The sequence below is a fragment of the Muntiacus reevesi genome, chromosome 14 (genome assembly GCF_963930625.1).
Source record: "Muntiacus reevesi chromosome 14, mMunRee1.1, whole genome shotgun sequence".
NCBI classification, from domain to species: Eukaryota; Metazoa; Chordata; class Mammalia; order Artiodactyla; family Cervidae; genus Muntiacus; species Muntiacus reevesi.
Genome location: NC_089262.1, coordinates 67,141,723 through 67,266,965, shown reverse-complemented (window position 1 = coordinate 67,266,965; position 125,243 = coordinate 67,141,723). Strand labels below are relative to the sequence as shown.

The 125,243-nt window shown below is 40.4% G+C and overlaps 1 protein-coding gene and 1 non-coding gene across 2 annotated transcripts; both read right to left on the bottom strand.

Annotated features, from left to right (window-relative positions):
* Nucleotides 1-9,297: 9,297 nt before the first annotated feature.
* LOC136146598 (exocyst complex component 1-like) lies at nt 9,298-118,608 on the bottom strand. Its single transcript, XM_065905552.1, is given in 19 exon segments — nt 9,298-11,027; nt 31,188-31,382; nt 33,793-33,876; nt 33,878-33,993; nt 36,197-36,380; nt 39,917-40,145; nt 40,663-40,739; nt 42,793-42,900; nt 43,469-43,632; nt 49,730-49,835; nt 56,330-56,479; nt 60,355-60,408; nt 61,197-61,327; nt 61,910-62,042; nt 62,256-62,483; nt 64,541-64,578; nt 67,735-69,466; nt 113,209-113,310; nt 118,527-118,608. Coding segments are annotated over 15 exon segments (1,977 nt in total). The 5' UTR covers nt 62,466-62,483; nt 64,541-64,578; nt 67,735-69,466; nt 113,209-113,310; nt 118,527-118,608; the 3' UTR covers nt 9,298-10,991.
* Nucleotides 35,938-36,010, bottom strand: TRNAG-CCC (transfer RNA glycine (anticodon CCC)). Its single transcript has one exon. It is a non-coding gene; the product is annotated as a tRNA-Gly (tRNA).
* Nucleotides 118,609-125,243: the final 6,635 nt, after the last annotated feature.

The following is a 125,243-nucleotide window of genomic DNA, read 5'->3' as shown; positions in this document are numbered from 1 at the left end:
GAGCTACCAGGGAAGCCCCAGAGAAAAAGAACCTTTCACTGAAAATGAGCTTGCAAACCAAAAACAATCAAGAAATCTGATGCTAACAAAGCCAACACAATAAAACATCAGAACATGAATTCTTGGGTTTCCCTGGTAGCTCAGTGGTGAAGAATCTGCCTGCCAGGGCAGGAGACGTGGTTCAGTCCCCGATCCAGGGAGATTCCACACACCCCAGAGCAGCTAAGCCCACGCGCAACAACCGCTGAGCCTGTGCTCGGGAGCCTGGGAGATGCAACCGCTGAGCCCGTGTGCCTGGCTGTTGAAGCCTGCGTGTCCTGGAGCCCGTGCTCCCCAGCAGGAGAAGCCACCTGAGCGAGAAGCGCAAACAGCAGCTAGAGAGCAGCCCTCACTCGCCGCAACTAGAGAAAAGTCTGCGCGGCAGCAAAGACCCAGCATAGCCAACAATAAACAAATAAAAATTCAAAAACCCATGAGTTCTCTCTAGACGGAAGAGGCTGATGAAGCTTTAAAAATGCATATGTGTAAGGTGATCTGGATCAAAGTTTTGCAACGTTGGCCTTTTGGATGTTTAGGGCTGAAAAATTCTTTGTTTCAGAGGGCCTGTCCTAGGTGCTGTAGAAATGTCGAGTAGCATTCCTGGCTTCCGTCCACGAGATGCCAGTACCACCCACCAAGTTGTGACAATCAAAGATCTCTCCAAATACTGCCGACTGTCCCCTGGTAGGCAAAACCACTCCCGGTTGAGAGCCACTGGTCTAGATAGACGGAAGAAGTAACTTCCATTAGAAAGAACAAGAATTGTTAAATGAAACAAGAACAGATGCATATGAGAGGGAACCAGTCTGGATTTGGATTTAATTAGTTTTAATCTGGAAATTAAAATTATAGTCATCAAAAACTTTACATTATTAAGTGGAATGAAATGTAGATTATAGTTAAAAGAATCAGAGAATTTACCTAGAACCCATTTCTTTGCAGACAAGTACATTTAGAACACAATTAAGAAATACAAATAGTAGCTTGAGAGACTCTAAAGAGGCACAGAAGGGAATAGCAGCTATGGCAGGCAGACCTCTCCTCCAAAGATGTCCACACCCAAATTTCTGGTACCAATGAATATGTTATATTACTTGGCAGGGGGGAATTTACAGATGTAATTAAGGTCGTTAAAAGCCTAAGAATAGGCAGATTGTCCTGAATTTTTCAGGTGGGCCGAATGTATTTGCACAAACCCTTAAAAGCAAACAGATGTGAACAGAGCTTGACAGCTGCTGGGGGTCTGAGGCTGGTGGGTGCATGCGATGAGTGCGGGGGTCCCAGGAGAGCTGAAGGAGGCTAACAGCCCGCAGGGACCCGTGAGCCTCAGCCCCAGGAACGGGGAGCTGAGTGCCTGCCGACAACTGGGATGGACGAGGAAGCAGATCTCTTCCTCTGTTTTCTTCCCTCCAGGTAAAAACTCAGACTGCTGACACCTTGCTTTTGACAGCAGAGCCCGCTTGGACTTCCGACCTACAGAACTATGAGATAATAAATTTGCATTGTCTTAAGCTGCTATGTTTATGTGACTTATTACTGTAGGAAGAGAAAAAACAACTCAGCAGAGAAGCAAGATTTGAAGAGATAATAGCTAAGAATCTTCCAGAACTGAATCAAGGTACACATCTTCAGATGAAAAATTTGCATCATTCTAGTTAAAGATGGAAGATTAAACGTATACATTAACTTTAACCTCTCTCCCTTCCTCCCTCCCTCATTGCTTCCTTCTCTCTATCCCTCCCTCCTTCATCCTTCTAGAATGATGATAAAGGAATTTTAGAGATACTTTTTTAAAAGGCTTTAGAACAAACAGAACAGCAGTAGAGACGAGATCAATAAAGTTTCAGGGCTGGCAAGCAGATGGGCAGCAGGAAACTGACTTCTCAGCCTTGAAAATCTTGAATCCCAACCAGCAGTGGGGAAAGTGAAGAAGCCACCTAACTATTCTGCAGAAACCTCAAAGGCCCAGGGCCTGGTGGCACCGGGTACCCTGCTGGAGCTAACAGCAGCACAGCTGTTTTTGGTAGAATGCTTCCAGCTGTCTTGCTCCCTAGACCGTCCGGAGCTGCTTTTGTGTGGTTTCACCTCCTCCTGGAGCAGACGCTTTGCGTCCTGACCTTTCTTACTTCATTACCGTTCTGCCAGCAGGACGGATCAATTGCAGGCTAAGCAAACTCTGTGTGTAAAACAAACAGGCGTTATTCATACTGGACATCAGCAAGTTATTTACTGACTGTGAGCCTCTCCAAGTAGTAAGGAGAAAGATGGCTGAGAAAACTTCTAGACACGGGATGCACACGCTTGGTGTGTATGGCTCTTGCTGGCTTGGTGTGTGGGGTGTGGAAGATAGGGATTTCCTAGACTCTGGGCTTTGACACTGATTCTATTAAGTCCATTTTGTCCCTTCCATACTTTTACTCCCTGTATTAGCTTCCTCAGCTGCCGTTATGTGCATGCGAGCGTGCTAAGTCACTTCAGTCGTGTCTGACTTTTTGCAACTCTATGGATTGTAGCTCACCGGGCTCCTCTGCCCGTGAGATTCTCCAGACAAGAATACTGGATGAGTTGCCACGCTCTCCTCCAGGGGATCTTCCCTACCCAGGGATCGAACCCACGTCTCCTGTGTCTCCTGCATCGGCAGGCGGTTTCTTTACCATCAGCACCACCTGGGAAGCCCATGGCTGCCCTCATACACGATCACAAACTAGCTGACTTACCACAACAGAAATGCAGCCTCTCAGGGGTCTGGAGAGCAGATGTCTGAAATCAGCATGTTGTCAGGGCTGTGTGTGCTCCCTCTAGAGGTTCTGGAGGGGAGTCCTTCCCTCCCTCGTCCAGTTCATGGTGGCTGTTGGCATTCTCTGGCTTCCTTGGTTTGTGACAACCTCACTCGCATTTCTGCCTCCACCTTTTCTTCTCTGTATCTTCCAATCTCCCGCGTGTCTTTTTTTTTTTTAAGAAGATTAAAAAAATTTTTTTGATGTGGACAATTTTTAAAGTCTTTATCGAATTTGTTACAATATTGTTTCTGTTTTCTGTTTTGGTTTTTTGGCCCTGAGGCATGTGGGATCTTAGTTCCCCAGCCAGGGCTCGAACCTGCACTCCTTGCATCGGAAGGCTCAGTTTTAACCACTGGACCATCAGGGAAATCCTCTGTTAGTTTTGTCGCTCAGTCGTGTCTGACTCTTTGCCACCCCATGGACTGCAGCTTGCCAGGCTTCCCTGTCCATCACCAACTCCCATGAGATTGCTCAAACTCATGTCCATCAAGTTGGTGATGCCATCCAACCATCTCATCCTCTGCCATCCCCTTCTCTTCATACCTTCAGTCTTTCCCAGCATCAGGGTCTTTTCCAATGAGTCAGTTCTTCACATCAGGTGACTGAAGTTTCAGCTTTGGAGTTTCAGCTTCATCATCAGTCCTTCCAATGAATATTCAGGACTGATTTCCTTTAGGATGGACTGGTTGAAACTCCTTGCAGTCCAAGGGACTCTCAAGAGTCTTCTCCAACGCCACAATTCAAAAGCATCAGTTCTTCAGCATCAATTCTTTATGGTCCAACTCTCACATCCATACATGACTACTGGAAAAACCATAGCTTTGACTAGATAGAACTTCATCGGCAAAGTAATGTCTGTCCTTTTCAATATGCTGTCTAGGTTGGTCATAGCTTTTCTTCCAAGGAGAAAGCATCTTTTAATTTCATGGCTGTAGTCACCATGGGCAGTGATTTTGGAGCCCAGAAAAATAAAGTCTATCACTGTTTCCGTTGTTTCCCCATGTATTTGTCATGAAGTTGATGGGACCGGATGCCATGATCTTAGTTTTCTGAATGTTGAGTTTTAAACCAGTTTTTTCACCTTTCGCTTTCATCAAGAGGCTCTTTAGTTCTTCTTTGCTTTCTGCCATAATGGTGGTATTTATAAAGACACTTATCACTGGATTTAGGACCCACCCAGATAATCCAGGTACTCTCTTCACCTCAAGGTCTTTAATTTAATTACATCTACTAAGATCCTTTTTCCAAATAAGGTAACATTTACTTGTTCTGGGGATTAGGATGTGGACCTATCTCTTGGCAGGGGTGGGGGGGTGGGGGGGGGCGACCATTCACCCCACCACATTCCCCTAGTTTTTGACATTTTTATTTAGTCTGGGTAAGCAGGAAGACAAAAGACTGTGTCATATAGCCTATAGAGCCTTACACTTGCATTAAGGTTTTTCATTTTTTGTATCCTTTTTTTCCATCTTCACTCCCTCTTTGTCTCACTGAAAAGCTGAGAGCTTTCCACCTTTGCTTGTTTGTTTAGTTATGGCTGCAGTGAGAGAGGGATGGAGGGGGCAGTCTAGGTAAAAGTGAAAGAATCCAATGAAGTTTAAAAGCATTTTCCTACCATCCCTGTAGAGCAAACTAGAGCAGCCCAGCAAAATACGAAATAGCCTCTCATCCAAAGTGAAATAATAAAGCCAGCCTCTAGGAAAAATATCACATATTATCAAATACATATTTTTAAACACTAGATCATATTCTGAGTGACTTCATGCTGAGTTCCCAAGAGGTTAAAGGAAATTGCATCTGACTGACTGAACAGCAGAATCTCATCTTCCATCTCAGTCTCCCCTGAGTAGCATAATGTATTGTAAAATAGTGGGCAAAACCGCCCAGATTATTCAAATTGTGTTTTTCCTTTCTTCTTATTTTTATAGTTCTTTGCTGAGAGCATTTCAATGAATTTAAATGAGTGCTTTATGATAGAACTCTATGTAGTGTTATGGGTTGAATTAGGTCCTCCCCGAAATTCATCTGTTGAAGTCCAAGCCCCTCAGAGTGTGATCTTATTTGGAAATAGAGTCATTGCAGGTGTCACTGATTAAGATGAAGCCACCTTGGTATAGGATGGACCCCTAATTCAGTATGCCTGGTGTACTGATGAAAAAAAAATACACTATGTGAAGAGAAACAGACACATGCAGAGAAAAGACAATATGAAGGCACAAGAAGCAGGCTTTCCTGGTGGTTCAGGGGTGGAGAATCCACCTGCCAGTGCAGGAAACACTGGAGGCGTGGGCTTGATCCCTGTGTCAGGGAGATCCCCGGGAGAAGAGCACGGCCAACCGCTCCAGTATGCTTGCCTGGGAAGCCCCATGGACAGAGGAGCCTGGTGGGCTGCAGTCCATGGGCTTACACAGGGTGGGACACAATGAGTGACCGAGCACCACCACACCTGAAGCACTAACGCCGATTTAACTGGGGTCAGGATTGTCATGCAGAGGGAGAAAATGCGAATTAGCTATTAGGTTACTGGGCTGAAGAAGAGTTCACAGTTCAGAATCAGGTAAAATAGATGAGAGTATCTGGAATTCAGATCCCCACCAGAATCAATGCTGGGTACGTCGTCCCTCCAGCCACACTAGCTTAAACAATCTTGAGCCGGTGCTCCCATCTGAGAAACCACTTCTCAAAAAAGTAGGGAACATCTGGGAATTAGAAATGACTGTGCTTGATTGCTTCTTTAAATCCAGTATGCAGGTTAACGCTGTGGGTCCTCCTTGCCTTGGACTTCCTGGGGAAAATATGTTCTTCATTCTCAAGAGAAACTTAGATGAGGCCTGTCGTTTCAACACATTCTTAGTGTATGTCTCCTGTATTTCTGGCTCCCATGACCAACCAAGTTTTTAGAGACTTCAGACATCCTAAAGATGGACACTTCTGTTTGGATTGACGCTCTGCTTCTTCTACCATAGTAGCCTTATCTATAGCCTTGCTTGCTTTAGAAAATACTTGAATAAGAAACACTGCTTGGAGAAGGAAATGGCAACCCACTCCAGTACTCTTGCCTGGAAAATCCCGTGGACGGAGGAGCCAATCCATGGGGTCACAAAGAGTCGGACATGACTGAGCTACTAAAAAAAAGAAAGAAAGAAACACTGCTGCTGAAGCAGCTTATTAAAATAAGAAAAAAAGAAAGAAAAGTAACTTCCACAAGTCAGGAATTCATCTTTAAAGCACTTTCAAATGAATAGATAGTCTTTCTATTTTTGCTGTTTGGGTTACCAGCTTTTGGGGACTCTCAGAATTTACTGTCCCAGTTCAAACATTTCCATTAGAAAGCAGGCTGCTAGCTCTGGCGGCTTCCCCCCAAAGTCCAAAGTTTATCTAGTGCAGAATGAATGTCTGCTTTGAATCAAAGCAGCTGGTGTCAGGGGCTCATTGTGTTGGCAGCAAATCCCAGAAAGAAAATCTTTTTCCATTCTCCCCATCTCTGATGCTTCATGGGGTATCAAGAGTCTTGGCTGTTTGCATTCCCTTTTAGAGAAAAGGTCCACTGCCTTTCTCTATCTGGTTTGGAACTTCCCCTTCCTGGTGCATTTCTGGACTGCATGCATATGCATAGCTACTTATTAATCTGTGAAACCTAATCACTTACCCACTGTGACATCTGGGAGAGGCTAGCGTTTGTTTTAAAGAAGCATTGTTTTGAAGTAAGTCAGAAAGAGAAAGACAAATACCCTAGGATGTCACATACATGAGAACTCTAAACTATGATCCAAATGAATCTGTCTGTGAAAGAGAAGTAGAGTCAAGAACATAGAGAATAGACTGGTGGTTTCCAAGGAGGAAGTGGGTGAGAGAGGGGAGAAGTAGGAGTTTGGGATTAGAAGATGAGGACTGGTAAACATAGAATGAATGGACAATACAGTCCTACTGTATAGCACAGGGAACTGTATTCAATATCCTGTGATAAACCATAATGGAAAAGAATATGAGAAAGAATATGTGTGTGTGACTGAGTTACTTTTCTGTACAACAGTAATTAATACATTGTGGTTCAACGATACTTTGATAATAAATGAAGTATAAAAAAGAAGCATTGAGTGCTTAAGACTCTGTCCTTCCAACGCAGAGGGTAAGGGTTGGATTCCTGGTCAGGGAACTAAAGATCCCATATGCTGCACAGTGAGGCCAAAAAATTGAAAAACACAAAATTTAAGGGACTTCCCTGGTGGTCCATTGGCTAAGACTTTGCACTCCCAATACAGGGGCCCAGGGTTCGATTCCTGGTCAGAGAACGAGATTCCACATGTGGCTTCATGCTGAAACTAAGGGTTCACATGCCACATGCTGCAATGAAGACCTGGCACGGCCAAATAAAGAAATTTTTTTTTTTTTTTTAAGAAGCATTGTTTCTTTAAGAGGGTAATTTCTATCTGGATTTTGAAGAGAGTGTGATTATACGCCCCCATCCCTTGCCTTTCACTTTTTATTTATTTATTTATTTTTCCTCTCACTTTTTAATAAAAGACAAAATCAGATCTTGAAGCTGTTGGGTCATGGTTCTTCAGAAAGCTTCTACCCTGGGGGCATTTCTGGTTCTAGTTCCGGCTTCTCCATCTAGTATTGGAGTTGCTTGAAGCAGTCCCTCTCACAGACGCTTCTTACTGAAGATTCTGAGGATGACTGACACATTCTTGGTTTTTCAAGTAATCATTCATGTCACTTCCCCAAACTCTGGAGTTTAAATTCCTCCCTCTCGGCTGGTTCTGGAGATGGATCTCTTCTGACACAGATTGGATTTAGGAGTCTTTTGAGGCTCGATTCAGACAGTCTGGGGTGCGGCCCTGACAAATTATTCCATATGAATGCCCCCCCGTGGAAAGTGTTACTAAGCGGAAACACATTTCCTGGGGGTATTTAAACTCTCATCCTGACTCAGCCATGAAAAAGAATGCAATCATTCCATTTTCAGCAACATGGATGGACCTAGAGATGATCATACTAAGTGAAGTAAGTCAGAGACAAACACTCCCTAATATCACTTACATGCAGGATCTAAACAATAGTAAAAAATGAATTTATTTACATAGCAGAAACAGACTCACAGACATAGAAAGGAAACTTCCGGTTACCAAAGAGGAAAGGTGGGGGGGGGGGATAAATTGGGAGCATGGGATTGGTAGATGCTAACTACCATATATAAAATAAACAGCAGGGTTTATTGTGTAACACAGGGAACTATATTCAATATCTTGTAACAAACTATAGTGCAAAAGAATTAGGGAAATGTGGATTCATATATATATAAAAACAGATAACTTTGGTGTATACCTGAAGCTAACAAAATATTGTAAATCAACTATATTTTCATTAAAACAAAACAAAGCCAAAGCTCTCACCCTGTCACCTTTCTGAGTGGGAGACTGGCAGAGAGGTGCTGTAATGCTGGATAGTCATTTGGCCAGAATGAAAATTCCAAAGAGAGTGCTTGCCAGTGCTTAAAACCAAAATCCCTGGACACTGCAAAATTAGAGAATCCGGTGAATTTAGCACAGAATATCCATTCTTGCTCCAGTGTACCCCCAAATACTCTCTATCTTAATGTTAAAAAAAAAAAAAACAAAGCAAAGCAAAAATCTGAAGCCCAGACCAAAGGTGATTTTCATGTGGGACCAGGAGAGTGGTGGGATGCTGTAGAGAATAAGGGGCGAGCTGTGCGGTGAGCCGCCTGTGACCAGGTCACTCAGGATTGGGGCTCAGGGCCCTTTACCTGAAGGTGGAGCCCATCTCTTCCCATCTGGGTGAGGCCGTCCTCTGCTCCACTTGGGATCAACCATGAGGATGTCCTACAGAGCCTAGAGGACATACATGTTCAGGTGTCCATTATAAGCATCTTTTCACTATTACACATATTTTAAACACCCTTCCTGTCTTAGTGCCACGAGTGGCCCAGCTCCATCCATTCTGAATGGAAAAGCAGAGACTGCCAGTACTTTCCTTAGGCTTCCCTTCCTCTCCATCCATATGGAATTCCTCCTACCTTTCCTGTCCATTTCACTGTTGTGGATGGATTTCAGAGCTTGAATTTTATCCAGAATACAGTGGAGAATTATATAACATGTTTTAAACTGAAAATTGCAAGATGAAATTAGTCTGGGGAAAGTGAATCTGAGTAGTAGAAAAATTGAAGGGTGAATGGTGCAGAGAACAATATTATCGAGGACAAGAGGTTATTTTATTTATTTATTTATTTATTTTTATTATTATTATTTTTTATTATTTTTTTTCAGTGGGTTTTGTCATACATTGATATGAATCAGCCATAGAGTTACACGTATTCCCCATCCCGATCCCCCCTCCCACCTCCCTCTCCACCCGATTCCTCTGGGTCTTCCCAGCCCACCAGGCCCGAGCACTTGACTCATGCATCCCACCTGGGCTGGTGATCTGTTTCACTATAGATAATATACATGCTGTTCTTTCGAAACATCCCACCCTCACCTTCTCCCACAGAGTTCAAAAGTCTGTTCTGTACTTCTGTGTCTCTTTTTCTTTTTTGCATATAGGGTTATCGTTACCATCTTTCTAAATTCCATATATATGTGTTAGTATGCTGTAATGTTCTTTATCTTTCAGGCTTACTTCACTCTGTATAATGGGCTCCAGTTTCATCCATCTCATTAGAACTGATTCAAATGAATTCTTTTTAACGGCTGAGTAATATTCCATGGTGTATATGTACCACAGCTTCCTTATCCCTTCATCTGCTGATGGGCATCTAGGTTGCTTCCATGTCCTGGCTATTATAAACCGTGCTGCGATGAATATTGGGGTGCACGTGTGTCTTTCAGATCTGGATTCCTCAGTGTGTATGCCCAGAACTGGTATTGCTGGGTCATATGGCTGTTCTATTTCCAGCTTTTAAAGAAATCTCCACACTGTTTTCCATAGTGGCTGTACTAGTTTGCATTCCCACCAACAGTGTAAGAGGGTTCCCTTTTCTCCACACCCTCTCCAGCATTTATTGCTTGTAGACTTTTGGATAGCAGCCATCCTGACTGGTGTGTAATGGTACCTCATTGTGGTTTTGATTTGCATTTCTCTGATAATGAGTGATGCTGAGCATCTTTTCATGTGTTTGTTAGCCATCTGTATGTCTTCTTTGGAGAAATGTCTGTTTAGTTCTTTGGCCCATTTTTTGATTGGGTCGTTTATTTTTCTGGAATTGAGCTTCAGGAGTTGCTTGTATATTTTTGAGATTAATCCTTTATCTGTTTCTTCATTTGCTATTATTTTCTCCCAATCTGAGGGCTGTCTTTTCACCTTACTTATAGTTTCCTTTGTTGTGCAAAAGCTTTTAATTTTCATTAGGTCCCATTTGTTTATTTTTGCTTTTATTTCCAATATGACAAGAGGTTATTTTAATGATGAGATTAAGGCCTGAGGGAAAAGTGAGAAATACTACAAAGAAAGAGCGTTCAGGGCACAGTGAGGGGTCAGCGTCTCGAAGAGAAGTAGTGGAAAGAATCCAGGCAAATGTTAAGGTTTTGAGTTTCAGAGCCTGAAGAATGTGCTGTTGTGCAGCCCCCTGGGTGCAGAGTCAGGAGGCCACCTTGAAATGTGATGGGGGGCTTCCTTGGTGGTTTAGTGGTTAAGAATCTGCCTTGCAACGCAAGGCACACAGTTTAGATTCCCTGGTCTGGGAAGATCCCAAATGTTGTGGGGCAACAAACAAGGCCGGTGCGCCACAACCTCTGAGCCCGTGAGCTGCAACAGCAGAAGCCACTGCAATGAGGAGTAGCCTTGACTCGCCTCATCTAGAGAAAGTCCTCATGCAGCAAGGACATACCACAGCCAAGAAAAATAAATAAAATAAAATCAATAAATCTTTTAGAAAAAGAAAAAGAAATGTGTTGGGGCAGGAAAGAGGTAAGAGGTGGATAGTAAGTGTGGTCTGGGATGTAAGAGGCTCAATGTATTGCAAAAAATGTCCTGGCATGGCACAATAAGGAAGATGCTTGGTCTTTGTCCTCAGTCCTGGAACAGGACATCTAAAATTCTTAGAACTTCTTGAGTGACAGGGTAACAGGAGCAACTTTGTTTGAATGAGATGACTCCAGCAGGACCCTCCATAGCTGCAGGATGGGGCTGACCACCAGAACGGCCAAGACTTGATTAGACGCTTGGAATTTTCAGCACCACCCCTAGTCTCTAAAAGTGAGAGAGGGGCTGGAGAGTGACTTAACCACCAAGAGCCAGCGATTTAAGCAATCATGCCTGTCTGCTGGAAATCTGTAGCAACCCAACACTTCGGGAATCAGAAGGCCTCTAGGTTGGTGAACACACCAGGAACAGGAAGGGTGGAGCTGGAGAGGCCTTGGGCTCTCCCTGCCCCTTCCCTCCTTCCTTGCCATCTTTCCCATTTTGGCTGTTCCTGAAGTGTATCCTTGCTAATGAACTGGTATAGTAAGGAATGTGTCTTCCTGAGTTCTGTTCTAATAAATTGTCTAACCTGAGGGGGTTATGGGAACCCCCAATTTATAGCTAGTCAGTAAGAGGTATGTGGGCCCCAAAACTTGTGACAGGCATCTGAAGTAGGACTGTCATGTAGGACTGAGCCCTTAACCTGTGGAGTCTGTACTAACTCCAAGTAGTTAATGTCAAAATTGACATTGAATTTTGGACCAGTTGGTGTCCAGAGAGTTGGAGATGTGGTTTTGGAAAAGATACCATGTATTTGGATGTTAGGAGGAGAAAAAAAACCCAAAAAACAAAGTTGCATTTGGTGTTTAAAATGTTGTGAGTAAAGATAACTCACCAGGAAAGAGTTGGCTGTATGCAGGTAACATTAAGGAGAAATCTAGAAGTAAACTGAGGCTTCTCTTTCAGGTTTCTGCTCTATATGTTCGAAACATGTTCTATATATCTGGATGTTGCTGACTCTAATGTTGTCACGGATTATTCTGTTTCCCCTTTTAGACTGTGGGCTCCTGACAGTATACAGAAGACTAACGGGTTCTTCTTTGCGTCCGTAACTCAGGCAGAGTGTCTGGCACCTAATGAGAGATCAGGAATTATGAATTGAATTGAACAGAACTGAATGGAACTGGGTGAACCTGGCCTCGATACAAGTCCAGCATTTAGCATGGCTGCCTCCTTTCAGGGACTGGCCTGAAGATGGGGCTAAAAATATCAGCATTGCTGCCAACTAATTCAGGTCCTTTTGTTTAAACAGCAGGGACTTAATTTTCCTGTTGCCACAAGTGTAGGTTTGGCTGGCAATCTGATCATTTCCTGGCAGTTAAGGATAATGGTATTTAACAAGAAATGTCAATAACCTCAGATATGCACACGATACCACCCTTATGGCAAAAAGCAAAGAGGAACTAAAGAGCCTCTTGATGAAGGTGAAAGAGGAGAGTGAAAAAGCTGGCTTAAAACTCAGCATTCAAAAAATGAAGATTATGGCATCCAGTCCCATCACTTCATGGCACATAGATGGAAGAACAATGGAAACAGTGAGAGACTTTAATTTTCTGGTCTGCAAAATCACTGCACATGGTGACTGCAGCCATAAAATTAAAAGACGCTTGCTCCTTGGAAGAAAAATTATGACCAACCTAGACAGCATATTAAAAAGCAGAGATATTACTTTGTTGACAAAGGTCCATATAGTCAAAGCTATGGTTTTTCCAGTAGACATGTATGAATGTGAATGTTGGACCACAAAGAAAGCTGAGTGCCAAAGAATTGATGCTTTTGAACTGTGGTGTTGGAGAAGACTCTTGAGAGTTCCTTGGACTGCAAGGAGATTAAACCAGTCAATCCTAAAGGAAATCAGTCCTGAATATTCATTGGAAGAACTGATGCTGAAACTCCAATACTTTGGCCACCTGATGCAAAGAATGGACTCATTAGAAAAGACCCTGATGCTGGGAAAGACTGAAGCGAGGAGGAGAAGTGGGCAACAGAGGGTGAGATGGTTGGATGGCATCACTGACTCAATGCATATGAGTTTGAGTAAACTCCAGGAGTTGGTAATGGACAGGGAGGCCTTGGGTTCTGCAGTCCATGGGATCACAAAGAGTTCGACACGACTGAGCAACTGATCTGAACTGAAGGATAATGGTTACGATAGTTCCAGTCTGTCTGGAGACTTGCAGTGAGCCTCTGTAGTGACTTAGCTACAGAATGTTAAGAAAAGCTATTCTTTAGCAGCAGAGACACTGGGAAAATTACTGTCAAGAAGTGTGAGTCCCTTTTAAAAGCATGATGCCGAAGCATCTTGATGATGGAATACTTTATTTTATGTATCTACAAAGACATCAGAATGCTCATTTCATAATGTTAATGCAAGGAGCTACTTCTTTTAATCCCCTTTTGTAGATATGCATCAAGCAACAAAGGTTTATTGTATAGCATAGGGAACTATAGTCAATATCTTGTAATAACCTATGATGGAAAATAATTTAAAAAATAGTAAATGTGTATTTGTATAACTGAATCACCTTGCTGTGAACCTGAAGCATTGTAAGTCAACTACAATATAAAATATATATATATACTTAAAAATTCTCTTTTGGAGTAAGAGTAAAGATAAAAGTGGGGGCTCTGCATGAACAAAAAGATTGATAAACATTATATATTTTGAAAATATTCTACATGCTCTAACTTTCAAAAGAATCTTCAATAGTTCTATGGCCAAAAGACAAAGGATAAGCTGGGGGAAATGTTACAACTATTTCCATAGATCTAATATATAAAAAACTCCTATAAATTGATAGTAAAATGACTAACATGATAGACTTATCAGCAAAACAATTTTTAAATGGGAAAGGTATGAAAATTCAATTGCTCAAGTGGTTCTTTAATCATGTGACAAGAGAGACTCACTGAAAGTAAGAGATATAAATTAAACCAATAGACATGTGAAGGATGAGTAGGTAGCTAAATGAAAGATGGAGTAAGACAAGTGAAGAGGCTAATAAACTAGTAACCATTGGGTATTGAGTGCTTGCTAGGTTCTGTTCCAAGTGCTATGCATGCTTTACAGGCATTGTTTAATTTAATCACCATAATGACCCAATAAAATAGGAGGTATTGATATCCACCTTTTACAGACAAGATTAAATAATTTACTAGAAATCACAATGTAAGTGATAAAGTCTTGACTTCAACTCCAGAAGTTAAAACAACTCTGAATTTGGCAGACTATCAAGGAAGAGAACTCTACAGGATAATGGCTAGAAAAAGAATATTCAGATGATGATCAGTTAAACTTGGTGGATATATAAAATTGTCAGGGTCCTAAAATCTCAAACAGACCAGCTTTCTAAATCAAATGCAAATTTCTTCTGCAAATCCTTCAACAGATGGCCATCGCAGCTGCCACCTGACTATTTCCAATGACAAGAGGACTCACGACTTTTCAAAGCAGCTCATTGTGTTGCTGAAATCTCTGTTAGAAAAAGTCTTCTTTATATGATGCTAAAATATGCCTCTTCTTGTATGTGAGCAGTCAAAAGGAAGTGAATCTCCGGTTATCTGTGGGATGACCTACCAGCGTACTCAGATTCTTCCACCTTTGCTCACATGATATGTTTTCCAAGTCCATCACTTCTCCAGCTATCTCCTTGAGATTAGAAATACTCTAATTTCTCAGTTTTCTTATTGAAATGTACCCAGAAATGATTGAATCAGATTAGGACTGAGGCCAGGGATATATCTGTCTCCTTTGCTATATCTGCACAGTACTTTCAACCTATTACAATGTGTCCTAGTATCACTGAGTCACAGTCTCCAGTGAAGAACCATGCATGAGCCTCTTTCTACAGCTGGTTGGTTTTTAATATCTATATTTATTTATATTATCCTGAATGCAAATATGGGGTTTCTGGAGCGGAGATCAGTTTTTATTACATCAGTTGCTCTCTTTGCCCAGGGTAAGCTGAATGGAATCAGATGCTCCCCTGTATGTTCCCGACTCTGTACTGCAGGAGAGTACAGAGTCTCTATCCCAATAAGCACCTCAGAATTTATACATGAGAGGAAGAGCTCCCTTCTTCATCTCACGAGAAAGGGAGGGAAAGCTCTTCTGCCTAATTAACACTAATTTTCTTGGGAAGATAAGGGAAAGGTCCGGTGCTCTTACCTTCTGGAATATAAATAGATGTCTCTGGGGGAAGGAAGACAAGTGAAGCCTCTCTGGTCTACAGGTCCTGACTCCAGATTTTTCCCCCATTTGAAATGTAAACACTTATCTCCAGGGAGGTAAATCTTTCTAGAGTCGTCTCACTAACTATTCTGTCATAGTCATAACTTAACTTCCAATGCTTGTTAAGCCCAGGTTCTGGTAAAACTTGCTTGGAAAGTCCTGACTGTGCAGAAACGTGAAATACTCACTTGCTGACTTGGACTCCAAATCTGTCTCTCTTTCTCTCTGTCTCTTTGTCACTCTGTCACCTCTCATCGCTTCCAGGGATTCAGCCTGAGTACCAATCAATAGGGGCTTCCCTGGAGGCTCAGAAAGTAAAGAATCTGCCTTCAGTCCAGGGGACCAGGGTTTGGCCCCTGGGTTAGGAAGATCTCCTGGAGAATGGAACGGCAACCCACTCTAGGATTCTTGCCTGGGAAATTCCATGGACAGGGGAGACTGGTGGGCTATTAGTTTGTGGGGTCACAAAGAGTCAAACATGACTGAGTGACTAACACTTTCACTTTTCACCAGTCAACATGCATTTGACTAAGGGTCAGAATGCCTGACTAAGAAGTGGTTAGGTAATAAAAGCATTTCGTGGTCTTGCTTGACAAAATGAAGTGAAGTGAAGTGAAGTCGCTCAGTCGTGTCTGACTCTTTGCTACATGGACTGTAGCCTACAAGGCTCCTCTGTCCATGGAATTCTCCAGGCAAGAATACTGGAGTGGGTTGCCATTTCCTTCTCCAGGGGATCTTCCAGACCTAGGGATTGAGCCCAGGTCTCCCACGTTGCAGACAGACGCTTTACCGTCTGAGACACCAGGGAAGCCCACTTAAAAAAACACCTACAGCATTTTGTACAGTAGCGAGGATAGTTTAACAGAGCAGCCAGTCCTGGTGTGGTTTGCAGTTCCATGGAGCCATCCAGGACCCGACGGCTGTCATGCTCCCATTCTTGCTTCCCCGGAGGTGACTTTCATCCTGGGACCTTTTGCCCCCTGGTCACAAGATGGCTGCCGCAAGTCTAAGAAACGGGTCTGCATGTATCAGCGCCCAAAACCAGAAGTGAGGGCTGGCAACAGGGATTTCATGACAAGGTTTTTTCCTCACAGGCCTCTTTCTCATCAAAGAGAAATGTCTCCCAGCAGCGACTGGTGGGGTTTCCTTTATGGCCCAGAACCGGGCTCCAGGCCCAACCTAGAGCAGTCTCTGGCAAAGAAGCGTGAGTCGGTTGTGACGTGGTCTCACACCAAGCTAGGGTTCTATGAACAGGTGTTAGAAGTGATCCATGAATTTTTGGAGAACTCTCTCCATCTCAAATCAAGAGAGCAAAGACATAAATTTGTGTCCTCTGAACAAAGGAGAGAACCCTCAGTTAAGGGTTCCCTCTCAGACATTGTGGAAACTTTTCCACACAGGGCTTCCCTGGTGGCTCAGACCAGTGAGATGCATTGACTCCTGGCAGGCGAGCTGCAGGTGACAGGCACTCAGGGAAGGGAGGAGTGTCTCCAACAAAGAGTCAGGTCTAAATACCTGAGAGCAGATGCTGGCGCCCAGAAAGGCTGATCAGATAAGAATGTCCCAGCCTCTTCCCTCCTCTCCCTCCTTGGCAGTTTGGGAAGAGGAGGAGTTGAAGTGGGCCTGGAAAAAGAGAAAGCAAGGGTCACTTCTCCTTCTTTCTCTGCCCACATTGAGCCCACGCTGGAAAGAGTGAGAACACTGACTTCTGAGCCATGTTCCGGGCTCTGCTTATGACAGGGAACGGCCAGAGGCATTTCAGTGGCTGCCCAAGGACTTATTCCACTTCACAGACAGCAAAAAAGCCATGGGTTCTGCCTCAGTTATTATCCAGGGGCAAGAAGAAGAACTGGATGTGAGGAAATAACACATATTTTGACCCCTTGGAGCAAACTATATACTTCTTATCTAAACCTCTGATATAAATAAGCATGGCGACTTCTTTTGGCTTTTTTCCCCTCAAAGCCAGGAAAAATCATGTGAAGAGGAAGTTTCTCATTCACAGAGAACCTGCCTTACCTCACTCTTCCTAACTCACCAAAATTGGGTGATAGTGAACAGAACTTTCAGGAATATCCTCTACAGAGATTTAGGGCCTCAAAGAAGCGTTACTGTTGTTGTTCAGTTGCTAAGTCCTGTCCAACTCTTCACGGCCCCATGGACTGCAGCATGCCAGGCTTTCCTGTCCTTCACTGTCTCTTGGAGTTTACTCAAACTCATGGCTTCCCTGGTAGCTCAGATGATAAAGAATCCACTTGCAATGCAGGAGACTGCAGTTCAATTCTTGGGTGGGGAAGATCCTCTGGAGAGGGATAAGGTACCCACTCCAGTATTCCTGGGCTTCCCTGGTGGCTCAGATGGAAAAGAATCCACCTGCAATGCTGGAGATCTGGGTTTGATCCCTGGGTTGGGAAAATCCCCAGGAGAGGGGAATGGCTACCCACTCCAGTATTCTGACCTGGAGAACCCCATGGGGTTCTCTATATATAGTCCATGGGGTTGCAAAGAGTCAAACACCACTGAGCAACTTTCACGTTTACGTCCATTGAGTTAATGATGCCATCCAACCATCTCACCCTCTTCGCCCCCTTCTCCTCTGTCCCCTTCTCCTTTTCCTCCTATCCTCATTCTTTCCAGTATCAAAGTCTTTTCCAATGAGTTGGTTCTTCGCATTAAGTGGCCAAAGTATTGGAGTTTCAGCTTCAGCATCAGTCTTTCCAATGAACATTCAGGGTTGATTTCCTTTAGGATTGACTGACTGAATCTCTTTGCTGTCCAAGGGACTCGCAAGAGTCTTCTTTAGCACCACAGATTGAAAGCATCAATTCTTCAGTGCTCAGATTTCTTTTGATGTATAAAAATGGTCAAGGGAAAAACTGCTCAAGGAGAGTCTTATAAATCAATGGAAGCCAAACCAGTGATATTTTAAGGAATACCCTTAAGTCTCCAGTTGATGAAATGCCCAGTCAAAATCAACCATGCTCTCTCTCTCAGCCCCTCAGCACACATGCGTTGATTTCACTGGGAGGACCAAGTCCTGGGGGGCTACTCTGTGGGTCTGATCTGATACATTAATTTTTTCTGTGCACAGAGCTCCCATAGGGAGCTGAATTATAATTGATTTTTAGACTTACTTAGCAGGACTGCGAGTTTAACTCACATCATACCTCAGAAGTTTGGAGCAAGTGTGGTCCACTGTTAACTAGTCCAGCCTTCTTCCCCCATCCCTACCTGCTGGTAAGAAGTAAAAACAAATAACTAAATCTAACCGAGTGGTTGAAATACATTTCATGAGGGATGTTAGAATGTCTCGGAAGATAAGAGCACAGTCTGTCAGACTTCTCACCCGGGGCTCTGCGATGGGAACAGGATGTGTGCATGTGGGGGTGGAAGGCCGCCTGGCCTCGTAGCTGAGGGAAGACTGCGCTCCACAGGAGCCTCTTCTAGGCCTGCCTGGCTGTTCCTGGTGTCTCTGGCACTGCAGCTGACGCCTGGGTCTGGTGTGATGTCTGGGTCTCTTTCTGTTCCTAGTTGGCCCTCTCTGACTCTCTCTGCCTCCTCAGGGCTTCTCCCAAAACAACCTGTTCCTCTGACTTCTGGCTGTGACTCCCACCTCATCCCAGCCCTTCCTACAGGCCCTCACCCACCTCACTGGCACAGGGGATCCCCACCAGATTCTCAGAGTCTCGGTCACTGGACCCAGTGAAGAGAGTATAGGCGATTCTAAAGTTAAACCTTATGACCTCCCTCTCTCTGGTCATGCTGGACCCTCTAGGGTTGATATGAAGCAGCCTAGAATGAGGCCTCTTCTCAGAGTCTCAAATGGGGAGTGGAGATAAGAACTTCCTTCCACCTTAGATGTCTTCCCCAATTTCATATCACGTGCCCAGGCTGTGTCTGGCAGCTCTGTTCCTCTGTTGCTCTTTCCATCCCACAGTCCTGGGGCTGAAGATTAATGGCTTTCCTCTCTGTTCTTCTGTAACACACCTCACTTCCACTCCAGGAGAGAAATGACTGAGCCATGTCATCTAGGCTTAGTATCGAATGAATGGAGGATGAAAGCAGATAAAATAATTTAGAAAATCCCCTCCCAATATAATAGCCTGGCTTTTAAACTATTATTTAGCTGCACAATCTTATTTTGAAGGTTGTGCACGCACGCTAAGTCGCTTCAGTTGTGTCTGACTCTTTGCGACCCTGTGCTCTTCCGTCCGTGGGATTCTCCAGGCAAGAATATTGGAGTGGGTTGCCATTTCCTTCTTCAGGGGATCTTCCCGATGCAGGGATCGAACAGGCGTCTCTTACGTCTCCTGCACTGGCTGGTGGGTTCTTCATCACCAGTGCCACCTGGGACTCCCCTTAAGGTCAGAAACTGAGTGTTAATTATGTCTTTCTCTTTGCATTCCATGTAAATTGCCTAGAGCAGTGCCTGGTGCCCGGTAAGCAATCAATATTCTCATTCTGTAATAGATCTTTTATTATCCTGAGACTGGTTGATGTCTTTGGCCAACACATAGAAGAATATGTGCTAGGAAAAGCAAAAGAGAAAAATTATGCTGATAATGTCTAAGATATTAACCTTATTAACATTTCATTTTACCATTTTTCAAAGTTATCAACTAGTATTTGCTTGTAGAGGAATTCAAAATGTATAGGAGATTACAAATAGAAAAGTCCCAATAAAAATTTTAAAATTTCATTTCTTCTGTTCTGCTATTTTACACTTTTCTCTAAAAACAATGACTGTAAGCGTTTTGGCTGGATATTTTTACTTGCCCATCTCTACCATTACACAATAAGTTTTTGATCTTGTCTTTGTAGCCCCACAGGTGATTAGCATTTGATGAATGAAGAAATGAATGAATAATGAATTACCAAATGATGTAAGTAAATGAAATATCTTTAAAATATATTGTTATGTAAACTTGTTAAGAGGCTACCTTAGTTACATTTCGGACTTTCTTCATAGGATTACATGTGATTCAAATATAATAGTGATTTAATTATGATGCTTTGTCTACAGTTTTCTTTCAAATGCTTCCCATGATGCTTCAGGAACCTTCTACTGAGTAACAGAATGAGAAGTTTGGATGATGACAAGGCAATTCATCAAGGCTTTTGTGTTTTTACATGACTATCTGATCTCGTAGCAGTAATGCCGAGAATTTTCATGGCTTACTTTACTTTCGATATGTTATAAAGCATAGTCAATACATACTCTGCTATCTAATGTGCTCAAGTGAAATGAACTGCGCTGATTGATCATTTGGATTTGTCAATGTTTTAAAAATTAGTAACATAATTCTAAATTAAAAAAGACATAACGTTGGCAGTCTGATTAAAATGAAGGACGAGACAAACCAACCTAGTGAATAGATTACTGGTGTTATGAGTAAGAAACAGGACCCAGTTCATATCTAGTTTTCAGGTTCAGTGAATGAGGTTCTTTCCCAGGTCATTTAGCAGAATTTGTTGAAGATGTCTAAGATATTAACCTTATTAACATTTCTCAGAAGGCTGGTTGAGGCTTGAAGCCTTCTTCTCTGCTTTGCCTCACAGGATTTGGAAAGGCTAATGAAACAACATTAGCAAGTTTCTAAGGACTTTGTGGGTAATGGCTTCGCAGACAAAGGCCTGGAGAGACTTCCTCTGTCCTGGGAAAACGCAGGTGCGCCTGCCTGGTGGGTGACTGGGTCAGGGTGAGGAATGGACCCCAGTAAGCTGTTGTCATCTTTCGGCCCAAGGATGTTGCTCCATTTCATCCACTCACCCTGGAGAGCAGAGTCTGATTGCTCAACCGTTGCTCAGAAATGCGTCGTTGATCCATTTCTTCTTAAAATTGAATGCTTATTAGCACCGTGCTAAACATTTTACAAACACCATCTGATTTAATCCTTACAATGAACCTATGAGAGAAGCACTACTCTTTCCCTTTTACAAATTAGGATCCTGAGGCCCAGAACTAACTTACCTGCACAAGATCAGACAGCCCGAGAGAGGCAGGGTGTGAGGCCTGTGCTAACTTCAGAGTCTGAACTCTCAGCTCAGGTTACACTGTTAACTGATCTTCACGGGTGCTGCCCAATGGGTGGGTGGCAGCAACTCAATGATGCATGTCTCAATTCCTTGACTTTATCAGACTACAGATACATCTAACTCCTCTGAGCTATTACAACACTGTCTGTATCATTCATTTGGCAAATACCATTTATTGTCTTATACAGTTTATTTGATTCTGTGTATAAACATATTTTAGTTTGCATTAATTGGGGATCTTCGGTTGCAAGCTACAGAAACTAACTTCAACTAACTTAAGGGCTCCCTACTACTCCCCGACTGCAATATGGGAAGAATATCGGGTGATTCACAAAATCAGAAGAAAAAAGAACCACTTCATCTTGGGAAGATCACAAACAAGGGCAACTTTGGAGATCTTTATAGAAGACATTTATGGGTGTTCTCTTTTGGTGTGAAACGGGGAGGATTTAACTCTAAGTACCTTCATTCAAGCAGTGTCGCCTGCCCAAGATTCACACTCCCGGCAGAGATGGAGAGTCTGATTGGCCCAGTTAGACCAATCATCTGCCTAATCTTTGCAGAGCATGGGGACTGTGATGGATAATCTTTCAGGATCCAAATGATCCTACTGTGATATGGGAAGAGACACAATCCATGTCTAGATTATTGTGATTAATTTTATATCCCCTGATGCAATACTATAATTTTTCAGGCAGAAAAGACAATCTATGGTACAAAGACAAGGCTAAGAGGCAGGAAATTATTAAGACAAAGGACCCAGAGAAGAAGCAGAGAAATCACAATTCTTAGAATGATGATGCCCTAGGAAGAGGCACATAATTTCAGCCTCCATCAGTAAAAGTTAAAGTATTCATCTATTATACTCTTAGCTGTTCCTCTGCTCTCTTCTACTTTCAGAACTGTTCCCTGTGATAAATTTTATGGTTCGAGCAATCTTACAGGAGATTATTCCTCCTGAATAAACAAATATGGAAATGAATTTTTATGAACACAAGTTAGATGTAGTTCATTTCATTTATAGCTGTAGCTAAATAAACTTGGCTTTAAAAAAGCTAAGTAAAATTATAATGAGTGAATTTTAATACAAACCACTTCAAGATTTTTTTTTTTTCAAATTTAAATTTAGGTTGGGCCTACAAACTGCCTTAGGAAAGCAGGTGGTGTTTTGGATTAAATTTTGTATTATTCCACTACGTAGAAATCCTTTTAGAAAGTTCTCTTTCCCTAAGTGCTACAGTATTGACTGGTCAACCTGACCTCAAAGTAGTTGCAGAGGATCAATGTTGGCTTAGCTACAGCTTGGCAAAGACTGGGAGGTAAGATAAGAGCTGTTGGTCCAGAAAAACAACCCACGATAAAGCGTTCTTTTAAACTATAGCAAATGCATATATTCTAACAAAACAATACAAAATTTCTTCCAAACAACTCTCAGATCTCTCTGCACGTATTTTAAAATCATCTGCAAAACCATAAGGATCATGGTTGTGTGATGAAAATTCAATAGAAACCTCTAAAGATTAATAGTAACATATGGATAATCATTAAAGAAATTACATTCAATACCCTAAATTTTCAAACAATTGCACCTACTCTGCTTATATACATATTTTTTTGACATGCTTGCATGTTTTAATACACATATATCATTGCATGCTTTACCTTTTTCTTTGATGGCTCTGGTAATCCTACTTCATGATCACAGCAGCCATGGCTCTCATCTCCTATCACAACATACCAAGAAGGAAGAAGATATAGAGGCTAAAGACCCTGTATGTCTTATGAACTTTCTTTTTTTTTCAGTTTGGACAATCTCTCTCGAGATCTCTTAGCAGACTTCCTCCTAGATCTCACTGACTAGAGCTGGGTTTACACAAATATGTATTCCTCAATCAAACATAGGCAAAGGAGAGCTGGATTGTCATGGCCTGCTGAGACCAGGCCAAGCATGCTGCCCATTATGGTTTGGGAGGCTTCAGAACCTGGGCCCCATCTTCAGAGATTCATATTTATTTGGCTAGAGTAGGGTGCAGATATCAGGAGTTTTAAACATTTCCACAACTCTAATATGCAGCAGGTCGGGATCCAAGAGTCTATGCCAGCTTTGGTGTTTCACTTTTGTCTGGCCTGTTCCTACTCTGTAAAAAGCAGAGCTCTGTTAGCAGGAGGAGCAGGCAGACCCCACAGCTCACAGTGTCTACCAGAGGAGCTGACAGTAGATCAGGTACACGGCCTCCCTAAGAGAGCATATCTGAAATCTACAGAAGACATTGTTCATTTAGGCCCTTCATGAATTTAATTCGTCAATCTTTATAGAATGTATACCACTGTGGAGACCCTGTATATGTATAAGGTAAAAACTGGGAGTAGAGTATACTTTATCTTGTAAGTCCAATTTCCTTGTAACAACCTTCACTCAGCACCTAGAATGAGATCCACATCTAGTTACATTAGGTGCTAGGTTCAAGCAGAGAACAGAGATTCTGCCCTAATGCAACTTACTTTCAAGAATACAGTTGTGCTCTAAACATTGAAGAGAATTGTAAAGAAATTCATGCAATGGTTTCCTCCTTCCATGAGTTAACAATTCAAGGCTGCCTGTTCACTTTCTACTGTTTAAACTCAATATTTAAGTACATACATGTTCTAGACAGATACTGTTACACAAAATAATCCTAGTCACAAAGACTGCAGGCTTAGATATAGGGGAGATATACTAAAGACGTAGTATATTATAGTTAAGTGCCATGAAGGAAAAGAATAGGCTCTTATGAGAGAGTTACAGGGCAACATAATTGAAATGAAAGGAGATCCAGAAAGGCTAACTGTTTAAAGTGAGATGGAGACAAATTTAAATTCAGATTAAGGCACATTCCTTCCATTTCTTAATTTCTTTTTTACTACCTTCTCTTCTAGCTGACTACCTGGAACTTCTTGAAAGACTCACCATCTTGCCAGTGAAATTGATCGAGATGTTATCTCAGAGAAGCTGCTTTCTCAAGATTTTTTGGGCAAGACATGTGCTCATAGACTCATGTTTGTCTTGCTTGCTATATTCTCCATTGTTTCTTATCACCTGATTTCCCTTTTTTTCATATATTCCTCTCCCCCTTTTCATCCGCCCCACTGTCTTTTTTCTTCCTCTTTTCAGAATATGAATTGCTCCTAAATGCACTTAGTACTCGGAGAAGGCAATGGCACCCCACTCCAGTACTCTTGCCTGGAAAATCCCATGGACAGAGGAGCCTGGTAGGCTGCAGTCCATGGGGTCGCTGAGTCGGACACGACTGAGCAATTTCACTTTCACTTTTCACTTTCACGCACTGGAGAAGGAAATGGCAACCCACTCCAGTATTCTTGCCTGGAAAATCCCTTGGACAGAGAAGCCTGGTAGGCTACAGCCCATGGGGTTGCAAAGAGATGGACACCAACTCAGCACCTATGCATACCAGCATACCATATCATGGTGCTGCCAAATATTAAAAGCTGAGAACTCTTAAAGCCACAAGCACACATGTGAGCTGTCTTCCAAAAGACAAAACAACAACAACAAAAACCCCAAATTATGTTAATTTGTTCAGAGGTATGAATGATGTAGCCTACACCATTGTAATTGACTATGCCAAAGCCTTTGACTGTGTGGATAACAATAAACTGTGGAAAATTCTGAAAGAGATGGGAATACCAGACCACCTGACCTGCCTCTTGAGAAATCTGTATGCAGATCAGGAAGCAACAGTTAGAACTACACATGGAACAACAGACTGGTTCCAAATAGGGAAAGGACTATGTCAAGGCTGTATTTTGTCACTGTGCTTATTAACTTATATGCAGAGTACATCATGAGAATTGCTGGGGTGGATGAAGCACAAGCTGGAATCAAGATTGCTGGGAGAAATATCAATAACCTCAGATATGCAGATGACACCACCCTTATGGCAGAAAGCAGGGAGGAACTAAAAGGCCTCTTGATATAGAAACGAATGAAAATGAAAACGCAACAACCCAAAACTTATGGGACACTGTAAAAGCAGTGCTAAGGGGAAGGTTCATAGCATTACAAGCTTACCTCAAGAAACAAGAAAAAAGTCAAATAACTAACCTAACTCTACACCTAAAGCAACTAGAGAAGGAAGAAATGAAGAACCCCAGGGTTAGTAGAAGGAAAGAAATCTTAAAACTTAGGGCAGAAATAAATGCAAAAGAAACAAAAGAGACCATAGAAAAAATCAACAAAGCTAAAAGCTGGTTTTTTGAAAAGGTAAACAAAATTGACAAACCGTTAGCCAGACTCATCAAGAAACAAAGGGAGAAGAACCAAATCAACAAAATTAGAAATGAAAATGGAGAGATAAAAAAAAAAAAAGAAAATGGAGAGATCACAACAGACAACACTGAAATACAAAGGGTCATAAGAGACTAGTACCAGCAGCTCTATGCCAATAAAATGGACAACTTGGAAGAAATGGACAAATTCTTAGAAAAGTATAATTTTCCAAAACTGAACCAGGAAGAAATAGAAGATCTTAACAGACCCATCACAAGCACGGAAATCGAAACTGTAATCAGAAATCTTCCAGCAAACAAAAGCCCAGGACCAGATGGCTTCACAGCTGAATTCTACCAAAGATTTAGAGAAGAGCTAACACCTATCTTACTCAAACTCTTCCAGAAAATTGCAGAAGGCAAACTTCCAAACTCATTCTATGAGGCCACCATCACCCTAATTCCAAAACCAGACAAAGATGCCACAAAAAAAGAAAACTACAGGCCAATATCACTGATGAACATAGATGCAAAAATCCTTAACAAAATTTTAGCAAGCAGAATCCAACAACATATTTAAAAAATCATACACCATGACCAAGTGGGTTTTATCCCAGGAATGCAAGGATTCTTTAATATCCACAAATCAATCAATGTAATACACCACATTAACAAATTGAAAGATAAAAACCATATGATTATCTCAATAGATGCAGAGAAAGCCTTTGACAAAATTCAACACTCATTTATGATTAAAACTCTCAAGAAAGCAGGAATAGAAGGAACATACCTCAACATAATAAAAGCTATATATGACAAACCCATAGCAAGCATCACCCTCAATGGTGAAAAATTGAAAGCATTTCCCCTAAAATCAGGAACAAGACAAGGGTGCCCACTCTCACCACTACTATTCAACATAGTGTTGGAAGTTTTGGTCACAGCAATCAGAGCAGAAAAGGAAGTAAAAGGAATCCAGATAGGAAAAGAAGAAGTGAAACTCTCACTGTTTGCAGATGACATGATCCTCTACACAGAAAACCCTGAAGACTCTTCCAGAAAAGTACTAGAGCTAATCAATGAATATAGTAAAGTTGCAGGATATACAATTAACAACAGAAATCTCTTGCATTCCTATATACTAACAATGAAAAAATAGAAAGAGAAATTAAGGAAACAATACCATTCACCATTGCAACAAAAAGAATAAAATACTTAGGAGTATATCTACCTAAAGAAACAAAAGAGATGGACAGGGAGGCCTGGTGTGCTGCAGTCCATGGGGTCGCAGAGTCAGACATGACTGAGCGACTGAATTGAACTGACACCACTGTAAAACTTTGCAATTTCAGCTGTGGGTTATAGGCCTGTAGCATTGATATTACCTGGGATCTTGCTAGAAATGCAGAGTTTTAGATCATACAAAACCTGCATTTCAACAAGATTCCTGGTTGTTTCATATGTACATTAAAATTGGGGACTTGCAGATGCAGAGGATCCTAGAACATAGAGTTATGAGAATTAATAATCTTACTTCTTAGACACCATTGTATATTTAACCTTCCTGGCATAGCCATTTTTGCTTTCTCAGCACTTTTTCATTTCTTTATATTCTCTAAGTTATCATATGTTGCTCTTTTCTCATTCTATCTGTAGCACAAAATATTACATATCTCTAAGATCTAGAAAATTGTAGCTGATCAGAGTCATCCACTGCTTTTCTTTCTTCATTCAAAATATCTTATTTAATTTTGAAAAGCTGTATTAAACTTAGTTTCTAATTCCTTAGAATAAACAGATACTAACACAAATATAAACTGAGACATATTAATTAACCAATGTTTATCTTTAATAGGAATCATGTACATCTTACTTTCTCAAAATTTCTATCCAGTTATTTAGATAATTTTGTTATGTGACGTGCTTACTTTTTTAGATTCTTTTCTAAGAAGTATTTTGCTATCTGCCTTTTCTTTAAATAAGAGCCATACCACCTCAGGTAAAATAAACTTGGTCTGTTAACAGAAACATTAGACAGTGTTTGGTCTTTAGATGTTTAAATATATTTATATCTGTAACATTCTGGAGAGGGAGGTCACTGTTGTGTGGAATATCAGCTCTGAACATACTTGGCTTGAACCTCGAGCAATCCAACCAACCTTGGATCTTCTTTGTCTCCAGATCATCTACAAATGTGAAGGTTTTTTCCTATGTCAATAAAGAATATACACACACATATGAGTTTGATTTTGTTTTTAAATTAAACGTTGAGCTAATATAAAATAAGATTTATAAGGTATGTGTAAGGTATCAAGTATCATAGTACAATGAAATCCATGTAGCCACTGCCCAGTTTAAGTAACATAACATACCTTTAAAATCCTGCCCCTGCTAGATACCATAATCTTCCTTCCTGCTCTCTAATCACTCTAGAATTTTATGATCATTTCCTTGCTTTTTCTCAGTTATACAACACTTGTAACTCTAAATACTGTTTATTTTGAACTTTTATATTAATAGAATCATATGATATATATTCTGTGACTTTTTTTTTTTTAAACCTGACATTATTTTCCTGGTATTCATCTGCAGTATTTTTTGTAGATAAAATTCACTAATTCTCACTACTCTGTTGGCAAATACTGAATACACCTTAATTTATCCATCTACTACTAATGGAAAGTTGGATTATTTGCAATTTTTTGCTATTAAAACTGTAGAGGGACTTTCCTAGCAGCCTAGTGGCTAAGAATCCGCCTTCCAATGCAGGGAATGAGGGCTGATCCCTAGCCCAGGAACTGGGATCCCATAGGCCATGGGACCTGAGCCTGAGCGCCCCAACTAGAGAGAAGCCCACAGGCTGCAGTGAGGATCCTGACGTAACCAAAAGTAAAATAAATGCCAAAAAAGTGAAGCCGCTGCACTGACAGGGTCTTTGTGTTTATGCATTAAGGACACGAGTCTCTTTATGGCAGTGATTCAGTCCTCACTGAGTACCACTGACTGACTATGTTTTATGATAAATGACATGTAATAACTCTTCTATATTGATTTTATAAGGACTTGCTTTCATACAAATGACAGCACATGATAAATTTAAGAATAATATTACCACATTTCAACTTTTTGGAAAATGTATTTCATACTGTTACAAAGAATCACATGATCCTCAAAATTCAAGTTTACAACTGATCTTCACAAGAGCCTTATCCATATACACAATAGTTATTCAGAAGGAAAAATTCGATACAGTATTTTAGTAATTACATGATTTGTAACCAATACTGAATTACTGAAAGCTGGAGAAGTCTCAACGAATTACATATAGGATAACCATTCTCAAATACAAGAAGCGAGACAATAAAGGAAAATTTCCTGTTCAGTCGTAGAAAAATGATAAAGGCATTTATGATGAGATAAATGCTTTAAGTTAGTACACAACCTACTGGGCGAATAAAATTACCACACTGGTTGGTAGTTTTGCTCTTGAATATATGTGGTATGGCATCATCCATTTTGGAGAAGAAAACGGCAACCTACTCCAGTGTTCTTGCCTTGAGATCCCAGGGACGGGGGAGCCTGGTGGGCCGCCGTCTATGGGGTCGCACAGGGTCGGACAGGACTGAAGTGACTTAGCAGCAGGATAGCATAATAGTTAATCACTGTGGATGGTGACTGCAGCCATGAAATTAAAAGATGCTTGCTCCTTGGAAGAAAAGCTATGACAAACCTAGACAACATATTAAACAGCAAAAACTTCACTTTGCTGACAAAGGTCTGTAGAGTCAAAACTATGGTTTTTCCAGTAGTCATGTACAGATGTGAGACTTGGACCATAAAGAGGGCTGAGTGCCAAAAAACTGATGCTTTCGAACTGTGCTGGAGAAGATTCTTGAGTCCCTTGGACTGCAAGGAGATCCAACCAGTCAGTGCTAAAGGAAATCAACCCTGAATATTCATTGGAAGGATTGATGCTGAAGTTAAAGCTCCAATATTTTGGACACCTGATGTGAAGAGCCGACTCACTGGAAAAGACCCTGATGCTGGGAAAGATTGAAGGTGGGAAGAGAAGAAGGTGGCAGAGGATGAGATGGTTAGGTAACATCATCGACTCAATGGACATGAATGTGAGCAAACTCTGGGCAGTCCATGGGGTCGCAAAGAGTCGGACACGACTGAGCGACGGAGCTGAACTGGGAGAGAGTGAAGGACAGGGAAGCCTGGCGTGCTGCAGTCCACAGGGTCACAGAGTCACGTCTGAACGACTGAACAACAACAGTTAAGAATGTACATCCTGAAGGAAGATTCGTAACTCCTCGAGTGACCTTGAGTATGTTACACCACTCTTCTGTGCCTCAAGGCCCTCCTTATCTGTAAACTGGGTCGTGATAATAATACCTTCCCCACAGGTTCAAATGAGATTAAATGAGTGAATGTATGTAAAGTGCTCAGAACAGTGTTTGACACAGTAATGTTTATTACATTTCAGCTGTTATTGTATCTGTTCCAATAGCCAACACAGATGTGGCTATGCACTACTATGTATGAAATAAGACTAAGGATTAAATGAAACTTCACAGCAGATGAAAGTTTAATTTATCTAAAATTAAGGATGCAAAACACTTCTTGATGACATGGAGAACACCAAGATGAGTCAGACTAATCATGAGCAGTCAAAGGGATCTATAGTCTAGAAGTGGAAACTAAATTGCTGACAGATATAAGCAGAAATCAATACGACACTGTAAATCAACTGTACTTCAGTCAAGAAAAAGTAAACAAATGAACAGTCCCATCAGAAAATAAACCTTAGACAACTATCAAGGCAGAACCTGACACACACACACTGACACGGCAGCGCTGTCAATAGGCTACACTTACTCGACTTGTTTCACATCAGCACAGTGCAAAGGGCTTTATGCACGTATTATTCTATTTAAGTCTCATGACAACCTGGTGAGGGTGGGTACTATGAACGAACACCATTTCTATCTGCCAGTTCAAAGAGTGCCTTCTTCTAGGATTTTTCCTTGTAAATCCTAAATGTCACAAATCTTAAATTCCTAATAGTCAGCTTAAGACTATTTTACTAAACAGCTTTACTTACACTTTTTGCTTCTCATCTTTTAGCTCACAGTATTTCTTCCACTGGGAATGCCACTTCTATTTTATCTGTTAAGTTAGTATCTGACTGCCATAGACTAACATAAATGCTTTCCTTCATGAAGCCTTCCATGATGCTAAAATCAAGAGTGATTCTTACTCATCTCTAACTGAGGTTTAAACCTGACTCTATCATACATTAGCTATGGGATCGTGGTCACATTACTCTACCTCTCCAAGCTCTGATTTTCACATGTATAAAATGGCAATGGCAATAATATTAGTGCCCACCTAGAGAGTACAGGTATTATTTCTGCTTTTCAAATAAGGAAACTGAGGCTCAGAGAGGTGAACTAACTTGCTCCAAACCAGGCAGTTTTACCTGGAGGCAGATTATGAACCCATATCCAGGCTCCCATGCTCACAATCACTCCACATTCCATTCCCTTACTACCTTCCAAACTAAAACAAAACACAGAAAGTCATGAAAAACCCATCCCCAAACAAAAGCAAAACAACTTAATGTCTCAAAATGATACAACAGAAAGATAAAATACACAGAGAGAGCCATATAAACTTGTATAAATATTCCTTTTTTCCTCACAATTTACTAATCTTGTCTGCATTTTATATGGCGCTTTCCTCCTGCACTAAAATTAGAAAATGTATAGCATTTCTAGAGGAATATTTAGGGGAAAATAGATATATATAAGGATGTGCAATCTAGGTAGGTTAAGAGAACTAAAGCATACCTGGAGTAAGTTCTCCTCTTCACATAAATGTTTATCAACCTTCTCGTAGAGGTTATCGAGGCCTTTTTTCACTTCTTTTCCAGGATACTCTTTAATAACTTTTCGGAGTTCTTGCTTGTTAAACGCAAGTTGATAGCTCACTTCCTCCTCTCTTATACCCTGTGCCACCCGAGCTTCCACACCTTCAAAGAAGTGCTTCAAGGAAATGAAAAGAAACAACGGCTAAGAACGGCTCTCACTACCACTTAAATTAAAAAAAAAAAAAATCTGACTATAAAATAGTATATATCCACTGTGTAAAAATCAGACAGTGTGTAAAAATATAAAGGATAAAATAATAATCAGCTATTATCACACTACTCAGAGATAAGCACTGTCAAAAGACTAGAATTCCCTCTAGTCGTTTGATGTGTGAGTATGAAAATGAGATTAATTTTGTATGCTATATTTTTCATTTAATATTTTAAGTTTTTCCCAAAGTATAAATTTTAATGGCTGCATCATGTTCCGTCCAATGACTATACTATGTTTATTCATTCCTTCAGTATTAAGTATTTAATATTTTTTACTTTTTCTCTTGAAGTTGGCAAAATCTACTCATCAAAAACAAAATCTATTATAAATACAGCTATAAATAACTTTCATACATAGGTATTTACCCACATTTTTGATGACTGTCCAGCATAAATTTCTAGGACTATAATTCCTCAGTTGAGGAGTGTAATTGTTAAGCATTCTGAAGACTCTTCATATACACAAATTGCTTCCCAGAAAAGTTCAGTTACTTTATATTTCTGTCAGCAGTATATGACACTATTTAATCTTATCATACTATCATCAGCATTATCATAACTAAAGAAAAATCTTTGTCATTTTGAAAAGTGAAAAAGGGGGACTTTCCTGGCAGTCCAGTGGTTAAGACTCTGCCCTTCCAATGCAGACGGCATGGATTGGATCCCCGGTGGACGGACGGGGATGGGGAACTAAGATCCCACATGCCAAGTGGTGTAGCCAAAAAAAAAAGGTAAGAAAGGTTTATTTGTCATTTTATTTCAATATTCTTCAGCTAGAAATGAAGTTTATCTGCTTTTCATATGCTCAGTAAGTACATTCAGAACCCATACCCATTTATATATTGGGATCCTAGTGCTTTCCTGATTGATTTTAAAAAGATCTTTTATATTTAGCATACTGACTGTTGTGCTGTTATAAACATTCTTCTCAGGTTGCCTTTAAAGTGTAATTGGTTTTTTAACATGTATATTGGCAAGTCTTTACTTGAGCACAACATGATTTAATACTGACAAGTCAAATCCCCTCTCTACTATTCTCTAAAATTTTCTTAGCAATTATTTATTTATTCTTCATTAAATTATTACATTTTTAATAATAATTTTCTAGACAAATCTGTTCCAGATATTTAAATTTTTTTTCTACACAGATTTTAATTAATGTATTTATTTTTCTATTTTACACAGATTTTTAATTGGTTATTATAACATATAGGAAACAAATTGTTTTTTGATATATATATATACCTTGACTAGGTTAAAAAACATACTTTCCTTCACCAGATGAGACAACCCCCACAGGTCACACACAGGTGACTGTAAGTCCGAGGGCTCCCCGGGTGGCGCAGTCACAGACTCCGCCTGCCAGCAGGAGACACAAGAGGCCCAGATCTGACCCCTGGGTGGTAGGATTCCCTGGAGAAGGAAGCAGCAGTCCACTCCAGTACGATTCTCTTTCCATATATCTTTATGTTTCCGTCTTACTGCATTGGCTAGAGCTTCTCTAACAATGTTACATAATAAAGGATTTATCAATGTGTCTGCTCTAAATTTGATTTCAAAGGAAGTTCCTTTATGTTGCAGTTACGCATCATGCAGGCTTTAGGTCTGAGACAGACCCTTTACCCTAAAGGAACATCTGCCTGTTCTTCAGTTTACAAGGCACTGGTTCTGCGTTTGAATTGCTGACAACAGATAGACAATTTTTATTTGACTCTAACTTCAAAACAAAGATGACTAATCACACTGTGGACCTAATTTGTTAGAAGGGTCCATTTAAGCTTCTACTATGTTGCAAAGTTCTCTAAAACTACCATTTCTCATGTTTAAAGATCAGATTTGCTCTGGGGAATGACAAGTCAAGAAAGGAAGGATAAAGAAAAGGCAATGAATAAAACAATTTTTTATTTTCTTTTTATCTTGATAGAATTTTCAAAATCTTCATCTGAGCTAGGGATAAAGGTTAGCCATTTATGAGGTAAGAAATGGAAGACTGGTATAATGGAAAAGGCTAAATCTATGGTTAATCCCCCTGCTTTGCTACCTGTCAATTACTATAACTTTTTATTTACTTCCAGTTTCTTCATTTGTAAAACAAGGATAATGCTATCTTACCCCACATCATCGTTTACAAGAATTAAAAGAAATAATGTATATAAAACATCTAGCAGTGTCTGAGCAGCTTCAATATCTCAGTCCATCCTTCCTTATCCTCCTGCACCAGTGAATGAGCAAATTTAAATGTCTGTTGTGTTACTCACGTCTAAACACAGGTTCAAAACCAAGAAAAATATACTGAATGAAAATATGCTTACATTTAGCTTTTCAAGAGGTTGTCCTAAAGAGTATATGACATAAGACTGAAGGTGATCTGTGTTTTTTTGTTTGGCTTCTTTTTTTATCAGTTTCTAGACATGAGATTTTCAAATGAGAAAGTGTTGCAAAAATATGGTGGAAGTTTTCCATCATGAGGACATCCCTGGGGGTCTTCTGGCTTTCGTTTGCTACTTTCTCCACTAAAACAAAAATGGAAAAAATGTAACGATGACCTGGTATGAATATGACCACATTTAGCTATGGAAAAATTACATGATTTTTTTCATTTATAACTTTAAGAAGTAAGCACATTTCTGGACTTAATCAAATAAAACATACTGTATTGAAGGATCGACCTAAACCTAAATAAACAATCATTCTAAAACAGTTATATATATATGGCTAAATTTGGATTCCTATTTCACATCTTTTAGCCAACCAAATCCTAAATTGTTCAAGTGCTTAAAATGTCAAAGGCAAATAAATGAATGCAATTGAAAGTACTAAGAAAAATAAACCTAATTAAAGAAATAATTCTGTGGTAGTATGAACTTTCTAAGAATGGCCCAAAACTGAGAAGTCATAAAGAGAAAGACGAATAAACTTAACATATAATTTGGAAGCTCTTACACAGTAAAACTGTGTAAGCAAAACTGATTTATATCCTTCTAGGTTAACAAAGGATAATAAGACTGATAATACTGAGAAATACTGGGTCTCGAGGCAGATGTGACAGAAACTTCCACTAAACGCTCAAAGGACCAAACAGGTATAATCTTTCTGTGTGGTTATTTGGCAGAAACTCAACAGACACAAAACTTCTGACCCAGGAATTATTTCTAATAACTGATCCTAGGGAAATTATTGGACAATATACAGAAATATACAGAAAACTGGAAACAAACCAAATGCCTGTTAACAGAAGATCTGCTAAGTAAACAATGACAGATGGAACTCTATGTAATCATCAGAAGTGACTACGGTTATCTGTATCAGGAGACAAGGACAGACACTAGAATCACAGAGTCTAGCAGGTTCCAAACAGGGTGTAAGGTGTGAGAAACATTTCAAATTACAGAACACACAATATGTGCATGTCTGTCAGGGAGAGAGATATACTGAAAAGTTCACACAGGTAAAAATTAAATGTTAACCTTTGTATGATGAGATTACAAATTACCTTTAGTTTCTTCTTGATTTTTAAAGTCAGTGTGCTGATTTTGGGGGGTATGTAATGAGCATATACTACTTTACAATCAGACAAAGCAAAGCTACTTTGAATTTTAAAAGAAATATCAACCATATAAACATTCAATCATGTAATTTATCATCTTTCCCCTAAACCTGTTTCCACCAAAAATGTATTATCTCTAACTGTTGAGATAATTCTACTTTGGTCATTTTTTTTAGTTTTAAAAATTCCTGAATTGATGCAGTCAGATCATTTATTTCAAATTAAACACATCCACACTGTTTCTGTAACTTAACTGTGTGATCTGACATAGCTAGATGATGAATTACACTATTTTAGCATTAATTTGGGCTTCCCTGGTAGCTCAGCTGGTAAAGAATCGGCCTGCAATGCAGGAGACCCAGATTCAGTAACTGGCTCGGGAAGATCCCCTGGAGAAGGGATAGGCTACCCACTGCAGTATTCTTGACCTTCCCCGGTGGCTCAGATGGTAAAGAAACCACCTGCAATGTGGGAGGCCTGGGTTTGATCCCGGGGTTGGGAAGATCCCCTGGCTGATTGCACGGCAACCCGTGCCAGTATTCTTGCCTGGAGAATCCCATGGACAGAGGAGCCTGGTGGGCTACAGTCCATGGTGTTGCAAAGAGTCGGACATGACTGACTGACTAAGCACACACACATACAGACATCACTGTTGATCAGCTCAAGAAGACTCTTGCTAAAATGCGAATGTAATCCACAAGGTCATTTTTGTGTTTAAAAAATGAATTTCAACTTTGCATACTGATAGCCCATATGAACCCTAAAATATAAGTAGTTCCTGGTAAATACAAAAGGGTTTTACACACTGTTTTTCAAATTTAAGAAATCTTTATTATTATTATAATTTTTAATATATATATATTTTTTTATTTACTTGTGCCAGGACTTCATCGCTGCATGTGGGATCTGGTTCCCTGACCAGGGATTGAACCCAGGTTCTCCACATTGGGAGTGTGGAGTCTTAGCCACTGGACCACCAGAGAAGTCCCAAATTTAAGAAATCTTTAATTTCAGAAAACTTAAAAAAGACTAGAGACTATGGAAAATAATGAACACATCTGTCTCCCAACTTCTAACTTAATCAGAAATAATGAAAACAACTGACCAAAAACACCAGAAATAAGGAAAACCACCACCAAAAACTTCTTCATAATGTAACAAAAGTTTACCATTAACAAATACTCCTCTGATAAGTTTAGTATATGCTTTATCTAGATCTCCACGACACTCGGCATTTTTAAAGATTGATTCTGCGAGTCCAGCAAATTCTTCAAATTCAGCAACAAACGGGAGAATTCCTACTTTACTCTTCTTTGAGATCTTTACTTCTTCCATTTGCCTTATTTGGTTACTCTAAAGTTAGGCAGAAAGCAAGGGAGAAAAATAGCTAAGCAACTTAGAAACAACGTACAATTAAAAGTAAATATATATACCACAAAGGCATGATGTAATTTAATACCTAGAACATTTCGGACATTTACTAATCAAAGATTAACACAATATGGATAACTATGAAAAACTATTTCTAGAGATTAAAAAGTACATAGATATCATTGAAGGAACTAAAATCAAGGGAAAAAATCCAAATTATTCAAAACAAAATGCACTCAAAGCTTGTGAACCTCAGGTCTTTGTTTCAAGTAAAAACAACCAATGAACACTTCTATCATTTATAAAAGGTAAGTATATAATGATTGCCCACTTTGGGGCAGAGCAGATACCAGAGCACACACAGGATCTCTCAAGATTATTTCTGGTTGGTGTCTATATAGTCAAGTTGAGAACCACAACCATTTCCAAATCTCATCAGCCTAAAATTTGTTTGGATAGAGAAGTTCTATGTTTTGGGGGTATGAGCACAGAGGAGAACAGGTACTTCTACTGTGGATTTGCATTATATAGTTTTCCATGTACCTATTAGTCATTCACTCTAAATCAGTATAGCAAAGTACTTGTGTAAGATGGATACAAAGTAACAAATAGACATATAGACAGAACATAGACACTTTGGTTCAAAATAATCAATTATGATTCTATGTACTTCCAGGGGATCTAGTTCTATTCCCAGTAAGAAGTACACTGCCCAAGTGTTGAGTCATTTTCAACTCCTACCTAAAATTTCATTGTGCTGAGATTCTGGGGGTATAACCTGAAAACCATATGACATGTAGAGATTAGAAAAGTAACCGTTCTTTTGTTCAATATGGTATTGGAAGTCCTAGACATAGCAATCAGACAGGAAAAATAAATAAAAGGAATCCAAATTGGACAAATCATTCTAAAACCTGTATGGAAACACAAAAGATCGTAATGCCAAGGCAAGCTCAAGAAAGAAGAACAAAATCAGAGGTATTATGCTCCCTGATTTCAAACTATACTACAAAGTTACAGGCATCAAACAATATGGTACTGGTACAAAAACAGACATGTACATTAACAGAACAGAGCGCCCAGGAATAAACCCATCCTTATACGGTTAATTAATCTATGACAAAGAAGGCAAGAATATACAATGAGGCAGAGACACCCAGATCATACCATTTTCAAAGGTTAAAGGGTACAAAACCACATCACTGTAGTGTGAGGAATCCTGAAAAGCAAAGTAAATGCAGGTAAGAAATGTACTGGAGTGCATGTCCAGCTTGGTAGTACTTGATATGTTTCTAATTTTATCCCTAGTTCTTGGCAGGCTAATCTTTTTAGCCCCGTTCCTTGAAGAACACTTTGGGCTTGGCCACCAGATGAAAGTACTAAACTCAGATACCATCTATTCCACTTTCTGCAGTTGTCTGACATTCATTCTTTGGCTCAATACACAGAGAACCATTCACTACTCTTTCAAGGTATGCTTTAGGTCCAGATCTTGTCCCAAGTACCAAAAACATGTAACACTTACTGAGCACACACAACTGACGACACTGTGAAAAGACTTGATTTAAATTAAGAAACAGATTGATGATAACCAACAGAAGGAACCATCCTCTTCCCTTTAGTGACAAGGTCCATCTTTTAGAAATACATGCAATTTAGGGAAAAAACACGACTTTATACCTTTGTCTAGGTTAATTTAACTAAATTTCTTCACTTCCCAGTTTTGAGAGGAACACGAACATTCTTCAGCAAACTATTACTAATTACCACTATTGTTCCCTGGTGACTCAGATGGTAAAGCATCTGCCTACAATGTGGGAAACCTGGGTTCGATCCCTGGGTCGGGATGATCCCCTGGAGAAGGAAATGGCAACCCAGTCCAGTACTCTGGCCTGGAAAATCCCATGGACGGAGGAGCATGGTAGGCTACAGTCCATGGGGTCGCAGAGAGTCGGTCACGACTAAGCGACTTTACTTTCACTTTCATTACTGTCATCATCATCATCATCATCACCATTACAAGCAATTAGTTACAAGCTCTTATTCTGTACCAGGCAATGTGCTAAGCACTTCATTTGAACCTATGTCTACATCTCCCTGACACTATTATATCTTACACTTCTAACAATTACATTCAACTGGATTGAGAGGTATTATATTAAAGTTTTATATACTAGCTTTATTCACTGATAAGAGCAAGAAAATCTTCATATTCTAAAAATGTACAGTGTTCTCATGGTTAATGTTCTAGCTATTCTTATTCTATGTCACATGGGACTCATTATCTTAGACTTTAGTAATTCTTTATTTTCTTTTTGGCAATCAGCTTACAATCAGACCTTACAGGTTTATCATCACTTCTGAAGAAAGCTGGGCAGGGAAGAGGATAAGTGGCCAAATTTCATAATATTTCAAATGCCAGTGCAATCATTTGGTGGGGAAGGAGGGTTAACAAGTCTGTTGAGGTGACATTTACGTTTCTACGGATGGCTTTTAAACTTTCAGAAATCAGTAAGCATTATTTTTAAAAAGTATAAAAGATGAAGTGGATTTTAATCACCCTTAATATTTTTATTATTCTCTCATTATTCTATGGGCTTCCCTGGTGGCTCAGCCGGTAAAGAATCTGCCTGCAAAGCGAGAGACCTGGGTTCGATCCCTGGGTTGGGAAGATCCCCTGGAGGGAATGGCTACCCACTCCAGTATTCTTGTCTGGATAATTCCATGGACAGAGGAGTCTGGCAAACTACAGACCATGGGGTCACAAAGACTCAAACATGACTGAGTGACTTTCACTCACTCATTATTCTATGGCTATTCAAGCACTGGATTTAACTTAGAGGTTACATAGTAGAATAATTCAGATGATAAATACCTATTTTTACATATTAATACTAAATATATTCATAAAATGAAACTCTTTTTAGAACCTGGCCCAATCCTCTTCATATCTATGAGCTTACCAAAACCTAACAGAAAAAATAAAGTTAATGATTTTTTTCCCTATTAGGAGAAAAATGATAACTACCAAAAGTTGTCATAAGAACAATTTATTCTTAAAGCAATATGATTAAAGCTATTGAACTGAAAAAAATACTTTAATCAATTAAAATAACCCAAATATTAATTACCCTATTGTGATATATTAAAAGAAGAAAAACAATAAATTCAAGTTTCAGTTGCTTCATTAAATCTATGGTCACTAATTGGTCACCTGGGATTTCAGTTACTTAGTGGATCTCGGGTGTAATCGCTGCTGCCTCTGTGTCAGCCACTCCAGGACTGGCCATGGTTCACAGTGTAGACGGGACACAACTTGGCACTAGCCTGCTCCTGGACACTGCAGCCAATACCCTGCTGCAAGGCGTGGGGATAGGAACAGTAGGTCCCCTGGTGGGAAGCCAGAAGTCTTTGAAACACACACACACACACACACACACAGACACACACACACACACACAGATACTCTGCAATGGTTAAGAGTTCTAAGTTACTGAAAAAAAAAATACCCAACTTACAATACATTTGTCAAAGTTCCTTTTGACAGTCACCAAAACATTTCCCAGTGTAGTGCTCAGAAAAGAAGCGGGGTCCACGTTCTGTGCAGTCCACACATGGCGACTCATTTTGACTAGCATGTCAAGGGAGTTAAAGCTATCGATTTTGTCTCCTAATGCAATCAAGTTGTTCAGTTCTGGCTCAATGCAGCGAAATATTTTAATTATCATCTGGCGGATCATATCTTTCCTGTTCAGAAATACAAAACAGAATAGTTAGTACAAGCTTCAGGTGCATTTACCTTTAACTTTAATCCACTCGGTATACACAAATGACTAAAATTTGATATATCAACTAACACTGTCCAAATAGTTAATTATTCTAGAGTGGTTTCCAACATAAACATATTTTTTTGAGGTTGCATTTTTATCACTCAAAATAACGTCCTTTGTAGAACTGGGTCCTGAAATGTGCTTTGTGATTTCTGAGAAATACACTACAATTCAAATGCAACTTCCTACCAGCAAACATCAAAATTGACTGCATTTGTGTGATTACAAGAGCAAAGAAAAGCCAAAGAGCCATAAAGGGGACCAAGTTTACTTCATTGAGAAGCTCTGTAACACACTGGGCACACAGATCGGTGCTCTGAGTGTTGTCAGCTATGGACAGTAATCTGGACTCCTCACTGGGCAGCATTCCTTCCTGCTCAATTGAAAGTTTACTTTTTTTTCACAATAAACAACAGATAGTAACAAACACATACTCAGATGAAACAGGCAGCGGTGTGCCAGCATTATGTTGCTGTGACAAAGTTCCTCCATCTGTGTCCTCTGCTTCAGTCTGCAAAAATTATTCAGATACTTCACATAATAAAAGGCTAACAAATTGAAGAGTTTAGTTTATATAGCAATAGCCTGCTCAGTCTCCAAATTCTTAGGAGAGAATGTATGATGAGAAATAATGATTTTTAAAGGTAGTATTATCAATGAAATTATATAATTTAACATGTTGCTTCAGAATGTTCAGGAGAAGCTTTGTTTTCAGATTTTATCTGAGAATGAGAAGCTGTGTTTGCTTGTGAGCACATTTGGGGGGGGGGGGCGGGAGAGAAAGGTAGAGGAGACTCAGAGGGAGTGCAGGAACGAGGGGACAATTTAATAAAAAGCTGAAAATATCTAGGGACATGTTCAAGGGAGAATTTTGAAAATTAAAATCATTCTAATAAAATTAATCATCCTAATAAAACTTGAGCATAAAAAATGCTGTCAGAAGTTCTTACAGAAACTAACAAATTTACTAGCAATTACCATCTACAAGAACAAACCCCCTAACCATCTGAAAGACTTAATTTTGAGCACTGTTTTTATATGTTAGTTCTTTTAAAGATCATCTTAATTTTAAAAAAATCACTCGATTTGCATTGTGTTTTTAAGTTCTTTAAAATACTCTAGCAAATGGCTCATTTTATTTTCTTACATTTATGCCACCAGAGAGCCATGTTCAATAGGCATTATTATACCCATTACATAGATGAGGAAAAGTAGGGATTAAATAATTAGTTTATGGTCTTGAAAGGTTGTTGCTGAACGATAAGACGCGGGATTCTTGGCCTCCGGAGGAGACGAATTCAATCCGGGGCCAGAGACGAGGCTGGATCGCTCAGAGCTTTTGTGTAATAAAGTTTTACTAAAGTATAAAGGAGATAGAGAAAGCTTCTGACATAGGCATCAGAAGGGGGCAAAAGAGTACCCCCCTCCTAGTCTTTAGCTGTATGGTATATAGTCACTCACAGTCTGTTAATGAAAAGAAAGGAATGTCATAAAATCTAGAATGGCACCAGATAATTCATCCCAGGCCATAAAACTATTGACTTGCATCTTGTACCAACAAATAGTTTCGTTTACATAGATTAGGGGAACAACACCTGAACAAGTAAGTTAGGCCCTTTGGCGGAACCAACTTGAAGATGGAGTCTGGGGTTCATTAACATAGCTTAAGACAACATTTCCATACGAAAAAGAAATGTATTGGTTAACTCAAGGTTTGGGAGTAGTTAGCTTTAGGTGAGACCAGGTGTCATGGCCACACAGAATGTTAGGAGAAACCTCCTTTTAATTTTGTATAGAGAAGGAAAAACAGATCGCTGGTTTGTTCTTTTCTGCCGGTTAGGAGAGATAAAAATGTCTGGCACTTACAGCCTCATTCCTCCATTTGGAGACCCCTGGCCTTCCCGCCTGTTACTCTCTCAGTCTCATAGTAAGAAAGCCATAAGAAAGATTCTGATTTGAGGCTCTCCATTTTTCTCTTGCTTGCTTTCATTTATTTTTTAAGACCATGGGGGCTTCCCTGGTGGCTCAGCAGGAAAGAAATCTGCCTGCCAATGCAGGAGCCACGGGTTCAATCCCTGGGTTGGGAAGATCCCCTGGTGAAGGAACTGGCAATCCACTCCAGTATTCTTGCCTGGGGAATCCCATGGAGAGAGAAACCTGGTGGGCTACAGTCCACGGGGTTGCAAAGAGTCAGACACGACTTAGTGACTAAATAACAACAAATATACATTAAAACATCATTGTAATTTTTTAATTCTATTTACTTTTTCTTGATCACTAAAACAATAAATTTGCTTTTTAAAAATATTTTTTGCCAAGTAAACTCAGACATTTCCCCCACTCATCAATTTGGAGAATGTTTAGGCCTAAGATAGTCTAGAATATTAGATTAGATGCTCAAACACTATCCTTTTTTTTTATTATCTTATATGATAAAAATTACTTAAAAAATCCTTACAATGTAAATTCTTTCTGTTCTGATATTGAAATTATGACAACATAATGATTAGGCTAATTATGATATAGATCACAAATATGAGCTAGTAAATAAATGTCACCCATACCACAGTTCCAGGCATACTCTGATGTCGCTGTAGTTTGAAAAATTTACTTATGAAGTCTTGTTCTGCCAGACACAGGGGCTCCAGTTCACTCAGTACCTGTTCAAAGATCTGAAGAAAACCAAAATGATTCTACAAAGAACTGAACAAAACGCTTAAAATAACATTCCACATTTAATCACTTTTCTGCAGCAACCAGGGAAGCTTTATCTATAATCTTAATAGAATCCCCCAAACAAATACTTCCAAGATTGACAAGACAATGCAGTATTGATGAGGCATAACAGGGTCAGAACATACCTAAAACAAAACTGACAACAATTACTCACTTGGAATCTGGAAAGAGGAACAGAGTGATAAAACTTTATTTAAACAATTTAGCTTCATAAAAGTTGTTTCCTCTTTGTAGTCACTCAAATAACTGGATTGACAATGCAAGCTCTTTATGATTTATAACAAATTTTAATAAAGCTGTTATGTCATTTAATTGATGAATCACATTTCAGTTGCCATTTGACCAGTTATTTTTTTTTTTTTTTAGATTCAGAAATGGAAAGTAAGACACGGTTAATTAAAAGAGTCAATAGAGCCCAAATCTTTGAACACAATTAAAGCAGTAACAAACTGGTGCTAGAAAACTGACAGTAATGTTTAAGAAACATGCGTCATTTTATCTTACCTTATCAAACCTGGCTCTGTCGGCGACATCGAGATCAGAGGCCGACATGTTTCCCATGTCCAGCAAGGAAGATGACTGAGACCGGTGGTTCCCGGAGCTCTGAACACTGAGCTTATTTAGACTGGAAGTAGACCCGGTTAATTTCCCGGAACTCCCGTGAAGACCTGGGAAATGATAAACCTTTAAAAGCTGTGACCTTCACGAATGAAAGGTTCATGGCATCCATCAGGGCTCCCTTCTGCTGTCCTGCTCTTCTGGGGCTCATATGGGTTAGGGCACAACTCTGCCACATGAAGAGGATGTAGAGTGTCTTCCTCTTTCATTAAGATTTGTGTTCTACTTCTGAGCCTATGTAAAGACAGGTGAAATCATACAGAATCACAGAATAAGACTGAAAGGGATCTTAGAGATCACACTGTGCCCTGCCCAGTCTCATCACAGTTGTCTGATGATTTTTCAAAAGTAGATGAGGAGTTCTTTTCCACTCAGAAGACATGACTATGGATGAAAGTCACTGACCCCCTAGAATACTAGCTAACATAATGATTGTATTTCTAGAAAAAAACTGCCATATTCCAATATTATTTGCCTCTACATTGAATCAACATATTAGGCTGAACCACATGAAACTACCAACACTCAATTAATCTTGTCCTACTAAAAACGTCAATTACACATGACTCAACTTAATACATTCCTGAACTCAGACATTCCTGTTTTTTCAGCAAGTGAATTGATTAAAGTTCTTTTAAAAACTAAACAAAACGAAAAGAGAAAAACTAACAACAAAAACAAAACCCTGAATATTTGTTGTATTTAAAATACAACTAACATAACACATACATAGTTAACTATATTAATATGGGACATCTGAGTTTAGGTATAAACATAGGTATCTATCATAGCTATGAGGAAAAATGAGAACAATATGTCTGCACAATATCCTACATACACCAAACTATTAAAGGATTCTATTTTTACAAGAAAATGTGATGTTTCTATTCAGAATTAAATTTAAACAGTAAAACATTTTTATTCTTCTTGACTATTTCTCAGCTAAACCTGTATTATTCACTGATGGTCAGAAGGGACAAATAATAAAATAAGTGATAAAAAATATGATATACAAATCATATTTGTATATGTAAAGTAAAAAATAACAACAACAAATATGATATACAGTTAGTTAGAGACAAACTTTGGTTTCATTATGCAAAATCTGACCATACGTACAAGAAATTTTATAGTTTCTAAACACAGCCTGAAAACAAAAGTATAACGGGTAAGACTTTTTATAAGTTTCTGACTACCCACCATACATGTTTAACCATGCCACACATTTCTTGGATGCAGTCATCCCACTTCCTTTCTGTTGGTTTTCTTTCTGGCCAAGCCCTGGCAACCCAGAGCAAGCAGTGTTTCTGGCGCAGCTTCTCCAGGATGAACGACTGGCTCCTAGACACACACACGCACTGAGAGCACCTGCTGACACGCCGAGCACGCCCACTCTCGGCTTCCCGTCTGACAGCACTGCCTTTCCAGGCAGTGTGGCTGCCACGGGTTAGGCTGCAAGCGTCACAGACAAAGACAAGTTAGCAAGCTGCAATCTGCACAAACCGCGCACAAGAGGAAGTTAAAGCTCTAGTTGAAAAGACACATGCAAAGAACCAGGAGCATCAAGCAACGAGAGAGGCAACATATGTTTAGTTGGTCAGCTACTGCTTGAGAAATTACATGACAGAAAAACCTTTACTAGTCTTTTAATGTACTATTTGATGCAAATATTCAGGTAAAAATATCTACATTTGTAAACCTCCCCCACACTTTTAAGTCTCCTAAGCTGATGTACTTAAATTTAAAGACTACACTTCCAAGTTCTGATTTCTGAAGAAAACAGAGTTCAAGTAAATAATTTAATACAGTGAAAATTTAATAGAAAGAACTTGCACATTTATACATTAAATGCATTAACAATCCTGTATTCACTGAAAGCTCTTGGAAGGAATCTCCACTGTACTAAATAATTTTATACTCCCTCTGATAAAAAAAATTATGAGTGGAGTTTTAAAACCATTTTAGAAATAATAAGCTAAACTGTTTAGTAACTTAGCTGGCTCTGTGAACACTGAGAATAAAACACATGTATCAAAACACTAATTATTGGGAGATGGGTAGGTAGAAGGGTAAAGCTGAGAGACAGGTCTAATGTGGGAATTGGAGTTCTTTCAGGGTCATTTGGCATTTCCTTTATCTAAAACCTCTCTTTAGTATTTGTTCGATCAATTGTAGAGATCGTTTTGTGAAACATTCTAAACCCAAATGAGAATCTAACTTGAATGGCAAAGAAAGAAATTATAGAATAAAACAGAAAATTAATGAATATAACTCTAGAAATATTTAAGAAACGGAAAACAAGGTGTCAACTCCTGCCAAACAGGGATAGTGATAGTTGCTATTGCTAGGCAAAAGCTCGAGTATAAACTAGTAATTTGCCACACCAAAAACATGTCAATCTCCCTAGCCTTGTCTGCCTGAAGTTTAAAGGAATATGAAATGATAAGGCTGGACACACAGCAACCAGGAGCGGGGGATGCACTGGAGCCACTAGCTTGTCAATCTGAACAGTACCTGCTGGCGATCTTAAGGTGTCACTCTACTAAGTTCACCAGTTTCAGAGCAAAGCCTGATTCTGCATATAGTTTTCTTTTTTTAAAGTAGTTAATAAATACTACTAGTGCCCTATTTGGGCTCATAAAAAAGTCTATATTATTTATCAGCAAGAAGTAACAATATTCTGGTAAATTTTAAATATCCTTAAACAATTTCTGCTAGAGTACAAGCACCAAGAGGGTAGGGTCTTTGCTCATTGCTGCATTCTCAGTATCGAGCAGCGATTATCATGTAATAGGTAATTAATAAACATTTACTGAATGAATCATCCACTCAGGACTGAATGTAGTCTTGTGTTCAAGACTCCCTTTGGAGTCAACAAGATTTCTTAATTTCAGTGGACAAACACTGGAAAAAATGTGCTTGGCATATCATTTTTTAAGTTTTGGATTACTAAAGATAAGGAAGTTATTATGTAAATGGACTCAACTAATACTTGTGTGTCTTATCTTAGTAGTAAAAAGAAAAAAAATGGGCAATTTAAAAAATTATTACTAGATATCCTTTGCCTGTCTTTTCATTCAGTACATCTGAGGAATACAGAAGAAAAACAAAACACCAAAGTATCAATCTCGGGAGGACAATCCCACACCTCTGAGAGTATCAGGGTAACCTTCTGACCTTAGAAAGGCAAAGGTTTTATAAAAACCTTACCACAAAGAAAAAGTGCTTTACTGGCATTTTAACGTTGTTTTAAATTATCTAAACTAAGTAGATGTTAAAGACTTGAGTAAAGAATGGTTCAAAAAGAGAGAATTCCCCTGAATCTCTATGACTATACACAATTTCCTTTTGTAAAATACATTCAATCTGACTTTCTATTCTCTTTTTTTTTTTAACCGCCCGCCGCTGACTTTCTATTTTTATTAGTATCTCGGATGCAGCATTTTCAGAGCAAGGAAAAAACAAAACAAATTTAAAATTTTATTCATAATTCCTTAATTTTGAGCCATTGAAAATTTACCTTCCCCAAATTTTAGGTTTCTCTTTTAACTGTAATTACTATTAAGAACTGATTTAAACATAATTCGAATCCTTGAAAAGGTATCTTTAAAAAGTTTACATTCTATCTACTTAGAACTTCTGAAGTCATTTGTATTTAACTTGAAATTTATTTTTAAATGTTGACCAACAAGCTACATTTTCAAAGATGAACAAAATAGTTTTTATCCTCTGAATTCTGTTTATTATTTAGTTTTTCCTTTCTTGTAACTGATAACATCAAAGTAATAGAAACTATAATTTTTTGGTTACTCTCCTATTTCTTACTACTTAATGGATACATACGAGAGATGTAATCTTAACCCTGTTTTAAAAGTATCTTCTAAACTTGTCTTAGGTTAATTAAAAATTTTTTAACAAGATAATTTAAGAACTTCAAAAAATAAGAAAAAAAAATTAAGGTTTTAGGTTAATGCAATGATACCATTAAGATAGTATTGTATTTGATTTAAATTATATTCCAATTATGTCATTTATCTCAATGAGAATCTTAAGCTTGATAAATTAATATTATGACAGGGGCATTAATAACCTCCCAAGGAGGTAGTTTTAGAAAGATTTCCCTTTTACTGCAGTAGCAAGTGATGACAAATATACTAAATGAAAACATTAAACATGTAACTGTATTAATATGTTGTTTACTAAAAAGAAAAACTGATTTTGTTATAGCCACGCTTTCCGGGAAACAGACTCACTCAGAAGGACAATGCAGATAGTGGAGTGCAGTTTATTACACCGGCGGGCCCAAGGCAGAGTCTCCTCTTAGCCAAGGACCCCGTCCAGCATTTGTGAAAATCTTTTATACCCCATGTGTACGTGTCCAAATCCACCACCTACCCCATGTGTACGTGTCCAAACCCCACCACCTACCCCATGTGTACGTGTCCAAACCCACCACCTCAATTCCGTTGAGACTTACATAAACAAAGGTAGGGTAAATACAACTACAATAACCCCATCATTCAAGTGTTGTGTGTTCAAACAGTCAATAGTCAATAAGCCCGGAGTTACATTCCAACCAGTTAATAATCGATAAGCCTGTGATTACATCCTGATAGATACAGGAAAAGTTTATGACCTGTCCGGAGACAGGGGTGATTACGGTATGCTTCCTCTTAGGCAATGAGCAACCTGGATGTGATCTTCAAGATTCCCCTGTCTGGAGGGGGTCTTATCCTTCCATTGTCGTTCCCACAGGCACTAAGCAGAGAGTTCAGAGTCCACTGGAGAGGCAGCCGAGCACGATCAGCACGGACAGGCCTGAGATGGAGTCCAGGCCCTATGAATTCCTTCTTCAATTTAACATATCCATGGTGAAACATTAACAAGGATATAAACACACCGTTTAAGAACAAGTAACCTTTAGGATGAGTTAGCATTTCTGTTTCCAAAAGCCTATTGTCCCAATATTTTTATCAGTATCTTTACCAAAGTGCAATACACAGATTCAAACCATTTAAAAAATCGGAACTAGTATCACCAATATATTAGTGTTGTATTAAAAACAAAAACAAACCACAAACCAGTGAATCACAAAATAATTACCCACTACTAAAGATAGTCTTCTTTGTCCTAAAGAAAAGAATGGAAAGACGAGCTATCAATTTCAATCAGGGCACAGGCTCCTTTCAACAAGCAAATGCTACCTACACTCATGGTTCTAAAGGGGAGCTATGCAGACACAGAGGACACACTGTAGCCATTTAAGGCCAGGTTCTGACTCCGACAGGCACAGAACTCCATCCAAAAAGCCCAGAGATGGGTACATGCAAGAGCAGAACGTGGCCTCGGCAAATCATTTCCTTGCAACTTGATACTTTCACTGGTTATCCTTTTAAATCAAGTTTTTTGTTTATTTAACATATTTAGAAGCAACAAAAACCCCTCTTGTTTCAAAAATAACTCTTTGGAAAAATAAAGTATAATTACAGGAGAAATTTTGGTGACATTTTTACAGCCCCTTCACAGGGGAGAAAACACTTAGCAACTTTCTTTTTGATTCAAAATAGCCAGTGACAAGTAAGAAGCCAGGCATCACTTCACTTCCCTGTGGAGTGCAATGACTTAAGAGATCACAGACTTGCCTCCAACTGGTACAAAAGGTCTTTTAGGAAATCAGAAACTGAACTTCCAACATCTGTCTCTTAATCTAGTACTTTCTCTCCAGACTGCACTTCATTCTCTGGCCAACTGCTGCTGCTGTGACTATACACAGCTGTCCCTGGTATCTGTGCAGGGTTGGTTCCAGCACCAGTGGTGGACACCAAAATCCATGGATGCTCAAGTCCCATGGTTGGTCCTCCGTATTCACGGGTTCCGCGTCTGCGCTGTACTTTTATTAGACACGGCATGTATATACAATTGCTGTCAAGTTCACATACTGCAGAATTTTAATTAGTAAAAATAAGGCTTTAGAGACATACTTGTTCCATGAAAAACCTATAAATCAAACCAATGCATTAGATTTATTCTTTTACTAATTCTATTGTATCTCCTTCCACCTTGCCTAAAAAGTCTTAAAATTATGTGTCACAGATAAATAATTTTTAGTAGAAGAGAAAACAAGGGGACTGAGGTGCCTAAGCTTACCAAGCTTCTTGCTTTCTTTAGTTGTGCCAGTCATCTTGATCTTTGCAACTTCAAAGACATCTTTAATTTCTCTCTCACAGAGTCATGACAAACAATCCATGCAATTCTTAAAAGTGAAAACAACACATACTCATTAATAAAACAAGTATAACAATTTCCATTTCTCAATCCCCCCATATCCTTTGTGCTTGTTTTCAATTTTGTGGTCTGAAAATATTTGATGCATTTCATAGGACACAAGAAGGCTATTTTCCATCTTTTAAAAAAACTGAACTGGCATCATAATATTAACAGTTTGTAAAAATATGAAGTTGAATAATCACACTCACATTTTCACTTTTATACTTTCAGTTCAGTTCAGTTGCTCAGTCAAGTACGACTCTTTGCAACCCCATGGACTGCAGCATGCCAGGCCTCCCTGTCCATCACCAACTCCCGAAGCCTGCTCAAACTCATGTCCATTGAGTCGGTGATGCCATCCAGCCGTCTCATCTTCTGTTGTCCCCTTCTCCTCCAGTCTTCAATCTTTCCCAGCATCAGGGTCTTTTCAAATGAGTCACTTCTACGCATCAGGTGGCCAAAGTATTGGAGTTTCAGCTTCAATATCAGTTGTTTCAATGAATATTCAGGACTGATTTCCTTTAGGATTGACTGGTTGTATCTCCTTGCTGTACGAGGGACTCTCAAGAATCCTCTCCAACACCACAGTTCAAAAGCATCAATTCTTCGGTGCTCAGCTTTCTTTACAGTCCAACTCTCACACCCATACATAACTACTGGAAAAGTCATAGCCTTGACTAAATGGACCTTTGTTGGCAAAGTAATGTCTCAGTTTTTTAATATGCTGTCTAGGTTGGTCATAGCTTTTCTCCCAAGGAGCAAGCCTCTTTTAATTTCATGGCTGTAATCACCACCTGCAGTGATTTTGGAGCCCCCCAAAATAAAGTCTCTCACTGCTTCCATTGTCTCCCCATTTATTTGCCATGAAGTGATGGGACCAGATGCCATGATCTTAGTTTTCTGAATGTTGAGTTTTAAGCCAACTTTTTCACTCTCCTCTTTCACTTTCATCAAGAGGCTCTTTAGTTCTTCACTTTCTGCCATAAGGCTGGTGTCATCTGCTTATCTGAGGATTTTGATATTTCTCCTGGCAATCCTGATGCCAGTTTGTGCTTCACGAAGCCCAGCATTTCAAACGATGTACTCTGCATATAAGTTAAATAAGCAGGGTGACAGTATACAACCTTGATATACTCCTTTCCTGATTTGGAACCAGTCTGTTGTTCCATGTTCAGTTCTAACCGTTGCTATCTGACCTGCATACGGATTTCTTGAGAGGCAAATAACGTGGTCTGCTACTCCTATCTTTTGAAGAATTTTTCACAGTTTGGTAATCCACACAGTCAAAGGCTTTGGCGTAGTCAGTAAAGCAGCAGTAGATGTTTTTCTGGAACTCTCTTGCTTTTTCAATGATCCGATGGTAATTTACACATTACCTTTCATGTATTTTAAACATAGCTGCATTCATACGATACTGGGTGTTTGGGGCAGCACAATCACGCTTTTCCAGGTCATATGCTAATGACTGCACAGTATTATGCTCTGCTGATGTTCAGTTTAGTAAACCAACCTCCTAACACAGACTACATAATTGGTTTTGATGTTTTGCTGTGATAGACAATGTTACAACAAGCTTTTCATCTCTAATGAACTGCTTTCTTGGAATAATTTCCTAAGGGTAAAATTACAGTGCTAAAGAATAAGGGAATCTTTTAACTCTTCTTCCATAATGCCATGCTGTTTCAAAAATTATTATACCAACAGACAGGATCAATGACACTGAAGCAGGACACTGAGTTTTACCATACCTTGCCAGCATGGGGTAGTAAATTAGCCCCAAATAGGTTACTCTCATAAGAATTTAATTACCACATCTTACAGTTTTCATAATCAAATGATTTCTTTTTAAAAAACAAAATTTATTCTAGTTCAAATGAAAACATCTATTATTTAACATGCAAACTCATTCCCTCATCATCTATGCTTATTATCATACAAAAATATTTTATACCCTGATGAAAGAGTCAACAGCGGGAGGCCATGTATTTTTCCAAATCCTATGTTAAATGCCTTATGTAGAGTTTCACTAAATTTAAATAAATCCACAGCAGAAAAACTCCTATGCCTAGTTATTCTTTTAAATTTATCATGAAATCTACACTTCAATTTCAAACACATCCAGTTTTAGAACAGTTTACTTTGCTTTAAACATCAGATGTAACTTTCAAAGGTATATCACTTAAATTATTTGTATACTGACTCATAGTTCATTATTGATTTTTTTAAGTTATTTTATAAGTATATAAAAATATATTAGATATATTTACATATATTTAGATATTTTATTGATAGATATGTCCTTATAAAAAATTTTTGGATGAAACATAATATAGAGCCTTCTTTTTTCCAATTTGCATGCCACATACATTTCCCACAGATTCTCCGTAAGGAAAGTTAAATAGGAAATTTTTTCCTGTGATCTTTGTGTGTAACTTTAAAAGCAAATCTAAAGCTAAAAAGACACTAAAATTATTCCTATTTCATTCAGCTATTTCACTTTTCAGCATCTCATTCGTTGAATTTTAAATTATCACAAAAACACTGATCACTGGAAATCAATGTAAATGGCTGACCAACTTATAATTCATAAAATCTTCATTAGATTTCTACTCAACTCACTCAATATAACAGACTGCATTCCAATACCCAAACTAAGTGCACACTACTACCCAAGCAATTTAAACAGTCGCTATTTCTAAAACAGTGATTTGAGCAGACTACTGAAAATCACCTTCTTTTTCAATACAATTGAAATGACTGAACACCTTCCCCCAGGTTCTCAACAGAACCCACAGGTGGGGAAGCCCACAGACAGGCGTGACTCCCAGCTCATTCACTTACTGAATTCAGAGAGAAGCTTCTCACTGGGAGTATTTATTTCTCTTAGCATCCTGTATACAGCACCTAACTTAAAATCCAACTATCTTGAGCTTAAATACTGTTATCTCAGGCAGTATTTCCAACTTTTTCTTGTGCTCACTTTAGAGTCTTACAGATAACACCATGTTTTATTTTCTATATTTACAAATATAGGACTGAGGCTGAGACAATGTGTCGGCCTCAAGGGGCTATTGGGAGAGGAAAGATTGTTCCTACCTAAACAAGGATAAACCATCTCCCTGCTCAACTGCTCTACATGCTCTACTGCCCCAGCTAGGCAGAAGGGATTCTGGGCAGCCGAGCTTATTACATGCCCAACGCACCTCTATTTTCCTTAGGCTCTAAATTACATACACCCCAAATCAGGGGTTTGCTTAGATTCAGCCGTAAGTAGAGTTGGGGCAGGGCCTAGTTATTCTTTTCCCTAAAGAAATGAAGACAAGCTTTTCCTGGTCCTGCCAAAAAGTGTGAGCTGGGTACAAATAACCAAGTACAAAGGTGAGTGCTACGTCACTTCAATCAGGTTCAACTCTTTGCAGCCCTATGGACTAGAGCTCACCAGGCTCCTCTGTCCATGGAATTCTCCAGGCAAGAATACTGGAGTAGGTTGCCATTTCCTTCTCCAGGGGACCTTCCTGAGCCAGACACTGAAGCTGAATCTCCTATGTCTCCTGCATTGGCAGGCGGGTTCTTTACCACTAGCACACACTACATGGAAAGGATCAAGTACAAATAGCATCTGGATTTAATTATTATTTCTTACCAAAGAAACACTGATTTGTCAGGTTCCTTTTTTCATTCCTTTCCTTCCATTTCCTTTCATTCCTTTCTTGGTCATATTAATAAGATTCCTATTTTTGAAAACACTTGAGCAACCAAATTAGATTATCAGGCATAAAACTGCATGGTCTGTCACAAGTTCAAACACAAGATAAAGCAAGATTCTTTGGAAATAAGATAATTTCATTTAAAAAAGCACATCAATACTGTCAATTGAAAATATACCATGAGCAGAGAATGATTCCATACTTCAGCACTAGACTGGCTACTGGCTTGCTTCTTCACTTTAAATTACATTCATGACGCTACATATATATAAAGATACGGCAATAATACTCACTGAGAACACAATCAGGCAAAAAGCTTATTGATTATTTTACTCATTTGAATATTCACTAGGGGACAAAGCACTTGTTGGCACAAAACTCTTAAGATGTAACAATATTTAATCATTCAAAATACAGTATTAATCCTCTTAAAACTTCAGAAGGCAAAGATTCCAGTCATGCAAATATTCTTCTGTAAACTATCTCCAAATCAGAATTCTGCTGACTCAAAACTAATCAGAATACAACACAACAGTAGAGTCCTGAGCCCAAGGGTTCCTGCTACAATGGCCGTTTACTAAATGAGAGCATGTCATTCTGCTACTCAAAGCCCATCAACACCCCTCCCTCATCTCTCTGCAAGTAAAAACCAAATTCCAACACCGGTGCCCAGTCCCTTCCAGATCTGCCCTGCCCCGCCCCCCGCCCCCCACCGCACCTCTCACGCCCGCCCTCCCATCCTGAACCTGACTCGCCGTGCTCCCACCACCACGGCCTGGTTGCTCCTCCAGTGCTCCAGGTTGCTCTTGCCTTGGGGCACTTGTGCTGTGCTGGGAAAGCTTTCCTCGGAAATTCCCACTGCGCACCCCTGCTTATCTTTAAAATTTGTGCTCAAATGTTGCCTTCTCGGACCACCCTTTTTGAAACCGCAACATTTCTGATGTCCTAGCATTCCCTGCTTTATTTTCTCTAGAGCTCTCAGCAGTACCTTCCAGCAGACTATGAAGTTGACTTTTATGTTGGTCCTTCTCCACTGGAATATGTACTCTGAACAGGCAAGTGTTCGCCTGTCTCCTTCAGCGCCGTTCTCTTTCGTGCATACAACAGTGTCAGCACACAGCAGATGCTCAGCGCGTTTGCTAAGGGAACGTGTGAATGGCTCTTTCTTGTCCAGCTGTGGCCATCCGTGTGTGTGTGTGCTCAGCCACTCAGTCGTGTCCCACTCTGCGACCCCACGGACTGTGGCCACCAGGCTCCTCTCTCCACGGGATTCTCCAGGCAATGGTACTGCAGTCGGTTGCCATTTCCTTCTCCAGGGGATCTTTCCAACCCAGGGATCAAGCCTGCATTTTCTACATTGACAGGTGGATTTTTTTTTTATCATTGCGCCACCTGGGAAGCCCAAGTGGTATTTATCACTGTTGTAATCTCTGCGTCTCACAAGTCTGGCACCATCCTGTCCCTTGTTTTGGGATTCTCTCTTGTGACTTATAATCTCTATTCCTACTATCATCCTCTTCGTCCAAGATTTCATTTCAGTTCATTATTGTATTAGGTTCTTAGTTTCCCCTATCAAGTCTCTTCCTGTGTCTGAAGAATGCTGCTAGGACTCACGACTCAGATTTTTCAACCTAACTTCTCACTCTTCTAGAATATGGAATTTCAGCTTCAGTCAGGCTGGTCTTCTTAAAGTCCCGGGAAAAGAGTCAAGTCCAATGTTTTCTATGAAGTTTTCTCCTGTGGCTACAGGTCATGAATTTCCTTTCTCTAACATGCTATACATTTAAACTCATATCCAGTTCAGCACTTAACTCTGGCCGGCTGCTAAGGATAGTTGCTCTTCCCGGGCAGACCTGACGCTCTCTGGAAGTAGGAGCATGTGTGGGAGCCACTTCTTATTCTTACATATGGATTAGTGAGTACAAAAGAGGCACACAGTGAAAATCTGGTGAGTGACAAAGAAATGTACCATAATATGATAATCCAATTTTTCCAGCTAGTGTGTCCCACAATCAGGAACAGAAATACCCATGTTCCTCTGTGCCTGGAACAATGGAATGTCTGCTTAATAAAGAGGCACACTGCATGTGCTTAAAAGAACAGATTACAGGTTCTTATAAAGCAAATGCCTCATTGAAAATATAACTTCATACTCTCTAGTTTTTATATTGCACATAAAGCAACTCAGGAAATAATTATTTAACTAACTAAACTAAATGATGCTTCAAGCTACAGTATGGCCTAATACTATATTGAAGTTCAAAATTTAGCTATTCTCCATCTAAGTACATAAAATAAATGTTCTCCAGAATTTTAGACTCTGTGGGAGAAGGCGAGGGTGGGATGTTCAGAGAGAAGAGCATTGAAACAAGTATACTATCAAGGGTGAAAGAGATCACCAGCCCAGGCTGGATGCATGAGACGGGTGCTCAGGGCTGGTGCACTGGGAAGACCCAGAGGGATGGGATGGAGAGGGAGGCGGGAGGGGGGATCAGGATGGGGAACACATGTAAATCCATGGCTGATTCATGTCAGTGTACGGCAAAAACCACTACAATATTGTAAAGTAATTAGCCTCCAACGAATAAAAATAAATGAAAAAGAAAAAAAATGTTCTCCATAGCTAATGAGCACTAAGAAATTCAACTACTTGCTGCTTTTTTAAGAACATACAACAGTGCTTCAAATGTCACTTGCGTAACTGAACACACGACCTCTCGATTCTAAAAGATAATGCTCTATACTCAGTGAGTAACTGACGTCAAATCCATACCTTTGTTAGTCCCTCATATTTTCGATAATCCGTACTCTCTAGCCACTCCATCAGCTTGGCATATCGGAGTAAGTCTCTATGAAATGCATGATGATTAGGTAAAGTCAGTTCAATAGAGCGCTGAGCAAGAGTTGAACTCTGATCACGACCCTAGAGTGAATAAATAAGGACATAACTATCACTGACAGTATAAAGAAACACTGTTGTAACTAAATATCCTTAATAATGATCAAGCATGGCCAAGCAAAAACAACAGAACATAGAAATATAAGAACTGAGTACTTACTTGTCTTTTTTTAATCATCCTGTGTATACAAACTGAACACCACCACCATAAAATAGTCATAAACACACAAGAATGACTCTCTGATAAATCGACTCATTTTATCTTTTAGAGTAGTTGAGAATGAATAGTTTAATCAACTTTACCTCTCCCATAACATTTTACAATTGACTAAGCAAATAAATATCATGATATAAACTGTTACTAAGAAACACACACCGAACAGGGGAAGTCATTCAAAAGAAATTGTCTCCATCTATGATATCTCCATTAGAGTCTACGATATTTAAACAGCAGGTGAAAATGCACAGGACACAGAATGTCAGAACTAGGAAGGACTGCAGATGACTGCTTCCTGGGCTTTCCAGGACAGCGCTCAGTGCTCAGTTGCTGGATCATATCCTATTCTTGGCCAACCCAATAGATTGTCTGTAGCCTGCCGGGCTCCTCTGTCCATGGGAGTTCCCAGCAAGAGTACTGGTGTAGGTTGCCATTTCCTCCTCCAGGGGATCTTCCCCACCCAGGGACTGAACCTATGTCTTCTGCACTGCAGGCGGATTCTTTACCACTGAGCCACCTGGGAAGCCCTTTCCAGGATAACCCCTAATAATAATGTAATTTTAATTTTTCCATTAATTTTCTACAGAAGCAACTATATAATTTTGTTTTTAATCCTTGACATGACTTATATAAATGAGCACGTTTTCAATCAGCCTGAGGCAGACGATGCATCCTGACTTTTGTTCTAGAGTATATGGATCCAGTAGATCAGCTGACCCAACGGAACAAACTGAAATTCAAAGGGCTAAGTGATCCACACAGGCCACACAGGCGGAAGGCTAGAATCTGAACCTCAGCCATGTGAGTCTCACTTCTGTTTTCTTTTAAAAACATGCCAAACAAAACCATTCTAACCAGACTCAAAAACTGCTGAAGGTCATTACAAACATTACATTTCAGAAATGTTTACCACATCAGAAGGATGACTGAGATTCCACTGACTCACAGATATTAGATACTGTACACAGAGAGAGATTAGTTTTAAGTCTGCTAATGTCTCCAAATTGTGCCTTAATTAAGTTACACTAACTAAAAGGAAGGAGTATTTGACAAACTTGTTATTGCTGATAAATGTTTTCCAAATATTTTACCCTTATTAACAATAACATTAGATATATTTCCATTATCCTTCCTCATTAATTTTTTCAATAATTCAAGACTCAAAATCATGGTTTATGTTCTTCTATAGCTGTTTACTCAGGTCACTGCATGTTAAGTTGTACTATTTAATTTAATGTCAGGAAAACTCTTCAATTAAAAACCTTCATCTCTCCTGCAAAATGGAAGAACCAACATTTATAGAGAATTTTACGGTTTACAAAGCTCTTCTACATATATTACTATTCAAAACTTTCTACTGTAAGTAGCATTTCCAGATCATCATCATGTGAAAATTCACTGATATAAAAACATTATTACCTTCAGACTATTAGGATATATTAAATATTGTTAGTGTTAACAGAAAGATTTTAAGAGAAACTGGTTTCAAAATATATAGGAAGGAGAAAAAATACTTAAATTGCTTAATTCAATCAATAATATAGATAACTATCATATCTAGAATTCAATCGTGCTAAGAATTTTACTCTTTATATACTTTAAAAATTAAGACATTGTTTAAAGTTTCTTATTAGAGATAAATAAATTAGTAATGATGACTGAAAACCTTTTGAAAAGGACTGGCCATTCTAGATGCCTTTAAGAACACCATGATTCATGAGAAGAGGTCAAAATATCAACATTAACAGGAGTTTTGGAAGAAGCGGATTCCAACCCTCATGAATGACTTTGAGGGGTATGACTTCAGTACAGGAAGTAACTATAGATGTGGTAGAAAGCAGAACTAGAATTAGAAGTGGAGTCTAAAGATGTGACTGAACTGTTATAATCTCATTTAACAGATATTTAATGGATGAGAAGTTGCTTCTTACGGATGAACAAAGAAACTGGTCTCTTGAAAGAGAATCTACTCCTGATGAAGATGCTGTGAAGGCTACTGAAATGACAACAAAGGATTTAGACTATAATTAATACATAAACTAAGTTGATAAAACAAGTAGCAGGATTTGAGAAGACTGACTCCAATTTTGGAAGAAGTTCTACTGTGGGTAAAATGCTATCAAACAGCATTGCATGCCACAGAGAAATTGTCTGAGAAAGGAAAAGTTGATCATTACAGCAAACTTCACTCTTGTCTTATTTTTAAAAATTGCCATAGCTACCCCAATCTTCAGCAATCACTGCCTTGGTCCTCCAGCACCTTCAACATTGAGGAAAGACCCTCCACCAGCAAAAAGATGATGACTCAGATGGTAGGCTCAGAGGGTGCTTAGCAATTTTTAGCAATGAAGTATTTTTAAAATAAATGTGTACATTCTTCTGTTAGACATAATGCTATTGCACACAATAGGCTACAATACTGTGTAAACATAGCTTTTTTACGCACTGGGAAACCAAAAAATTTGTGTGACTTGCTTTACTGACACATTCACTTCATTGTGGTGTCCCTAAGGTAGCCCCTATACACTGCTGTAGAGTTTTAAGTACATTACCTTTACCACATCCTCACAAGCATCTTGAGGGTAGCAGCCATTTCTTACTCTTACATATGGAGGACAGTGAGTCCTGTCACACAATGTAACACACAAATCAGACACACAATCAAAATTTGATGGTGAACAAAGACATGTAACCCAGTGCAGTAATAGAATCTTCCCAGTGTGTCCCACAACCAGGAACAGAAATCCCCTTGTTTCCCAACTCTTTGCTAGGTGACACGAAGTATTCAATTTAACACACAGAAAATCTCTTTTCTGCACTTGGGACACTGTCTTTCATCTTCATCAGCACATTCCAGGTTGTTGCAACATTCTGGTTTTTAACATGCATTACTCACATGTAACAATGCATATTAGATTTTCAGAACTGGGATGCATTCATTTTAAACAAAGCCATTAGTTTATAAGGCAAGGAAGCAAAAATCACAAATAATAGCATGTTATAACAAACAATTAAGGGTGGAGAAAGGATTATCATTTACTGACTGGTATTTTCCATACCATTTACAAATGTGGACTATAGCCTGTCAACAGGATAATTTAAAAAAACTAGGGAATTGTGTAAAAATAGATATTATTGAAATAATAGTGTAAGAAAAATGTGCATTAGTATTTCCTATGTGATTCCTAGGTTTACTTTTTTCCTGAAGCTTTTCAAGTCAAGTGGAATGTTAAGAGAGTCTTCCCCTGGTTCCCCCTTGCACGGTTAGTTAGCTGATCTTCCTTTACTCCCATGGTACCACCATAACATACACCCTCCCTCAGTCTGTTTGTCGCCCTTCTCTAGATCGTGAGCAACTAGAGCAAAGAATCAGCCTCTCATCTATTCCAATGAAATGTCTGGAATGCATCTTTAATCACTTGGCAAATGACTTCCAAATAAAGGAGTGAGTGAGTGAATGAAAGAATGACAGAAAGAAAGGCAAGCAGAATGAGATTAAATGCCTTTGGATCTAAATAAACTTTCTGTTATGGGACATTAAAAAAACTGCCACAAATATGGTTAACAGGTAGCTCAAATCAGTAAATTATAACTATAAAGATTCTGCTGCTATTAAGCTTAGTAAACCTTACAGGGGAAAAAAAAGAATCGGAGAAGCTGGAGCCAAAGTTGATGTACTCACAGGCACGGAAAGAAAGTAGGACCTGTTATAGAGTTGAAGGAGGGCCTGAGTAAACTAATCAGAAATAAAATAGAGTAAATACAATTGTTTCAGAATACTACAAAGTGAAAACAAAATAAGAACCTGGAATATCAGTCAGCATTTCTTGATGAACAAAATTTCACTCAACTTTTTTTTGGCCCCAAATCCCTATTAAAGAGATCATAAATACACAAAATCTAATTTATGACACCTAATTTATTCAAGAAATATTAAGTCTAATTTATTATTTATTAAAAAAAGCACCTTCTAGTCAAATCCCTCTAAGGTATACTTAACAGTAACATTTATATCATTGCCACAACCTTAATTATAACACCCTTTCCACATAGAAATAGAGATAAAGGTTTTCTATAAGATTAAATCAACTAGAATTTACAATTGAGTTAGTCATTTTTCTCATATTTATAAGTATATGGAGCCAATGAAATACTGAAAACATGGAATCAAGTCCCTGTTCTCACTTGAAAATACTGAAAAATAAAACAGGCCAAACATTAAAAACGTAACAAGTTTGGACTTATTTTTAGAAACAAGATTGTCTAAATGGGGTATATGTAACATGCAAGCACAATTATTTAAAACTTAGGGAATTTTGGCTAAAAGGAACTGTCTTCATAGGAGACCACTGAGGCCCCCAAAACATCTATGAGCAAATACATACATATCTAAAAATATTAAAATCAAATAAATATAGAAAGGAACATATTGTGCTCCCAATTAAATACATTAAAATTTTTTTTCTGTGACCATTTCATTTCAAGCTACAGGAACATGCCAGTACTATAATAAGATAAAATTACCTGTCGAACAAAAACATTGTTGAGGTGACTGGCCAGTCTCCGGGCAAAATTCTCTCGCAAATCACTGAAACGCTGCTGCTGCTGCTGCTGCTGCTGCTGCTGCTGCTGAACTGCCAGAAGCACGTCATGGCCTGAAATCGTGACAGCTTATTCAACGGGTTAGAGAGCTCCCGGATGTCTAAGGAGTGCATTCATAACAGAAGCCGTATTTCAGTTCTGAAGAACTCAACCTTTTGCTGGTTTATGCGTGTGTTTATAAAAGAAAGGTAAGGGGGAAAAACAGTGTAACTCAGCGATCCTCACGCTGCGGTCTTGCCTCAGCCTCACCTGGGAACGGTCAGAAACATGGATTCTAAGGCCTCAGAGCGGACCTACTGCTTCTGCGCTGGCCCCTAGCCGTGATCCCGATGCAAGCTCAAGTTTAGGAACCGCTGGTCTAGCAAAGCCTTACGGCATCTACTTTGTGCTAGGTCCTGTGAACAGCGCTGAAGAAAAATGCTGGTGTTAACGCAGAGTCACTGATGGTCAATCAGAAGGTACTGAAATGAACAAGTTCTTCGTGCCGATATAAATTATGTTTGAGAGTAAGTGAAACTTGTTTCAATAGCTAATAATCTAACCCTAAACCACCTGCCTCATGGACTTCTTGTCAAAAGCTTTACACTAAGTCAGAAGCTTAGTCCCAGGTTCTTGGGCAGATTTTATGGTCATACCTGGTCGAAGAGCTACATTCACGCACTGCAGCAGGGCATCTGCAGCATTGGTGCAGGCCTCAATGCCCCTGGAAGAAGAAAGATCTCCTTCCTGAAGTGCCTTTATATGACCTTTGGCCAGGTCCATGTGGCTCTGGAAAGTAAACAAACACACCATTTGTCTGTGTACTCTTAGGAAGTTTACAGGTAAGATGCTACGCAATCCTATTACTGGGTGTTTGAAACTTCAGTATTTTTAAATCTTGCTCTCCTAAGGAAACTAGAAAATACTTGCAAATGGGCTTTAGAGATCATTAGTTTTGTTTTTTTTTTTTAATTGTTGCTAGTAGTTTATAACCATGCTTACCACAAGAAACTCTATCTCAGACAGGAGTTTTACGTTATTAGTGTTACTGAGATGAATGAGGTGGTTGCTTTCGGAGATCTGATCCATCTGTTCTTTTACACTTTGGAGCATTTCCTCATAACTGCTCAGTTTCAATTCAATCTGATCCACCTCCTTGAGAGGCTCATCCAGTAACTTCATTAGGATGTTGACTTGCTTTTCAGAGGCCATGATAGACTGGATGTTGGCCTACACAGTTAAAAAGAGAAGTAATACTTCATATTCTTCAAATGAAATATCCATAAATCTTTGACAGCAGCGTGACTCAGCAGCAGCGGCAACAAAGGCTGACACACACATCTACACGTCTACTTTAATTGGCTGCTTTGTGTTTACACTCCACTTTTTCACACAGTATTTCAGGGAAGCACACGTCCCCTTATGTGGAGGTTAGGGACCAGATCTCAATACCGCATATTTAGGGCATGCGCCATGATGTATCATCAGCAATGGTGGACTCTCATTAGTGCCGTTAGGTTATACCATCTCTGACGCTGCTTCCAGCTCTATCAACTATAGACATTTTCTATAATCTGCAACATTTATGTAAAACCCTAAACAAAAGCATAATAATCACCTATGCTAATACCTTAGTTAAGAGGGTAGCAGTAGCATGCCAGTCTTTAACAGATACATGGAACTAATTTATAACTGTAGCATGATTGGTACTAATAGGATGTGGAAGAGTCTATTGCCATAAGATAGCTCCTTCTACAATATTCTTTCTTTTCTCTTTCATTTGCAACTACTTTTTTTTTCCAGACAAAGTAGCAACAAACCACCGACCCCTTATTAATATTTTCTAAAGACTCTATTGATTCTCAATTCCCTGAAATATGGAAGCTTTCAAACCCAAAATTAAGCTGCAAAGTAATATGATGACTTGAAACACAGAGGCAACATTAACTAGAAAATACAAACCACAAAGCCACATTAAGAAGGCAGATAACATGATATGAGGAAAAAATTTGGATAAAGAGTTAAAATAATATCATTGTATGGGTGATGCTAAAATTTCACATGTTATTTTATATACTATTCATAATAACTCCCATGGAGGTGCAGCCCAACTGTAAAGCAGCAGAGCTCTGACCCACTGAATCTTAAGCAGCAGAGCTGTGACTTGAACTGATCCAGGACAATTTTCACTTCAACATCTTGAAGTCTCTTCTAGGCTTTACTTCCAGAGAGTTCTACAAATTTGTAAGCTTGGGCTATTGGTGTAATCTCTGGACCTCAGTTCAACCTTACAACTTCTGTACCTTTCATGTATAAAATGCCAACACTCTTTTAAGTCTTAAAAACATTCCTTATTCTCAGAGTTTTTCTTAAATTCATACTTTGCCTAACAAAATGACACCCCCCTCACAAAACACTCTCATTTTAGATTTTTCTCATAAGACAGGTGCTACTTGTAGCTTTTTACTTCCTAAAGATGTACATGTAGGTACAAGCTCAGATATGTGCATACAAATAAACAGCATCTATTCCACAGCAGTTCAGAGGAGTCGTCAAACATCCTTTTGCCCTGGCTCTCCTGTTTTCACTACACTATTTTGCTCTCTTTGGGTAAAGGATTCGCTTCTTTCAGCTCACTCTCTCTCCTTCTAACTTGTACCTATTTTTTTCCCCCCAAACCACAAAAATGTTATTCTCTTGCCTTGAACTATTCTGAAGTGTTCCAGAGGCTGGGGGAATCAACCCCCAGGGTGGTTTCAGGTTGGCTACTTTCTACTTCCATCACTTCATATCAAGAACCTCCCCAAATCCAGAACCTCAGCCAACTGCCTTCACTGGCCTAATAGGAATGGTTCTGTCTCTGGACCAAGAACAGTGAAAGACAGAGGGAGGCAGCTGGTGATGCGCTTCTAGGGAAAGACAGCAACGATCCCACCGTCTAGGCTCAAAGGCAGCGGCAGCAGAATATGAACATCACCAGTCTCCTCAGCTTACCACACATCACTAGCCACATGTTACAAGAAAGGCTGACCCCATCTAACACCTGCAGCTCTCTGGACAACCTTTCTGCAAAGGCCTCGGCGCTAGAAATTGCATATTCACAGCCTTCCATCATTATCTCAATATCCCGCTCTTCTCTTGCATTTAACTCTTGGCATTCATCCACTGCCTCTTCCTCACCTCCTGTCACACTCTGATTTTCTCCACTTGGAACAGATTCTTAAAAGAGGGTAAAAATTAAAAATAAAGTAGTAAAAAACTAGGAAGGACAACAGCATTGTACTTACAGGTAAGGTCAGTTATAAGCACAGGTCACATTTAGAGGCTGAAAAATAGGAAAAAAATGATTCAAAATATATGAAAAAAAACTTATTTTATGAAGAACCGCATATGTTAACATGTCTATTATAACAAAAGCATGCAGTCTAATTTATTGACTTGTGTTAAAACAGGCCTTAGTCACACTTTCCCAAAACATAATTAAACTATAAAACAAATATACAACCGGAAACGAAACACGTGTACAAGCCTAACCTTTTTTTTTCTCTACCTGAGATAACTGTTGCTCTAATACAATAATGCTTATAATTCAGGACACATGAGGAACAATTTGCTTTCCTTTTTTTTCCAGGTAACACCTTCTTCTGTTATTTTTGTTCTTTCTATCTTTGTTATGTTTTGTGTTTTCCTCCAAATAACTTTCAATTGAAATTTTAAAAATGCATCTACAATTCATAATTTATTTTGGGCAATGAAAATATTAACTGAACTTTCCATTTCTCTCTGTAAAAATTTTTCACATGTGTTTATAAAATTTCTAAGGATCAGCTAATAGAAACTTTCTCAATATCTGTATAGTAAGAACAACATCATGGCTGTGTAAAACTACAAAAATTTCAGCTGTCTTCCTGCTTCAAAACAAAAGACCAGGAGGTCAGAACTGAGATGCTTTCTAGATAAATGTTTCAGTTCACTTTCTGGAAAGAACAGACTCAGCATATGGGATTTTACATAAATCTTGAGATCGAGAGATAAAATGAAAAAAATAATTTTACCCTTAAATAAACCTCGAAACAAAGTTACTGATTTTCAACAATTCACAGGACACGCTTTAAAACACAAATTCCAAGTGTTTTAGATATTCATTATTTTGTATGAAAATGAGAATCTACATTCAGCATGACTTGACATATGTTAACTTGTCCTTGAACAAAACACACCTAATTCAAAGTAACAAATGATCTACTCTTAAGAATGCTAATTAGCCAGCTTTAGATAACATGCCAGAAAAAAAAGAGGGGCTAAAACTTTCGGCACAGGCAATTACAGACTGCAGTACACAAATGCAAGTCCCTTAGAGCGGCGTCTCCCAGCTCTCAGCCCTTTCCAAGTCACTCTGGAAATGTTAAAAGTGTTTTGTGTGCAGCTTTTTAGCCACTAGGGGGCAGGGGATGCCCAGTTCATTCTGCACAGCTCCTTACACAAGTAAACATTTAAAATAAACAAATATTTTAAATGATCATAATTGTTTCAGAAGGCATCTTCTCACATAAGCAAGGTCATGAATCACTGTCAAGTAAAACTGAAGTAGCACCAAATCAATAACAAGAAACATTTTTATGGACTTTGAAACTTTAGAAAGCATTTGTATGTTCATTATCTAATGTAATCCTCAAATAAATTCCATGAAATAGTTATTATTTTCCCATTAGAAATTACCACATACTATGTCCTTAGTGACTGCCCAAGAAAAGCTGAAATCTTGAGTGTTACACCTATTAATGCCAAGGTCCCCGCCCCACCCCATGGGAATGCTGGATGCTAAAACTGACAGGGATTTTCAGCTCAAGATGGCAGACTAGGACACATTTACTTTCTGTTCCTTCTGAAACCATACTTAAATAAAAGTGTAGAAATACCAAAATTAATAAGCCAGTAAAAGCCAAGAGGTTGTGGAAGTCATCAACTACAGAAAGATTTCAACATATTTCGAGAAGGCAAAAAATGAAACCGAGTGATGAATAAAATAACTAAGGAAAGACTGTCCTAAGGAGGGTCTGCACAAAGCCAGTTAGCTTTCAGTGAGTTCTGGTTATAGCAAAGGGCAAGGAAAGAAGAGGAGCTGAAAAACAAGGAAATTAAAGTTATTTTAGGGAAAAAAGTTAATTGTATGAGCTCCAGAGACCACTCAGCCTGCTGCCATATCAATCCATGGATTACAATGGATTGTTGGTAAGCAAGACAAGAAAATAAGGAAGAAACAAAAATGAAGAGATTGTTCCTTACTGAACTCTTCTCAAATGAGATCAAGGAATTATGGTTAAATGCCACAGCTGTAAATCATTTCTGCTCCTAGAGAGGTCAGATAGGGCTTATGATATTTCTCGCTTTTTTCAGACATAATTTAGGTCTGAGAAAAACCTTTTGTGTCCTCCAATCTCAAATCTTCTTGGGGATGGAAGTCCAAATTTACTCTGACATACTATAAAAAGAATCTCAAGAGCAGAGGGCAAACTAATTTATAATATATGAATTATGTCCAGTGTTATTTTAAATAGATTTTAAACTAAAATATATAAATAAAGTTTCACTGATCAATACAATTCTGGGTTCTGAAACCTCTACATGTCACATGCCTGCTGTGTAACACACAATGTCAGCCCAGGAGAAAGAAAACACTCCAATGAAGTAAGCCAAAGAAACAAGATTCAAACTCGATAAAGCCATGTTAGACTAGGAGTTTTCAGTCCTATCCTATTCTTTTGAAGCTTCTACCTTGTGAATAATAACATGTCTCCCTTGTCCTAGACACCCAAGAGTGTGACTTCTCTCCTGGGCATAAGAATCTTTAGAATTATATATGGTAGTAAAGAGTGGACCCAGCTGACATGCTCACAGTGACCAAACTGTACTGACTGACTGAAGCTGACACAGGGCTCCACTATGAAGCTGCAATAAGTGATGTGTTTGCTTTCTCAACATGAATGAGCTGCCTTACTGAACACACTCCAGGAAGGCCACAGAAACAGGCTTCTAATCCATACAGAATAATGCACTGGTAAATTTCTTTCAGGAAAGCCCATGATTTATCTAGACTATCATCTTTACATATCTGGATCCTTCAAACTATCCCAAAGGGAAAACCTCCGCTGGTGCTATGCTGACAACTGGTGGTCCTTAACCTGCCTCTTCTGAGATCAGAACCCAACGCAGCAGGTGATCAATTCATGAATTGAGCAAAAGAAAACCTACAGGGTAGGATATAGACTCATTATAGGTATGACACTTAGGGCTAAGTGCCATAAGGAGGACAAGAAAAGAACAGTAACACGTGAAGCATGTATGGCGGGGAGGCACCACAGCCCAGAGCAGGTTTGGGTCACATCCTGGCTAAGCCATTACCATCTGCACACCCTGAAGAACAGTCTAAGATTTAACTGTTGTACCAAATTTCTAAAAAGAAGTGAAGAAAGAGGCTTACCCGCCAGAAAAGGACGTGGTGGGGTGCAGCACCTGGCCAGGTGAGGGCTCTGCATTCCGGCTGGTGATGATGGCAGAGGAGCCGCGGCGGAGAAGCTGCTCCTGGCTCCTGGCCTCGCAGAGAAGCTGGAGAGGTCCCCACAGGTGCTGGACCACCCCCGGGAGGGTGGGTGGCTCCTGCAGTCAGCTTTGCACAGGTCTCTGAGACCCAGGCAGGGAAGGGCCGGCAGATACACACGCAGGCACCAAGGGGGCTGCATGATGAGGAGCTAGATGGGATGAGCTCTGGAGAAGGAGGCCCCCACGGTCCTGAAGAGTCTCTGCACGGTGGCCCATCTGGTGCCAAACACCTGCCACCCACAGTGGGAGGTCTCAGCGGCTAGAGAGCCCGGGAGGGGTCGTGCACTGGGCCCCGCCCTTTGCCCCGGAATTTGCAGTTTCTCTGTGACACGTATACCATGGACGCGTCACAATTGCCAGGCTGAGTCCTCCTCCCTCCAGGGCGTGTTTGACCGCGAGAGGAGTAAGAAGCTAGGGAGACGCTCTCCCAGTTTCACATTCTATTCTCGGGTTATTTGGCGCACAATCTGTCCTATACGGGCAATTTACTGTGTAAACTTCTTTCTGGGCTCCGCCGCCGGCGCCGGCGCCCGCTGGGCCGGCGCTCGCTGGTTTTGCGCCCTCGGGGTGCCACCACATCTGGCCGGGGTCACCCCGCCGCCCCAGCTCCTGCTTTACAACCTGGTCGCAGGCTGCTCAACCAGGATCCAGTGCCCTCATCGTCCGGGTTTTACAGCATGCCGAAAAGGTGGTACCCAATCCAGCAGGCTGGGTACTCCCGTGTGGGCGGGCTACCCCTGGCGAACTTGAGGGAGCGGCAGAAGCAGCAGCCCGTCCTGTCCACTCGTAATTCCATGATGTTCGGACCTTCGAGCACCGTCAGAATTCCTCCACCGGGGCGCAAAATTACTCTCCTGCGTTCACTCCCTGAGCTACCTGTTCAGGTAGCCAAGGCTGGGAAGCCGGTACCAACCAGTCACCGCCCACTTCCTCGCGCAAAGGAGAGTAAGGCCATGGTCCAGGAAGATCAAAGGGAAGGCGTGACAGAGGAGGAAGGTCACACAGAGGCCGAAGGAGAGGACAACGGAAAGATGAGTCCGGACCCCAGCGGGGCTATGACAATGACACCTAGGCCCCAGGAGACCGGCGGGCTCCTCCCGCCCCTCCACTGCCCTCCCGAGCCTCCAAACCTCCTTCCGGGGCACCCAGGAGGCAACTTCAGTGAGAAAGCCCAGGTGTCTCGGACGAAGCCTTCCTCCCAAAGCCCCGCCATCTGCTCAGACGGCACTGCTGGAGACGGCCGGCCTCCCTCGCAGCCTGGCCCCGTGGCCACGGTGCTCTCTGCCCCAAGTCCGCGCTGCAGCCTGCTGCCCGAGAGGCCAGGAGAAGTGGTGCTGGGTGAAGACCACCAACCCGGCTGCCCAGAGTCACCGATGTCCGGGAAGGCGCTGCAGCGTGAGCCACCTTCAGACACCCCGCGGAGAAGCTCTTCTCCCCTGGGAGCCGCCGGCAGTGGGCACCCCCGCAAGAGGACGATGCCCCCGCCGCTTTTTCTGCCACTGCCGCCACCGCCGCCGCCACTGCCGCCCCCGCTGCCGCTGCTCTGGGGTCGCAGTGACCTTCCCCCGCCTCCGAAGCTTCCAGCCATGACTCGCGCCAAAACCCGGGGCACTCTGAAACAAAACAGGGACCGTCAGAGGAACAGAATCCTGAGGGATGCAAGGAAGGCCATGCGACGCCGCAGCGCCGCCCCGCCTGCCCCAGGGACCACAGGCTCCCTGCCTCCGGTCAGTCACACGTTGCAGGTCCCTCCTACCACCACCAACTTGGCCGACCTGTCCTCCAGATTCCCCAATCTGGCTGGCCTTCCACCTTGCCTGACACCTTATGTGGATCGGGTGGCAAGACACACAGCCCCCGTGGACTCTCATTCTGCTAGTCCTGCAGATGCTCTGCCTCCAGTTTCCAATCCCACTGTGGGAACTGCCCTCAAGGAGGATGCGGGCACTGCGTGTGCAGTCAGAGCAACACCACCTTCTATTTCTGACCTCTCCACACCCCTGAGCACCCCAACCCTCCCCTTCCAGCCACCCTCCGACAAAAATGAATCCCCAACACCCATGTGTGTAGATTCTCCCCCTCCCTCATACTTACTCACCCCTCTTCCAGACCGCCCCATCGCTCCCCCTGCTACAACTTCTACTGGAGTCCCTTTTACCACCACAGTCACAGCATCTCCAAGTGTAACCTTCCTGTCTCCTTCAGATCAGGACGTCACTGACATGGACACTACTCCCCCGGCTCATGCTGTAACCTTTCAGTCTCCCCCAGGTATTGGGGTGGAGCAGACACGCACTGCAGGGAGACCAGACACCACCAGCGCCATTTGTGCCGACGGTCTCCTGCCCTGCTTCAATCTTTAACTATGCCTTTCACTCCCAAACCAACCCTCACCCTACATTTGCAGCCACTGATGGGCAGCAGAGAGCCTCTGTTTTTCCCAAGCCCCCATCTGGGGCTCCGGCTGCTGTCTTCCCCGGGCCCCCACCTGGGGGTCAGGCTGTCGTCTTCCGCGGGCCCCCACCTGGAGGTCAGGCTGCCGCCATTCCCGAGCCCTCATCTGGGGCTCCGGCTGCCGCCTTCCCCGGGCCCCCACCTGGGGGTCAGGCTGCTGCCTTTCCCGGGCCCTCATCTGGGGCTCCGGCTGCCGCCTTCCCCGGGCCCCCACCTGGGGGTCAGGCTGCTGCCTTTCCCGGGCCCTCATCTGGGGCTCCAGCTGGCGCCTTCCCCGGGCCCCCACCTGGGGCTCCGGCTGCCGCCTTCCCCGGGCCACCACCTGGGTATCAGGCTGCTGCCTTTCCCAGGCCCTCATCTGGGGCTCCGGCTGCCATCTTCCCCGGGCCCCCACCTGGGTATCAGGCTGCTGCCTTTCCCAGGCCCCCACCTGGGGCTCCAGCTGGCGCCTTCCCCGGGCCCCCACCTGGGTATCAGGCTGCCGCCTTTCCCGGGCCCCCACCTGGGCCTCCGGCTGCCGCCTTTCCCGGGCCCCCACCTGGGGGTCAGGCTGCTACCTTTCCCGGGCCCTCATCTGGGGCTCCGGCTGGCGCCTTCCCCGGGCCCCCACCTGGGACTCTGGTTAATGTCTCCCTGGGAACCCCATCTACGGCCTTGGGTCCTGTCTTCCCCGGCCCCACTGTGTAGGACTCCAGCCAGTATCTTCCCCATCCCTCCATCTAGGGTTCTGCCCACTCTCTCCCCTAGCCCCCCATCTACAGCTTTTGGTCCTGTCTTCCCTGGCCCCCTCTCTAGGGCTTTGGCTCTTTCCCTCAGTCCCCAAATTATGGCTTTAGGTCCTGCCTCCCCCAGCCCCCCATCTATTGCTTCAGCTCCTGTTTTCCCCAAACCCCATCTATGGCTTCGGCTCCTGCCTCCCCCAGCCCCCCACCTATGGCTTCGGCAGTTATCTATGCTTCAGCAGTCAGCATCTCTACAGATGTCAAACCAGTCTTTGACATCAAAGCTATGGATGCACCTCCTCCTCAGACTTTACTTTCTAGTCTACCTCTGACTCCAAGGACAACCACTACTCATACCACATGGCTCTTCCTGGTTCTGAGAACACAGCACCCAGTGGCAGCGATGCCTGGACCCGAGCCTCGACTTATTTACCTGTGGACGTGGTCAACAGAGGTACCCATGTTTCAAGTGAAGCTTGAAACCCAGAACTCATCATTGAACCCACATCTGGGGCCAACAACAGGAAGAAGCCTAACAAGTCTATTCCACTGGGAAACCCATTAGCCCTAGCACAAGATGAAAAGCTAACCTCTTCTGCAGTCCAGCCACCCAGAGGAAGGATAATGGATTCGGGTTTACCAGATCCCCTGTCTTCCACCACCACCATCAACATGCAGCCGCCCTCTGTCTACAGCTCAGGTATTTTCCCCAGGGATGTATCTGCTACTTCTGGTTTTGGAATGGATACCACAGTGCCCAGTCCTGGAGACAGTAGCTTGCTGTCTTGCTAGTACCACATGAGGCCCACTGTTGATGGGGCTGCAGCCTCTATGGCTGGTGGGAGTTTTGGGTTGGTGTGAATGCCCTAGGCCTCACTTATTCAGAAGCATCTGGCCCACCTCACTTTTGCACAGAACTGTGTGGGACACCCAGCACCACCTGTGTTCCTACTGTGGCCAGATCACCTTGGGCTCATCTCATTGCAGCTGGCTGCTGCAGTAGGAACAGCAAGCCCCCATCCCAGCATCCGGGCACGTATCTGGTTCCAACTTGAATCCAAACGCCTGGGGTCTCCTTCAGCCAAGTCCAGGTGGTAGAGTCACGGCAGGGGAAACCACCATCCTTATGGTTAGAGGTCGGGGTGTTACCACTTCCCATCACTGCACCCAGGACCCACATGAGTGTAGACAATCTACAGTTACAAATCCCATCACCATGAAGAAGAAATTTGTGTCAAGGGACAAGTCAATTTCAACTTTTCACTAGAACAACACTGCATCCATTGGATTTGCAACTGTGAGACCCACCCCTGGCTTGAAACCCACTAGAAGTTCCACCTGACTTCCAAACACAAGGGGTCCACCTGTCCAAGATCCAAGTGGTGGTGGTATAGGAGGGAACGTCATCATTCCCAGGAATGGAGGACCTGGTAGCCACACTTCCCATCAGTACAACTGGGACCCACCTGGCCAATACACCATGGGTGAACACATGGAAGGAGCCACATCTCATCTCGGATGGGAGGCCCCAGTGTCAGCACCTGCCACTGGGCTCGGAACTCATATATGCAAAGCACAGAGCGGGTGACGGGGGCCAGCACCTCACCCGCTGTGACTGGGTACACTTCTGCTGTCCCATTCACACAAAGCACCCAGGCCTCCCCAGCCCAAACCCACGTAGTACGATGGGGGATAGCACCATATATATTTAGAGAGGAACGTCTGCACTCAGAACTCCTGGGACCCCAACTCAGGGCACCCCTCTGACTTTGGAGGAGCACGATGTTGCCTTTAGCAGCAATGAGCCAAAGGACCACACGCTCAGCGATATGCACGAGTAGGTGTGTGTTGTATGTGCATGGGTGAGGAAGGTGGGTGTGTGTGTCGTGCAGGCTGAGAAGTATCTGAGCCCAGTTCAGAACTACATACCAGAATTGAGAAGTTCCATGTGGAGGATGGAAAGTAATCTGCATGTATCATCCACTATGCCATCCCTGGTTTGACTGTAAACTTGGCCGACCCAAACTTCTGGATATTTTCCCTACACTTGGAACTGGCAAGTTCTACAGCTGTCTTTAGCTGCTTCCTCTCCCCCTACCCATTTGCCTCAATGGACACTTATCTTTCCCAGCTTTATTGACAAATATGTATATAGGTAATTTATATATAAGTAAAAACTTATTCCTGTTAATCTACTACTGTTTGTGTGTCTTTACCCATTGATATATATGAGTCATGATGTGTTGAGGCAGACTTAAGGTTGCAAAATTTTCTGGGTCCCAGTGACTGGGTTGTGGAGCTAGGCATACATTATGACCATGTGTGCTGACTTCTGAAATCTGCTTTGAGTGTAAGGAGTGACAGTCCAGGAAGAACTAAGGTCCAGAGGAGGGAGAGACAGGGCAGCTCATCCTTACTTCTCTATGTCTCTCTCTCTCCCCCTGCACCACTCGAACCACACCAGAGGCCAGACAATCCCTGATGTGTGAAGAGGAAACACACTTGATGGTTTTCGTTTTTGAAAACGTTTAAATGTCTCTTTTGTGCATCTTTTGATCCAATTGAAACTGAGGCCAGTCATCTCTGTATGTTCCCACTTCACCCAGAGAGGATGGACTTTGTATCCAGGTTCATGTGTCTGGAGAAACAAAGGAAGAGTCCATGCCTGCTCTGTAATTGTTGAAAATTTAAGTTTACTTCAAGTTGATCATACTGCTTAAAGTATCAGAAAAGATTCTCTTCAATAACTGGCTTGGCTCTGAGATAGGCTGCTAAAATACCAAACATAAGAGGTATAACTGTGTCCAGTTCTTGCAGACCCTAGAGTTTTGCTGGGCCTCCAGGAGGTTCAATAAAGGCAAAACTCCTGACTCTCTGTAGCCTATCCTGTAGTCAGAGGGGAGAACAGAAATCAGTGTAAATTATCTGACAAGCTGGTGGTGTGGTTTAGTTGCTAAGTTGTGTCAGACTCTTTGCAACCCCAGGGACTGTAGCCCACCTGTAGGCTCCTCTGTCCACAGGATTTTCCAGGCAAGGATACTGGAGTGGGTTGCCATTTCCTTCTCCAGGGGGTCTTCCTGACCCAGAGATCGGGCCAGGTCTCCTGCATTACAGGTGGATTCTTTACTGACTGAGCCTCCAGGGAAGCCTAGTAACAAACGCAACAGAGATTGAGCAGTGTATGGGCAGAGAAACAAGGTGTTCCAGTTAAACAGTAGAACAGGATAAGTCTTACTGGGAAGGTGGAGTTTGAACAGTGTAGCGGGAGGGAACTGAGTCAGATATCTGAGGAAAAAGCATTCCAGATAATGGGAATAACCTCTGCAAGGCCCAGAAGAAGGACACCAATGTCCTAAGGGAAAAGCTAGTAAATAATGCGGCTGGAAGAAAGTCAGAAAGTGGGAAGGGAGAAGAGAAGAGGAAAGGAGGGTGGAGAAGATGTGGATTGAATTGTGGCATCATCATTTATTGATTGTGTGATCACAAAGTTAATCCAACCTTCAAACGTTTCAGTGAAATCAGTGATTTTCCTATGGCCAATTTACCTCACACGAGTTTTGGAAGGATAAAATAACACAGGGAAATGAATTATAAGCCACTGTTATTATTCTACACATAAAGACAGATAGACAGACAGATATAGAGAGTTAAGACAATTTTTTTGTCCCCCTCCACAGATTCATATATTGAAGCCCTATCCCCTTATGTGTGATGGAATTAGGAGATGGAGTTTTTAGGAGGTAACTAGGTTTAGAAGAGGCCATGAGGGTAGAGCTGTCATGATAGGATTAGCTCTTATAAGAAACAGAAAAAACACGAAAGCTTTCTCTCTCCACCATGTGAGGAGGACACAGCAAGGAGATGGCCATCTACAAGCCAAAAATGGAGGACTCACCTGGAAGTGTTTCTGCCTTGCTCTTAAGACTTCCCAGAAGTGTGAAATGTCTCTTGTTTAAGCCACTTAGTCTATGCTATTCTGTTATAGCAGCCTGAGCAGACTAATACAGGCAGGTGAGTAGGGAAAGGATAACTGATAGCTACATAGATGGAGATAGAGCATGCATATGTATGCTTAATGAATTACTTCAAATGTCCTCACCAGGCAATTCAAATAGGAGATTCCCATTTTAAAGGGAGCATAAAAGTGCTTGCTTTCATGAAGTATACAGATGGAAAAATACTGCAGCCTAAAAATGCACAGCACTGAGCCTAATGCAACATTTCTGAGATTAGTCCTGCAAAACAAAGAACACCATCACAGAGAGGCCGACAGCCTCCTCCCGGCACCCTGCCGCCTGATTCATTTACTCCAAGTTGTTCCTTCCGACTCCAGAGGATCAAAGCTCCTGTTGCCTGACTTCAGACACTCTCCTTCCCTACCAGAAGCAGGGTTGAAATACAGTTTGCTTCTAATAGTTCCACACCTTCTCTCGGCCATGCAGGACAACATCACCAGGGACAATTTTTAACTTTTAAAATTTATAATGCTTTTCATTAAAAAACAAAAATCCTTCAAAGCTGAAAACAACAATTCTGATAAGGCAAGCACTTAGCAAATGTATGAGATATAAAGATGATTTTGAATTTCATGTTTTAATGCATTTACACAGTTGAAGCTTCATCTAAATAAATGGAAATATTGTTATGAAAATACTATGTGGACATGATAGCATCTCAAATACAGAAATTCAACTTTTCTAACCCCAGTTCCCCTCTCCAGAGACAGTTTTTGGCCACAGGAATGTTGCCCCCATAATTCTAGACATTATGTTTATCTGCTGTATCCATTGTAGATCCATTTTAGCACCCTAGCATGAGGCAGGAAGATAAACTCCTACCCCCACTACTTCTCATCCCTCTTCCCTCCAATACATCATATTCATTTCATCACTTCTGCTGCCTCTCTTCTGTAATGCCATGCAATTTTTGCTGGCTTTTATTGAAGGGAGAAGTAGTAGTCTAGTGGCTAAAAGCCTTGGTTCTGGAGATGGACCACTTGGCTTGGAAGCTTTGTTCTTCAGTATATTATTAGCTCTGCAATCCTGAGCAATTTACTCAACCTTCCTGGGCCTCTGTTTCCTCACCTGTATGATGAGGAACTGGATGATAACCACCACTGCGTGGAGTTGCTCGTGATGATGCAAATAATAACACATCTGCAGCCTTCAATGTCCAACACACGGAAGCTCTCAAGAAATATTAGCTATAGGACATAGCTACAGTACTCACTTTCACTCTAATCTCATCATTTTCTTTATGCCTGAGACTGCTTGTGCCCCCAGGTCTGTCTTTCCCCTTGTACAGCTCACCTTTGGGCAATAGCATGTTTGCTTTACCTGTGATGATAATATTTATAATTTGTTATGCAAACACAACAAAGTGTCCTGTGTTTTATTTACAGGTTGATGCTATGGGTTGAAAACCAGTAAGTTAAATTAACTAAGTTCTGCTCGGTCCTGGGGACAACAGAATGGTAGAACTGTATTTCCCTCTCTGTAGGCATGATGCTCCTACTTCTGTCTCTATCATCAACTGTTTAAACTCATGCTGTATTTCAGTTTGCTTTTTCCTTCAACTGCTATTTTCTCACAAAATGTCATCACTTCTCCTAAAATCTGACCCACCTTCTTTTGTTCTCTTGAACCATTTCCCCAGAATAAACTATTTTTAAAATGTTCAAAGGCAACACTGTTTCCTTGCCTGGATCCCCTCCTCTTTCAGAACCCTTGCCCCTCCCCCTCCTCAGTTTGAAGCTCTAAGACCAAAGGAAGCATAAGACCCTGAAAGAAAAGAGACCAAATTGCTTTCAGGTTAGACTGGAAATAACCACTAGTTACTGATCATGAAAACGGCATAATTCTGGCCCCATCACTCCTAATTTCCTTGCCTTGTGGGAGAGTTAACAATCTGGATTTCAACCAGTACTTCAGGTCATTATGAGCCAGGTAGTCCTTATTCCATACTGTGCCCAATACTGGTCTAGGCCACGAGTGAGATCTCACCTAGGGCCTCTTACATTTCTTAAGATTAGAAATTTTGTGTGGAACTTCAGGCTAAAACTCTCGTTATTATCAAGCAGGGCATTTTCCCCACATATACCTCTCAAGAATTAGCAGGCGGCTTGTGGAAGATTTGAGAATCCCAGACTCATGAATGCATGTCTTTCTTGTCGCCGATATTTTCTTCTCAGAGATCCAGAAACACCCTTGCCTATGCTGAGCCCACCCAGGCCCTCCCTGGACCGGGCGCTGCCGTCACCCAGGGTGACGAGAGGCGAGGGGCTGCCTGAGCAGCAGCTGACGCCTCACGTGAGACGGAGCCGGGCGCGGTCCCTCAGCAGCCCCGGGACAGGGGTGCCGCCCTCAGACGCTCCTCTCAGGCCTGGAGAACGCCGCGGGTGCTAAGTGTTGGAGCCACAATGTGGACCTCCCATATTTGCCCAAGGTGGAAAGGCTAGGAGAGACAGAAAAACAAAACAACCTTGAGAAACAGAACCAGGCTTGAAAAGTTGTCTCTCTGAGACAAGTGGCACTATTGTCTTAAATTCACGCTAAGTTGGAGATCACACACCTTTGGTTTTTAAACTGGCAGATACTTGTTTTACAATGTTGTGTTGGTTTATGCCATACAACAAAGCAAATCAGTCATAATTATATATACATATATAATATATACGTTATATATAATATAAACATATAATTATCTATATCTGTATCTCCCCTTCCTCTTGAGCCTACCTCAGCCCTCCCCTCACTCCCCTCCAGGCCATCACAGAGTACCAGGCTGGGCTCTCCGGGTTATCCGGCAGCTTCCCACTAGTAGCTATTTCACACGTGATAGTGTCTATATGCCAATGCTACTTTGTGGCGACATGGATGAACCGAGACACTTTCTTAGAAGTAGGTTTTCAGAACATGGAGGAAAAATGAAAGCTTATGTCCAAAGAGATGGGGATGTGTGTGGGGGAGGCGGGGGGACAGTGAGATAAAGGGTGCAAAACATAAGCTCTGTCCATTTTTAATTTGCTGCTGGACTAGCCCAGGCTGTTGTACAGAAATCTGAAAACACTAAATGTGGTGAAATAGCCACATGGACAATTGCTCAAAAATACTTTTCTGTTCCCCTTGAAACAGAATGATTTTACTGATTTCATCAAATACATACCTCAAAGTGATGACAGAAAGTTGAGTAAGTTATGTGCTGGGAATTGCACTTATGATTATTAGCAAGCACAATTACAGTGCTTACACTACAACAAGTACTATTTTAAGTGCTTAGCAAGTGCTTAAGCCCATTTAATCCTCACAATTGCAATCTTAGGTAGGTATTATTTATAATACTGACTTATTTTTTTGAAACTGAGGCCCAGAGAGGTTAAAGAGCCTGTCCAATGTCGCACAGTAAGTAGATGGCAAAAACCCAGGATTAAAACAAACCATCTATACTTTCATCACTTTGCTATGTCACCTTATTACAAGTTATGTTTAGGGAAGGGACAAAAATGACAAGACTCAACTAAAAGGAAAAGGGAGAAATGAGAAAATGACTGATCCTAGAAGCTAGGCAGGGTTTAGGCTCAGGAATTTCTGGTGATGAGGTCTAGAAATAAGAACTTTTGGGGAATATTAATTTGGGGTAGTATCTGAATCCATTGAGAAATGACTTTGTTTTCTTTAAAATTTATAAAGACCAGTTGGATGAAGAGTCATAAAGGAGAGGAAAAGAAGATGGTGGCTTAAGTAACGTCTTACTTAAGTAACCTCTTCCCTCTCGTTAGGACTTCCTGGGTAGCTCAGTTGGGAAACAGTCTGCCTGCAATGCAGGAGACCCCAGTTCGATTCCCGGGTCAGGAAGATCCCCTGAAGAAGGGAAACTGCCCACTCCAGTACTCTTGGGCTTCCCTCGTGGCTCAGTTGGCAAATAATCCGCCTGCAATGCAGGAGACCTGGGTTCGATCCCTTGGTTGGGAAGATCCCCTGGAGCAAGGTATGGCAACCCACTCCAGTATTCTTGCCTGGAGCCTCCCCATGAACAGAGGAGCCTGGGGGGCTATGGGGTCTCCAAAGAGTTGGACATGACCGAGCAACTTTTACTTTCCTTCTAATTAATAGAGGTGAGAGGACCTGTGGAGAAGGACAGAGCTCTCTCTACTAGCTGTCCAGACATGTTACCAGGATGAACAAGGAGAAAAACGGCAACCACTGTACTGGATCTGATGATCCCGCAAAGCCAAGGATTCAGGTTTTTAAGAATGGCTTATGATGGCAAACCTGCTGCATGCCGCTATTCCACTAAGTGTGCTTCCAGGCACACATCTTAACTGGGGTAATAGTTTCTAAGAGGTGCACATTTGTTCGGTACGGTTGCTGTAATATTACTACAAACTTGGTGGCTTAAAACGAAACACATTTTCTTACGGTTCTGGAAGACAGAGGTCCAAAACCAGTTTCACTGGACTGAAATCAGGAGTTGGTAGGACCATTCATGCCCCCTCTAGAGGCTCTAAGACAGAATCTGTTTTCTTGTCAGCATTCCTTGGTTTCTGGCTGCATCAATCCAAACCTAGCTTCATCATCACTTTCTCTTTGGAGTCAAATCTCCCTCTACCTCTCTCTTGTGAGGACACCAGTGATGACTGAGTGCCCATCCAGGTAACCCAGGAGAATCTTCCTATCAATAACCTTAATTTAATCCCATTGGCAAAATCCCTTCTGTCATTTAATGTGACATTCACAGGTTCTGGGCATTAGAATATGGATATTTAGGGACAAGGGTGTTATTCAGTACACAACAAGGAAGATACAGTTATGTTTCTCGGTTGCAGGAAATGAAGTTTAGGAGAGCAATTTTTCCCAGGTTTTACAATCTCCAGAGTTGAGGTTTAAATCCTGGCAGTCAGAGTTTAGGACACACTCTAAACAATTTCAATCTGTGTCCTTAACTACTGCATACTACTTGGTTAAGAGTCACACACAGGTATCAAGACCCAATTGAATAAAACATGATGTACTGTCTCATCTTTCACTTGTGTATTTCTGAATCTGGCCCAGCGCAGAAGAGTCCAGAAAATTGTTAAGCAGGGTTACTAAGAGAAAGCATTTCCTGTTTGATTTGCACTGAGTAATGAAAGGTTGCTATTTTTTTTTAATTGAATATGCCACCAAGTAGTGTTATCACCATTTTATATACTCAAACAACCAAACAACAACAAAAAGCTATGGATGCAAAGGTGTCAGGGTCATGTCTAAAGGCATCCTGCTGGAAAAAGAGCTGGGTACCAGATGCCGAGACCCGGATTCAGCCCATCCGTCCTGACTAAGCACCTATTCAGAGATTGTGACTCACCACCCAGCACCTGAGTCTTTATATCCCAGCTTCAAGATGGAAATTAGTTGAGGGATCACAGACACTTGTACTAATCACCAATTCATAATCTGCTAACCCCTTCCTTTGTGGGAGAGAACCTGACATTTCTAAAATCCTTTTCTGCCTGAGAGCGAGCAGAGCTGCCCTTGCTCCTCTGGCCATGACCTACTGTGCTTTGAAAAGGAGATTTGGCAAGTGCAGCTGCAAACACATCTCCAATATCACACATCTATGGAAAATTCCAACCAGGTTTTAGGCCCAGTCACATTACATTTTTCTGAGGATCAGTAATGATTTGCTGCCGGGGTCCAGCCTCGGCAGGATCCAGGGGATACCCTCAGGATGAACGGCGTCGGCGAGAGAGAGAGAGAGAGAGAGAGAGACGAGAGACTAGCATTGATAGGGCCAAGTCTGCGAGAGAGAGAGAGAGAGAGAGAGAGAGAGAGAGAGAGAGAGAATGACCAGACGCGGGTGCAGAGAGTCTGGAAGAGTCTGGCAATGCTTTATTTTTTACCATAGCTTTTATACCCTAAGTTTGTACATTTCTAAGGGGAAGATAGTTTAACATTACGTCAGCTTGTCCTTCACGAAACCAGGGTGTTTTCTGCATACTTCTTTGTTTATGAGGGTCTTGTACATTATCTTCTGGCCTTGGGGCCTATTGACATTTTATGACCTAGGTGAATGCAAAGCTGTTTTCCGTAATCTATTCTTTAATGAACACAAAGGTCAATCCTTTTGCAGAAGTTATCAGTTAAATTTATCTAAAAGGTTTACCACACAAAGACTCTGCAGCTCCAGTGAGGCAGCCCCTGTTTAGCATTCCTGGTTAAAATTAACAAATTTAAACTCTTATTTTTCTAAATCTTTAACTATAACCACTTTTAGAATAATATTTTTATGTTCTCTCATAGGGCTTCCTCACCCCCGAAGGGCTCTGTGCCTACTAAAGACTTTAGGTGATCAGGTTCTTTATGCTGTTTTATGATTAGGATATTATAAGCAATCATGCATATTAGTACCAAGGACCTAAACGCATTTGCCAAACAAACTAAAATACCAGCAAAGGAGTTTAAATTAAAACACTCCTTTCACCCTAAATAATCTCATAAAATACCACCACCTGGGAAACTTATTGATTAAAATTCTAAATTGATTCTTATTTGGGAAGAGATCGGGGAAGGCCTTCCTGCCTGTGTCAGAGAAATTAGGGAGTAGTCCATTGAGGCAGGCATCAGAAAGACAGATATCATCTTTAAGGTGAGAGCCGGGGGCAGCTTTCCAAAACCCCTGAAAACCTGATTCGCCTTGCCCGTCAGGTTTTCTCCCCTATGGCCTCTTTAGGGGTAGGGTCTCGTGTGTTGGCTCCCGGCAATTTGCTGAGGATCAGTAATGCTCTCCGTATGCTAGCTGACAAGGGCATGATCTCTGTGCTTATTATATTCCATTTGTCAGTTCCTCTCTGACACAGTTGTCCGCAGGATTCCTTAGGAATATTTGAGTTATTTAGGCACTATTTCAGGAGTTGCTCCTGCCTGTATCCTCTCATTTCTTAATCAACAATTCCCAATAAGTAATTCAGCTGAGGTAGGTTATGAGAGGCATTCTTCCCTACTCCATGTGAATCTACACCCTGGACATCTGAATCTTCATGCCCTGTAAGTTTCAGATATGTGACATCTCATCCTCCCCATCATCACTATTTTCAGGAGTCAGGACCACAACGGTGACTGGCAAGTTCATCAACCTTTCCATTTCTTTCCCTCTTGATTGTTTCAGAGTGATTGGCGAGAGACTGTGCGTTTCGATTTTTTGAAAAGCTCAGTGGTCCAGAGACAATACTAGAATTCGGCCCTGGAGAAACACACATTCTGCTCATTGTTCTCTCTCTCTTATAGAACAGAAAAGAGACTCACCCATCACACAGTTACGCAAGGTTTACCTGCGTGCACTGCTAAGGATTTGGATAAGACTGCTAATACTCCGTGTTTCCTGCAGGAAGATACTTTGCATTCCATAAAATTAAATCCACACCATATGAGAAATTTAGTCTAACCTCTTATCTATTGATTCATGAGGTTTGGCTCACTGAGATTTCCCCCTCATTCTACGGTGAAAAAAGGGAATTGCTGGCCAAAGACATCATCAAATGTTTATGTTTCCAAGTTTGCCAGTTATCTTTAACTCTATTTGGGTTGCCTTTTGCTATGCAGAATTCTTTCATTTTTCTGAAGTCAAAGCAACTCTCTTTTTCCTTTATATCTCAATTTCACACTCCGCTTAGAGAAAGACTTCCTCATAACAAGATACAAATTCTCATCCTACAGGCCTCTAGGTATTTGTTTCTTACCATGGGACATTACTCAACATATGCTATACAGGCAGTTCTCACTCTGAACAGTTTGCTCATGCATGAATTTCAGTTCAGTTCAGTTCAGTTCAGTCGCTCAGTCATGTCCGATTCTTTGCAATCCCATGGACTGCAGCACGCCAGGCCTCCCTGTCCATCACCAACTCCCAGAGTCCACCCCAACCCATGTCCATCGAGTTGGTGATGCCATCCAACCATCTCATCCTCTGTCGTCCCCTTCTCCTCCTGCCCTCAGTCTTTCCCAGCATCAGGGTCTTTTCAAATGAGTCAGCTCTTCGCATGAGGTGGCCAAAGTATTGGCGTTTCAGCTTCAACATCAGTCCTTCCAAAGGACACCCAGGACTGATCTCCTTTAGGATGGACTGGTTGGATCTCCTTGCAGTCCAAGGGACTCTCAAGAGTCTTCTCCAACACCACAGTTCAAAAGCATCAGTTCTTCTGCATTCAACTTTCTTTACAGTCCAACTCTCACATCCATACATTACAGTTATTTAATTAAATAATGCCTATCCCACAACAGAACAAACAAATTTCAGATACCGGCATGTATTAACTGTGAGGAAGTGCCAAACTTCACAGCTGTTATCAAGTTCACAAACCACCACGGTGATGATAGATGTATATCACAATTAGAGAACAGTCAGGCCCCATCTTTCAAAGTCTCTGGGCTAATTTGGCCTTGGAGTACAGAATGAAACAGGGCAAAGGCTAACAGAGCTTTGCCAACAGAACACACTGGTCAGAGCAAACACCCTCTTCAAACAACACAAGAGAAGCCTCTACCCATGGACTTCACCAGATGGTCAATACCAAAATCAGACTGATTATATTCTTCACAGCCAAAGATGGAGAAGCTCTATACAGTCAGCAAAAACAAGACCAGCAGCTGACTCTGGCACAGATCATGAACTCCTTATTGCCAAGTTCAGACTGAAATTGGACAAAGTAGGAAAAACCACTAGACCATCCAGGTGTGACCTAAATAAAATCCCTTAGAATTATATAGTGGAAGTGACAAATAGATTCAAGGGATTCGATCTGATAGTGGCTGTAGAACTATGGATAGAGGTCTGTGACATTGCAGGGAAGGCAGTGATCAAGAACATCAACAAGAAAAAAACGCAAAAGGCAAAATGGCTGTCTAGGAAGGCCTTACAAACAGCTATGAAAAGAAGTGAAAGACAAAGGAGAAAAGGAAAGATATCCCCATTTGAATACAGAATTCCAAAGAATAGCAAGGAGAGATAAGAAAACCTTCCTCAGTGATCAATGCAAATAAATAGAGGAAAACAATAGAATGGGAAAGACTAGAGATCTCTTCAAGAAAATTAGAGATATCAAGGGAACTTTTCATGCAAAGATGTTATAAACAGTGACACATCCCAGAAAAGTCAAGTCAGAAGCACTTCTAGAATAGTGATGTGAGGAACTCTGTGGATCCTCTTCCCAATAAAAAACAAATGATCAAAGTATGGAAAACAATTTAAATATGTCTGGAAGCCATCCTAAGGTCATATAACAAATGGAGAAATACTTATTCAAGAAAACCTGCTAACTTTTAGAAGAACAGAGTCAGTGCCATCTGAACCATGCCTTGCCCCCTTCCTTTCCCAGGTATAGTGACAGGAGGTCTAATCTAGGCTTGGGAAGTTAAGAAGATGGAGTAAGTCTTTCATGACAGTCCAAGCCTAGGGTTATGGTATCTGCCAAGAGGAGCAGACCACCTATTTCTCATCCCTTCCTCTCCCAGCTTCATGTGGCTAAAGCTCTATTTCAGGCAAAAATGACTGAGAAGGTAGAGGCTCTCTTCCTCTACCTGGGCCTTGTTGTAGGACAAAAGTTCCACAGCAGCCATGACAGGCTGAGAATACTAGACCTTAAGCATCCTCGTCTTAGTACACGAGTATAGCTGAGGTTCCATGTTAGGAGGAGAAAGCCAAGACGACCATACAGTATCTTTGCCTAGAACTCTGCTCATAGAACATGGGTGTCTCTGCAAGAGAAACAGGGTGCTGTCCTCACCTTAAACTCTGAAGCAGTAGCAGGTACATTCTGCCCGGGAAGAAGAGGAAGCCTAAAAGCACAGAGCACTCCATACTTCTCCTTAAGAGGACTCATCTTATATTGAATGGAGTGTGGAGAAGTTCAAGCCTAAGGACACTGGAATCACCAGTGGTGATTTTGGTGATAAGTAAATTAGTTGGGGCTTATAGCTCTGTAACAGCAATACGAGAAAAGGCAGAACAGCTAGAAGGTTAGTAGAAATAACTGAGGAAAGAAGTAGCAGGGTCCTCCTGGGGGTGGCGGAAGCCTTAAAATGTGACCTCAAAGACAACTCCTACAGAAGTTGTAGAAGCACTGGAATCAGATTGTTTCTGTTCAAGCAGAATCAGATCAGACTTCAGAGTAATTTATTTACCAGGGTGTTGTCAAAACAATAGAGCAATCAGCTAGAAATTAGCATAGGCTAACTGTGGCATCTGATACCAATGCAGATATGCCATCTGCAACTAAAGCAGTATCCTCAAAGGGAGTTCACTGAAAGAGATAATCAAAGAGGACAGAGATAAAACCATTTTAACCCAGTGGGGTAGGAGGAGTCATACTCAAGCCTGCACTCTCTAAGCTCAACATTAAGGGTTGCACATTTGGGGAAAAACTAATTTCACTCAGCTAAAACAAGCAACTAACTAGAAAATAAATGCCAACAAACAAGTAGACTAGTTAACAATGATAGCCCTAGAAATAGGGAGTTAGTATCAGAACTGCTACAATGTATTATCAAATATCCAGTTTGGAACTAAAAAAGTACCAACTATGAGAAAGGCAAATAAACAAGAAAGCATAGTTTCAGGATTTAAAAGAACAGGCAAAGGAAACTGCATTTTAGAGAGCCCAAATGTACTTTGAGGAGAGAAACTCTAAAGTAGCTATTACAAACACCTTCAAAGAACTAAAGAAAGTCACACTTACAGAATTAAAGGAAGATATGATGATAATGTCTCATCTATTAGAAAAGATCAATGAAAAATAGAAATGATAAGTTGAACCAAAAGGAAATTCTGGAGTTCAAAAAGCCCAATAACCAAACAAAAATTCTGCTTCAGGGGTCAACAGGAAATGGGAGTTAGGAGAAGAATAAACCAGTAAACACGAAGACAGGCTGATAGAGATCACAGAATCTGAGAGCAGAAAAAAAATAAGAATGAGGAACAATGAAGAGAGCCTTGGAGAAATGTAGGACACTATTGAGCATACTAACGTACGGATCCATTCTTCATGGATTCTGCATTTGCAAATTTGACGACTTGCAAAATGTGTTTGTAACCCCCCAAACGGACACTCAGCGCAAGTTCACAGTCATTTACAAACTTATATAAAAAGTAATGAATCATCTGAGTCACCCAAAACATGTTCTAACTGAGGTCAAATCAGGCAACACACTGCCCTGTCATTTCAGCTCTCACACGGAACAAGTTTCTTTTCTGACGTATACTTAGTGTCAAGTTTTTCATGTTCTCGTGCTTTTTTTTGTGATTTTGCTATTTTAAATGGCCTCAAGTGTAGTGAAGTGCTGTCTACAAGCACAAGACGGCTGTGATGTGCTTCTTAGGAAAAAATGTGTGTTAGATAAGCTTCATTCAAGCATGACTTATAGTGCTGCTCACTATGAGTTCAATGTAACAAATCAACAATACTTTACGTTCAGGAAAAAGAAGAGGGGATTTGTTTTGTATGTGACACTGCTCCATAAAGTGCTAAGGTAATATCCATAGTATGTGATGAAGCTACGGAAAGGTAGAGTTTTACAGATAAACTTTTCAGATAACTTGTAGATTTGTGAGTTGATGAACAATTTTTTAAAAATGCAGTGTACAGATTGCTTTGAGGCTGAATTCCAAAGAATTTTATGGTCAAACAGTTAATGAAAACACGACCAATTCCTTACACAGTCTTCTAAAAAACAGAAGAGGACAGAATACTTCTCAACTCATTCTATTATTTCAATTTACCCTGATGCCAAAACTGGACAAACACAAGAAATACCCATACATAATTTGAGATAATGTGGGTGTGGGATTTGATCTATTCTCAAGAATGAGGACTATTTCTGGCTTAGAAGTGAACCACAGTTCTGATGATAATAATTCATATTAGTATGTGTCTGTGTTGTAGTGCTCAATTGTTTAATCTTCAGTCTTAAATATTGTTTCATGGCTGCAATTCCATCAAACAATATGTATATAATAAATTACCTGCCCCCCAATAGAGAAGAAAATCTTAAACAGCTGCAGTGATTATTATCAGAAACTTTATATGCAGCCATAACATCAAACAGTGCTGCTGGTGTTTAGTCGTTCAATCATGTCCTACTCTTTGTGCCCTGAAGGACCGCAGAATGCTTCCCTGCTCTTCACTATCGCCCAGAGTCTGCTCAGACTCCTTGAACTGGTGACGCCGTTCAACTGTCTCATCCTCTCTGGTCTCCTACTCCTCCGGTACTCAGTCCTTCTCAGCATCAGGGTCTTTCCCAAAGAGCTGGATAGCTCAAACAGTGATACATATATAATTTATCATGTGATCAGATGATAATAGTCTTCTTCAGCCAAAGCTGATAAATCACAAAAACGAAGGACTGAAACCTGATGCCAAAATAATTTTCTCTTCCTGTGTTAAACAATACAGAGACTGAGCAAACTTCCTCTGACTATGTTAAACAATACTGAGAATAAGCAAAGTAAAATTAGGTTTTTGCTCCAGGGAATACTCCCTCCTAGAAGAGAAGGCTGAGCAAATAAGAGCAGTTGACTTGTGGAGACGAGGCTTACTTGTCACACCGCACTTCAAAACCCTCACTTCCCTGTACGTGCCAACCCAAAGCAGTTACAGCATAAACTCTGCCCGGTCCCAGCTGGTTCCCTCTCTTGCAAGATTCACCTGAAAATTACTCTCTAAAATTCTAAAACCATGCAACTATTCCCCACCTCCCCGGTTTTCCCCTTCAGAGATGTTACCAAGAGTGTGACAGCTATAGTGTATTTTCCCTTATTGCAATATGTCAAATAAATTTAGCTTTACTGGATTCAGGATTTTCTGTTGATCTTTAGGGGCTGTTGGCACACCCCTTAAGATTTTTATATTCTATTGGACAGTGAGTTTTTAAAGACAGGCTCTTATACTCTACTCTCCAAGTATATGTCAGAAAGTACCTCCCAAAAGAATGACTGCATTCACCAGGCAGTTAAGAGAAACCTATGAAACTGAAACACTGCCTTTTATTTTAAAAATAACTATAGTGGAAGAACAAATGCACTACAGTCTCATGCTTTAGAGACTAAAAATAATAGTATGTTTTTCATTGCTTTCTAATTAGTGTAGAAATTATCTAAAATGGAAAAATGAAACTCAGAGGATCATATCAGCCTAGAGAAGCAGTAAAATTTGCCACATTTTATAAAGACAGCATTTTAAAGAGAAAAACAGAGGAACATGTAGAAGGGCTTTGAACTAAATCATTCATAATATGATAAGTAATCTACTCCTAAAAGAGGTTTAAAGGTATTTGACAGTATGGGAATGTACTTATTTATTCAATAAATATGTTTAAAAAAAATTTTTTTTAATAAATATGTTTTAATAACTACTATAGGTTGAGTCAAGTTTTTGGAACTGGTGCATAATGGTTAACAAAGCGAATGTTCTCTAAATACATGGGACTTGTATTCTAGTTGTAAGAAGGCAAATCTTTCAGAAGTTAATGCATACATAAATATAGAATTAACCACTTGCGGGAGGAAATACAAAAGTGAAATTTCAAGTATCTTACATAATGGAAATAATAGATGACAGGAATGAGATATGTTTCATCGATCTTAAATAAAACAACACACTCGATCTGAGGAGGAAGGACTGAGACCATGTGAAACTCAGCGCTCCACGGGGCCACAGAGAGCTGGACAAAACTGAGCCCACGACGCACAGGAGACACAGCTCAGCGCCCGAAGCTCTGTTTCCACACGGCGTCTCCAGAAGCGTCAGACAGAGTGACTCTGAGAGAAGCTGCAGCTGGGACTGGTTATGGAACCCTAACAGAGACCAGCTACTGCAGGAGACAGCATTCTAACTCACTGACTGCACTGGGCATTTTCAGTAAACACACATCACAATGCTTACCTAGAATGTACAGGACATAACCTGGTCTGCATTAATACATTTAGGTATCTAAACTCCAAAAGAACACACAAGTGGGATAAAAATCACTTAAGCATGAAACATACACACTTACCCAATCATAATTCAGTACTAAATAAAGAGTTTGAGTTGTCTCAAGGCCCTCTGTGCTGAACTAATTCTTAGAAAAGCACATTTTCCCAAGTCTGAGTCAGGAAGAAATACAAAATAGGAACAGGCCAATTGCCAGTAATGAAACAGAACAGATAATTTAAAAACTGCACCCAAAACAAAATGCCAAGACTAGATAGCTTTTACAGGTGAATTCTACCAAACAGAGAAAAGTTGTCATCTATACTTTTCAAGTAGACTCAAACACTGTTAGCCCACAGGCCATACTTTGAGCAACAAGTGTGTAGGGACTATAGCGATAGCTATGTGTAAGCCAGTGTCAGTCTCCAAGGAATTTCAATAGCAATCAGCAGGAAATGATTGAGCAGGTCTGCAAATCATTTTCGACTCTTCCTGCAGAGGTCTTAATCTTCACTGGGAACATGCAGGTACCCAGAGTCTCTGTCCTGGTCTAAGTAAGGCAGACCAGAGGAAACAGGCTTTACGTAGCGCAAGCTCAACCACCATAAACGCTGCGGATGAGGTCGGCAAGAGTCGGCTTTTTCTGTTTGTCTTCGTTTTATTCATCTATATATGCACAGTCTCTGAAACAGAACCTTCCTTTAATAAGAGTTCAATAAGTGTTTGTTGAATTAGATTGGAAGTAAATGAAATCTTTCTGGTCTTATTTTCTAGTTCACCTTAAATATTAAGACGTCTAGTGACATATGGGCTGATTCTCAAAGAGTGTATTTGCTGGAATTATGCTTTCAGATTCTTGCTGTTCATACAGATAAGAAATGGCTCAATATCTTTACTAACTTGAATTCAGCAGCTTACTCTTACTGGGTTTCTGACATCAGAAATACCTAACTTGACTACTTTTCAAAATCATAACATGGATAAATCTAAAGAGCTTTTCTATTTAGTATATCATGATCATAAAATTCTTGTTGGAAAGATTATTTATTAACAATCCAGCAGCACTCGGTAACCACATTAACACTTCTTAATAAAAAGTATAATTAAATAAGATTTTAATGATGCTAGTATCTCCTTAGAATTTTTAATGTGATAGAAAACTCAGTGCCCTGAGTTTATCATGGAAGCCTAGATTAAAAGCCTAGCTGTCTCATTCTTCAGCAGTGTAGACCCTCTGTAAAATAAGAAACAAACATTATATATATGCATATATATTGGTCAGGGCCCCAGTGTCTGACACAGATCTCTTGGACTTGTAGAGGGAGATACTATCATTACTCTTTGACCCAAGTTCCTGACACAAAGCTCTTGAGACTTTCGTTAATTTACTGAGTGATGGGACCATCTGACACAGAGCTCCTAAGTCCTCTGTGATTTCCTAGGTGATAGGAATATCTTTCTGTTCTCTTGGATGGAGGATGGTCACCAGAAAGAGCAAGCTGGGAGCAGAACTTTGGGACTTTTGGTCCCATCTCCTATTCTCCAGGAGGGGAAAAGGTTGGAAGTGCAGTTTGTGATCATGCTAACATTAGGAATCCTCCATAAAAACCCTAAAAGTACTGGGTTCAGAGTATTTCCCCGTTAGTGAACACACCTACGTGCGTGGAGGACAGCGCATTTCAATTATAAAAGGTAGACTCTTGCACTCAAGACCTTTCCAGACCTCATCCTACGTATGTCTTCATCCAGCTTTTCATTTGTAACCTTTATAAAATATAAAATCAGTGAACTGTTTTCCTGAGCTCTATGAGCTGCTCGATCAAATTACTGAATCCAGGGAGGGTACTGTGGGAACCTCCAATTTGGAGCCAAGTTGGTCAGAAATTTTAGGCAACCCGAGGATCTACTACTAGTGATTAGTATCTGAAGTTAGGGGTTGGGGGAGGGGCAGTCTCACAACCCTTAACCAGCAGCCTCTATGCTACCGCTGGTTAGTGTCAGAACTGAATAAAGGATATCAAGCTGGTGTTGGAGATTCAGCGTGGGAAAAATCCCAGACATCTGGTGTCAGAAATCTTATGAACGAGTTGGCCTCTGCTGCTGTTGTTGCTATTTAGTCGCTAAGTCATGTTGAACTGTTTAGAGATACCACCAGGTTCCTCTGCCCATGGGATTTTTCAGGCAAGTACACTGGATTGTGCTGTCATTTCCTTCTCCAGGAGATCTTCCCGACCCAGGGACTGAACCTTCAGCTCCTGCCGTGTCTCCTGCATTATCAGTGGGTTCTTCACTGCTGGGCCACCAAGGAAGCGCTCAACACCCACATATCAAGTGGAAATCACAGCTCACTTGAGACTCTCATGTCAAGCAAAAATAATCACAAAAGTCATTCTAAAAGTCAACAGATGTGAAGAGTATACCAAACTCACAGGGGTGGCACAGGAGTCAAAGCTTTTTTTTTTTTTTCTTAGCTTGCAAAGCACTTTAACATTCCTTATCCTGTTTGAATTACCCTAAGAGCATTTTCTAGTGGCAGTGTAAGGGAAGGAACAATATGAACAACCCTCTTTATTTGTGAATATACAGATACAAGCATACCTCATTTGACTGTGCTTAGTTTATCAAGCTTCACATACATTGTGGTTTTCACATATTGAAGGTTTGTGGAAAGACTGCGTTGTCAAATGATGGTTAGCATTTTTTAGCAATAAAGTATTTTCAACTGAGGTATGTACTTTTTTAGACATAATACTGTTGCACACTAGACTACAGTATAGTGTAAGCATAACTTTTTTGTGCACTCAAGAGACCAAAAAAATTCATGTGACTCACTTTATCATATTTGCTTTACTGCAGTGGTCTGGAACTGAACCTACAGAATCTCTGAGGTATGCCTATATATAAATACACTGAAGCCCTAAAATCCTAAGGCTAAGGGCAGAGGACTTCTCTTTGAGAATTATAGCATTTTGGTGTTTTGAAACATGTGAGCAATGCCTTGTAATTAATTTTCCCACCATCATTATTTTATGTTTAAAAGCTTTAATGTGTGCCCAGATTTCTAAGGTCAATAAACAAATAATATATTCTAAAAAGAAATGGCCCTGAGACAAAAACTGCTTGCCAGTTTGTTTTCTATCATTGATATCTATTGACAAATATGCCAATGGTTGTGCTAATCAATGTCATTTCAAATTTGTATCCTTCCATTCTCAAACACAGACTTGAGTAGACGTTTTATTCATATAAATGGAATCTTTTCAAGTACTTTTAAACTTGAAATCATAGGACTTATAATAGTGAGAAATCTACAGTTTAAGTAATTACAACACAATTCATTGAAAACTTTTTTTGAGAAACTCAATTTTTTGAAATGTTAGTGTGAGAATCATATAAATCAAGCTCCCCTCTCCTGTAGAATTTTGGCCTGGAGTTTTTAATAATTATTTCAGGAAATATGATAAGTGAGAGAAAGTATAAACACATTTCACAGAACTTCTTATATATATGACATTATAGTATATCAAACTAAGAAAACGATTCTGCAACAATAAGCAATAGTCTTATGACTTGAGATATGCTTACAGATCATTTCCGATCAAGTATGTAATATTTAGTATTTTGATAACAAGAATGGTATAAGACCATCTCTGTTCCTCTCTTAAAATGGAAAATAAAATATTATACATGTCTCCTTCTTATTTCTGTATAATGCTTCCCCCGCATGCATTGCGGAGCCAAAACCTGACATGAAAGTTTATGACAGAGTGAGATTGTAAAAATGTATTTTTTATCTGAGACGATTTTGCAATAAAAGCACATTTCAGTCCTTTAAAATAACAGTCGACAAGATTTACTGTATCAAATGTAAGTGTCACACCTCAGTCAGTGGTTAAGATTTCAAACAAACCCCAGCCGCTAAGCTGAAATTGGCTTTTAAAATCTTTAAGTTAGTTTGTTCCCAGATGAACATTTTTTTTTAAACATGAAAAACCACACTTATCATACAGCTTGCAAATTCTCTGGTTTCCATTTACCCATTTTATTATCTTTTTATTACTGACAGAGACAGGAGCCAAGTCAGAGCTACATTAATCCAGAAACCAAAAGTAAGTAGACGACAATATTGTGAATATTAATGCAAGGTGGCAGCTCTTATTTTTCACCATCCCATCGTATTTTTCCTTGGAACCAATTTGTACAAAATGTATTTAAAAATCAGAAAGTTAAAGACAACCAATTTTCAACTCATTGACCTACAAATTTGTCTGATTGCAGGGGACTTCTGTTGTAGCAGGGAGATTAGGAGTGGGTGCTTGAAACTTCAGGTCCCTTGGGGAGGGTGTAATCACTGCTGACAATGCACCCGAGCTGTTTTATGTCTGGGGTAGAAATTGGAGGACATCTAGCCAGTTTATGAGTCCCAAGAGAGGGGGCAACGGATGTCCATAACCGTAACACCTCACTCTGTGGGGAGCCTGTCTAGTTTGTGGCAAGAATTTTAAGCTTCATTTTTCCTGGATAGCGTTCCCTTCTCTCTTTTTCTTTCACTCTCTTGTCTAAGTAAATAAAAGTAGACCTAAAAGTACATTCATACACACACACACACACACACACACACACACACACACACACACACACACAGAAAAGAAAATTAAATGAAGAAAATCTCAACAAATTCGACCTTAGATTTGTTTCAGCTATTATGAACACTCAGACTTAGCACCCACTTTCTTTGCAAGTTTATCCCTAATAATGACCAATATTTGTGTACTCCCCTTAGGATTACCAAAGGCATTCACAAATGTAACATCTGCACAATTAAAAGTTTCTGCAGCAGGAATATAGCTCCATCACGCAGATTGCAAATTTTAGTCTTGAAGATGGTTTTTTTGAAACAAAGTCCCTGAGATAGAAATTAAATCTACTTTTCCAGAATTCAAAGTCCAATGATCTTTTCTGTATACTAAATTGATATTTTCAACTTTGAAATGTTTATTAATTGTTTTAATATTGTATATAAAGAATAAATTAAAATTAGACTTCCTACATTCAGCATACTCAAAAAGGTAAACCTATACAGAGTATCCAAGGAGTAAAAATACCAAAACACACAGTGTAAAATCAGATAGAAGGTGGATGCCAAGGGTCCTCTGGTTCCCTTTCCTTTAAGAGTCCGACCAGCGAAACGTGAAGGGCTGGGACGCAGGGGAGGCGGCAAGCAGGAGACACTGCGCCCTCTGGTCCTGTCACTTGTGTGCTCCCTTGGGAAAATGTGGGACTCACTGAGTATGATTATTTCCAATAAACCCAAAGTGAAGACTACCCAAGTGCCCGTGAGTAGAAGGATGGATTAACAGATTGTGATTTACACAAACAAGAAGAAAACACAAGCAATGAAAAAGAATCATCTTCACTTCACCCAACAGTGAGGCTTTCTTAAATACGCTAATCAGCCAAAAAAAAAAAACAAAACAAAAAAACAAGAGCCAGACACCAAAGAATACACACTATATTACCAAATTTATATAAAATGCAATGCAGTCAAACTAGTCTCTAGGTTAAAGGAGGCGAGGAGCTGCTGAAAGGAACTAGTGCAGGGGGTATGGAGGGCTCCGCCTTCATCTGCATGATGGGTGCACAGTTGTGCTTTATTTGTCACAGTCTTTGAAATGAAACATTCATGATATTTGTACTTTCCTCTACATAGAATACACCTCAATAAAACTTGCAAAGGAAGGACATAGTTGGACCTTAAGACTGCATCTGTACCACCATGGATCTCTTGGATTAACTAACTTGTAGGCTTTTTCAGGCTGAAGAACTTTGGAAAAGTGTGGGCTTTGGATCCATTTGCCTGAGTTACAAATCTCCACTGCACTGTGACACTCACTGGCAATGTGTTCTAAGGAAGTCCCCTAAACCCTCGGTTTCTCCAGTAAAGTTTTTATGGATTTGTGCCCCTCAACTCCCCAGTAGGGACAAACAGCATAAACAGGACAAAAACATAAACGTAAACCATATAAACTGAGAGACTGCAAACAAACTGATGGTATCATTCTTCCTCAGCCCTTAAATATCTTTGAGTTAGTGCTATCACTAGAAAAAAAAAAAAAAAAGAAAAGAAAAAAAATCAAATTCTGTATTAGGAAGGTCTGGTAATAATTCAGTACGGCCAGCAACTCTCCACAGTTTAGTGCCTTCACACAACAGATGTTATTTCTGACACTTGAATGGCCAGGTGGGGTTTCCTCATTTAACGGCCTTCAGAAATCCTGTCCTCGGCTCAGTCTTTGGGATCCTCTCACTGTGTATTTGGAGAAAAGAGACCTTAGGAAAGGTGCATCTGTCCTTAACTGCTTTGGCCCTGAAGATGTGTGTGTTGCTCTCATTTACATTCATTTTAGGGGGAAGCAGCCACAGGGCCCCATCTCTCTGCAAACAAGCTCAGGAAAGTATGACTTTTCATTATCAGTCCATTAGCCACATCTGCCACATTGTCCTTATGTTCTCCTACACAAACTACAGGTAATTTCTGAGGCTCTATCAGTTAGGCATTTCACAACAAAGTCATAGAAATCCCAGGATCATTTGATCTACAAACGCATGTAACTTTGTGAAATATATATTCCAACTGGTTGACTTTAAACTCAATCTAAATACCAACGGATCTACTCACATTTCTGAGAGACAGCTTACATTCATTAACAAATGTTAGTTAGCCTGAGTCTCAACACCAAGGTGTCAGATCAGATCAATCTGAATTGAACACACTTTACTTTTTTGATCTTCAAGGTGAGAGATGTCTTGGTGTTGTAGAAAGTACCCAGCACTGGTAACTGGGGTCATGATCCACCTTCTAAATTTATAATCAAATGTCAATATAATCAAAACTAGAGGGAATTCTTATATAGGACTTTTAAAAAATCTTCATAAACTTAAACCCACTGTAAATATTGTTCTCTAAAACTTTGGAAATGGAAGTTTTACTTTTACAATAGAAGGCTTATATAAGATACAGGACTTATTCCAAATCACAAACTTGGAACCAAAACTTGAGGCTCTATATTACCAGTCTAATATATATTTTCTTTCTTAGCAAAGCAGGAAAATGTCAAAAGGAAAAATGTAATAATGGTTGCATGTAGGAGACACTAATGATCAAGTTTAAGAAAAAATTTGATAAATCTGATAAGACTGTTTTACTGCCGAAATTCTCCCTGCTCCTTGATAGTTGACCCAAGTAGTACCAGGAACTGCAATTATATCAATAATCATCATAAACTGTATCTATTTCTCACTCTTCAATCTTTTTTTGTACTTGCAGGCTTAGGATTGCAAAACATAAGGCAAAAGGTATCACTTTGAAGAGTTTTCATCATTATAACCTTTTGGTCCCAGGAAGTGGTTATTTCATTTTAATAGTCCTCTTTCTATATATATAGGTGTCTTATGCCTGAAATGAATTTTCAAGACTGTCTTTATGTGAAGTATTTGGCAATCCAAAAACTACTGTTTCTGAAAATATGTATAGACCAGGAATGAAGTGTTCCATTTTTACAATGAGATGCAGATTTCCCATTAAAAAGTAAAGCTTTCATCTCCAATGCTATCAAGGACAGTATTTGAGTTTTGGTGAATTAATTTAAGAGGCTATAGAAGTCCTATAAAAGAATTTTTGCTAGTCTATTTATTACTTACTGTTGATTATAAATTTGAACATTACTATTAGTGTCCAGCTTGTGACTTTGAATAGTAGCAGATAAATATTGCTAACTGGTATTTAATCATTTTCAGTAACACTCTTTTCAATTAAACTTAATCTCATACACGTTTATACAATTTTACAATTTAATTATACAATTATCTCATACTATTTGTACAATTTGAGGGATCAATTATCAAAATGCATTGATACTATTTTTTTACTTGTCTCTATCTCAATCACCCTGTTTACTGTTTTAAGTGCCCTTTCTTCCTTAAAGCAAAACAGGACCAAAAAAAAAAAAAAAAAAAGAAAAGAAAGAAAGATACAGGAGAAAATGTGGAGGTTATTTCAGGGCTGAAGTAAGATATGAAGAATTGTTCTAATCTTTCCTCCAGCTTTTAACAGTGTTTCAAACTCTATCAAGTAAGAAGAGATGACTGTTATGCGATGTAGGGCATTGTGGGCCTGGGGTCTTCAATATTTCTCTAAGTTTGTAGATTTCATGGTCACAAGTAAGCACAAGTAGTTAATAAGTTCTATGCACCATCTTCGCTAACCCTACATACCTATGAACCGGCACAATGCCTAGTACATAATACTTGATTAAAAATTAATGAAGTATGGTTGGCAGCAGTTCCTCTATCTCTTGGCCAATCCTGACTTGTACATTCTTCTCTCAATATTATAGGTAAGCCAAATAAACAATCACCCTGAAAGCTCTTCAAATGGCTAAGAAAACTTCTGTCCCAAACTATACTGTCATCTGAAATTCCACTTTTGAGTTTCATTCATTTAGCTAAAAATGTCGGTCTTGTTAAAATGCAAAACAAATGCAGCAACACAGAGTCAATCACACTTGAATCCCTTTTAAATTATTTAAACTCATGACAGATGAATATCAGATTTGTTTTTCCCTAGTGCAGTCTGGCCAGAGGAGGGAGTCATTCTGTGGTCATAGAAGTAGGATGAGAAAAACCCAAGTCAGTAAGATGAGTTTAGATGAGTCAGAACAAAGAAACTTATCTCACACTGTTGCCTATAGATGAAATAATACTAAGAGCATACATATTATCTGATTATTACCAGTACTCATACATAATGAAAGTGAGATCCACTGCTGTGAACTAGTTAAAAGCTAATCATTGTCAGAGTCAAGGTTAGTTTCTAAGAGACTTGACTTTTAGTTTTGTGCTCCTTCTTTCAACTTTGATTACTTCTTTATAAATGCGAATCCTACTTCAAAGTAACCTAAACCTTATAAAATATTTTGGAAATTCAAAAGAACCTTAAAAGGAGTATCAACAAATTTCCTGCCTCTGTAATTTTCTATAGTATACATAAATAACTACTTAGGCTCCTTAAGAGTGATTTAATTTTCCAAACATGTAAACTATGATTAATTAAGTGTGAAGGTTTATGATTATGTAATTGGAATTTGGTTTAAAAATATTCTCCATCATTTTCATCAATACTAAATCAGCTAATTGAAATAATCATTGGGATCTACATCTATAGCAAAAAAGAAAAATCTGTATTGCTGCAAAAAAGAAAATATCTTTCCTCCTACTTCAAAAATGTATTCAATAAGGTAATTACTGCTAAATAAAAATTATACCATGTTCCATAATAGAGTGCTGAGGTCAACAGAGTCAAAATTAAGAATATCAGGCAATCCATTAGAGTTCTCAAGAGAAATGGGACCAATAGGGCATAAATATGTATATATGTGTGTTTATAACAATATATGTATATATTTATACACAAACACATTCATTACAGGGAATTAGCTCCCATGATTAGAGAGATGCAGAAGTCTCAGTATTTGCAGGGTGGTAAGTCAGAGCTGAAGACTCAAGCCTAAGTCCACAATTCTGAGAATCAGGAAAGCCAATGATGATGTTCCATTCTAAAAACTAGCAGGCTTGAGATCAGGAAGAGCTAATGTTTTAGTTCGAGTCTAAAGGCAGGAGCAAATTCAGTGTCCCAGTTCAAAGGACACAAGTTGGCAGAATTCCCTCTTCACAGGGGAAGGTCAGCTTTTCTGTTCTATTTAGGCATTCAGATGATTAAATGAGGCCCACTCACATTAGGGGGGGGGGCAATCTGATTTACTCGATATGCCGATTTAAATTTTAATCTCATCCAAAAACACTCTTAGCAAATACTTGGTGTCTTAATCCACTTGGGCTGCTGTAACAAAACACTATAAATTGGACAATTTATAAATAACAGAACTTTCTCAGAGTTCTGAAAGTTGTACATCAAAAGATCGGAGTGATAACATGGTTGGCTGCTGACTTTTTCTGGATTGTAGACTTCTTATTGCATCCTCACATAGCAGGAAAAACAAGGGATCTCTGTGGGGCCTCTTTTATAAGAAAACTCATCTCATTCATAAGGGTTCACCTCTTGACTCTTAAGTCACTTCCTTACACCCTTAACTCTTGATACTATCATTCTTGTGGGTTGCCATTTCCTCCTTAGGGGAGCTTCCTGACCCAGGGATCAAACCTGTCCATCTTATGTCTCCTGCTCTGACAGGCGGGTTCTTTACCACTAGTGCCAGCTGGGGAGCCCCCTACGGTGCCTGGCATCTACATTAGTCAGGGAGCACTCTAAGGGAGCCCTCTGTGACATCCTAAAACAGTGGGGGCAGCAGGAACATTGTTCATAGTAGGGTGACTGAGTCAAAATTTTACGTAGTGAAATAGTCTACTGATAAATCCATTTTCATTTTGTGTTTTACTGCTCTGTACTCACAAAAACATATAAAAATGAGCTTCCCTACAGTCTCCAACCCTAACTCCCTTCTCTCCAGAAGCACAGTCAGCCCCACAGTTCTAGTTCTTAACTCTCCATGTGACAAGGTGCATAGTAGACAGGATCCTCTTCACACCTCTTTAAAGAAATCAGACCCAGGACCATGGACCACGATGCTGTCAGTTCTTACAGCGGCTCTTTCTGTGTGGAGACTGGGGACACTCCAGGTCTTCCCTGGTAGCTCAGAGGGTAAAGCATCTGCCTGCAGTGCAAGAGACTGAGCTCCATCCCTGGGTCCGGAAGACCCCCTGGAGAAGGGAACGGCAACCCACTCCAGTGCTACTGCCTGGGGAATTCCATGGCGGGAGGAGCCTGGCAGGCTCCAAGAGAATCTAAGGAGAGAAAGACAAATGGCAGTGTACTACAGAGAGCTCATATTCTCTTGCTTATCTTTTTCAGGAATTTTGTGTTGTCAAATACAGTCATCATTAAAATTTAAATGATATAAACTTACTGTGAAACTAATTTTATTAACAACAATACTAACGGATATTCAAAACTCATCACTTCCTAATTATTATACTGCATTTTATTATAATCTGTGCTCTTTCTTGAGGTTATTTACATGTCTTAAATTTGTATGGTGGAAATAATAAAAAAAATCTGTTCCCAACTCTGCCTTCACTGACATCATGTTGGTAACATGAAACTGACCACCATGGGAGCAGTCCCACTACAGAAATTGGCAAACACTACACTGTGGCTTCAGTTTCACAGTGAGTCCATTACGAAGCTGGCATATCACTTGGCTGACAGAGTGAGTGCCAAGGTCTAACAAGGATGATCTGACCCTAGCTATTGTGAGGTCACTGAGGATGAAGCAGAGGACAGTGGTTACAAATTGAACATGGCACCCATGTATGGAAGGATTTCTAAACGTGCTGTGTCTATGGAGTGGATTCTAAATCATGATATTCTGGAATCCCCTCCACCTTCAAAGGGATCATTCCTGGTCTGATCAAAAAGTATTGGCAGGCATGACCTTTGCAAACGAGGACCAAGTCTCTCTTCACTTTTTCTGGTATAGAAGAAGCCTCCGATCTCTTCTACAAAATAATGGAAGGGTTTCCCACTATTAGATGACACTGTACATTTGCCCAACTAGGTGGTTTGTGTCTGGATCCAAAATAAATGGTATTTATATGAAAAATCTGACATTACTTGTACCCCTACGATTGTGTAATGATTCATGTTTGTTATTGCATGGGGAAATGCCTTGTTAGTAAAAATTAAATGTGGCAGTAGGCATATCTCATAGGGACACTGATTATAAATTGCATTTATTACTAAGTTTCATATAGGCCAAATATTTGAAATATTCATATTGTCTTAGAAAAAACAGGTGTGATTAATGTTTTAAATGTTTGCATCTGATTCCAGAAACTATGCTGCAGAGTTATAATTCCCCCTCTATCCCTCAGATTTTGTGAGACTAAGAAATGATTATACATGTGACATTGGAAGGAGAATTGATGAAGTTGGTAGAAAGGTCCTACAACCTTTCTCAAGACCCCCCAAATCATGCTACCTTAAAGATACTCTAAGGATGGCTCAGATATTACAGTTAGTCAAATGCAGCTAATGAGTTAGTAAAATTAGGATATTAATGTTACTGGGAATTGGTTGATCCTCACTGATTAGTGAGTTAGTCATGAGAAAAACTGCCCTATCCATTGTATCCCAGGGGCTAGCCAAGGAAAGAAAACCATTTTACAAGCAAGATTAAAGGGAATTAAGTACAGAGAATTGGTTATACCAGTCATGGAAGAGCCATGAGACCAAATAAGGGATGTGTGCAATCCACAGATTATCACCAACAGAAGACTACTATTCTCTTAGGCTGGAGGTCAAAGGAAACAGGTGATATCACCAAGAGTCAAGACAGCATCTATGGTCACCTGGCTGACAGGCTTTTTAGGACCTGGAGTCAAAGAGTTGAAGACATTCCTGCCAGAGATGCCAGCAAGATCAAGATAGAGAAAAAGACTCTGGTTTCTCCCTTCCTCCTGCTCCTCAACTACATATCAAGGATTCTCATTAAATCTAATCATGTGAACAGTATGTGGCTTCTAGGGGTCAGCAGAGCAAGAAAGGGAGAGGGAATACATCTGAGGGGAAACAGGTACAGGAATAATAAATCTAGCAAATCCAAAATATGTATCTATATCTAGATGGATAGACAGATAAACACAGACTCCCCCCAACATCCATTAATGCTATGACAAGGTAAAGAAAAATAGGGTTTTTTTCCCCTTACCCAGGTATATTATCTAAAGGAGCACTTAATTAGTTACTGAATTAGAAGTTGGTACATTCTACTGCTATTTAGCGTCCTAAATGAGCACAAGATTGGCCAACTATCATGAGAGTCTATTACTGATCCAAGAGACTCTTTTTTTCCCATTATTCCGAAGCTCTCTATCTGTTCTCAAACTGGGAGAGGTACTATAAAACAGAAAATGAGACTGATCTGACAGTTAACCCACTCTTTTCACCTTGCCTTCTTTTAAATATGCTGAGAAAAGTAAAATGGTCAAAAGGAAAGGAGGAGGAGAGGCACAAGTATGCTCACAAACTAGGTGATGGATGGCTGAGAGCTGACTCTTTCTCAAGTGCTTTTATTGTCCCACGTGCTTACCCCTGCATCCCAGGAGACAGCTTGATGTAACACGCCAGTATTAGTGTCACTTCCTTGCCATATCCTCTTTTCACCATCACAAAGATAAGAGTCCATCAGAAAATACATGTTTCCTAGGGTTACTTCTGTTTTACGCAGATCCTCTTTATGAAGCTATTCTTAGAGTCCTCTTCAGTATCATAAGCTTCAACTAAGAAAACTACCTTTCCTTCCTTTCTGAACATTGTTTCATGAGGAATGAGTCCTGTTACTTACAAAGATAGGCAGAGGTCTCTCAAAGCAGAAAAGTCATCTCTTCTGCTTGCTTTCCACGTGCCATCTAGGTACTACAGTTAAGAACTTCAAGCACACAAATTTGTTCTAGAGAACTGGCAACTCAAAAATACAAATAATCTTTATAGTATTCAAGTAACCCTTAAACTTTTTGAAAAATAACCTTGCTTTAAAAGTCAGAGTGCAAAAAAACTCAAAAGAGTTGGCACGTCCCTCCAAAAGATTCTCTAACGTTTAGCAAAACTGAATTCACACTAAATCTGTTTATGAGTAAAAGACAAGTCAACTTTAAAACCAATCATAGATGACAATGTTTCTTTTCAATGTGTCTGCTTTGGAGCCATATTTCTGCTAAACACTCAAAAATTTCTTCTTGAGTATTTAGTGATATATTAGAACCAGAAATAAGGGATGTTAGTGCTAGAAGGCAGTCAACGGTCTGTAATTTAATTCACATATTCCTTCTGCACCAGACTCTGTAAGATCACTGAGTCAGCTTAAGAACTTTGAAGCTGTAGAGTCCAGGGCAGGCCATTACAGTATGCCGATATCACTGTCCTCCTGCTCTGACGTTCTCCACTGAGTGACAGGGGAAGGAGAAGGAAGCGCAGTCACCATCAACTGAGAGTGATGAGACTGGAATATTAAAATTCAGGCTTATCTGAGCTGACTGAATTGGCTGGCAGAATGTTCTCCAGTTAAAGGTGGGGAAAGGTTAATTCTGCACATGACACCGCTACTGCATTTATACAAGTCTCCTAGGACAACTGTTTGCCTTGAATTGTTTTCTTCCTTTATTTCAGTCAGACAGTTGTGTTGACTGATTTTTCTTTTTGATGTATGAAATGACTGTTTGACTGAATTTACCATTTGATTTCTACTAACGCACTGTAAAAACAATAGTCAACTTAGACTGGCAGGTATGAAAAATTCTACCGCAGAACCAGACAGAAATATTGCGTTCTATAGGTACATATGTCATATGCCCTGGGTTTTGGAAAATTGTTCCAATTTCAACTATTTTGCCCCATGTTTCAAAAGAGTGGGGCCACTGATTTAATAGTAAAAATAAGATTTGTGAAGTTCATATAAAAATAATTTTGTGTGAACCTGAGAATCACATAATGGGATCAGAAAAGAACTATTATGAGAAATTTTACTGTTTCTTACTTATCAAGAGGTGTTTCTATGTCAAACTTTTCAGTCTTCTTCTAGAAGATGTTTAGGAACAAAAGGTTTGAATATATTCATAGCAAATCCTTATTTATAGTTTTGTTTTCCCAATAATTATAGTTACTAAGATAGGACATGGAAAATGGCCTATCTCATGATTCTAAGCTCCTATTGAACATGTGGGAATTGGTAACATGAGTAGGAAAGTGAAGCAACTTTTGAGATTGTTACTGAGTAATGCTGATTTTATAATGAGTGCTTCCTTACATATCTGACTAATTTATCATGGTGCAGATGGCTGATTCCCATGCTTAGAAATGACAAAGGTCTTAAGAAATTCTCCATATTCCATTCATCAATCTGTGTTCTTCTTCAAAGCAAAATTAATCCCTTGACTATTAACATATTAGCTTAATTATAATTTTTAATTTTAAAATTAACTGTGAGAATCGGAATTTCTGGTAGGAAAAAGTGATGGAAGATGGGACAAAAGAAAATAAATCAAAGAACTCATAGAAAGCTAAAACAGAATTTTTCAATAGTAGGTAAGGACTTCTGCTTCCAACTATATCAGTTTACCTTAGGAAACCATACTAGAAAGGTCAGATAAATCATAAGCAACATTTGACTGTGAGCATTATAAAGCTAATGAGGTAGCCATGACATAGAAAAATAAAATAGAAAAGAAACTCATAGAAGTAAGAACAGTATTCTGCACATGCTTTATCTAATCCAGTCATTTAGAAATTATTGATGAAAATCAAAAGCATGAGAAACCAAATATGGCTCCTAAGAGGCAGAAAAGCCAGTAGATCTTAGGACAATATTGGAGGACTGAGGAGAGAGCAGGGTTGGACTTTAGAAATAACAAGGCAGCTAGAATTTTAAGGATCAAAATCCCAGAGATGGGAAAGATTCAGAGACTCGAGCTCAATTCAGCAACAGTGGTCCCTTGACGTTATCACATTTTCCACGTAGGTAGACAAGGCAAGATGTTAAGAAGTCAAACAAAAGCTAACTGAAGTCAAAAGCAAAGACTCAGGAGTCTTGTAATGCTGAGGAGATAAAACTGAGGTTCAGAACCCACCAAAGAATAGTGGCCCGGTGGAAAGCTAATGATATGAATTAGGACACTGGAGGTTTCTATATGTATCTGTGTCCACGTGAATGTGTGTTAGGAAGGTTGATGAAACAGCTACCTTGATGGAAACATCTATAAAGAAGGAAAATGAGTATGAAGCTTGTGCAATGACTGAAGATCAATAAGCTGATCTTTCCTTCTGCTCCTTACCTGGGAATAGGAAATTCTCTCTTGAAAAAAGGACAGTTGACCGTTCAACAATACAAGACTTAGAGACACCGACTCCCTATGCAGTCAAAAATTCACATATCACTTGATAGGCGGCCCTTCCTATCTATGGTTCTGCATCTGAGGATTCAACCAACCACAGATCATGCAGTGCTGCAGTTGTTGGGAAAAAATCCATATATAAGTGGATCTGTGCAATCTAAATCCAGGTTGTTCAAAGGTCAACTGGAATGTCATTATGATTCTCTACAACTTGTCATATCCCAAGTCTGGTGTTCATCAAAGAACCACCAAGACTCCCAAGAAAAGGAGAATTAGAATAAAAAACAGAATCAGAATCATGGATGACCTAGATATTAAAGTTCAAATATATTTTGATAAATATTACCAAGTTCAGGAAAATAGATGACAAGGTAGAGAATTTAACTAGACAACTAGAAACTGATTAAAGTTGAACTGACAGAATTCAAAATTAAACTCAGTAGTGGGCCGAACACAGGTGAAGAAAGATAAATGAACTGGAAGACAGAGTAGCAGTAAAAATAGGAAGACTAAACGTGGAAAACAAAAAGGATAAAAAAGTACAGAAAAGAGCATTTGAAACATATGGGCCACAGTAAACATTTTCATCATATGTTTACATTGGAGTCCAAAGGGAAAAGAAGAGAGAGATTCGGGCGAGAACAATATTTAGAAATAATAGCTGAGAGTTCTCAAAAACTAAAAAGAATATATCAAGCCATAAATTCAACAAGCACTAAAAAACGCAACAAGAGTAAATATAAAGAAACCATATCTAACACCACCAGAGTACAATTTACAAATAGCAAAGAAAAACAGAACACCTTAGAAGTAACCAGAGGAAAAACAACAGTTGACCTTTCAACAACGCATGAGATTAAGATTACTGCTTACTTCTCAACAAAAATGATTAATACTAGAAAATAATGGAACGTGCTAAAGAAAATAACTGCTCACTGAGAATTCTAGAGGCAGAGAAAATGTTGTTTGGAAGATGAAATAAGGAAATCTGCAAACAAACAAAATTTAGAGAATATGTTCTCATCAGAACCAACTGAAAGGGAGACCCGCAGGCAGAAGGAAAATTATCATAGAGGAAAATAAGGACTTGACAAAGGAATTAAATAGAACAGAAAGGAAGCGTAAGTGAATAAATCTGAATAAAATCTAACTGCACATAAGAGTAATAATGAAATATATAAAAATTAGAATGCATTAAAACAAGAGGAAGAGGAAAAAGTAATAAAATAAATTTAAGGTCTCAGCACTGCTTGAGAAGCAGTAAAGGAGCTAATAAGTCACGGTGCATGTGTAACTGCTACCTATATAAGCATTGTGAGCTAATAAAGGGAAAATGGAGTTTGATGAATTTAAAAGGAAGAGCCAGAGGAACATAAAAAGGAAGGACAAGCAGAAAACAAGGAGTAAAAGGTCTATAATAAGATACGTTAACTGTAAATAGTCACATTAAAGGGCAGAGATTTTTTGAAACAAACAAAAATCTTAATTCTATGCCCCTTACAAGACACCATAGTCAGACTGCAAGTTAAAGGATGCAAAACTTATGTCATAAAAACAATAAGCAAAACTGAAAAAAAAAAAAATAATGGGAGATTTGAAAGCAAAAAGTATCACTGGAGATAAGACAGGATAATAAAACCAACCATTACTTTACAAGGAACATGTCATAAAACTAAACTTCGAGGCAATATATGAAGGGAAATTCTGAAAACTAACTAGAAATAAAATCTAAATTACCTAGATCAATAATTCAGAACAACAACAAATCAGTAAACTACAGAAGATCTGAATACCATTGTTAAAGTCTTTGGCCTATACACCCCGAGGAAACCAGAATTGAAAGAGACATATGTACCCCAACATTCACTGCAGCACTATTTACAAAGCTAGACAAGGAAGCAACCTAGATGTCCACCAGCAGATGAATGGATAGGAAAGTTGTGCTATATGCACACAATGAAATATTACTCAGCTATAAAAAGGAATGCATCTGAGTCAGTTCTAATGAGGTGGATGAACCTGGAGCCTATTATACAGAGTGAAGTAAGCCAGAAATAGAAAGACAAATACTCTATATTAATGCATATAGAGAGAACTTAGAAAGATGGTACCAACAATCCTACATGCATGGCAGCAAAGATGACACAGATGTAAAGAACAGACTTTTGGACTCAGGGGGAAAAGATGAGAGTGGGATGATTTGAGAGAAGAGCATTGAAACATGTACATTACCATATGTAAAATAGATGACCTGTGCAAATTTGATGCATGAACCAGGGCACCTAAAGTCGGTGCTCTGAGAAAACCCAGAGGAATACAGTGGGGTGGGAAATGGGAGAGGAGGTTCAGAATTGGGGGGGACACATGTATACCTGTGGCCATTTCATGTTGACCTATGGCAAAAACCATCACAATATCCTTAATGTAACTATATCCAATTAAAATAAATTAATTGAAAAACTCTTTGGCCTACATTTGCATAAAACACTGCATTAACAAGAATGAAATGCACATTTACATACAAATTTTGAGGTGTACATGGCACATTTTTAAGTTGACTGAATGCTGGGTATAAAACAAGACTCAGAATAATCAAGAAATTTTAAAATGTATAACCAATATTTTATCAAATATTTGGACATTAAAAACACACTTCTGGATTTCCATGGTGGTCCAGTGACTAAGACTCCATACTCCCAATGCAGGGAGCCTGAATTCCATCTCGAGTCAGGGAACTGGTTCCCACAAACAAAGAGTTTTCATGCCACAACTAAACGACCTTGCATGCTACAATGAAGACTGAAGATCCTGAAAGCCACAACTAAGACCAGGTGCAGCTGAATAAACAAATTAAATTAAAAAAAAAAAACCAAAACATACTTCTGATAAATATGGATGTCAAAGATAAAGTCATAATAGGAATTAGAATTTCATTAATTGAATGATAATGAAACACTGACCTAGAGCCAGACATCCTGGAATATGAAATCAGGTGGGCCTTAGTAAGCATCACTACGAACAAGGCTAGTGGAGGTGATGGAATTCAAGTTGAGCTATTTCAAATCCTGAAAGATGATGCTGTAAAAGTGCTGCACTCAATATGTCAGCAAATTTGGAAAACTCAGCAGTGGCCACAGGACTGGAAAAGGTCAGTTTTCATTCCAATCCCAAAGAATGCTCAAACTACCGCACAATTGCACTCATCTCACACACTAGTAAAGTAATGCTCAAAGTTCTCCAAACCAGGCTTCAGCAATACCTGATCCGTGAACTTCCAGATGCTCAAGCTGGTTTGAGAAAAGGCAGAGGAGCCAGAGATCAAATTGCCAACATCCGCTGGATCATCGAAAAAGCAAGAGAGGTCCAGAAAAGCATCTACTTCTGCTTTATTGACTATGCCAAAGCCTTTGACTGTGTGGATCACAATAAACTGTGGAAAATTCTGAAGGAGATAGGAATACCAGACTACCTGACCTGCCTCTTGAGAAACCTGTATGCAGGTCAGGAAGCAACAGTTAGAATTGAACATGGAACAACAGACTGGTTCCAGAATTAGGAAAAGGAGTACGTCAAGGTTGTCTATTGTCACCCTGCTCATTTAACTTACATGCAGTGTACATCATGAGAAACGCTGGGCTGGAGAAAGCACAAGCTGGAATCAAGACGGCCTGGAGAAATATCAATAACCTCAGATATGCAGATGACACCACCCTTATGGCAGAAAGTGAAGAAGAACTAAAGAGCCTCTGGATAAAAGTGAAAGAGGAGAGTGAAAAAGTTGGCTTAAAGCTCAACATTCAGAAAACGAAGATCATGGCATCTGGTCCCATCACTTCATGGCAAATAGATGGGGAAACAGTGGAAACAGTGGCTGACTTTACTTTTCTGGGCTCCAAAATCACTGCAGGTGGTGACTGCAGCCATGAAATTAAAAGACACTTACTCCTTGGAAGGAAAGTTATGGCCAACCCAGGCAGCGTATTAAAAAGTAGAGACATTACTTTGGCCACAAAGGTCCGTCTAGTCAAGGTTATGGTTTTTCCAGTGGTCATGTATGGAAGTGAGAGTTGGACTATAAAGTTGAGCACCAAAGAATTGATGCTTTTGAACTGTGGTGTTGGAGAGGACTCTTGAGAGTCCCTTGGACTGCAAGGAGCTCCAACCAGTCCATCCTAAACGACACCAGTCCTGGGTGTTCATTGGAAGGACTGATGTTGAAGCTGAAACTCCAATACTTTGGCCACCTGATGTGAAGAACTGACTCATTTGAAAAGACCCTGATGCTGGGAAAGATTGAGGGCAGGAGGAGAAGGGGACGACAGAGGATGAGACAGTTGGATGGCATCACCAACACAACAGATATGGGTTGGGGTGGACTCTGGGAGTTGGTGATGGACAGGGAGGCCTTGCATGCTGCAGTTCATGGGGTCGCAAAGAGTCAGATATGACTGAGCATCTGAACTGAACTGAATGAAAATATACTGTAGCAAAACCTGTGGGCTGCAGATAAAGCTGTGGTCACACAGACGCTTAAGTATTAGAATTATATAATATATGTAATCATATACGTGTGTGTGTGCTGTGTAAATGGAAAAAGAATAAAGCTTCCAAAAGATACCCTATTACCTTGAGGTAGACAACTACTGAACTATACCTAATAGTGGAGGCAGGGCAGACTTCAGAACTTCAGGAGACCAGCAGAAGGCAGCATTTGGAAACAGGAGTAGCTTCCAAATTAGGCAGTTTGAGAGCACAGTGAACGCCAATGTCAGAAGCAGTCTCCAGGAAAAAGCATTTAATGTATAAAGTGGTGGAGAAACTAAAATATATTTAAGATTTGACACTCTAATTCCTTTTAAGGATGATTTATGTTTCTAGGGAAAAAATAAGAAGTACTTGATGTAGAAGGTGAATAACTTTATAATTTCCAGGAGAATCTTGGTACCAGGATGACACAATGAAGAACTTGGGAGTCCCCTGACTAATCTAGCAGCGAGAAAATGAAAACAGAGATGAGAGAGAGAAATACAAAGACATATTTGTGCAATTGGGCACTGCTGCACTTTAAAGTCTAGGTATGCACTCCAAATCATAAACAAATGCCACCATGTTCAGAGCTAACCCTGAGACAGTGATTAGTGTCTAAGAGATTAATTAGGGACAACTCTTGGCATCAACAACGTATGGAAGAAAAGGACATCAGATTGGGCAAAGGTAGAAGTAAAGTTGTGTTGCAGCCTCAGGAAACCTCAGGTGACCCTTTGGGGGAGAGTTCTTAAAATGAGATGACCCCTTCAGGGGGATGTCCCAATTCAGGAGGATGTCTTAACTTTTATATTCTTACACCTGTCATTGGATGAAGGGCATTGTACGAAGGGGTGATGTGACCCTGGGCTAAGTGGCTCCCTTTAGCTGAGATTGGCTGTCTGCAGCATTTCCAGGGCTGGGGCAAAAGCTCTAGAATCTGAAAATTGTTCAACTTTCCTTGTCCGGGTTGCCAAAGTAAAAAATACAGGCAGGGTATATTACAAATAGTTCTTTAGCCTGGAGAAGAGGTCTTGAAGCTGTGAGCCACTCACTGGGAAGCAGCAGGACATGAAGGATTCTTGAACAGATCGGAAGCTACTGGAAGGCCTTTCAGGAGTTCAATCCCATAATAAATACTGTACCTTCAGTGTAACTTTGCCCTCTCTGCCAGTCTTCCTCAGTTCCCATGTGGGCCCTTTTGGACTTGAACTTGGTGTTCCCAGAACTTGAGCTGGAGACTTCCATGAAGTCTGCTTTCCATCTACTGGCTCAGCTTTCTTGCTCTCTCTGCTCCAGGCTAGTCTCTTCAAACTGCCTTTTCCATTTCTGGCAATAATACCCCTCTCTAGACCTAACTAATGCTTTTCTGGGGCAAAAGGAAGAGAATTAATAAGGGTAACTTTTATTTCTAGGAGGGAAGTTACCATGTTCCTTCAGAGTATTCATCTCCTTGATTATTTAACTTTTACTCTAGATTACTCATGGGTATTTCTGCTCCCCTACCTTCAACCCAAGGAGGTTTTAGAACATTGTCCTCTCTCAGCATCAAGTCTCTCTCCATCCTCCCTCTCTCTCTCTAAGACCCACCTTTATCCACACACTCACAGGCTTTCTGGACCTCCGAGGAAGATAAGCACTTCACAGAATCTCTGCTACAGGACCAAACATACTGAAATGACTTTTTATGAAGATATTGAAGCAACAGAAAAAGAATACATGAGGATTGTTTCTCCTGAGGGTTCAATTATTTAGAGGGCCTTTATCACACTTCGATTGATAAATCTAACCTTTCCTTTCTTGACTACAGTTGATCACACTGTGATGAAAACAAGGTAGAAAATGGAAAAATAATATTTGGATTTTAATGAAATAATAAAAAGGCAGGGCCTATCTTTGACTTTTGCCAAGTGAGAAAAGAGTTCACATTTCGACTATGTGGTGGCAGGAGTCCCTTTTAAAACAGGGCCAGTCTGCATGATGCATTGAAAAATCAACCTTTTCAAATATAGCCATAACCCCTCAAGATTGTTTCATTTCTTGGGGCCAGGCAAACCAAACTTCGGGTTTGGTTTGAGTGGTGCCCTGTATACTAAAGTGATAAACATAATCTGGAAGCAGAGCACAGGCTAAAAATATGGAGCTGGCAGCTTTTGATTGAAATTGAAATATTTTTCTGCTTTTAATTCACTGCATAAAATTTTAACTGTCCACATTCAATCAGGTAGGTCGTCCTAATGATCATGAGCTTCAACCCTGCTAACAACTAAGCCTGCACGGTTAAACTCTACTTTATCTGTTCCAGAAACCTCCTGGGTTTCTTTAATGCCTCTGTTATTACTTCCTTTGCATCATTCTGCGTTTCTTTAAAAACACAGCTGTGTGACCTCTGGAAGTTTTATTACTTCCTTGAGATTTGGTTGCCTCCTCTATGAATATCTGGGTATATATTTAGTATTGCTCAATAGAATTTTTTATGATAATGAAAATGTTTTGCATCTGTACTATCCAATGCAGTATTCACTAGCCACATGTAGCTAATAAACATCTTTAAAATATGGCAAATCCAACTGAGAAACTGAAGTTTTAATTTTAAAATTTGTTTAAATACAAATAACCTCATGTAGGTAGCATCTACTGACAGTATAAATCTATGTAATATTTTAAGGATATTCTCCACTCTAAAACTCAACCATTCATTAGCTCAACCTAAATATTTCTGCCCTTTGACAAGCAGAAAATAATTTATGCCTCCCTTGAAATTATTTTTCAAGACCTTTGTCAGTTTGGGGACATCATATTCTTAAAATTGACTTTGCTTTGTGAAACTTTAATAATGTTGACGTTTCCTGCCCTTGGAAGCACCTCTGTTATTATGGGAAATGTTGTGGACGAACAAGGACCATTTCAAGAGACATGGAAAAAAACTCCTTCTGGACTTAATTTCATGATGAGGATGCTCAGAATGTCAAAATGCTAAATTGCTTATAGTAAAAACCATACCTTTTTCACACTATTTTCTGCATGTAGCTGGAAAATGTTTAAAATATTTTAAAATAACTGCACATCTATCTGAAGCTGATTTGGCTGTTCAAGGCTTACTAGAACTTTATCCATCTCACTATTTCACTCAGTAAACAAATGCAGTTGTTACATATGTGTCTGTGTTCCCTTCTAGATTATGTGTTTATGAAGTTAGAAACTATATTTATGTCACAGCGCTTATGTATAGCACAATATTCATTGCTAATTCAGATCGTATTTTAAGATGAGACAAAAGTTAACATTTTTAATGTAGTCACAAATATCTAGCAAACCAATCAGAAAAAAAAAAAACAAACAATTTTTTTAATTGGTCAAGGACAAAAAGAGAAATACTCCATGCAAAATCATATCTCTAATAACTACCACTGGAATTAGAACACACACATGCTAAAATTATTTTAAAATATCTTATCAAAGACTTTAAGGCTGTACCTAAAAAGATTATATCAGAAGTGAACATAATCACGTTGTCTGACCAGCGTGAATCACGCAAGGCATATTATATATAAAATAAACAATAAGAACCCACTGTATCGCACAGAGAACTTACTCAATACCTTGTAATAAACGGTAATGGAAAAGAATACACACACACACACACACAACTGAATTACTTACCTGTACAGCTGACATACAACACTGTAAATCAACGACACTTCAATTTTTTTAAATAAGTGTAAAAGGTCGTATAGCTTCATAAACTCACCTCTGGTACCCAAGGGACTACCTGAAACAACAGCAGCTACAACTTTCCTGGAGACAGGACGTGGCCAGCAAACTGGGCTGTTACACTCGGTAATAGTCATACCTGTAAAAAAATATACAGGCTCATTAACACATAGGAATTCTTCATTTTTCTGGCAGTATTAGGCAATGAGGTATGCATATGAGAATTTTTTAAATGACAAATTTAAGAAGAGTATTTTAACCTTCACTCATTAATTTTTTCTAAAATTAAGAAATGTATTCATCAGTGTATTTAATGTTTCCTTGATGACTTGGGGTCATCAGTTCAATCAACGTTTGCATGAATAATACAAATGGAAGCAAGACAAGCACTCACACTGAAACTGAAGATGACATAATGTTCTATCAACTGGAATAACTGATGAAGGAGTAAGAAAAAAAAGACAAAAATGAAAACAAACCATGATCAAGAAACAGTCACGTTCTGACTTCTTCTATTTAGTTTCAAAAAGTGAATTGAAAGTGCTCCGTTGTGTCCGACTCTTTGTGACCCCATGGACTGTAGCCCACCAGGCTCCTCTGTCCATGGAATTCTCCAGGCCAGAATATTGGAGTGGGTAGTCGTTCCCTTCTCCAGGGGATCTTTCCAACCCAGGGATCGAACCCAGGACTTCTGCATTGCAGGTGGATTCTTTCCTGTCTCAACCACCAGGGAAGCCATTTCAAAAAGAGACCACAAATCCCAGTGGTATCTCCAACATTATTAGCTGTCTTTATCCCTTGTTTCCATTTTCCTTTCCTTTTTCTTCTACCCTAGAGGGGTTCCAGGAAATGTTTATAGCTGCTCTCAAGACAAATTCTAATACCTGCTTCTTCTCAAAATTTCACAATGTGTCCAGGAGATAAACAGTGTGGAGGTCAAATACAATTCACCACAGGGAGATCTGTGGTGAAAATAACATCAGAAACTAGCTCCTAAACATGCAAAGAGCAGAGTATGGTGTCAGGCACTAATTTCCTTCCAAATACCTCTCCATTTCTAAACGATGTCTTTATTTATTTACCAAGATCCCTTTTTATTGGTTCCCTCTTCCAGACTGCTTCACTTCACCTGTCCTCACATTAAATACATTCACACTCTTTTTGATTCCAGTTATTTGCTCATTAAGTAATCATAGAACACACACATGCTAAAATTATTTTAAAATATCTTATCAAAGACTTTAAGGCTGTACCTAAAAAGATTATATCAGAAGTGAACATAATCATGTAGTCTGACCAGCGTGAATCACGCAAGGCATATTATATATAAAATAAACAATAAGAACCCACTGTATCGCACAGAGAACTTTGGAATTAAATACTGAGTAAAATTAAAATACTGGAATCACTTGGAGGGTTTAAGCACTTCCACCAATGAATACTGGGTGTGGAATTCAAGAGGCTGCACTTGACTTGGCCTTGTCCAAGTTCTTTCTTAAGAAGTATGTAAGATAAACCTAAACTCAGAGTTATTCAGATTGGACTGCTTTCTCAGGTGGACTAGAATTCACTGCTCATTCCACCCACTCTGAGGTCAGTGGCACTTTTCGGAGATGGGGTGGCCTCCTCTGCCCACTGCGGAGGCTCAGTTCCCCCTGGGCCCACTCTCTGTCTCAAATCCCACACTGAGGCCAGATGCCAGCCTTCCCAGAACATTAGTGGTCTCCTTTCAGTGTTTGAACTGCTCAGACTGAGTCCACGTGGACTCTTTCTCAGCTTGAAACCTGATCTTCAACCCCTTTACCTGACCTGGATGGTCACCTTCCTACTCTAGGCTTCAGCTGCTTTAGCTGTAAAATGATATATCTCTTCTTAGTTCCATGGAGTCGCAAAGAGACCGACACAACTTAGCAACTGAACAATGACGACATGATATTCTTTATGATACCCTGTATCGCAGGACCTGTTTCTACGGCTCCTGATGCCAGCTTCTTTCACAATCATATCTTGTTCATCTCTGAAAGTGGAATCCAAATCAATCATTTCCAGGCAGCTTTCAAATCTAGAATCATTCCCTGAACTTTCAAAGCAGGTTCTCTTAATCCCTTTCTCCTAGGATGGCAGGCACTTCATACTCTGTCTTCTCTCCTGAGGATTCACAACTCCTCCAAGATCAAGATGCTGCTCAACCAATTCTCAGGTCACACTCTGCACAGCGCTTGGTGTATGGCAAACAGCCAATAAAGATTTGAAAACGAATTAAATCGAAATGAATGACTGACATTCATAAAGTTGCTGACAACTTTAATTGTTCTCCCTTCCTGGGGAGAACAGTTGGAAGAATCCCCAGTCTCTCTTGTGGCCACAGAAATGGACTGTGGCCAAAACAGCAGCAGAGAAACTGACCTGGATCCTTCCAGAGCTGGCTCATCAGAAACTTCCATATGCATTTCTCCATATTCTTGACCCCTTCTGCTGATGGATGCAGATGGGGATGAGGTCTAAGGGAAGGGAGACGGTATAGGATGGGAGGAGTCTGGGTTCCTGAATGACCATCTGAAGGAGTGCAGTCTCCCCAAAGTGAATACCCACCCAGGGCTGTGATGTGGGAACCATAGTGCTGTGCTGCTGAAATTTGGGGAGTTGTGTGGTAATTTAGCATAAACCATTATACGCACAATTATGCTAATTATACGATCCACTTAAATGGCCCTCAATCTAGTACATTTAAAATGACAGACATCAATTTGTGTTATTGACACTTTTACCCTCCAATTTAACCCTGCTCTTCTGAATCAGTCATTTGACCTCAGAGAATATCAATTCCTCAACAGATTTTACTCTGAGATTCATACACACTGCAATCAGAATTACAATATTTGAAAAATAATGTTGAGAAAGTACTTTCCAGAGAAAACTTCAGTAACTTTTAATTCCTTGATCCTGCTTTGAAAACACAGCATAGTAAACTACTTGCAGTTTATCCATATTTATTGCTAATTAACAAAGTATTTTAGTTGGGATTAATTTTTAACAAATAAATAGCAGGTTTCTTGTCCACATCACAGCTGAATGACTAAATTCTCTCTCTGGAAGATTTCTTGACTGACCTTTATTTGTACTCAGTCAACTGATCTGGGTCAAATACCAGATATTAAAAATCTTCAGCATGTTCTTTTTCTTTCATTACTTTTCATCCAATAAGCATTTGACCACGTGGATTTTTCTCTGGTCTGGAGTATTTTTACTAACAAGCTACATGATGTTGCAAAAGACCTTAAGGCCCAAATGCTGGTATCTAATGAGTCTGTTCCTTTGAAGAGACTGATTTACTTTTGCTCCAACTTTTGGAAAACTTGCCCCAAAAAGCTCCACCACCCTCCTATTCTGCCCACTTCATCCATTAGAGAAGACGATTTTCTCAGTGTTACTTCCAAGGTACAGGCAGATGAACGCTTATACAACGGATTCAGTTACCTGCCTGGGAACTGAAAGGACCTTTCCCATTCAAATATCCTGGTTAGGAACCACGTTTTTTAATTTCTCTGGGAATTAAGAAACAGCAAGGAACGAGGGTACGTGGTTGATAAATGAACGTCAGTTCTTCTGAAAATCACTCTGTCTCCTCCCGTTCCTCTTGGTGTTCAAGGTAGGGAAAGAACCCTGGTCATCACCATGTGGTTATCGCGCTCCTTCTCTTCGAAGAGACAAGCCGTTTCATTGAGGACACTAATTCACCAAACTCAAGGCTCGAATTCCTTTTATGTACCCGATGCCTATCTTTATAGTATATGCCATTATCTTCAACAGTGAAATGATATGCTTTATTCCTCATTACAGAGACCAAAGTGCTATAGCAAAAGTCACTCCTGAGAGTTTTACGTGGAAATTTACTGACTCAAGAACAAATTTCTGTAGAAAAAGACAACCCATCTCTGTGTTACAAAGCATTGTTCCTTGCATCAACCACCAGTGTTAACTACAATCTATTATGATTTGAAGCATGCTAAATAAGCAGATTTTACTAAAAAAGAAAAGCACATAAAAAACCCACAGAACAAAACCCAAACTATTCTCAATAAAAATATCCATTTGCTGGAGCCAATCTGAGATTTAACCAGGATTAGATACTTTAAACTGCAACACTGCATACCAGAACACCATGAAATAAACATTTCTCCTGATTTGGATACCATCTCCTCCTGATGCAAACTCTACCCCGACCCAAAGAAATCCAAAAATCCCAAAACCAGCCAACCAACAACAAAAAATAACCAAAGACCCAAAACCAAACAAAAAACCAAAGAAACCACGCCCATTACTATAACTAAAATTCTCAAATATTTGAGCGTCTATGGTAACTGCTCAAAGAAGTATTTTTTAAATGCTCATTTAACTTAGGAGCTTCCCTAGTAGCTCAGTTGCTAAAGAATCTGCCTACAATGCCAGAGACTCGGCTTCGATTCCTGGGTTGGGAAGATCTCCTGGAGAAGCAAATGGCAACGCACTCAAGTATTCCTGCCTGGAGAATTCCACGGACAGAGGAGCCTGAAGGGCTACAGTCAGTCCACGGTGTCCCAAGAGTTGGGACATGACTTAGCGACAATACTGTCACCATTTAAGAGCAGTGCAGCTCCGCCAAAAGTCGCCAAAAGTCGTTAGGCTTGAAAAGCCTAACGGAATCAAGAAAAACTCTTCACCATACCCCAAAACATACAAAGGCGGGAATAGTTTTATTTCAAACTTTGCTTAGATGTTAGTATGTCACAAACTGCCCTCCAAGACGCGCTCTTAGAGTCAGTGACCGTCAATAAAGCCTGAAAACGCTGAAAGTGAACGTTAATAACCTTTTGTAGCCTATCCTCCAGAAGGCTTTAGCAAAGAGCACGGAGTCCCACCTGAACACCCGCTGTTGGCGGCCAGCGAACAGGATCCCGAGCTGGGCGCCCCCATCACCGGCGCGCATCCGGGAGCAGAGACCTCTTCACACCCGCGGACCCAACGCGCCCGACGCGCACCCCGCGGCCCCGACTTCGGGCTCCTCGGAGGCACCTCCCCTTCCCGAACCCGCGAGCCCGCGGCGACCGGGTCCAGGCGGCGCCCACAGACCCAGAGGCCGCCCCCCGCGGTCGAGGGGCGCCGAGTTAGGGAGGGCTGCGACCGCGCGGGGCGCCCACAGTTCCACGACCGTCTTGGGCCCCGGCCCGGGGTCCTCACCCTGCGGCCGGTGGCGGCGACCCCGGACCCGAGGACCCAGCGAGGCTCGCGCTCCCCGAGGCTGGAGGAGTCGGGGGCCGCTGGCCGTTGGGCAGGCGGGGGCGCGCGGTGAGGGGCTGCGGATAGAGCTGCACTTACTCGTGTCTGCGCTGCTCCCCGGTCCGGGGCCTTTCGCAATGGGGACCGACCCAGTCTCCACCTTCCCTCCCCTCAGGAGCGGTCCGGGAGCTCTGGCGTCCCTGTGCCTCCGCCCACTCGCCTGTGGCCGCTCGCGCCTGCGCACTCGCACCTGCAGCCTCTCGCGCCTGCGCACTCGCTCCAGGCCCAGTGGGGGCGGGGAGGGGCGTTTGTCAGCCCCAGGACTCCTGGCTGGAAAATCCTGACTTTACATTTCCTTAGAGTGTTGGACTTGATATCAGTTGTTTAAAAAAATAAATGTCAAGTTTTCTTATCCTAATCATCATTTCATGACTATAGATTCTGTCTTTGTAAGATTTAAGAATAATAATTTCTACTTGGTCAACTGAGTCAGATAATAGGTACCAAACTTATCTATTGCTTCTATAAATTTTCAGTCAATACGTTTTAGCCTGTGAAGTTTTATTTAGTGTGTGTGTGTGTGTGTGTGTGTGTGTGTGTGTGTGTGTGTGTGTTACTACTAATCAGCCTCGGCAGGGGCAGAGTCTTGAGATGAAGGGAGAGTTAGGATCTCCTAGGCTAGCGCTGTCTCCCTGCCACGTAGTTTGCCGTGGGAACTAGAGGTCCTGAGACCCCAGGATATTTTGGCAATGTGGAGCAGATTCTCTGCGTGTGCACACAAGTACACACTGACATACGTCAGAGGAAGGGAGCATAGGCAGTGGGGTCAGGGGAGGGGTGGACCTTGGGGTGGCAACGGTGACAGAAACATGCGTCATTTCTCCTGGACTGAGGCAAAGACCACCTTGTTGGACCTCGTATGGAATCAAGGTCAGGACATCTGCACTGGCTGTGGTGAGGAGTCCTGAGAAGCGAATGAGACACCCCCCGGCTGAAGTGGACAAGAGGAGGCTGAGGGTCCTCTTCAAGGTCCCTCTCAAAGCCCCTGCTTCCTGTGGATCCTCTCACATTCCCTCCTGGGGCCCACGGAATGCTGGTGTCCTGAAGTCTCTCAGAGGTAGGGTCTGTGCTGTGCTTTCCCTGCTGGGTGTGCAGTATGAGAGGTTCCCATCAAAGGGGTCATGTGTCCAGTGCGGGGGCGAGGAGAGTGGCCCTTGCACTCCTACACATTCCCCTGCCCCTGACCTGGCCTATACCTCCTCCTACTAGCATCCGAGCTTCTCAGTGGAGGAATGGAGCCTCTGATCTATTCACTTACCAGCTGTGCCCTGAGCATTCAGTGGGGGCTGTGATGAAAAGAAGCACCAGGGTCACAGGCTGGAGGGGGAAGTGGAGAAACACAGGCCCTCGTCTATCAGATCTAGTCCGTTAAATCTATTTCTCACTTCCACTGTATAATCATTAGGGATTTGATTTAGGTCATACTTGAATGGTCTAGTCGTTTTCTGTACTTTATTCAATTTCAGCCTGAATTTGGCAATAAGGAGTTCATCATCTGAGCCACAGTCAGCTCCCGGTCTTGTTCTTGCTGACTGTATAGAGCTTCTCTATCTTTGGCTGCAAAGAATATAATCAGTCTGATTTCAATGTTGACCACCTGGTGATGTCCATTTGTAAAGTCTTCTCTTATGTTTTTGGAAGAGGGTGTTTTCTATGACCAGTGCATTCTCTTGGCAGAACTCTATTAGCCTTTGCCCTGCTTCATTCTGTACTCCAAGGCCAAGTTTGTCTGTTATTCCAGGTGTTTCTTGACTTGCTGCTTTTGCATTCCAGTCCCCTATAATGAAAAGGACATCCTTCTGGGTGTTAGTCCTGGAAGGTCTTGTAGGTCTTCATAGAAGCGTTCAAGTTTCTTCTGTTCTTCTGCTGAAGAAACTCTTCAAGTTCAGTTTCTTCAGCATTACGGTTTGGGGCATAGACTTGGATTACCGTGATATTGAATGGTTTGCCTTGGAAACAAACAGAGGCCATTCTGTTGTTTTTGAGATTGCATCCAAGTACTGCATTTCAGACTCTTTTGTTGACTATGATGGCTACTACATTTCTTCTAAGGGATCCTTGCTCACAGTAGCAGTTATAATGATCATCTGAGTGACATTCACCCATTCCAGTCCATTTTAATTTGCTGATTCCTAAAATGTCGACGTTCACTCTTGCCATCTCCTGCTTGGCCACTTCCAATTTTTCTTGATTCATGGACCTAACATTCCAGGTTCCTATGCAATATTGCTCTTACAGCACCAGACCTTTCTTTCATCACCAGTCACATCCACAACTGGCTATTGTTTTTGCTTTGGCTCTGTCTCTTCATTCTTTCTGGAGTTATTTCTCCACTGATCTCCAGTAGCATATCGGACACCTACCGAATGGGGAGTTCGTCTTTCAGCGCCCTATTTTTTGCCTTTTCATTCTGTTCATGGGGTTCTCAAGACAAGAATACTGAAGTGGTTTGCCATTCTCTTCTCCAGTGGACCACATTCTGTCAGACCTCTTCACCATGACTCGTCCATCTTGGGTGATCCTACTTGGCACGGTGTATAGTTTCATTAAGTTAGACAAGGGTGTGGTCCACGTGGTTAGAGGAACCATGTGATTAGACCTGGTTCATGTGGTTAGATGCACCAGTCTTACTGGGGTAGGCTTATAATCCATGTTTATAATTCTAAATTAGGTGAAGGATACTGGTTGTTGTTTTTTTTTCCTCACAACTTTGGTTATACCTATCATATAATTGTTACTATTCCTAGGTGAAGGAGGCCATAATTTTTCCTCATGATGTTGATCATACCTATCATTTTCCTCATGACATTGATTATACCTATCATTCCTCATGACATTGATTATACCTGTTATAGACTTCTTATATCTATGCCTACCTAAATTAATTGTTACCATTTGTTTAATACCTGTTTCTCTTACTTGTTAAAGATATGGTCATGTCCATTTCATCTTTACATTTTCTAAAACATTTCCAGACATTATATTAATGTCTATCAATGGGGAAATCAATACATATTTCTTGACTATTACATTGATATATCTTGTTTGTCAAACATTTTAGGCAAAATTCATAGTACCAAGAGTAAATTTTTCTTCCTTAAAATTATTTTACAAAGATCATTTACTTATGTAGATCAAATTCACATTTCTCAACCGTGTACCCTGCCTACATAATCTTAACATGCTATTAAAATGTGTACTATCCACGAGATTTCTCTAGTGTTCCTTGGTCCTTTTAAGATGGTGCTCTTGATGTGCAGGGGAAAGTATGTAAGTGACTCATTTGAAATGGAGCCCTTTTCAAAGAGCCAGGATTCATTGGATATATCTTATAAAAGCTCCACCCTTACTGGGGTCTAACAGCTTTTGTAAGCCTGTTTCTGATGCTCCTGCTTAAACATTTTCAGCATTCAAAATGCTTTAAACTGTCATCATTTTTTTTACACATTGATACTTATTTTACTGTGCGACTTTTAACTTCTTGGCTTTTACCTCCCTTCTATCAACTTTGTTTGAACTGTCCACTGACATGGCATAGAGGGACTCCTCATAGAATTTAACTTAACCCTGACCTAACCTCAGTCCAAAAGTTGTTTCAAGTGACATCATCCACCTTTAATTAAGTCCCATCATTCTTCTCCCATGAATTGGCTCCTGTGACACTGCAGGCAGGCATAGTTAGCATCCCTCCATTCTGCCAGGGCATTGGCCGCATGCGATGTTAGCTTTAGTTCAGACGCCTTTTAAACTTCATTTTGCAACATGGGGAGTCGCTTTAATTTTTTTACACCCCTTAATGTATGTTCCCAGTGTAGTTCAGTGAGAATGATTTCTTGATTTCTCCCCCTTTTTCAAAAAGAGAGTGCAATTCCACCTTAAATTTAAAACATGTTAAAGTATAATAAGTATAATAAATATAGAAATGTTCACAAGTGGGGCTTGATCAAGACAGGGAATTTTTCTTTTCCTGTGGTTTTTCCACAATTATAAGAACAATGTTGTTTTATGAGCTCAAATTCTTGAGAGCATAAAGACCGAGGATGAAGTAGTAATTGCCAACTAGGAAGTGCCGGATTAAAAGCATCTGAGAGGTTCCAAAGTGCCTCAGTGTATAAAATAACAATGAACTCTGGGATTAGAGGAAAAGAGGAAGCTGCTGAAATTATGTTCCTTTAATTCTGCCTTCGAAACAGCTATCATGTTGAATCAGTAATATCATGTTTCTTTTTCAGTCTTTAGAGGAATATGACATTTTTTTCCCTAATACCCTTCAGATGGTATACCAGAGAGGTTCATCCAACAGAAATGATCGATGAGCTTTTAATCTGAAAAAAAAAAAAAAAAACCAACAAAAAAAGTCATGATCCTTGGTGGTGAAGAAATTCATCAAAAGCTCCACAGTTCTGTAAAAGTACAAGTCTTTCTACAAAGAGTGAAGCCAGAAGGGAGCCCCGCAGAGGGTGGGAAAATCATATTGATAAGTGTGTTCATGTTTATTTCTTCCTTACTGAACTTCTAGACCAATTTTGGAAGGTCCTAGATCTATTTTAGCTAAGGAATTCCTTTTGAATGTCAGGGCAAGCCTAAAGTTGGGCTTCTGGCAATTCTGCCAACAGTGACCACTAGTTCTTTGTACTAAAGTTTATATCAGAGCTATAATTTAAAATAACTGCTATTTCACCCATAGCCTATTCTTATGACAATCAATAATATCTCCAAGATTATCAGATGTCCTTTGGGGAACAAAATTGACTCATGAAAATGTGTAATGTCAACCTTTTTTCTTGCCGATATCCTTATGTCTGTTTACCCATTGTCCATCTGTCACAGACACCCTGAGACACACCAATCCTGAACACTCAACATTTTATCTTCTTTATTCCCATTGCTGGGTTTCTGAGTGATGCTTAAAAAAACAATCACACAATGGTTTCAACATTTATCGCTGCCTAGCCAAGTGTCCTTGTTTCTTTACTCTTCACTCTTCAATTCTCTATAGCATCTGTTGAAATAGTTACCCACTCTTATGATTCCATTTTGTCCCTCATCACCCACCTTCTAATTCATGGAGAAAATCAAGGCATCAGAAGATAAGTCTCTCAAATTTCTGTCCTGGAACCTAAGAACATATCTGCCTGACATTTTCTCTTTTTATATTATTAAAGAACGACTCTTCTTCCTGTCCATTGATAGCTTCTGCCTATGCCATCTCCAGCCCTTCTCAGGACCCTTACTCTATGAATTATATAGTTAACAACATTTATGAAGTTTCAAACATGTCAGCATAACACAGTTTCTTTTTCCAGTTATTTATTTACTCTTTCCTGTCTCTTAATAACTTTCCAAAATTAAATTTGTATCACCCCATCAGTGCCATCCAATCATTCCTCAAAGAGCTTGAACACATTTTGTGTTCCTACGAACATCTCTAGCCAATATCTTCTTATTTATTATACTTCGTAGCAATATTTTTCCTCTGTTAAATTGCTTAAAAGAATATTTGACAGTCCTGCTCATCTTAAAGTTTTCTACTTTTTGTAACACTACAGATTCCTTTGATTTTATTTTAGTCCTATGGATATTCTCTCTTGGGATCCTTGCAATGGTCTTCGTCTCGTACAAGTTCATGTTCCTCGGGGCTCTCTTCACAGTGCCTCAGCTCATTACTTACATCTTTTGTATTGTTTTAGCTGCCTTCTCATATTTAATCCCACAGGTCTACCTTGATTCATGCAGTTTTGAATGAGTTCTATAGGTTGTCTTGCTCAGACTAACATTTATGTTAGTTCCTAGAATCTGATTACTTGTTGTAACCCCCCCCCCTTTTTATTGTATTCTGCCATCTTTTTACCTCAGTTTTTTCTTTCTCTTTCTTTGCCAACAAGTAAATATTTTCATGTTTCTGCAAGGTTAGGGCCCTCTAAGCAAGGAATTAATGGAACAAGAGTTAATAAGCAAGCCATGGACGTTAAAGATGTGTGACAATATGTAGTTTTGATCACCACCTCCTATATAGTCTTATAAACCTGTCCATACATACTTCTTTCAGGCATTCTAGTGAGAAATCTAGAAAGCTTTTGTTGTTCATCAATGAGTTGTGTCCGATGCTTTGTGACCTCTCAGACAGTAACAAGTCAGCCTTCCCTGTCCTTCACCATCTCCCAGAACTTGCTCAAACTCATGTCCATTGAGTCAATGATGTCATCCAGCCCTCTCATCCTCTGTTGTCACCTGCTCCTCCTGCCTTCAGCTTTCCCAGCATCAGGGTCTTTTCCAGTGAGTCAGCTCTTCACATCAGGTGGCCAAAGTACTATAGCTTCAGCTTCAGTACCAGACCTTCCAATGAATATTCAGGACTGATTTCCTTTAGGACTGATTGGTTGGATATCTTTGCTGTCCAAATGACTCTCAAGAGTCTTCTCGAACACCAAAGTTCAAAAGCATCACATCTTTGACACTCAGCCTTCTTTATTGTCCAACTCTCACATCCAAACATGACTACTGGAAAAATCACAGCTTTGACGAGACAGACTTTCGTCCGCAAAGTAGTGCTTCTGCTTTTTAATTGACCATCTGGGTTGGTCATGGCTTTTCTTCCAAGGAGCAAGCGTCTTTTAATTTCATGGCTGCAGTACCATCTGCAGTGATTTTGGGGCCCAAGAAAAGAAAGTCTGTCACTGTTTCCATTGTTTCCCCATCTACTTGCCATGAAGTGATAGGACTGGATGCTATGATCTTCATTTTTTTGAATGTTGA